This window comes from Syzygium oleosum, unplaced genomic scaffold (genome assembly GCF_021117445.2).
Source record: "Syzygium oleosum isolate NSW1041296 unplaced genomic scaffold, Sole_v2.1 Sole_v2.02, whole genome shotgun sequence".
Lineage (NCBI taxonomy): Eukaryota > Viridiplantae > Streptophyta > Magnoliopsida > Myrtales > Myrtaceae > Syzygium > Syzygium oleosum.
This window is the reverse complement of record NW_026607486.1, coordinates 21,549,091-21,689,018: the sequence shown is the minus strand read 5'-3', so window position 1 is coordinate 21,689,018 and position 139,928 is coordinate 21,549,091. Positions and strand designations below refer to the sequence as shown.

Sequence of the window (139,928 nt, the reverse complement as noted above, 5' to 3'; positions counted from 1 at the left end):
TATGTAACTAGTTGAAAAATAAAATAAAAAAAATTCTATTTTGATTTGTTTAGATTGTAGGCCCAACTGAATTTGCAATATCTGGTCCTCAAGCATCACTTCTGAATGCTAATTCTTTTGGAGGATGTTCATAAACAATAGCAGCTTTTAGTCATTACTCAGTTTAATGCATAGCAGATTTCTATTCTTTTATATACTTGAAGACAATGACATGCAAGTATTATACATAATAGTGCATACAATCCATCTCTTACACCTCTTTCTTCCTTTTTCTGCAGTTAAAGAATCCGAGCACCTAGACTGGGGAATGCGGCTGAGAATTGCGATGGGCATGGCATATTGCCTCGAGCACATGCATTTGATGAACCCGCCAATGGTGCACAAGAACTTGAACTCTTCAGCCGTCACCCTCACCGAAGATTACGCCGCCAAGATCTGTGACTTCAATTTCTGGAACCACATGGCTGCAGCCAAGATTGAACAATCTGGAATAGACCTCTTAAACACCGTTTCTACCTCACGAGGACCCAGGAGCAATGTTTACAGCTTCGGCGTAATACTGTTTGAAATGGTAACCGGTAGGCTTCCTTATTCAGTAGATAACGGCTCCGTTGAAGATTGGGCTTCGGATTATTTGAGAGGAGAGCAACCTCTCAGGGGAATGGTGGATCCAAGCCTTGATTCTTGTCAAGAGGAACAGGTGGATAGAATTGGACAAGTGATAAAATCATGCGTCCACCCTGACCCGAGAGTTAGACCAGCAATGAGAGAAGTGGTGGCAATGTTGTGGGAAATAACCAGAATTACGCGCGACGTGGCAATCCCGAAAATTTCACCTGTTTGGTGGGCGGAACTCGAGGTTCTATCTACTGATGCAAACTAAAACTGTAAGTACGAGCTCAAGCTTTTCTTGTTTGCTTTGTATCTGAAGAAAGGTGATGATGAAACACATGCCTTGTATATATGAGGTAGAAGATTTTAGGTTCGCCGTCTTATTTTTTCGTTGGTCGTGCTTTTCATATGGCTCTGTTGAAGCACATACCAGAAGCACAAAGATCTGGAGAATTCTGAGTAAAGTTTGCCTTTTTCTGAGCTCTGCATTGCTCTGTTTCTAGCCTTCTCGTTTAGCTGTGGCTGCTGATCTTGCGAGGTCTACGCTGGTGTTGGTTCTTTCCTTTTACTTGTATCTGGTTATATTGTATCAACTTGGGTTGGATTCACAGAAAATGGAGGAACAACCAGGTCCACCACATAAAAGCTATGAACTTTAGAAAGCAAATTGAAGTTAGAAGTGTAGAACCGATGAACTTCATAGCGCGGTGTCAATTAACTTCTGTGATTTTGTTGAATTAGAATTACGTCGTGCGATCAATAGCCAAAAAGATAAATGCTCGGATTAATGTACCTGTTGCTCCATTTTGATAAGAAAAAAGGTGATTTCTAGCATTCCTTAACCTCCTCGTCCCATGTTGGAGACTTTTTCGTGGTTAAAACGTATTGTACAGATGCCAATTCAGTATTAAAGTTTTCAATTTGATCAATTTAGTCCTAAATGTTTTGACGATTTGCGCATGTAGTCCTTCTAGTCAATTTTGGTCGGCAATCGTTGATGTGGACAAGTTTTTAAAAAGTTAATATTTATTTCTTTATTTCTTTTCTTTCCTTCTGTTTTTCCTATATCCCTTCGCCGGTCCACGGCCTCGGCAATAAGGCAAGGGTTGGGACGCCCTCGTGGCCCTCGCTGAGGCCCTTGCCGGCCGTAGCGAGGGCCATGACACCCTTACAAGACCTGGACCAGGCGAGGGCGTCACGGCTTTTGTCGAGGCCACGGATTGGCGGAGGGAAATAAAAAAAAAAAGACAAAATTTTAAAAATTTTATAAAGAAATTATCTATGTCAGTGCTGGCCCGGCCGGATCATGTCGAACGGTTGGCATCATCATCAAAAGTCTAGGATTAAATTGACTAAATTAAAAAGTTTATAATTGAATCGACATTCGTATAATATATTTATAACTTTTTTGGTAATTATCTTCTTTAATAGCCCCCACGTGGAACTCCCTGTAATTAGTAAGCATGATACTTTTAATCTGAAAGCAACGGGCATTGTTGCATTAGAATTGTGTTTGTCAACACAACAGTTGCCTTATCCTTTTCATTCATTGAAAGAATGTCACGAATGCATTGGAATTAGAAAAGGCGAAAATTCTCCTTTCCAAAGTAGTTTTCGAAAGAGAACACGACATTTTGGGTTGGTAATATCTTGATATATTTGGCAAATCAGAGAGGGACACGCGCGTACGAAAGTCTTATAGCATAAAGAGGGGAAAAGTGCCGAATAAATCCTAAACCTTTTGGGGTAGTGTCAAATTAGTCCTAAACCTATTTTTAGTGCCAATTGAGTCCTAAACCTTTTGATATAGTGCCAATTCAGTCCTTTTGGCCGGATTTTGCTGACGTGGACGTCGGCCGGCCGGCGACCGGTCACCGGTGCTGACGTGGACAAAATTTAATAATATTTTAATATTTTTTTTCTTTTTTTTCTTTTTTTCTTCTTTTTTTTTTCTTCTCCCTCTTCCTCCAGCCGGTCGCCGGAGCGGCGACCGGCCGGAGGCCAGGCAACCTTGCCGGCCGGAGGGCGAGCCACGTCGGCCACTGGCGAGGCTCGCCCTCGCCGGCGACGGCGAAGGCGAGCCTCGCCATGGCTGGGCGAGGCTCGACCTCGCCGGATTTGGCAAGGTTGAGCCTCGCCGGCGGCCGGGCGAGGCCCGACCTCGCCGGAGATCCGGCGAGGGTGAGCCTCACATTGGCCGGCGAGGCTCGCCGGCCTCGCCATGGCCGGGCGAGGGTCGACCTCGCCGCATCCGGCCAGTCCTGCCTCGCCTGCCTGCCGGGCGAGCCTCGCTCGGCCCCTCGCCGAGGTCGCGAGGTCCGGGCGAGGGCGGGCGAGGCCCGACCTCGCCGGATCTCGGCTAGGTCGACCCTCGCCCGCCATGGCGAGGGCCGGCGAGCCTCGCCATGACTAGGCGAGGCTCGACCTCGTCGGATCTGGCGAGGTCGGGCCTTGCCCAGCTGCCAGCGAGGCTCAACCTCGCCGGGATTCGGGCGAGGTCGAGCCTCGCCCAGCCATGGCGAGGCTCGCCTTCGCCGTCGCCGGCGAGGGCGAGCCTCGCCAGTGGCCGGCGTGGCTCGCCCTCCGGCCGGTCGCCGCTCCGGCGACAGGCTGGAGGAAGAGTGAGAAGAAAAAAAGAAAAAAAAATTCAAAAAAATATTAAAATATTATTAAATTTTGTCCAAGTCAGCTCCAGTGACCGGTCGCTGGCCGGCCGACGTCCACGTCAGCAAAATCCGGCCAAAAGGACTGGATTGGCACTATATCAAAAGGTTTAGGACTCAATTGGCACCAAAAATAGGTTTATGACTAAATTGACACTTTCTCAAAAGGTTTAGGACTTATTCAGCACTTTTCCCGCATAAAGAGCAAGACTTTAGCGTTCTTCAATGACACGATTCAATCCGATTACAAAATTCGAATATTGTATGTGAACCTAAGTTGCTGGTCCATGTTTAACATTTTATTAGTCGGGGACTAAGCTAAATGATTGAATGCCGAACCTACAAATGATAGACAAGTCGTTTCCGAGCAAACTCCTTTTATCAAATTTACCGAAAAACATGGTTCCATTTATCTACGACCGAAACCCTGACATGCAAGCCATATCCATAACAGCAACACTTTCATCGATGATGATGGGCTTCATGTAATGGCTTAAAAAATGCAAAGTGCTTCCCATGTAATACGACATTGTGGTTGCCACGATCCCTCAATCAACCGACTAGCAAAAACTATATTAATCTGTCCAATTTCCTTGACACTTGACTCATCTCGACAACTCCTCTTCTTGTCTAACACAAACAAGAAACTCCTTTCTAACAGAGAAGGATGGCTTACTTCAAGCTCACCATCATGCTGTCCTCCCTCATCCTCCTCCTACTAGTGTCGATCTCCTCCGCTTCGGCGACCTACAAGCACGTCCCCGGCAAGACTGTCCCCAAGGCCATGGAGGTCGTCGTCGAGGGCATGGTCTACTGCCAGAGCTGCAAGTACTCCGGCACGTGGTCCCTGGCGGAGGCGAATCCCCTCGGTTCGGCCAAGGTCAGTGTCGTCTGCAAGAACTACAAGAACCGCGTCACCTACTACAAGTCCTTCCAGACCTCGGAGAGCGGCTACTTCTACGCCGAGCTCAAGGGCTTCGAGATGAGCCACTCCATCCTGGACCACCCGCTCCATGCTTGCCACGTCAAGCTCGTCTCGTCGCCTCTCGCGGGGTGCAACCTCCTGTCCAATATCAACTATGGGATGTACGGGGCCTCGCTCCGCTACGAGGACAAGAGGCTGTATGGGAAGGAGTACGAGGCGGTCGTTTACTCCGCGGGGCCGTTGGCTTTCCGCCCCTCCTATTGCCCTCCGGAAGAGACACGCTTAATCAGTTAATCAGTCGGTTTTTCTCAGAGAGTTCGATCATCAGTTCGTCTCTCATTATTCTCTACGACTTTTCAGCATCACTTTCTTTCAATCAGCCTTTTACTTATGGTGAAGATGCGAGTGTGTCCTCAGATGTGTCCCAAGGCGTTCTGTTTTCGCTGCTGTATTAGTAATAGCCTTTCCAGTTAAACAGATCAAATGACTTTTTCTTCTGATGATACTTGTGGATTGGCACTCTTATCAAAAGTAAATCACAAGAATTTCGTCCATCTTCTCGTATACCGCGGGGAAGAGGAACCATTTTCCAGGATGATGGTTGTCATAATTGGCTTTTGACTTGGTAACACCACGAGATAATTAACTCTCTTAATAAACCTAGGACAAGGATCATTATATTGAAATAATGACCAATAATCTCTTCTCGAGGGGGAAAAGTGTTTTGAAAAGTCGTAAACATATTGTATTGATGCTAATTTAATCCTAAACCTATGCAGTCATTTCAGTTAATTTTGGTCAGATATTGCTAACTTGGACGTCGGCTAGCCTAAATGGCACAACTGGTGTTGACGTAGATATTTTTTAATAATAATTTTCTTTTTTCCTTTCTTTTTTTTCTCTCTCTTTTTTTCCTCCTCTCTCTTCGGTGGCCGGCACGACCATGGTCGGCAAGGGTCAGCCTCACTAGGGTGAGTGCTTGCAAGGCCGCCCTCGATAGATCTTGCGAGCCCAAGCAAGGCGAGGCCAACCCTCGCCCAAGTGACGCCCAATGAGGCCAATCCTCACCCAAGCGACGCCTGGGCTTGCCAAATCTGGTGAGAGCAACCTCACCAGCGATGGTCGTGCTGACCACCGCAAAAAAAATGAGGAAACAAGAGAGAAAAATAAAGAAAAAAAGGAGAATATTATTAAAATTTTCCATGTCATCATTGACAGTGTCACGTAGATCGGTCAGCGTTCATATCAGTAATATTCGGCCAAAATTAACTGGAATGACTAAATTGACTCTTGGTCATTTATGACTAAATTTGTATAATTAAAAAGGCTTATGTCTAAATTGGCACAAATACAATAAGTTTATAACTTTTCTCACACTTTCCCCCTTCTTGAGGTGTTAGTAAGGACATGAAAAGTATTTTGAAGTTTTTGTGCAATAAATAAGAGTTGATTTGCTCAAATCTACAAGTGGGTGGTGTGTTATTCTTAGGCTATGTACGTAATTGAAGTGAAGGGGATGTTAACAGGATAATCGATGGCTTGTGAAAATTCAGGTGACAGATGAAACACTCGCCTTGTATGAATGTAGAAAAATTAGGTTAGTTGTCTTATTCTTTCGTTGGTCGTGCTCTTCATAGGGATCTGTTGAAGCACACACCAGAAGCACGAAGATCTGAAGAATCCTGAGTAAAAAGTTTTGCCTTTTTCTGAGCACTGCATTGCTCTCTTTCTAGCCTTCTCACTTAGCTGTGGCTGCTGATCTTGTGAGGTCCACGCTGGTGTTGATTCTTTCCTTTTACTTGTGTCTGGTTATGTTGTCTCAACTGGGGTTGGACCCAAAGAATGGAGGAACAACCAGTCACCGCATCAAAGCTATAAACCTTGGAAAGCAAAATTAAAGCGGAATCCAATGGACTTTGTAGCGCGGTGTCAATTAGTAACTTTTGTAATTTCGTTGATTTAGAATCACATCGTGGGATCATCACCACCAAAAATGATCTCCGGCCCTAGGACTTGAGGTGGTCAAAACGAAAAATGCTTGAAAATTTGCACCGTAACTAGTAAGCACGTATTTCTTAACCTGAAAGCAACAGGCATTGTTGCATTACACGAGCCTTCCTCTTTTCACTAATCTCTCAGACATTTCTGAGTTTTTAAGCTTGTAAAGAAACACTGAACGAGATTGGAAAAACAAGCAGTTCCCATTTCATCCTGTGAATGACTCAATGCCATCTTGATTCAGGCAATCACGGATGATCTTGGTTAACCCAATAGATAGATCAAGCTGTGAGATACTAAACGCTACAGTTACAGTGCATCAATTATATGCAGTACACTCAATATGTGTGGAGTTTGTTTTAGCTGTCCTGAGCGGATGTCATGCATTTGAGAAAGCAAATTCTGCTTTCCAAAGTAGTTTCGAAAGAACACATTGTAGGGTTCATCAACGAAAACAACGCAGCGGAATATAGAACCCTAGACAGGATCCATGTGTATATTGAAATCGAGACGAAAGTTCGATACGTACCTTTTGCAAATCGAAGATAAATCGGCAACCGATTGTGTCTGGATTAGCGCCCCAAGTGTTGTGCCTCTACCGGTATCCACACACACGAACGGAATTCTCCAACGATCCACGTGCTAGCGAAAGATCTTGAAGTTCCTTTTCTTGAACGCTTTTTGATTTTCGATACTCTATCGAAAAACCCTAGACAGAGAACGATTCTCTATCTATTTATACAGCCTCATTATCTAGCGGAATTAAAAGAAGTGGGCCGGGCTATTTGGGCCCGCCAAACTGTCCACCTTCAATCGTATGTTTAATCGTTATCTCATAACGCGTACGACCGCATAGATAATTTAAATAGGAGAATAAATTAAAATCTACTTCTTAAGTAGATCAAGGCGCACAGACAATATTAAGTCCGTTCGCTATTGTGTGCGACCATGTAGGTTCACTAAACATTAGCAGTGTACTCAAAACTCTTTTTGGCCCACAAGTCATAAGCGGTCTCTAGCAACACATTATGACTACCTAAGTATAGTGAAGATCGGTTTTCCGACACAACCTAATCCACAACTAATATTAGAGTATCAACCTTGATTGATTCTTAGGGCAGACCACTAACACACATGACATTCTGGGTTGGCAATTTTTGATACTTGACATGATTAATTGGCAAATCTGGTAGTGCTAACAAAACTATAGTTCAATGATATAATTGTATAGGATTACAAACTCCGAATATCACACGTGAATATGAATTACCTGCCCACGTTTAACCTCAAATTAGTCAGGACTAGGCTAAATGATCAAATGTTGAACCTACATATACGAGTCATATGCCAGAAAATTCTGATATTCAGCCAAAAACATAATTTATGTATCTAAAACCGAAACCCTGACATGCAAACCATACCCATAACAGCAAAACATTATTGACAGTGGGCTTCATGCAAACCATGCCATTGGAGACGGGTTCTCTCTGCGGACCCGTATCGCTGACGTGCCCCGATGCTTCCAATTTCCTCTTCTGGGACTCTGTACACCTGACCGGAACCGCTTACTCCTACCATTTCAAGTTTTTGCAGCAGACCATGCTTATTTAGAAATTTAATTAGAATGAGCCCTAATTCCTTTTTACTTCATTAGTTTGTATGTATCTAAATTCTCTTGTTTCGCTGATATATCTAAACAGTGCCGTCATGTTTACTGTATTACCCCGTTTCTTAGTACTTCGAACTCTCTATTTGGCAAGAAAGCGAAGAAAATTGGAGAAATCAAAGGGAGCACATATGTAAGGATAGATAAATTTTCTTCCATATGTTTATAAAGAAACATGTGTATGATTCGTTCAGTAATACAGCAGCCAAAACAGAACAAAACAGAGCGCCTTGGGACACATCTCAATACACACTCGCATTTTGACCATAAGTAAAAGGCTAATCGAAAGAAAGTGATGATGAAAAGTCGTAGAGAAATAATGAGAGACGAACTAATGATGGAACTCTTGTGAGAAAAACCAACTCATTAATCGATTAAGCGTGTGTCCCTTCCGGAGGGCAATATGAGGGGCGGAAAGCCAACGGCCCTGCGGCGTAAACGACAGCGTTGTACTCCTTCCTGTACAGCGTCTTGTTCTCGTAGTGGAGCGGGGCCCCGTACATCCCATAGTTGATGTTGGACAAGAGGTTGCATCCCTCCTGGGGCGACGAGACGAGCTTGATGCGGCAAGCATGGAGCGGGTGGTCCAGGATGGGGTGGCTCATCTCATAGCCAGTGAGCTCGGCATAGAAGTAGCCGCTCTCCTCTGTCTGGAAGGTCTTGTAGTAGGTGACGCGGTTCTTGTAGTTCTTGCAGACGACGCTGACCTTTGCCGAGCCGAGGGGCTTCGCCTCCGACAGGGACCAGGTGCCGGAGTACTTGCAGCTCTGGCAGTAGACCATGCCCTCGACGATGACTTCCACGGGCTTGGGGACGGTCTTGCTGGGGACGTGCTTGTCGGTCGCCGATGTGGAGGAGATCGACGCTAGTTGGAGGAGAATGAGGGAGGATAACATGATGGTGAGCTTGGTGTAAGCCATCCTTCTTTGTTAGAGAGGAGTTTCTTGTTTGTGTTAGATAAGAAGAGAAGTTGCCGAGATGAGTGAAGTGTCAAGGAAATTGGAGAGAGTTATATAGTTTTTGCTAGTCTGTTGATTTAGGGGTCGTGGCAACCACAATGTCGCATTACCATGGGAAGCACTCCGCATTTTCTAAGCCATTACATGAAGCCCACTATTGATGATAGCCGTTGCTGTTATGGGTGTGGTTTGCATGTCAAGTTTGGGTCTCAAATACATGGAACCATATTTTTGGTACATATGATAAAAGGAGTTTGGTCGCGAATGACTCGTATATCATATGTAGGTTCGACATTTGATCATTTACCCTAGTACCCGATTATGATCGAATGTTAAACATGAGCTAGCAACTTATCTTCACGTGTGATATTCGAATTTTGTAATAGTATTAAATCGTGTCATTGAATAATACTAAAATTTTGCTCTTTATGCTATAAAACTTAGGGATATATGTTAAATGTGTTTGAGTTTGGGTCACTCTCAGATTTGCCAAATAATCTCATTCAATATCAGAAATTACCAGCCCAGAATGTCGTGCTCTTTCGAAAACTACTTTGGAGAGGAGCGTGTTTGCTTTTTCTAGTTCAAATCCTTTCATAACATTCGTTGACATTCGTTCAATGAAAAGGATAAGGCTAGTGTTGTGTTGACAAACACAATTCTAATGCAACAATGCCCGTTGCTTTCAGATTAAAAGTATCATGCTAGTTCCACGTGGGGGGCCATGAAAGGGGATAATTACCGAAAAACTTCTAAATCAATTGTACGGATGCTGATCTCCTTCGCATCGGTGCCGACAAGATCGTCCCCAACAAGATCGTCCGCACGGCCGTGGAAGGGATTTTTCGAAATGCAAATAAGATTTGGTGAAGTGTAATTTGAAAATGCATTGCGAAGCAACTTAGGTTTAAATGATGTTTAGAAAAATCACACTTATAAATGACTTTTGTTATTTAAAAAAAAAAATGAACTCAAACCCTTCACCCTATGATGACAAAGGGCTCAAGCTGCCAACGAGCCATATCTAGCACCAACGGCCATCGCTTGGGGTCATGCAACCTCATAAAGGGGTTGCCTAGCGTCTCTAGCAGGTCGTATGAGGTGGAAAATGGTGAGGCCATTTTCGAAATTTCAAAAATATGGCGAGGACAACAATGGAAGAAAAGAAATATATTAGAATGCTAAAGCGTAAAGATGCGGCGAGGCTGTCTTGAGTTAAGGGACCTAAAGGACTTTAGAAATGTAGTGCATTTCACCAAAACTTTCCAAAAAAATTTGCTAGACGCCTTAGCATTTGGCTAAGGGCCTTTGGCAAAGTGATTGCCAAACGCAACCTAAACCCTAGATTTGAAGTCCATCAATTATGTTGCTATAAGTTCCATTTGTGTAAAATTTCTTTCGGCTGACCTGAATCACTGTCATGAATCGATTTGAATTAGAAAAAGCAAAAATTCTGCTTTCCAAAGCAGTTTTGAAAGAGCACATGACATTCTAGGTTGGCAATTTCTGATATTGAACGAGATTATTTGGCAAATCAGAGAGGAACACAAACTCAAACACATTTAACATATATAGAAAAGTTTTATAGCATAAAGAGCAAAACTTTAGTATTCTTCAATGACATAATTTAATACGATTACAAAATTCGAATATCACACTTGAAGATAAGTTGACAGTTCATGTTTAACATTTGATCATAATCGGGTACTAGGGTAAATGATCAAATGTCGAACCTACATATGATATACGAGTCATTTGCGACCAAACTCCTTTTATCATATGTACCAAATATATGGTTCCATGTATTTGAGACCGAAACTTGACATGCAAACCACACCCATAACAGCAACACTATTTTCGATGGTGGGCTTCATGTAATGGCTTAGAAAATGCGGAGTGCATCCCATGTAATACGACATTGTGGTTGCCACGACCCCTAAATCAGCCGACTAGCAAAAACTATATAAATCTCTCCAATTTCCTTGACACTTCACTCATCTCGGCAACTTCTCTTCTTAATATAACACAAACAAGAAACTCCTCTCTAACAAAGAAGGATGGCTTACACCAAGCTCACCATCATGTTGTCCTCCCTCATCCTCCTCCTACTAGCGTCGATCTCCTCCGCTTCGGCGACCGACAAGCACGTCCCCAGCAAGACCGTCCCCAAGCCCGTGGAAGTCATCGTCGAGGGCATGGTCTACTGCCAGAGCTGCAAGTACTCCGGCACCTGGTCCCTGTCGGAGGCGAAGCCCCTCGGCTCGGCAAAGGTCAGCGTCGTCTGCAAGAACTACAAGAACCGCGTCACCTACTACAAGACCTTCCAGACAGAGGAGAGCGGCTACTTCTATGCCGAGCTCACTGGCTATGAGATGAGCCACCCCATCCTGGACCACCCGCTCCATGCTTGCCGCATCAAGCTCGTCTCGTCGCCCCAGGAGGAATGCAACCTCTTGTCCAACATCAACTATGGGATGTACGGGGCCCCGCTCCACTACGAGAACAAGACGCTGTACAGGAAGGAGTACAACGCTGTCGTTTACGCCGCAGGGCCGTTGGCTTTCCGCCCCTCATATTGCCCTCCGGAAGGGACACACGCTTAATCGATTAATGAGTTGGTTTTTCTCACAAGAGTTCCATCATTAGTTCGTCTCTCATTATTTCTCTACGACTTTTCATCATCACTTTCTTTCGATTGGCCTTTTACTTATGGTCAAAATGCGAGTGTGTATTGAGATGTGTCCCAAGGCGCTCTGTTTTTTTTTCTGTTTTGGCTGCTGTATTACTGAACGAATCATACACACGTTTCTTTATAAACATATGGAAGAAAATTTATCTATCCTTACATATGTGCTCCCTTTGATTTCTTCATTTTTCTTCGATTTCTTGCCAAATACAGAGTTCGAAGTACTAAGAAACGTGTAATGCAGTAAACATGACGGCACTCTTTTTTTTGCAGATGGCACTGTTTAGATTTATCAGCGAAACAAGAGAATATCTGGCTCATTCAAATTAAATTTCTAAATTAGCATGGTTGGTTGCGAATGCTTGAAAAGGTAGGAGTAAGCGGCTCCGGTCAGGTGTACAGAGTCCCGGAAGAGGAAATTGGAAGCGTCAGGGCATGTCGGCAATACGGGTCCATCCGCAGAGAGAACCCGTCTCCAATGGCCCCGCGCCGCGGCATCCTCGTAGCATAGCATCAAATCCTACACCATATACACGTAAATGTCGATTAGCGGTGAAGCCACCTGCGTTTCGGCAAAATTTCTGCAATTACAAGTTTTGATTAATGGTAGTAGATTCAGACCAAAGACCTTAAAAGTGCCCAACTGACCATATTTGTGTAGGTTTTGGATCGTGTCTGTGACGGGGGTGTCGTCGAGGGTGGATTGCAAATTGGAGACCAGGGACGTGAGGTTGGTCTTGTAGGCCTGAGAGTCGCGGTTTTGCCGGTCCTCGCAGAGCCGCCCGCTGCAGCAACCGCCGGCTCGGCAATATGCTTCCCCTCCGTCTGTGCACCGGCGGCAGTCCTCCCGCCGCCATCTTACGCCCCTTGGCCTCATAAATCCTCTGTGATTACACAACGACTCGTGACATGAGTGGAGGGATATGTTCTTATTTATAGAATCGATTTATAAAGTGAAGAGAATGGAGACTATTGGACACTTGAAGGATTGCTTGCTTAAAGTTGTCACTAATAAATTATCGATATATAATTGGTCTTCATATCTTTGGTTAGTGCTACTAGCATTACAAGTATAGATTAATGACCGGAAAATTATACAAAAAGTCCTGCATCTATTATACTTTTGCCAATTCAATCTTAAACCTTTTAATTATACCAATTGAGTATTAAATCTTTTTAAGTTTTGCCAATTGAGTCCGTCCGGCTAATTTTAGCAGGAAATCACTGATGTGAACGCCAATCATCTTACGTGCCACGATCGGTGCTGACATTGACAATTTTTAATAATATTTATTATTTTTTTCCTTTTTTTCTTTTCTTCTCTTTTGTTTCCTATTCTCTTCTTTTCTTTTTTCTTTTTCCCTATGTCGGCCATCCATGAGCCGTGGCGGAGGGAAAAAGGGAAAAACAAAAAAAGTAAAGAAGGAAAAGAGAAGAAAAGAAAAAAAAAGAAAAAAGAAAAAATATATATTTGAAAAAATATTAAAATATTATTAAATTTTATCTATGTCAGAGCAAGTCATACCATGCAGGGCAGCCAGCGTCCATGTCAACAATTTCCGATCAAAATTGGAAAATTGAACGGATTGACTCAAAATTGGTAAAATGTGAAAATATTTGTGTTTCAATTGGCACAACTAAGATAGCGAATGATAACCATTCTGTTCCAGAATGAGTTCCTGAAACAGAAATAGATTTTTCTATTTATGGTTCCAGGATGAGTTCATAAGAAAAGAAACCCGTTTGATAACGACAAAAAATTTCTATTTCTGGAACAGAAACCCGTTTGATAACAGCATAAAATTTCTATTTCCTGAAACAAAAACCCGTTTGATAAACAACACAAAATTCTATTTCCAGGAACAAAAATCCATTTTTTTAGAAATGGAATAAAAATAATTAGAAAATCCAAAAAATTCCTAAAAATCTCAAAAAAATTCAAAAAATCCAAAAAAATTGAAAAATTCTAGAATAATTCATCATAATTTCCAAAAAATAAAAAAATTCAGATTTCGGGAAAATAGGAAATTTGTTGAATTTTTTAAAAAAAAATAAAAAAATCAAAAATTTCAAAACTTCATAGAATGACTTAGGTTGCGTTTGGTACAGCATTGGGAAGGGGCTTTCAGCCCCGAAAGCCCCTTCCCAAAAATGCTGAACCAAACGGTTAGCATTGAGCATTGAAAATGCTCAAAACTAGCATTTTCAATGCTGAAAGCCCAATGCTATCAGGACTAGCTTTGGACTTTCAGCCTTGAACCAAATGCCAAAATCATTTTTATACTTCCCAAACTACCCTCACTCAAATTTCAATATTCCAGCTTTGCCCTCTCGTTCTTGTTCATCTTCTTCACCAAAGGGACTCCGGCGAGGCAAAGGGCCGGCGACGGCGAAGGTCCGGCGAGGTCGCCCGACCCAGCGACGGCCGCCGGGTCGCGATCGCCCAGCGCGGCCGCTCGGGGTCGGGCGACGCCCAGTGCGGCCGCCGGGTCCCGCGACCTCGAGCGACCGTCGGCTGGGGTCGCGACCCAGCGGCCGTCGGCTGGGTCGCGACCCAGGCGGCCGTCGGCTGGGGTCTCGCGACCCAGGCGGCCGTCGGCCTGGGTCTCGCGACCCAGGGCGGCCGTCGGCCTGGGTCTCGCGACCCGGGCGGCCGTCGGCACTGGGGTCTCGCGACCCAGGCGGCCGTCGGCCTGGGTCGCGACCCAGCGGCCGTCGGCTGGGGTCGCGCGACCCAGGCGGCCGTCGGCTGGGGTCGCGCGACCCGGGCGGCCGTCGGCCCGGGTCGCGCGACCCAGGGCGGCCGTCGGCCCGAGGTCGCGCGACCTCGGGCCTCGTCGCCCGAGGTCGGCGTCCCTCGCCGGGGTCGCTCGGCTGACGGGCGACGGCCGCCCGGCGCCAGATCCGGCTCGCCGGCGGCGGTGTAGCCCTTCCGCCGGCGGCCGTAGCCCTTCGCCGGAGCCGTAGCCCTTCGCCGGAGCCGGCGAAGGGTATTTTTGCCTTTTTTAAAAAAAAACCCTCTCAAAGCCCATTTGTAAAAAAAATTAACCAAACACTACTTGGGTCAAAATAGCTTTGCAAATGAGTTTTTACCAAACGCCATTTGCATTTTTCCTAAAGGGCTTCCACCCAAAGGCATTTGCATTCCCAAAGTAGCATTCCAAATGCTGTACCAAACGCACCCTTAGAATACCTGTGGCCACCCACTTTTTAGTGAAATTTAAATTTTTTTAGGTGCCCAAAAAAAATCAAAAAATCAAAAATTTCAAAACTTCACAGAATAGTTTAGAATACATGTGGCCACCCACTTGGAGTGAAATTTAAATTTTTTAAGGTGCCCAAAAAAATTCAAAAACTCAAAAATTTCAAAACTTCACAGAATTGCTTAGAATACTTGTGGCCACCCACTTTGAGTGAAATTTTAATTTTTTGAGGTGAAAAAAAAAGCAAAAAATCAAAAATTTCAAAACTTCACAAAATGACTTATAATATCTGTGGCCACCCACTTTGAGTGAAATTTAAAATTTTTTAGATGCCGAAAAATAATAAAAACATAAAAAAATAAAAAATTTTAAAACTTCACAGAATGACTTAGAATGCCTCTAGCCACCCACTTTGAGTGAAATTTAATTTTTTTAGGTGCCCAAATGGTATTTTTTATTTTTTTATTTTTAAATTTTTTTTCGGCACCTAAAGAAAATTAAATTTCACTCAAAGTGGATGGCCATATGTATTCTAAGCCATTTTGTGAAGTTTTGAAATTTTTGATTTTTTGATTTTTTTTCTTTTTTTCGGCACCTAAAAAAAATAAAATTTCATTCAAAGTTGATGGCCACAGGTATTCTAAGCCATTATGTGAATTTTTGAATTTTTTGCTTTTTTGATTATTTTTTTTTGGCACCTAAAAAAAATTAAATTTCGCTCAAAGTGGGTGGTCACGGGTATTCTAAGCAATTATGTGAAGTTTTGAAATTTTTTATTTTTTTACTTTTTTCGGCAGCTAAAAAATTTTAAATTTCGCTTAAAGTGGATGGCCACAAGTATTCTAAGCCATTCTGTGAAATTTTAAATATTTTGCTTTTTTGTTTTTATTTTTATTTTTTTAGGCACATAAAAAGAATAAAAATTCGCTCAAAATGGGTGGCCACAGGTATTTTAAGCCATTCTATGAAGTTTTGAAATTTTTGCTTTTTTGCTTATTTTTATTTTTTTTGGCATCTAAAAAAAATTAGATTTCGCTCAAAGTGGGTGGCCACAGGAATTCTAAGCCATTCTGTGAAGTTTTGAAATTTTTTATTTTTTGCTTTTTTTTATTTTTTTCGACACCTAAAAAAATTAAATTTCGCTCAAATTGGGTGGCCACAGGTATTCTAAGACATTCTGTGAAGTTTTTAAATTATATATTTTTTGATTATTTTATATTTTTTTTTGGCATCTAAAAAAAATTAAATTTCGCTCAAAGTGGGTGGCCATAGGTATTCTAAGCCATTTTGTGAAATTTTGAAATTTTTGATTTTTTTTTATTTTTTTCGGCACCTAAAAAATTTTAAATTTCGCTCAAAGTGGGTAGCCACAGATTCTAAACCATTCTGTGAAGTTTTGAAATTTTTGATTTTTTGATTTTTTTTCCCACCTCAAAGATCGTGACTTCCAGATGAACATGTGTTTTGAAGAAAGAGTTCTCTTAGAAATGATTCTCATTTTTGGTCTAGAAATAGAAAACCTACTTTTTTCGGTTCTGATTTCTAGTTCAGAATCGGTTATGGAACAAAAAGTTGTTCCGGAAATAGAAAAATGGAATTGCGTTACCAAACGGGTTTCTGGTCCAAAGCTATTTCTGGGAACAGAAAATCAGTTCTGGACAGAATCAGAATGGTTATCATACGCTACCTAAACGGTTTAGAACTGAATTAATAAAAAATGCAATAGGTTTGAAATTTTTTGGACGATTTTCTCAATTCATGATATGATGTTTCCTGAGCTTAGTTTTGGAATGCGAATAATAAAAGTTCACAAACCATATTACTTCCTTTCACGCGTTCGAAAATGGCGTGTCAACGCGATGTCAAACCTTCAAATCGCAATATGACACTTGACTACATGTACGTACGATCGAAGCCTCTACAAAAGAGCGTCATGGCAATTGGAGACGGAACCCCTCATCGTCCCCGCATTCACTATGAACAACGCGTGCCGACGCTATCTCCCTCGCCGCCTTCCTCTCGATTCCCTTCACCGCCAGTCCAAAGTCCCGTCCAACCACATCCCCATCGTCGATGCGCTCGACCCCTGCCAGCACGAACGTCGCGCCGGTCATCAAGTCCTCGGCCCCCATGGTTGGGGCAAAGGTAGGAGACGACGCGACGCGACGGGGTTCGGTCACTTAATTCTTATTATTATTATTACGTTCCGTCCGAATTATATTTTCCCCCTTTTCGAGAGAGAGAGAGAAGGGGAAAAATGGAAAAGTCAAATCACTCTGTCTCTGTCTCTGTCTCTGTGTCTCCGTCTCTATCTCTTCAATCTCTCTTTTTTTTTTAAAGAAGTGACCAATGAGAGGTCGAAACGTGTACCTAATATTTAGCTATCTTTTCGGCCTTCTCCCCTTCTCAAGTTGGACGAACAGTGCGGGAAACAACCATTGTCAAAGCTACAACAGCGCATCCCCACCACCACCACCACCCAACACGATGCTTCGAACCCCCCTCTCTCTTTGTGTGATTTCTAATCATGCGATATTGGGCCGGCCCATCATGTATCTCGCCCTCCCCCTCCTCCTCCTCCTCCTCCTCCTCACAACCACCACCCCCCCCCCCCCCAAACGACGCGACGCCTCACTCGCGCATCCCGCGGCGCGTGTGCACCACGGCCCAATCGGGTGCCTCCGATCCGCTCGTGGGCGGGCCCCGCCGGGCGCGTGGGGGAAGTGTCCCCTCAGCCGATCTTCGTTTTTGGGGGAAAACGACAGGCAAAAGATGCAAGTGGGCTATTGGGCCAAACCCCTTTCTTCTTCTTCTTCATCTTCTTTTTTTATTTTTTTTGTGGGGGTGGGAATGAGAGGGTTTTTATTTCATCATTTCAGCCGCATTTGCCCCCCCTTTCCACCTAATCGTTGAAGTGACGATTTTCTTTCTCCATCCCCTCTTTTTCTTTTCAAGTTACGCTTATCCAATGCTTCCCCTTTCTCGAAAATTCGAAGTAAATTTTCGGTCGTGTGCTCGTTCATACAATGCGGCCCAACTCGTTTTCCTTTTTCAATCGATTACTCTCAAGCCAGCTAGCAATCGAGTCGATTTCAATCGATTGATAGGGTACGAACGAGAGAGATGATGGTTAATTCATATTAACGATCTCGGAGCCATGTCGGTATTCTAGGGCGAAAAGATAAAAGGGGGTTGAGCTTTCTCAAGTACGAAGAAATGCGCTATTTGTGTATGGAGGATGTCCTTTGGTAGTGTTCCTATAATTTATCTTCGTTGACTTGCGTAATAATTTATTGTAATTCTGTACCCTGATAAGGATGGTTTGCTAATTTTCCCCATCGCATTAATTGGAGTGGGAGTAGCTTTTGAGCTTGATGAGCACAACAATTGACTATCCACAGGCCTCAAAAAGCTTTGTAGATATCTTATATCTCATAACTTACTATATATGGAGAGCCGAGAGCAATCCAACGTGTAGCAATTCCATTGAAATTCACTGAAATATTGCTTGCGTTTATCGAGAGAAAAAAAAAAAACACCATAAACCCATTTCACTGGATCGAATCAATTACATATTAAGAAACACTAGTATACGTACAAATTTTGCCCAGTGACCAGTTTATATAATGATCTTATACACGTATGTATATTCAAATTGCAGACAGAAAATGTTCATACCTGAAAGCATATATAAGCACAAAAGATGTCACCTCAGTTTTGGCTCCATTTTCAGTGGAACAGATTCTCCCTCCCAAAAATCCCTCTAAAAGATATATCCAACTTTAATGACAAAATACGCAATTTTGCTTTTCTTGCGAAAAAAAGGAAAATAAAAAAAATATCTTGACTTTGGTTGATGAACTATCATGTCTTGTCCAACTTATCAGTACACATATGATGTTACCATGCTCAATTATTTGGACCCATCCTGCTTCCTACCAATAAAAACGCTTAGTCCTTTTTTTAATCTCTCTTTCCACGAGAGGTCCTCTTCAAACTACAACAACAATAATCTTCGCAAGGTCACAGATAGAATATCAAAATTGCAAATAATGTTTTCAGCTGGTTTTGATTAGTCTTGTCAGCACTCGAAAGTCCAAAAATCGTTAAGTCGCTTCTCGAGCGGACAAATGAAACATGGCCCATGAAGGTCTCGAGCCTGCGACGTACGTGTCGCTCTAACCAACTACTTTAACAGGACATGACGATACGTAAAGTAAATAAAAAAAGAATGGTTGATGATGAAAATACTCGAGCAGTTTGTGTAATGTGTATGTGTATGTATCTCTGTCTCTGTCCAACTAATTTGAGAGGCTATTTAAGTGATGCGCTAGTGAAAGCATGAGGACATATTAAGACCAGTGGATGCGAATGAAGCAAGCAATGAAGGGTCATGAGCCTCGCTCGAGCTCTTCCTGTGCAGCCTGCAAGCTGTTGAAGAGGAAGTGCACGTCGAATTGCATCTTCGCGCCGTACTTCAGGTCGGACGAGCCGAAGAAGTTCGCCAAGGTGCACAAGGTGTTTGGGGCAAGCAATGTGAGCAAGATCCTGGTCGAGGTCCCTGAGGAGCAGCGGGAGGACACGGTGAATTCGCTCGCTTACGAGGCCGAGGCGAGGCTGCGGGACCCGGTCTATGGGTGCATCGGGGCCATAGCGCTGCTCCAGAGGAAGATGGTCGAGCTGCAACATGATCTAGCCATTGCTCGGGCCCGTCTCGCTCGGTATGCCGTGCCCGCAGTGAGTTCGAGTTCTCCAAGTGTCTTGATGGATGAGAACGTTGGTATGGTGTCTTTCGACGACATGCCTTGTTGCAGTGGAGTGAATGAGAGTTTCGGCCAGAGTTCGTCAGAATTGACCCAAATCCAACCCATGAATGATTTTGGCCAGTTCCCTTATGTATTTTGACTCATGCCGCAAGAGAGGTTGGTTGGTCTGTTCCATTTCTTCAAGCCCAGAAAAACCTCCCTCTCTCTCTCTCTCTGTCTGATTTTCTGTGTAATGGCCTGAACTCAGAACAATCATAGCTACTTACAATTTGTGTCCTCCTATGAAAGACAGTACTTGCACATGTGCAATTATGCAGATTTTTTTTTCTTGCTTGGTCATTTGGGAAGTGTATTCTTACAGGTGGCACTTCAGTAGATATAATAAGTTTTGTGGGATTGGAGGTGTTTCAGACATTAGTACGGAGTTAAAAAGGCAAAGCAATTGATGGAACTGGAAGAGGGGACTTCCTGTAAAAGTTCATCAATCAAGTTGAAGTTGTGCTTAAAGCTTTGTTAATGACCAGGTAAAAGTTAGAGAGAGAGAGAAACGCGAAGAAAGTTCGATGCTTCATGCGTATAAAACCGCGAATCCTCTAATACATGATCAAGCATAACGGCATAACAAAATTCATATAATCGATCGGATTTAGAGGGATAATGCTTGTTTGTTGGTGTTGATCTCGTTTTAGCCATGTCTTGCAACTCAAGATTTGACTCTTTGTACGGCCAAACCATCTTGGGCAATTGCAGTTAGTGCAAAACTAGGTGCAGTTTAATAGGATAATAGAGACAGACGAGTTCGTATATTGGATAGCTGAAGAAGGGACTCTTGTTTCTGGATTACATTCTTCACATGAATGATGTTTTTCCATTTCTGCTCCGGAATTGGGAATAAAAATCTGCCCTTTTGCAAGCAACATTTAGTACTTTGCACTATCAGTCTGGTGCAAAAACGTACGAGAGGCCTAAAATAAAGACCAGCCAAGGAGAGGAAGTAGCTAAGTAAGGATGAGGATGATGTGGATGATGCTCAAGGACAGGAAGCTATGGTGCAATGGCCATCATGTGACCAACCCCACAGCGTACCGATTTCTAACTTTGCTTTATTTGATGCAATGTGGATCCAAAGACCAAAAGTCTGAGAAGGGAAAGCTCTACTGTGGCCTAGGGTTGTCAAATCCACAACAATTTTTTCTGCAGCATAATTTTCCACCACAATTTCAATGGGACATTAGAAAGAAAGAAGCAACAAAACAAGATGCTCCATCATTTCCCCCCTGCACTTATGGTTGCCATGATAATACATTGCGAAAAGAAAAGGACGAGCGCACGAGCAGGATTAAGACGGTGGCGCACATTCGGGCTTTATCTTTAGTGGCCATATCTTCGTCATTAGTGTGGATTTAGGCGGATCTAGTTTATGACAGAAGCATAGGATGATGCCGGGTTATGTTACGGCGCATCAATCATGCGATCGATACGCAGAGATCTGTCATCAAAGAAGCCTCTTGCTTGCTTTTTCCGACAGACAACCTGCTACTACGAGTAGAAATGCATGGAGGAATCATCTGTGCAGGTCCAAAATGTTAACAAGACAATCAACAGCAAGTAGAGATGTTACACCAAAAGATCTGAATTGGGTGGATGGAATGTTCCAATAATTAACGGGTCTATCTGGATTTTGATCCCTCTAGCTCTAGAGAGGCTAATTGCAATTGGCCGCGACGCAAGTCACTGCAAATTACTATACAAAAGGCCCTGACCCAGATAGCCAAACGTGGGCTGAGCGAAGGCCCAAATGAAGAACACACGAGCCCAGGAAGCAATCGGCTAGGGTTTCCTATAAATACCAATCATGTCGCCACAGGCACTCTCATATCAATCTTATCGGGTACTTGCACAGTAGCCAACGAGAGAGGGAGAGATAGGGTTTTTGACGGCGTAGGAGCGAAGGAGCACATCGGCTTCAACCATGAGAGCCAAGGTAAGATGCGATGCGATTTAGAACTTCGATAAATTTCGATCTTCTGCCACTGGTTCACTGCGATTAGAAAGGTGGGATTTTGGTGATTGATTGTTTTTGTTTTGGCCATTTTTTCGCTTTGTTTGGTGGCGTGACAGTGGAAGAAGAAGCGCATGAGGAGGTTGAAGAGGAAGCGCCGAAAGATGAGGCAGAGATCCAAGTAGATCCTCGTCGGCGGCGATAGGGACCGTCGGAGTGCTCGGAGTGCTCTGGTTCCGTTGTGGGTTTTTGGGTTTCTTTCTTGAATTTAAAGTTGTGAACTCTTTTAAGAATTAGTGTCGGATGTTGAATCTAAATATTGGGTACCTTTCTCCGAATCAAATTCCTGCTTTTGAATCTCGCTGCCCCTTCTGCTTTGATTCTCCCTGTTGATGATGCGTGATGTGTTGTGACTGTTCGTGAGCGTGCCATTGCAAGTATCTGAATGCTGGAGACTTTGGTTTTGGTCAGTAGAAATGGCTGGTTCTATATATGGTGTCTGCACAGGGCAATCTGTTTGAGGATTGGTCAGAGGATTGTGCATTGCAGATTATTGTTCCTTCTGTTATGTAGGATTGTGGGTGGGTTGGAAATGCGCGACCGACATCGATGCTTGGGCAGTATTAGTAAATGGGACGAGGATTTCGTCGAATTTCATATGATTGAACTTACTGTCAGATGATTAGCTTGCTGAGGCACCCCATATTATTCTGCTTTTAGTGATGATACTCGGCCACATGGACTATTGTACTCGACTGAGTTCCGAACCCTAGAGAAGCCGATTAAATCTGTCATTTTGTTTTGCTAGCGTTGTGACATTGCTAGATCAAGGCATTCATTGACCTGAACTAAGGCAAATGTCAGAGGTGATGAAACGCTTGTCTTGCATCTACCAGCTTCTGACTTGTCCATGCTGTGTCGAGACTTTTTGAGGATTTACTCTTATGGTGATGACCTGTTGTCGATAGCGGGAATCTCATAAGGTAAAGAGGCGCCATTAGCGTGTATTGCTTGCTGTCTTAGGATTTCGGTAGTCCTCAGCACAGGATAGACAATGCTCAGGCAACGGCTGGATAACAAGGGAAGCACTTGCATGCTATCTACTCACAAGTTTGCGTACGTGCATTGGCGCAATTGTGCATCTCAGTTGGACGGTGAAACGCGCATTTGTGTACCATTGCTGGCCATTAGTCTGACATTGGAGATCGTGCGCCGACGCCAAATGATAGTCATTCATTATGTATTGAGGTTTGGCGCTCCTCTTGTATGCATTTCGCACATGTTGACCTTGGAAAGCCAAATACGCGGCATCCCTAGTGAAAGAACTCGCCAGTATAAACTAAGTGCAACAAGATGTTAGGAGCGACATTTGAATTCCGAAGGAATGTTGCATATAATCACATGAGACCACAAGTTGGTACGGAAAAAGAAGCGACATGTTATGTACTTTGTCTGGAGCATGTGTTGTTGGCCATTGTGGTCATATGCAAGAAGCTACATTGGGTTTCCTCTTGTTAGGGTTGCAGTCGCGACTGGATTTAAGGAGGATGTGTTTTAGTTAGTCTCAACAAAACCCTTAAACTAGAGATATGCCAAAAAATATGGTTTCTGTCGCCAACCACCGCGAAGCGGTGATCCGTATTTTAACATTGTATTCGTGTTGACTATTCGGATCTTCTCGTATAATTATGATAATGAAATTTATCGATGTAATTACATTATCATACTCGACTCTACCCTGACATATGATCCAGACAAGTATTTACTGGGCCGAACCGAGTGAATTATTCAATGTTTTTCCCTGAGATAATGCATGTAATTACTGAAGATTTAATGAATTTAATTCGCACATGCATTTAAAAACCAGCTAAAACGCGAGTGAGATTGCGGAGGTGGCAGCTCGTGCCTCCCTGCATTTTGAAGCAAAAGGCCTCAGCGAAAATATCTGTTCAAGGATCTTACTTCAAATGCAAAATTAAAAATGTCACCATTCTGTTTTTAGAAAGAATGCCTGGTCTACATCTGAATAATAATCATCAATCCATTTTTTGCTGCTAATCAATCTGAAGTTCTCATAGCTCATGACTACCAATTGAACCTATTGCTCGTCTCTTACAGTCAGACTGGAGTACGATTGAGCACGGCGCTGGTGTCTTGTAAAACATCACCTCCTTTCCTCGTGCCCCTCATCTATGTCAATCTAGTTTTCATCATCAAACTTTTGCCTACCGGCTACCACCTGCCAGAGATGATGCAGATTTCATTATCACAATGAGAGTGAGAATAATCGTGTGAAACCAATTACCGAGCTGCAATAGGTCAAGCCAAGGGGTAATACTAATTTACCCATTCTTTGAGTAATTCCTTCAAATAGTAAACTACAAAGTTAGATTCCAATGTTCTTGAAAGTAGGGGGTTGACCATGTCATCTGTAGTAGGGAATGTTCCATCTCAGCCAACGATACTGTGGCATCCTCCTGAGTCCCATCTCAGCCAACGATAATTTTGAAAAGCTGAATGATAGATGGCTGTGGTGTCTGACCCAAGGGAGGCAATCATCTCATGTCATCGTGTACACGTCTGTAATTCGTGCCATTTTTAGGTTATTGCTTGCTAGATTAACATATAAACTAAAAATATGATGAACGCTTGCTTTTTCTCTTTTAACTGTGGTAGTGTCCAGTATATCGTGCTCATCTCTTGCCAAAATTCATATTTCTGCCAGTAACTTTTCTAGTTTTTGCATCGTAGGGTGCTGTGTTGCCAAGAATGTCGAACATTGCAAGCATTATTCTATTTACTTGGCATGTTCTTTCTTGCAAAACAATCATTCTTTTGTAATATCATTCACTGAACTAAGCAATTAAAACAAACATAAACTTGTTTGCCTTAGAAAACATGAGCGCACCTGGTTGAGGATTTGTATGATTTCTGGTATATCAATCGCCATGATCACGAAAGCGGATAACTCTGTTCACAAAAGCCTTCTCATGGGCATAACTGTTGGAGCAGAATCATACGAGCTTAGCATAAATACATCAACACACTCAAACAGTAAAAGACCATGGTAAATAGTTGACGAAAGGAAATAAGAGAAGAAGGCGTCGCTTACATGACAAAGGCTGATGTGCAGAAGCAAGTCAACCCAACAAAAAAATGAACTAAAAATGAGGGCCAAAACTTTTCCTTGTCCAAGAAAATTTTCTCCGAGGTAAGTGTAGCTAAACCAGAAAGCAGCAAAACTGTTGACCCTGAAGGGAAGCACTTGTGAAATGAAAAGGATGAAGAATCCTGTGCAAACCACCAAATCAAACATTAAAATTAGGATATGACTTGCCAAGAAAGACAAGCAAAAGATCCAAATTCAATGTCATACCTGGAAATACTTTTTTATGAACGTTGCAGAGTAGATTATCCTCAAAAGCATGTCTTAACCCAATCAAGGAAGTCAAAAATCGAGAACCTCATCTACATAGTCTCCCAGAATCTCAACTCCTGATCTTAAGAGATAACGATGTTACCAAGTACCAGCACTCCTTAATAAACGACAACAAAAATGGATCAGAACATAGGGGAAGGAAGGGCTGAAAACAAAGATAGGGTTTCCTATAAATTTGAAGAAAAAGGAAGCATAGGCTGATGCGTTGACTTCAAAGTTGTCAGAGTTTATCTACAATTCGCTTCTTTATCCAAGCAATCTGGCTGAACTATGGAAGACTGACAAGAAAATACACCAGTTGAGATGGGGAAAAAGGATACTCAAAGAATTTGCCATAAGTAAGCCAACTGCGCCCGTTGATTTTATTAACATGATATTTAGCATCACATATATGGATGAGAACACGAGCAACATATCATTTGAGTGTTTGAGCTGGTTTTCATCCGCAACTGCATGCAGAAATGCCTCCGAAGTTCCTGATGCATAATCAGAAGAGACGTGATGTAAGCATTTCCATGATGGCTGAGTCAGACAGTTTGCTTTTCGACGAACTTCAGTTTGCCACAGGACCAAATGAAATATTTCAATCGCTAGTTGAAAATCACACTGCACCATATGACATGATCTTATATAATCAACAAATATATAGTTGGATATCTCCTTTCTGCTCCGATATAAGCTGACAAAATATTTCAGGATTATGAAGCATCCTAATCTATACGGCGATTCGCGGGGAACCAAATATAGAGTGATTGAGTAGTAGAAACGTCAATTAATTGGTACTCTAATTTTGTGGTAACATGACCCATTCAACTAAGCTAGCAGTAAAATACCTAAAGGGAGAGGAGAGAGGAGTATGAGAACAAAGGAATTATCCTAAATGCCATCTCATATTATTTTCACTTGCTCTTCACAATGATTATATATGCAATAGCAGCAAATCTTAGATCCAAATTTAAAGAATAAACATCACTAACCATTCATAGCCAAGAAAAAGATGTAGATGCAGTAGTAGCGGAGGACTGTTGGTGCTTCTCCATCACTCCATTTTTGACCATATAACAACCTTATCAGGGAGTAAGAGTAACTTGGGCCAAAAGCAATAAATATAAGACCTACAAGGCATGTAATCATAGATAACATGAGAGAGAGAGAGAGAGAGAGAGAGAGAGAGAGAGAGAGAGAGAGAGAGAGCATATTCAAACAGGATATTGCCACAGGCTTTAACAGATGAAACTGGTTATAGTATTCCATTTACGCTCTGTCTAGTGAGGAACATGATAAGCATATTATAAAACCTGAATCCTCATTACTATCTTGTTCAGACACTCTTAAAGTCGAACAAATGTATGATAGTACAGCAAATCATGTTGTTTGAGTTTCAAGTCAATGACCTTTTGTTGGTAACAGAAAAAATAGGAAGGCACAAGACAACTAGGTTTAACATATACTGGAATTCAAGTAAAAGATATGCCAAAAGAGTCTACCTAACTCATCAAGGAGCATAAAGCAAGTGACTAATAGAAAAGTATCATTGCTTTAATTAAGGTCTAATGTTTAATAAAGGAAAATTGCAGATAACAACAAAGCTAAGAGGTGTATTACTTTAGTTAGAAACTGTTGTGCATCAATTCGATCAGCCAAAATATAGGTCAAGTAAAAGATTCAACCACTTAGAATAAGGCCAGGGGCATTATGCAAGTCCCATTTCAGTGTCTGCTTCATTGCGTATAGATTAGATAATAAAGCAATAAGAAATTCTTGATCATGTCTATAAATATACAGATAAATGGAACGAAGTAACTTTTAAACATCTTCACTCTTTAATAAGCACGATCTGGAGATGAAAGTACATGCTAATTACAAAAGGAAATAGAAATCATAGCTGCGAAGACATTGATAAGCAATTATCATTCAGAATGCTAAGTGATTGTATGTTTCTGGGTTTCCTCAGCCATGCACATAAAACAGCATTACATAGCAGCCTATATTGAGAGTTCTATGTTAAATGTGGAAACAGAGGGTTGAGAATAAGAAATTCCCAAATAAAACAAATTAAACTAAGTGAAACATACCTATCAACATGACAAGTTTAAGGGCCTCTGTAAGACTTCTTCCTATCTTCCGACTTCTGTCTGAACTTTGTCCTGTAAGGACATAAAAATATAAAATATAAATAAGTCGTTGAAAATAATGTAGATGATGCATATACACATGACAATTAAGAAATAGCGCATGACTGGAGTACAAGTTCTGCCTATTACTCCAAGAATAAATAGATTGGAAAACTTTTGAACCATGTCAGCAATCATTCCTCATAATACAGAAAAGATAAAAAAGACGTAGTTCTACCACCAAACTATGCATGACTTGCTTGGGAGAGTGTTCCATAAAGCCTAAAGTAATCCAAACATGCATGCACGCACGTGCAGACAGAAATGTACTATTCATGCCTTCCAGGAAGATGCCTTAAGACAAAGCTTAAAATATGTCTCTACGAGTTTGCCAAAAACATGCAAAGTCACATTTGTCAAATCACCACTTCCATGGATTTCCAATAAGAAGTTCCTATTAACTTGTATCCACCCAATTGTTGCTATATTTTGAAGGAAAACTTCCCTCCATGGTTGGTCATGCCAGATCTCAATACACATACCAGATATTACAGTGGAAATGCGGGAAAAGATCCATGTCGCAATTAAAGGGAAAGCCTTGGTCATGGTTGTTAGGTGGTTGGTCATGTTGGATTGTAACAGAAGCAAAAGATCTCCCCGTAATAGCAACATCAATATTCTTTACTCTCCTCAATATGAAGTGTTAATCAACACAAGGTGAAATCGCAACAGATGCAACGAGTGTTGATTGACATGACAGATAGCCAGATAGATCTGTAGTCATGCTCTTTTTCTGCATGGCATGACAAATTATATTCACCCAGAGGCAGTGTTTCTTCATATTCTCACCAAAATTTGAAACCCCATGGAATTTAAAAGACCTTTTCAGTCACAGATTCTATAGAAACGAATTGCTAGTCAGCTAGTCAGCTAGAGCAAAACCAAAAGGTGTCATGACTATACAGAGAAACATGGAACCAACATAAGATAGATATCTTTACATCTAAAGAAAAAGGACAAAAAAAAAAGAGAAATAAACCTGATGCGGACCTTGCAAATGCTGTATACGAACTTTCTTCAAAGGGAAGGAAAACCAGCCTCACCACGAGGCTCCCTGACAGTCATTCAACCAACAACTTAAGTATTCTCAAACATAACGCACAGGAAAAAGCAAGTTAAAAGCCCAATTCATGCGATTAGAGTATGACCATATCCATAACATTCTAGTGCGTAGAAAGGTTACTAACTATACACAAGAACAATGTACCAAAAGCCTTACCTAGTTTGTCTACTAGGCCATATACAGCTTGATTATATGGTGTATCAAACCATACAAGAACCATCTTTTCTCCTTCTTGAAGGATCAACTTTCGAAAGGACTGAAAAGTGAATATCATGGACATATTGGCAAGCTGACCATCAAAGTGTGCCATACCACTCACTCTGCATAAGCATAAGTTCCAGCTAAATTATCCTCACAGCATAAGAAGACAGAAGAGGAGCAAAGCAGAATATATGAAGGCAAACCAAATTGTATCTGATATGAGAGTAACATGGACAGAAATGGATTTATACCTGAAAGGAAAAAGATCAGAACTCTTGAATGAACTTGAGAAAAGGTAAAAACCCCAGTAACCAAAGAAGAAGCAAGCTCCATATGCAACTTGTGACAATGCAAATACAATCGCCTTTTCCTGCAGAATCATTTAAAACAGCTCCTTTGAGTAAAGGACAAGCAACAATTATGTGATATACAGAGAATCCACTGTTATGTCCATATTCCGAAATCCACATTACCATTTGCTAAATCCAAGGGAGAAAAGGCACAACCTAAATTTGGACCAACCTCCCTATCTGATTTTTCTATTGCAGAGTTGATCAAACCAGAATGTAATACGTAAATAACTGCTCATTAAACTCATCGATCAAATGGAGTATTTCAACAGCAAAGCATCTTGAAAATTAAACGTTTGGACCAACTATCCACATTGAAGATGTAGGATAGGCAGAAGACACAAGAATTCACAAACTGAAGTATACTCAATAGCATAACAAGCAGAACCAACCAGCCCAACAGCAAGGTAGATATCTTCTATTTCTTGTATAAGAGTTTTCATAACTAGTAACCAGAAACTTTACCATGTTAGTTTGCTTAACAATGAGTATATACAATGTGAAGCAACGTAAAAATGTTGCTGCTGTCTCCACCAATAACCGTAATTTGAGCAGAAGCAGGTTCTGGGAGAGGATGTAAAAAGGCTCAGCCAAAAGTTCCAACATACATGCAAAACCTGTATAGCCAAAATATTGTCATGGCAAGAATTGTTTAATGCATTAGATTACCAGAAAAGACATAAGATGAAAAGAAAACAAGAGATTAGAACAAATACTTCTGAAAAAGCATCTTGCTGATGTGATCTGATTGGAAGAAATCATGTGGAAGCAAAAGTCTTGAAGCCTTTGACTAAGACAGAGGGATCGTACTACAAGATACTTTCCACAGAATGGCTAGGGTTCATAGGCGATGCAATTTTGAATAGAATGGAAATTGATAGGAATACTTTTGAAGACATTAATCTGCTAAAGGAGGAGATTGGGAACTACTATAGACTTGCGACGCTCGTCCTCGTCCTGAGGACTTGTCTTTTGAGCGCATTAGTGAAGACATGGCATCGACTCTTGAACTAGCTTTTGAAGAAGAAGAGATCAAGAATGCTATTATGAGTAGTAATAGGGATAAAGCACTGGGTTCAGATGGGTTTACTTTGGCTTTCTTAAAGGAGAATTGACAAGTAGTGAAAGATGGTTTGTCATTAGTTTCAATCAAATGGTATTTTGTCAAAGTATTAAGCTACTTTTATCCACTTATTCCCTAATAAAGGTGGAAAACAACTGAGCTGGTTAACTACTTAAGCAAGTGTTATCGCATCTAAGGCCATAATATTCTAACTCAGCAAGCCAAAAGAGCAAAACAACCAAAGGATGCGTTAAGGAAATATTATAACAGGTTCTGCACATGCCTTTCCCAGGGAGAGCATGTTATGCAGAAGGCCAAAGTGCTATTCAGAAGTGCCACTTAGAACCAAACACAATGAGTTCAATTTGCAAACCACTTACAAACAATCTGCAAACTTACTACTCAAAGTCTGATAAGGATAGAAGGTTACCATTTATAAGAATAGCTTGTGCATATGGGTCAGAATAACTTAGTTCCTGCCACCAGAAGATAAAAGAACAGGCTGCAGCAGTAATGGCTAGTCCAAGAGGTATAGTCATCCAAGCAACTTTCAATAGCTTTATAACATTTTCTCCTGCTGAAGCTCCATTGCTATAGCATCACAAGACATTATGGTAAGTATATATCTACAACTTCAAAAAAACTATGAGTCGGAAACAGAACCACAAAGCACAAACTCCTAAAAGTAATGCAGACGAACATCAAGGTCTACATTTTTTGACTTGTTACCAACATAAATTCCAGATATTAGTTCATGTGTACTACTGCCACACACCTACAGCCGACTTCTTTTTCTTTGGGTATATAGAGGATTAGATACAGGTAACAATGGACCCGAAGAAAGCTATAAAGGTTTTGATTGAGCACAAACTTATGAAAACACAGGTAGCAAAGACAAACTAAACAGCGGCCTCCAAAAGTCCAACAAAAAACTAGCTCCAGTCACTAGGCCAGCGAACCAGAGAAAACTTGATTGACAATTGTGAATGGACATTAAATATGTGAATCTGACATGGGAATTTTTCGAAGGATATAACAGTAGATAGCGCTAGGTGGCATTCGTTATTTTTCAATAGATCCAAAACACCTAACCAGAAGAATTTTGCTTATTTATTGATGCTGTCTCCCCTACAATATACAAACATAGACATAACTTAGCAAGTAATCACTAAACTTGAACACAGATCCAATAGTGCCAACTCCTTCAAGCGCCAGTTAGTATATATGCTTTTACCAAAAAAAAATTAGTATATACACAACGTCAGAATGATAGAAAGTCTAACAGCACAACTGTCACCAATATGCATACATGAAAGAGCAAGGAGAAGCACCATTGAATGTCAGCTCGCATGCATGCTCGACGAAATCCTTCCCGACTGAGGAACAACACACAGGTGACGAACAGATGAAATTTTACCGCGTAGAGCTGCATTAATAACGACACAGAAATTTCAGTCTAATCTACAGAGACACAGGCAGAAGATCATAACATGACATAACATAACATATTGAAAGATCTCATCTATGTAATATCGGAATACATCACAGATAGTACAGGATGCGAGATTAGAGAGACCCAACATCAGGGGATAAGGATTAACTGCTAAAATTCCACCTTCATACATCATAACAGGGTCTCTCGCTTATATGCAAACTCAGACATTCTAGAAGAATGAAGAATAGTTAGCCTGCAAGAAACTCCCGCAAACACTAATTTCCCATTCCATGATGCCGGAAGGCAAACTAAAAGTGTGCATATACTAAACGACTGCAAGTCCAAATTTTTACCAGCTAATAAACAACACCTGATAATGCAGCAACAGTGAACATTTCAACAATTAAGAAAGGAAAAAAAAAAAAAAGAAGGCCAGGGCCAATCGAGTACCGCGTAATCGTCTGCAGTGAGATGCCGCACTATCCACGTATTGAACAGAAAAGGGATTCCCCTGGCCAAAAACTGCGTAGCTGATTTCCACCATTGGGAAAACCAAGAGAAAGAAACCAACTAGCTCAGCAAAAGAAAAACGCACAAAACTACCCAAATCCGATCAAACAACACATTAAAAGCTATCGAATTGAGAAGAGATTCGAAGAGAAAAAAGATCAACGGATGTGGCACTGACCCAGTAAGTACTTGAAAGTATGAGAGAGACTACTCCGATCATCAGCCATCTCAAAAACCTGAATTGAAGCGAACTCAGGAGGATTAGCGTCGCATCAGTCGCATCATTGTTTGTTTGTAATCTTCAAATTTCTATTTTCACTTCCATAATTGTCATCGAACAGAACTTCCAAGCAGACTGACGGCGTCACGAGTCGAGTAGCAACCTCCTGAAGGATCGGACAGGACGAGCGGATCTTTTCGCCGCGGATCTACGCCCTTCGCGATCGGAGCAACAGCCTCGGCACGTCGCCGTCCACTGCCAAGCACGTCGACCGGCAACAAGACTCGCTTAATCTTCCCCCCTCCGGAGCTTCGCAGTCGATTAGAGGCGCTTCGAATAGCGGTGGAGAACCGCGGCCTCGCGGAGGCCGGGAGGAGCTCGTCGGCGTTCGCGGCGGAGTCGGCGTCGTCGCTCGTCGGAGGCGGGGCGCCACTGACTTCTGTTTTGTTTGCGCTACAGGAGCTGTTCGTTTTCGGGATCAATGAAAATGCATATGGCTTACTGGTTTTTTTATAAGGGGAAAATAACACAAATAAGATCATAACTTTTAATTTATTAAATATCATCACTAAATTATATATAATCTTTTTATTTTTTCAAATTATAAATCGGACGTTATTTTGATGATGCATATTATTATTTACCGAGTTCAATTATTAAAAATAATGAATTAATATATTTATCATTTTATCCCTCTTTTAGATAAAAATTATAATGAATAATTACCGTTATTTGATGTTATAGATTATTATATTCAGATTTGAAATGAATATCTTACAAAGATAATTCACATGTAACTTTTTTTTGTCCACTGTCCAAACAGATTTCGTTAACTTGAATTAACAAAAGGACAATATTATATATTTTCATATAATCTAAAAACTATATTGAACATTTATTGATAATTTAGAGACCATATTAAAAATTTTGGGCCGGTTCCATTTTATACTTGAAACCCAAATCAAACCACTGAAATTATGATTTTCTCTAAAGTTGAATGAAATTGAAGTTTGCCTAAAATTGATTTTGGAATTTGCTTGACCAAATCATGAAAAAAAAAAAAACAAAACGTCGTATTAAGAAATTATCATTCTTTACTACTGATAATTGGTTATTAATGATTCTAGCCAACTTTCTGATTGAAAAGAAGAGATTAGAGTCAAAAGTAGAATTTTTTTACCTAATCGTCTAAGATCAAATTGAATAGAACCATGTCGTGTCGAAAATTGACACCCCTAACTAGATTTAAGGAGGATGTAGTTTAGTCATCTCAACAAGGCAGTGTCATAATTAACCTTAAACTCTGAGTCATGCCCGAAAATGAAATGAAGAGAATGACACATAAAAAGAAGCCTCCAGTACCATTCATCAACCATGGAGTCGCATTAGATTGGAACATGAACTCGATACATCAAAACTATACATAGCAATTTCAACTTTCCTTTAGGAGGATAGAACGTCAACCTTTGGAGCTGATCCTGACGTGATAAATGAAAACAATTTCACGAAAATAAGCATTCACACCCCTCGATAATATCTGCTTCTATGGTGAGTAAAGAAAAGATAGTGATAAAGATGTAAGTTTCATGTAAAATATATATAAAAAAAAATTTATGCAAAATATTAAGAACCAAAATTCTATATTGGATAAGTACCAGTAATATTTTCACTCAGCTTGACATCAAAAGTACTCAATGATTTGCAAATCAAATTAGCAACCGACACAAGCTCTTTGACAATTTTCAATGGGAGGACTGCACAATTAAAAAGTGCTACATATGGAGGGAAGCGGATGCTTCGATGGATCTTGTATAGAAAGAATGCTAAAAAAGGCAGAATATTATGTGTCCAAAGCTAAAAGACAATTCAATAACAGATGGTGTAAAAACCCTCTCCTACTCCCTTATCTCCTGCTTAGAAATTTTGACTATGTTATCCTTGATTTTTACTTTCCTCCGCACTGGCTATACAAGAAATCCAGCCTCTCCTTTGGATTCTAAAGCACCCTTCAACCCCAAAGCTTCCTCTTCACCCATTGCCTGGTATTAACAAGACAAATGCAAGCATCAAGTAAAGGAACAAATTCCGAGCATACTAAGCAAAAGAGCAAAAACCAAGGAACCTCCAGCATATACCAAAAGAGACTCAACCACCATCTTCTTCTCATTTTCCTTAAAGGCGAGACCTAGTTGCTCCTCGTCTGGATCAATTACCAGTTTCTGCATTCATACTTCAATTAGTTAATCATGATAACCAACTCAAGTATTCACAAATAAAGGGCAGAAACCTGCTCAATGTACTCTAAGAATAGCTAGCAAAATTAACTAGTCTGAAGAATTACCACCACTTCTCTGGTTCAGCAGATTGTTCACAGGCAACAAAAGCAACTCCACTTTTCTCCTGTTCAAATGATAACAATCATCACTCCAACTAGATGCCTCTATGATTAGCGGAACATATACATCTCTAAACTTTCTCTTATCCAGCTCTCAACCCACTCAAAATATGCCGGAAAATGTTTTGCTTCAAATAGTATATTAGACAAAAGACTAAGTGTGCAACAACGGATAACATATGTCATCCATCAAATGGTTGCCACACAAGACAGCTAAAAAGAGAACCTATATAATGCAGCAAAACCGCATCTTGCTTTACAAAGATCACTGAAGAAAGAAGTAACATGGATAAAATGAAAAATGTATATTATTAATTTCTTACGCATGTTGGCAGTTTATCCTAAAGTTAGAAACATGAAGAATAGTTTTGGAAGGATTTCAAAAAGACTCAAGAGGACCTTATGATAAAATCATTTCACTTATTGAGATAACAAAATGATGCTGCTGTTTCTTTCAGTATTCCTGATCGTGCGCCTGCTCCAGAAAAAAAAAAAAAAGAAAGAAGAAAAGTTCTTGGAAGAAGGCAACATGACTCTTACCATAAGTGCTCGTAAATCATATCCCGACCTCTCTGAAATATCAACACACTCCATCCAACCATAGGAACAATCAATTTCAGCAACCCAACAATCTGCTGCATAGTGTGTCATTTCATTGCCAAGACGCTACCTAAATTGCAAGTGATGCTTGTCTATGCCAAGGCAAGTTAAAAACAAAAACATTCTCCCAATGAAGTACCCAAGGGTCTCATTGTTAGCAGTTCCCTACAAATAAACATCGGAATTTGCGAGACTCAAAGTGAAAAAGTTAGGGCAAGAAAAATCAAGTCCAAAAGATGATTTAAGCTAACCTTTGATACTGCTTCACCAAGCAGAGTTTCTATAGCAGATTGTCTAGTTTGATGTTCCCCTGGGAACATAATAATTTTTATATCTGCAACTTCAAAAAACTTTGGATGGGACTTATCTTCCGGATCGACAAAATGCTCGATCTCAGCAACAGTGAACTCATGGATGGTCAGAAGATTATTTTAAGAAGAAATCTACACGTGTGAAAAGCATCAGATTCAACCGCAGATTAAAATATAAGGGCTTGATAAAAATAATGACAATATCTATAATGCAGCATTGGAGAGCATGTATCCCTTTAAGGTGATCCGACAAACAGATATATTCCCATCCAAAAACCTCCCTGAGTAAGTACCAGTACCACCAATAGATGTCCCATTGTCATGCCAATGGTGTTGACTTTGAACTAATTAACTTCCTTTCTCAGAAATGTTATTTTAGCTTTTGGTTTTACATCTTTGAGATTTATCTGTAGTTTTTTTCCATCAATATGCTGTAGGTGGTTCATACGACCAGAAACTGCACCATGCAATTTTTACATTTCAATAGACTGCATGAGACTAACGGCAATAAACAATCCTTTGCTATTGCCGTTAATCTCATACAGTCTATTAAATGTAGAAAATTACCTGGTGCAGTTTCAGGTTGTATGTACCACCTACAGTAGATTGAGGAAACAAAACTAAATCTCAAAGACGTAAATCCAAAAGCTAAAATAACATTTTTGAGAAAGCAAGTTAATTAGCCCAAAGTCAACACCATTGGCATGATAGTGACATCTATTGGTGGTACTGGTACGTACTCAAGGAGGTTTTTAGATGGGAATACATCTATTTGTCGGATCACCTTAAGGGATACGTGCTCTCCAATGCTGCATTAGAGATATTGTCATTATTTTCATCGGGCCCTCATATTTTAATCTACGATGGATTCTGATGCTTTTCACAAGTGTAGATTTATCCTCAAAATAATCTTCCGACCATTGCAGATATTAAAATGATTACGTTCCGAGAGAGCTGATTTCCGATATCTGGAGCTCTTGTGATACCATTTTCTTTTATCATGGCAACCATTCCTCATCATAGAGAGAAGACAACGTCACGAGTACTCGCTCCACTTCCTTAGCCTTCTCTGGACTAATGATCGTCCTTTTGGTGGATCATCTCATTTAAAAAACCATTGCGCAGATGGTCAGCTCGATAGCATGTCCCAGTTTCCTCATCCATCATCATAACTACAATCCATTCGTCTAGATGCCCCGCCCCTTTAAAGAGAATCTTCGGAGGGGGATAAGGCAAGACAGACACCGACATGCCCTCCTCTAGAACAAAATGCTATCAATAGAAAGAAAAAAATTAACACACAGCAAACAAACCCTATCTATCCATGGCCCTTGTTCAGCAAGGTTAATAAAGACAAAAAGGAAAAACATGTTAAATATTACTGGCTATAAAGCATCTGATACCATCCACGCCAACTTGACTCAATTCCATGACTAACCTCACGCCAGAACGCCCAAGACTTTCGACTCGATGGTGATGCCGCGCCCAGTAACTCTTATGCGAGGCAGGAAGGGCCAAGACGGATCAAAGTTTCGAGGTTTGTAGGGGTGTCAATGGGTTGGGTCGGGTCGGGTTTTCATGATACCCGACCCGACCCGAAAACAATGAATATGTGTGCTTGGCCCGACCCGAAACAAGACCCGAACATGACATAGTCGTACAATCGGGTTGGGTCGGGTCAGATTTGGGTCGGGTTCATGTTTAGAGGTTTGCTATCTTCTTGAAAGAATTGCGCCTAACATTTCATGCACAACCGTACTGCTAAATTTGTTCCAAAATGTGGTACTTTTGCATCAGAAATTAAACTTTTCCTCCGATTCTTAATAGAAGAACAGACGACATAAGCCATATGTTCCTGCTTAGCCGATTCAAAGAAGTGGGAAGATACATGATGTAGAATCCGAAATTCAAGCTGCAATGCAAATTCTGAAGGTAATTCTTTCCCCAAAAAAATATTTGAATTCATCCCTGTTACCAACCTTTGAAACACAAGGTAATACAGATTCCATATACCTCACTTCGCCTAAATCAGAGCAAGTTAACATAAAATCCAGCTCCAAAACAGAAGAACAATTAAAATAAATGAAAACCATTGGCCACCCATATAACAAGCAAGACACAGACGAACCATTGTCCTCGAAACAAAAAAATTCACAATCCAACTCGCAATCACTCAACCACAAAAACCCCACCAAGCGGACACAAGAACCATCACCGAAGATCAAGAAAACAGGGCAGAACAACAAAAGCCCTCACACACGAAACGGTACCGTTGAAGAGTATACAAAGCCGAGATGAACACGAAGACAACTGCTTAAGCGAAACTGGTCAAAAACTTGACCGAGGGAAAACAACTAAGCACTCACCGATTGAAGAAAAGCCGGTCCTGGGCCTCTCTGGGTTGGTCACGCCCGCGAATCAGCTTCGGAGCCGACGGTGATTTTCCTCAGATCTCTTCAGATCTGAACCGCATCGCTCCTCCTACGTTTTCCTTCTCGATCGCCTGCGTTCCCCTCGCTTACGGTTCGGCACCGAGCTTTCAGCTTCCCGGATACCTCGAAACGAGCAAAGCTTCGAAGAGGACCTCCCAAGCCCAGGTCTGCGCTACCTGGGCGCTTTTGCGGTACTGGGTCGCCTCGCCTCGCCCATTTCGTAGCTCTATAGTTAAAGGGTCGTTGCGGGTATGCGGATTAGGGCTCTCCGCAAGTTCGGTGCTCCTCAATAACTAGAATCATCCATGATGAAAGGCAACCGGTGAACTCGATTTTAGTTGGAGCCGACGGTGATTCCGGTAAAAATACTCTCAAAGGCCCCGCGATTCCGCGGGTAGTCTGGATAGCGCAACCTTAGGGAGAGGACGAAGCTCGAGTCACGGGTGAGCGCCGACGATCGCCGTCGATACAAGCACGCTGAAGAAGAAGAATGAGAAGACGTTGCTGCTCGTTCGCGTCTGAAAATGGAGTCTTGGTTTGAGTTTCTATAAGAAGATAGGGTTTCGGGTGGGCTTGGCGCAAGAAGAACAAATGGTTCTTGTTTGTTTCGGATGGACTTGTTTCAGGCGGGCTCGGGTAGGTGCAAAACTAGTTGAGGCCTTATTTTTACTGTTATCCAAATAAATTAAGGCCCAATCCGATCCAATACAAAAAATTCTTGTTCAAGTCAAATCGGATCGGGTTGTGTTTGAGCGGATTCTTTTGACACCCTAGTTTAAGGCAAACCAGCCCCACTCCCCGCCTCAGCAGAACCCAAACAGAGATTATTATAACATGAGAAAGTCCTGGTTACTCAAAATTTACCTTCCTCCTCCAGCATTTGCTGGAGAACCCAACGCAATCGCCCCAGCTCCCATGCAAGACCAGCAACCAAGAGAACCTCGAATGCCGAAACCCATACTCATTCCTCAAGACATCGAAGAAAAGCAACTGCCAAAGCGGGGCTCTCGACGTTCAAAGCACCCACCACTTGGTCGACATGAAACCGGCTCAACTTGGAAACGACGGCCCCAAAGTGGGGAGAAGTGACGAATCCCTCTGCTTCTGAGCCCCTCAGCCCGCTGACGAGCCGACGAACAGGGTCGTCGGGGACGGGCTCGTTGTCGGAGTTGAGCCTCGCAGCAGCAGCGGAGGCGGAGGGATTGGCGAAGAGCAATGGACGGAAGGGGTGAGCGCGAGCTTGAAGACGAATCAGACGGAAGAAACGATACATTCTAGGGTTTTTTAAGTCACGTGCCGGCTGTCAAAAAAGTCTGATCCGAACCGGCCCAGCCCGAAATAAGGATAATATATATGAGATTTAAAGCTCTTACCCGACCCAAAGGAGGACCGCCCCGAAGAAGCCCTATATTTCCGGGCCAGGTCAGGTCGGGCCTATCCGGTATGGGTCGGGCTGGGCTTTTTTGACAACCCTACCTTGAACGGATAGGGACCAGAGAGCTGATTTTCGGTGTCTGGAGCTCTTGTGATATGATATTCTTTTATCTTGGCACCCAATTCCTCATCAGAGAGAGAAGGCTAAATCGCGAGTACTCGCCCGACTTCCTTAGCCTTCTTTGGACTAATGATCGAATCCTTTTGGTGGATCATCTCATTTAAAAAACCATTGAGCACATGCTCAACTCGATAGCAATTCCTAGTTTCCTCATCCATCATCACAGGAACAGTACATTTGTCCAAATGCCCTTTAAGGAGAATCTTCGGAGGTCTATAAGGGCGGGAAACCACCGACATGCCCTCCTCTATAACAAAATGCTAACAATAGAAAGATAAAAAAAAATTAACACACAGCAAACAAACCCTATCTATCCATGGCCCTTGTTCAGCAAAGACAAAAAGGAAAAACATATTAAATGTTACTGGCTATAAAGCATCCGATACTATCCACGCCAATTCGACTCAATTCCATGACTAACCTCATTTCAGAACCCCAAGACATTCGACTCAATGGCTCTGCTAGGCGGGCTGTATTTGTAGATCCCGTCGACACCCCGGTAACTCTTAGGCGAGGCAATGTAGAACTCGTGGCCCTTGATCGAGTTGTGCACTTCTGTACGGAACACCTTCTTAAGGTTGCAGTCGCCAGCGAGGGCTTCGTCCATGGAGGGAGAGGTCAGGAGAGTCAGGGAAGGAGAGGGAGAGGGAGTGGGAGACAAGTCGGAGATACAAGAGCGAAGTTGATTTTAGGGCTTTGGAGAGAGGTGTTTTCGACAATATTAAATTAAAAATTAAAAAAGAAGACATACCATAGTGAATTACGGAGTCATGAATATCTTCATTTATATAAGATCAAAATGCGCATTTCAATATGAATTACCCGTCGAGTTGGGTCATGTTTCATCTCAATCTACCATTTTCGAACAACAAAAAATCGAAACTCTAAATTCATATCATATATAAAAGTAAAATATAGCGACTTTGATAACTGTCAGAAAGTTTCTTGATCTAGAAAAACTTTATCCGCAATTTAAAAAATTATTGTGGTGTCGGGAAAAAACAATAAAAATCTTCTAAGAAAGTACTTCCAGGACCAGCTACGAAAAAAATATAAGAATTCTCAATAGTTGTGGCGCGAATGATAACCATTATGTTCCAGAAACAATTCCTGAAACAGAAATAGATTTTTTCTATTTCTGTTTCCAGGACAAGTTTCTGATAAAAGAAACCCGTTTGATAACAACCAAAAATTTCTATTTCTGGAATAGAAACCCGTTTGATAATAGCATAAAATTTCTATTTCCTGAAATATAAACCCGTTTGATAACAACACAAATTTCTATTTCCTGGAACATAAGTCCTTTTTTTTTAGAAATTGAATAAAAAAATTAGAAAATCCGAAAAATTCCTAAAAATTTCAAAAAAATCTATAAAAATTGAAAATTTCCAAAAAATAAAAAACAGTCAGATTTCAGGAAAATAGGAAATTTGTTGAATTTTTTTAAAAATAAATAAATAAATAATTTCAAAACTTCACAAAATGGCTTATAATACCTGTGGCCATTCACTTTGAGTGAAATTTAAATTTTTTGAGGTTCTCAAAATAATCAAAATATAAAAAATTTCAAAACTTCACAGAATGGTTTTGAATACTTGTTGTCGGCCACTTTGAGTGAAATTTAAATTTTTTGAGGTGTCCAAAAAAAATAAATAATTCAATTGTGTGTCCTTTTGTTTTCAGTAATTTTGCTCCAAAATAAAGGATGAAATGATCTTATTGAGAGTGGCATATGCTTCTTAATTAATGCTTCTGCATTTCTTTTAATATTGGTCTGACCGAACTCTCCTCGTAAAGACTTTGGGAATCCAAAAGTACTGCATAGCTCCCCTTCAAACTTAACTCCAATTCAAACATCTCCACAAGCTCTTGGGCTTGGGCCGGATTCCCTGAAATCATTTAGCATCATGATCATCACATGTCATTCACTTAAATGTTGCCAGAATGGAAACATTTTGTTTTCGGTCGATCAGATAGTCTTTCTTGGTTGGTTATGACGAAAATCAGACAGCTTTTTCACCAATACATAAAGGAAAACGTCCATTGTCCTCTCACGGCAAAGGTATTTAATTGGAAATTCTCGATAATTATTTTGTATTTATTTTTTGGTAGAACTTCAAAATCCTGTGTAAGATTTGCCTTACACAACCGGTTGAAGCCTAGACAAAGGTGGAGAGAAGGAATACATGAGATAGCCAACAGCCGGAACTCATTTTTCCTTTAGTTGAACCTTAAGAAATGAATGCTACAAAGAAATGAATCCTGTACTTCAAATGGCGAATTCGATGTCTGAAAACCTAACAAAAAAAGGAGTGAAGCACAATGCTCCACAGAAATTCTACATAAGCATCTACCTCGAACAAATCTTTTCAGTACCTAAAATAAGTCTTATATTTTGCTATTCCTTGAAGCTCCTTGTCATGTAAGCATTATTCTCATGGAAATGAACTGCTTAATGCCTGATTCCATTCAAGTATAGACCATCCTGCACATCAACCATGAAACTAGCTCTTTATGGCGAGTGACACCGGATAAGTTTTGGATAAACTAAAAACACTATGTGCAGGTTTACAACACAAAGCAAAATTTAGAATCTCGAATAATCCAGTCCAAGGCACAATAGCTTCTTGCAGAGCCTATGGAATACATTGACGCAAAGTTTGGACATACCAAATGAAGAGATTGACCAGAAAGTGAATACAGGGATTCCACCACCATCACCAGTGTCATTTGAATCCTCTGAGCCAACAGAAAATTGAACAAGTTGACTATTGTTGGTTCCTTTTAAAAAACATCTCATGGATCTACTAGCACTGACCATACGAGTTACTGCAGTGATTTGTAAACAGAGAACGAAATGACTTATAAACTCAGCGAAATTATTATTGTACTTCCATTCCACCAATTCATTATTTATGCATCCATACATTACATATAATACTGATTTTTTGACCTGAAGGACATTGCTAGGAATAGCGATAAGGAGAATGAAGAACAAAGCAAAAATTAGGATGTTTGTTTTGGTGTAAGTGTTTTTCCATAAAGTGTTTTATGGACTTTCATCCGTTTGGTTCTCTGAAAATGATTTGATCAACGGAAAATACTTTCCGGTCAATACAAATACCATGTTTAATTTGAGGAAAGTGAATTTCCTTATTTAAGAAGGTGAAAACACTTTCCGGAATTGCTCATTTTGAATTTGTGAATTTTTTTTTCTTTTCTTTTCTTTTTCTTTTCTTTCTAAGAAGGAAAACATTCATGTATTTTCTTTTCTTAATAAAAGTAAATTAAAAATAAAAAATAAATTGAAATAATTTAAAAAATACAAAATTTTTTGATAATTTTTACCATCAAATTTTCCTCACCAAACAACTGAAAATACTTTCCAAGTCTTTTTTAGGTTTTAGCCAAATACCGAAAAATGAACTCGTTTTCCTGGAAAATGATTTCTTGGAAAATATTTTCCAAAAACAGTACATTTTCCGTGAAACAAACGTACCATTAGGCTCCGTTCATTTCGCGGAAAATGTTACGTTTCTGAAAAATGTTTTCCAGAAAGTCATTTTCCTAGAAAATGACACAATTTTTCAGTTTTCGGCTGAAATCTGAAAAATTCTTTGAAAATGTTTTCCATTGTTCGGTATGGAAAAGACTTTCCTCATTGCAATACTTTTAAGAAAAAAAAATTTAAAATATTTTTTTCTTTTTTTTCGTTTTCTTTTTTCTTCCTTCTTTTTCATCCTCAGCCAGTCGCCGGCCACCTTGAGGCCGGCGACCAACCGGAGAAGAAGATAGAAAAGAGAAAGAAAAATAAAAAAAAAATAATAATAAAAATATTAGAATTTTAAAAAAAGAAAATAATTATAATTATAATGAATGATGAAAGGAGGAGGGGAAAAATGTTTCTCTTTTCAAAAAGTCTGTCTTCCGTGAAAACGCTCCGTTCGTTTCACGGGAAATAAATTAGTTGTGGACAACATTTTCCCTCAATGGACAAAACACCTTCAAAAGTGAGGAAAATGTTTTCCTCTTGAAAGAGGAAAAAATTTTCCCTCCTCCTTCTTTCACCATTCATATTAATTATTTTTATTTTTTAAAATTCTAATTTTTAATTATCTTATTTATTTATTTTTATTTTTTTAACCTTCTTTATCTGTAATTTTTTTCTAGAAAATCAAATCGGATATTGAACGGCGGAAAATATTTTCCAGTTCATTTTCAGGTTTCGACCGAACACCGGAAAATATTGTTGACTTGCCGAAAAACATTTTCCAAAGACGTTAGTGTAAAAGTCAAATTACATTTATAATCTTATGTGGGGTAATTATATAATTCCTAAAAAGTGAGACCCAAATGTTTTTAAGTTATATGTTAATATTTTTTTAAGCATTGCAAGCGATTAGTTTCAGAAAAATATTTTTTTTCAACTCATTCATTTTTCGAGAAATAAACGGAGCTCTTCATGAAGAGGATGAAAAGTCAAAATGTATTCCTGACCTTCATCTATTAGCTTTGCTTTTCGGTAAGCGGGGGTAATTATGGAATTCCCGAGAAGTGAGGCAAAAAAGTTCTTTTTTTAGTCATGTGTTAAATAGATTTACGAATTTAGCTAAAAGATGAAAAATGTTTTTAATGAGAAATTATGAAATATTTTTAAAATATGAGCTCGAGAGACGAAGAAGAGGAGTGTAATGAAAAATCTGATACTATAATGGAAAAAAGGTACTTATTTGACTTTGAACATTTTAATATTTATATCGTCTATTCTATATACACACATATATATAAATCAAAACGCCATTTTGTATCACTTTCAATTCCTTCAAATGATAATGACCACCCAATTTTTTTTTCTCCAATTATTCTTTGTCATACATTCAATACAAAAGAAGATAACTAACTTTTTTGTTGGAAAAATCACCTATTCAATCATAACTCAATGTTCGAATGCCAATTCAGTCCTAATCTCTCTAATTCCGCCAATACAATTGTAAACTTTTGCGCGAAATTTAAATACAGTCCACCCGACTAATTAATGCTGGAAAACGCTGGTGTGGTGATTCACGTATGATGTCGGATCGAGTAAAACTACCCAAGTCAGCATGCTGCGTAAAACGGTTGGCGATAATCGGCCACCACGCTAGCAATCTCTGGCAATAACTAGCCGCGAAAGGATTATATTGGAAGTTTGCGCAAAGTTTTAGGATTATATTGACAAATTAAAAAGTTTAGAATTGAATTAGCAATCATATGATAAGTTTGGAATTGATTGGTAATTATCTCCGGTCCATTAGGATAGTTACCGTCGGTCACCGGATGCTAATTGTTAACGATCCACAATTTTCTACTGTACAAAAAGAGCATAAAAGCAGCACGCATGCCCGTCGAGTGTGCTCGAGAGCTCGCATGGTGCGAGTTCATCATTAGTTTCCTTATATTTAGAATATATAAAAAAGTTAAAACTAACTTCCCATTCTTTTCATCAAGTAACCATCCACTTAATTATCTAATATATAAAGTTAATCATCAAATTCACACATAGAAAATGTTAAAAAAAGTGTTTCGTAGGGCACTTGTTGAGCCTCGTTAAATTGCGTTAGAAATTTAAAATTTACCCGCGTGAAGTAAGTGGCTTTATTAAAACGTGCGATTCTTCCATTTTCAAGGTTTTTTTTGGAAATCGTCATTTTCACTTTTTAGATAACTTACCTAATGCCTAAAAGCACTTATTATGAGATAAATAAAAATATCTTTAAGACCAAAAAAGAAAAAGTGTTTACACATATCTAATATACCCATTATATTCACTCAATTAGATAAATACCAAAATTCACTTCAACTCTTCGCAAAAGACATTCTGTATAAATGATGACATGGATATGCGTAAATGGTGCCTCAGGAGGCAAAGATTTTGACGATGATTGTGACAAGATCTAACGGCAATATTATGAGTTTTTACTCCAGTGAGTCGACGTGCTCACCTTAAAAAAATCAAGAAGCAACCCGGGCCAGCTTAACTTTCTTTTCTGAAATTTGAGAATTTAAGTTTCCATAATTCATTTAAAAGAATTGTTATCTATTTGGCTTCCCACAAGTCCCTGGGACCACGTCACCGCCACGACAAAGAGTCTCGTACCCCGTCGAGGATGGTAGATTTTAGGATTTTTCTGCTCGCTACAAAGGCTAGGCTTTCAAAATCTTAATTGCGGCGGCGAAACATCGAGACACACCGCAAATGCAGAATGCTTATTCCCCAAATGCATTAGAAGGGGAGTCAGTTCACTGACCAACAAGCATTGTATATACCATTCTTGCTCAGTCCCATCACTGATCCAGTATCCCACATTGAGATGAAAAGAGAAAGTGTTTTTTCGTGATTTTATAGGAAATATATCCATTGAAAGAATAACAAATTTGATTACTCCACCCATCAGAACTTGACACACCGGGCCGGCAGAAAACATTTAAGATTGTCTCTTAAGATTGTCGATTGCTAAAAATGAGGCAAGAGAATGTTTCGATGCCATGCCTAGCGATATAGTATGTCCAATCCTCAAATAATTTTAGCAACAAACGTGAATTTGCCTGTGTATTGTTATGTGTTGGATTGGATTGGAGAAAAGTAGGGATACTTGTAGAAATATGGGGTAAGTGAACCCTTAAACTTATCACGAAAATGCAATTGTGTTCTAAAACTTATAAAAAATGCAATCAAGTCCTAGAATTTGTCAAATCAGTGAAATTGAGTCATTCCGTTAATTCCGTCCAACTTGGTTAACAGAAAGTGTTGCCGTGGATTTTTTTTATTATTTTCTTTGTCCTATATGGCGATGACGTGGCTAAACCAAGTAGTTGTACTGAGTAGTTGTATTTCCTTTTTTTTTTCTCTACTTTTTGGCAATCAATTCATCTATCTTCCTTGGCGGAGATGAAGACAATGGTGGGGACAGACTCCATACTCTGAATGGATTGCTTGATCCTATTTTGTGCGTGTGAGGTTGTGTGCCTGTGTGCCCGCGCAAGCAGAGAGATCTCTCTTTTTTTATTATTCTAGTTTTTTTTTAAGGAAAATTACACAAAACCCCTATGAACTTTGCTGGCAATGCATGTTTCCACCTGTGTTTTCAACTATTAAACAACACCTCTTAAACATTAATTTGTTACGGCTGCCAATCCTCATTTATTTTTTCTGCTACATGTGTGCACATGACTTTAAGGGGTAAGAGTATATTTCATCTTATTTTTTGAAGAAAAACTCTTTTTACTCTAATTATTCTAAAGAAAATAAAAATATAGAGAATGAGAGAAAACTCAATCAACTAAAATTGCTAATAACAGAAGAAATGAATATAAATAAGAACAATAAATAATCAAATGTTGTAAAATTATACAAATATAGCCACTTTAATAGAGTTAAATGATATTTTAAGAAAAAGAATAAACACAACCTAAATAAAAAGCACAAAGTAGCAAAAAATTCAAAAGATAAAAATTGATTACTCATCGTGTATACCTAAAGGGTTAACTAAGGTAAAAAGTGATTGATTAACAAAAATATTATAAATAATTACAAAAGGAAAAGGAAATGATTAAATGATATTTAAGGTGATTTTCTTTAATATTTGTTATTGATCGATCATGTTTTTTGCATTGATTGATTATTTAAAAATATATAATGATTATCCAATTTTTGTTATTGGAGCCTTTTTCCCTTTTAATTGATACGTAGTCGTGTTTCTTTTTCCATTAGATTTTTTCATCAACTTTTACCAATTTCAATTTCAAAATAATTATTGGTATCTTCTTTTTATACTAGTATTTTTTGTCGAATTATAATAGTATTTTAGTTAGTTTATTTTTGCCAATTTTCTCTGTCTTTTTCATTTGCTAACAAAAATCTAGATTAAAAGAGAGACTTCTAATCCAAAAAATGAGATGGAAATACATATTTACCGCTTTGGAGATGAAATCGTATTTCTGGTTTACACCTATCATTCGCCATTTAATTTTTTCTTTGGCTCCACCTCCACGTAATCTTATCTGGAAGTTAAGGGCGCGAATGATAACCATTATGTTTCAGAAATAGATTTTTCTATTTCTATTACATTGATGAGTTTCTTAGCTAAAATACGCATTTGATAACGATACAAAATTTCTGTTTTTGAAATAGAAATTCGTTTGATAATGACACAAAATTTCCCCCTCCCAAGCGGTCGGCGGGCAGGAGGCAACGGACGGCGAGAGGCGGCCGATGACGGGAGGCAAGTGGCGGTGGGAGGTGGCCAGCGTTGGGTAGCAGCGGGAGGTGACCAGCAGCGGACGACGACTACGTGAGGCGGCCGGCGGGCGATTGGCCGGCCAGCGGCGGAGGATGGTGACGAGAGGCGGCCAGTGGGTGGGCAAGCGAACGAGCGGGTGGGCAGCGGGGGGTGGCTAGTGTTGGGCGGTGGCGGCGGAGGACGGTCAGAGGCGGAGTACAATGATGGGAGACAGCCGGCGGCAGAGGACGACCGAAAGCGGAGGACAACGACAGGCGGCGGCCGATGTTGGGTAGCAGTGGGAGGCGGGCGGCGAGACACGGCGGTCAACGGTGGGAGATGGCCAGCGAGTGGCGGGAGACGGCGGCAGGAGGTGGCCGGCAGTGAAGGACGGCGACAAACGACGGCCGGTAGGTGGTGGCAGATGACAACAGTTAGGCAGCTACGATAGGAGGCGGCCGGGGTGATGGTGGAGCAGCGGGTGGGCAGCCGGCTAGTAGTGAGGGCAAGCGATGAGAAGAGTTTTTATTTCTCATTTCTGTGCTAGAAATAGAAAAGTAAAAAAAATTATTATAATTTCTCTTCCAAACCTATTTCTAGAGTAGAAATTTGTTCTAAAGATAGAAAATGAAATTGCGTTACCAAAGGGATTTTTGTTCCAAACCTGTTCCCGATAACAGAAAATAGAAAAATAGAGAAACATAATGGTTATCATGCAAGCCCTAAGCTGCCAAAGGAGAGGGGGCAGAGACTATTGATAAGCCTGAAAGTAAAGATGGACGGAGGTCAAGATGCAAGAGTGAGTCATCTCTACTATCATGATTGTCGACAGGATTGGTTCAATCTGCTTGAGGTTCAGGAATGTTCATAGACTTGACAACATCCATAATAGTTGAAGCAAATGGAGTCGAAAGGTTGGATTTCTTCTTCTTGATTAGAGGAGCAATGGCACCCACCGTTGTTTCTTCTACTTCTCCTAAAGTTTGATTTGTTGGTGAAGAACTTTTGGTAGTGGGGGCATCTGTCGAAAGGAGAGATTTTCTACCGGTGTACCATTGGGAGAAAAGCCAACTATGGCATAAATGTCCAAAAGAGTAATTGTCATTTGGGGAAGAAGAAACAGTTGGTTGAAGGAGACCAAAACTAACAAGAAGAAGCTCTAGATTTAGGTCGTATGACAGCATACTAACCTCTAAAGCAGTGTCAATCCCGGCTCTTTTCCAAGCAAGACGAACTGATAAATACCTTTCAGACATGCATACCACCTATGGACAATTGCTTCGAAAGAAGGAAAACCTCGAAATCAAGAAGGTTCTGTAGCCCAAATATCCATAATAGAAGTCTTCCAAATAAGAAGCAATTCTTCTCGTTTTTTAGGAAAACATGGCCTGAGTGAGGTTAGAATTTGTTGATGATTACGAAAGTAGGGACCAAGAATAAGTTTTTCAGAGTATTCATCGGCCATATTCAATAGACGGAAATAACAGTTTGAAGAATTCTCATCCCATTACGAGTTGTCAAAGTTGGCAATGTAATTTCGGGAGAGTATTGAGATGCCATGAAAGCAAATGGAACAAAGAATAGGAAAAGATTAGAGGGGTAGATTGAAAGGAAACCTAGGGTTTAAGGAGGAAGACGAAGGAATAAAAGTTGGACCTTTGCGTGTAAGTGAGATGGGAAAATCAAAAGTGAAGATTCTTATAATTTGCAATCTATATTTGCTAATCATAAATTATCAAGATGACGTGTCAGAATAAAACAGGAGATTATGATCATGCTGATTGCGCACAGAATATGAAATGCCGGAGTACAAGGTGTACATCAAGACTATCCACAAGGTAGTGTAAGCACGAGCGAGAGGTATTCTTTGCAACTAAAGCTACAACTAGGCATCTCGCTCACGGTTACAAGATAACATGTTTTAAGATGATGAAGTACCCATTACTGGCCGGATTGCAGCCTTAAAGTCTTCATAAAATCTTTGCTCAGAAAATCTGGACGCACGCTTCCTAGCGGCTGCAGCCATATTGACTCTCTCGGATTCTGACATCCTTAGGATTTTCAGGATGGCATCAGCATATTCCTCAACATTTTGGGCAAGAAATCCAGTTTGCTGTCCATCTTCTTCTAAAACAATGTCCATTTTTGGGCCAGCAGACTTATGAGCTGGACAAAATGCAAACATTCAATGTGCATGAAGACAGGCCAGGGAATTCGTTTCTAGTTCTAAAGTGATTGAAAAGTATACCGATCGGGATGGCTCCGGCAGCCATATACTCTACTACACTGATTCCAAAATGCTCATCAGTCATAGAATGCAGTCCTGCAGTTGCACCTGCTAAAAGTTTAACCAAGTCCCTGCCAAGTAAGAAAGCTGTCAAAACCAAAGTCTAGTGGATAGTTCATACTTATCAACTGTCATATAAGACATGAGCAAAATCAATAATTACATACATGGAGGACATGATGAATTGAACCCAAAAGAAGAAATATTCAGATGACAACAAACTTAGCGTTTAACTTTTTACCAGTTATTAGCCCTACTTTTTAGCAAAATGCCTATCAGTCAAGTATCAGAAAATATATTCCTCACCATCACAGAGAAATTGAGTTATATCAAGAGAATCTCATCGTTTGTTGTGTGGACATTTCTCTTAATGTCACTTAATGCAGGAAGTTCTAGGGTATGCCTCTCAATTTTATCTTTTTCCATGTTGAGCACACACATCCAAATTCAGCCATGGTAAACAACTGATTCACACAAGAACGAAAGTAATTTTCAACTTGGGTTCACAAATACAAAAGAGATTGGTGAGAGAGGGCTCTATAAGCTGTTGGCCCATCTAGTGTGCTAGAGTGGGCTTCAGCCGGTAAGCCCACTTACACTTCCGTCCTCTCTCATCTTCACTTTACTTATCGCTAAGAGCCAATGATTACATCAAATCCATCAAATTTCTTTCATTTATCTTACATCATAGCTTCTTACTGCGAACTTGAACCAACATTCCGTTCCACATGAAAAGTTCTTAAGCCAGAAGCTCATAGCAGTCCTCATAAGATATCATTATGTAAAGACACCGCCAAAATATTGGTTATATCCTACAGATGTTGTTTGTGGTCTAAAAACACAACTCACCATATGACAAAGTCAATCTATTCTCCAGAATAAAGCAATGAAAAAAGTTAGGTGTAATTGGGGTCTTAGTGGCACAGACCTGTACATTACGTTCTTATGGAACTCCACATCCCTTTCCACTTTCAGTTCAACTGCTCTGATTTTCAAACTTTCCAACCTATCTTCGTCTGATCTATTCCGACAACTCCCCACAAATTGGAGCTTAGGTCTTGGCATGTCTGCTTCTAATTTTCTGATAGAAAGCTCGAATGCCTCAAGTTGAAGAACATGTGCCTGAGATATGACAATCAAGCTTAAGGCATATGCACTACATTAGCAAAGGCCCATGTGAGCCACTCAAATGATAGCTACCTCGTCATTATGAGGTTGGTATAAATGTTCCCACCTTCTCTGGACGAAACTGGGCAACAGAAATGAAAGTTGGCGCAGTAACTGGTCTTTCCAAGGGAAGCGCCTGCTTCGACAAAAATGTTCTAGGGAATGAAATATCCACTACAACATGTTACGTAAATTGAAAAGGTGAAAACTTAACAGCAGATAAACCAAAGCGGATTATTGATAATAGAAAATGTACATAGATCATAAGTAGAACACACAAAAACAAGAATTAACTAGCTAGAGATAAGAGCATACACATAGACTACCATACAAATTAAAATGCAAAGTTAAACTGTCAACTGGTCAAGTAAGTAGTTACAAAAGTGGTCTGAATAAAATGGGTACATCATTTCCCAATTCAATAAGAGGAGGACACGACATGCTGAGAATAAAAGCAGGAAAGAAAAGGAGCAGGGGAGCACAACAGCCGGATGTCCATATTGTGACAATTGCAGTTTGTCCATTTGTAGCAAGACCAACCTAACTTCTTTCCCCTAGAACTCATTTTCCATTGGCGTGTCTTTGTCGATGTGTTGGTGTATGGTTAATGTGTGCATACATGTGTCCATGCTAGTCTCACCCGTGCGTGCGAGAGAGAGAGAGAGAGAGAGAAGTCCCAGAGATATGGTAAAGAACAACAACAGCACAACAAACCTGCAGTCCTGATGTATCGCATGGAGGATAAACTCGCTTAGTTCGATCAGGAATTCTCCAAAGCTTCTCAATATGCGACCTTGTCCATGATGAATTAACCATTGCAAGATGTGTGCAAGACCCAACAAACCCGTATATCCAGCTAAAAATTGTGTAATATATGATTTTACATCTGGATAGCCAAACACTGCCCAAAAGGAGAGAGTTACGTCAGAATTGAAAACAACAGAGAATATACAAAACCACACATATGTTTGTATGCATGAATTACACCAATATTCAGATATCCAAAACCTCACAATAGACCACTACATGACTGTCAGACTTTAGAAGGAATGGTGCCAGTGATAAGATGAGCAGGTGCACATAATTGAGGGAGACAAGGTGGTGATATGGAGTTATGGACGAAGGGACAATGGGAGAACCGTCCTGTTTAAGACGTTCTATAGAACATCTAGACAGGAGCACACACAGATAAATAAAAATCCATCAGATTAGATCCAATACCTCTGAGCTATTGAAGCTTTGTTATTATAGATAGAAGTCCGCTGGCGAACACGAGATATCATGTCCGTGCTGATAGTAGGGTAATGAGTGTAGCACATAACTTTGCATCCAAAAATCCGTGCGACAGGATAAGTGAAAGCATATCCACTGGTGTCAAAATAGAACGACGGAGTATACTTGCATAACGCTTCCCACGAAAGATACATGGAACCAAGACTTTGGCCGATCATAGTAAAGCGTGGGTAAGTAGTTTCTTCGACCCACTTCCTCTTGCACAGATGGACAACCTGAGGAGTTGGGCATAAGTAACAAGAGCGTACTGTTAGAGCTTACCAATTTCGAAAATTGCTAGGAGAATCCCTTCACACCCTCGTGACAAAAAAGGTTAAAATTTGCTAGCATCAACTCTTAAGATGTGTCTCTCGCACAAATGACGTCCTACGCAAAATTCCTCATGCATTTCACGCCATTTATGAACTAGTCTTGTTATGAGGTAAGTTAGGGACGTATTCCTCAAGTAAAGCTATAAGCTTTTTTCATTCAAAGACCGAAGGGAAGTCATTATGTCTACGGTCTACGATCCTCGACAAGACCTAGCAAAGCTGTATAAGGGAAAAAGGCGAATGCAATATCTGACATTCAACTCCGACCTCACATGCTTACATTGGCAAGACATTTCAAGAACCAAGAGCACAGCTCCTCAATCAAAAACATCAATTGAGATCCTCCACTCACTGATTCACAGCACGTAATACTAACTAAAACTTCGATTGGCGTGCGACAAAAGTAGACCAAAATAGGAATAGTAGCAGCTCAGACAATAAGTTCAGCAACGAAAATGGAAAGAAATTTTGAACCTTAGGAGGACGAAGCAGCTTGACTCCAAATCGATCGATCGCACGGGCCGTCAAGCTATCGGGAGACGCGTCCTGATCGCCAGTGTAGACGGCGCAGTCGAGATCGGGACGCTCCTCCTGCACGGCCCTGACGGCGCACCACAGCACCCTCTCCCCTCCCCCGCCGTCGTTGGTGTACGGATGGAAGAACCCGACGGCCCTCCTCCTGGCCGCGCGGCGGGAGACGACGCGCGAGGCGAAGAGGAGAGCGAGGGACGATGGGAGCGCGACGATCAGGGTCCAGACGAGGATGATGGCGATCGCCATCGAGGAGGGCGGAAGAGAGGATTCAAGAAATTTCTTCGTTCGTTCTGCTTGCGTTGCCAGAGAGGGCCGGCCGAATCAACGTAATACAGGAACGAAAACGAGAGACAGAAAATCAACCCAAAATTTTTTGGACGAAAATGTCCCTTCTCCGGCGGCTGGAATAATCGCACGACCCGCCGGCCGGCGAGCTCGGGCCCTTAATTCAGACCGGTTTGCCTCTTCATGTCGCAAGGTGCACTCGGAGACCTCATTTGAAAAAACAACTCCACTTCGGGTCCTCACGAACGGAACCTCACGCCCGCTTACCTCTCGGCATCTGTGCTCCTTCCCAGCTTTGAACCGCCCTCGTCGGCGTCGATCCCCCGCGGCTCCGATCTCTCCTAGGCAAGTTCGTATAGGCTTTTCTCGCTCGCGTGCCCGTTTTTAAAAAAATAATGAGTCTACTTTGTGTGAAATTAGACATGTAAGAGCCACAAGTGCATCCCCAGCCAAGCAACCGGGGTTTCTGCTGGAGGTCTTGAGAATTTATGCAACATTTTAGTTTGGCAACATTAGCTAGGGGTCTACTTGCCATTTCCCTGTATGTCAATAAAAGTTTGTTCTTGTGAAGCTCCCGACACATTGAAGAGATTAACGAAACACCTGGTTTGAACTTGTTAACTTCGGTCAGACCAGTATTAAAAGAAATGCAAAAGCATTAATCAAGAAGAAGTATATGCCACTCTCAAACCGGCTAATTCCAAAAAAAAACACTAACTTTACGTTGAGTGATAATTATGGCCCGAATTTTTTTTTTATTTCAATAAAAGGCATCAACTTTTATTTGAGTCACAAATCCAGCCCCCTTGATGAGAAATTTTCAAATTGTTCATGCCAAATTTGGGATTTAAATGAAAGTTGATGATTTTTTACGAGAAAAAAACAGCTCGGACCAGAATTATCATTCAAGGTAAAATTAGTGTTTTTTTTTTTAATTAAGCCCTCTCAATAAGATCATTTCAGCCTTATGCTGAAAGTACAATAGCAAAAAACAATGGACACACAGTTAAACTGAAATTTTTAGTTTCCAAATTGACATAACCTATTAAAACTGCAATGTCTACACCTAATATTGTCAAGCTTACTTAACTCCCCGCAGTTCCAATTCAACAGATGAATAATTACATTTGATCGTGCGATTTACAAACCCATCGATAATCCATTACATCAAAAGGCGCTTCCGTGAGTTAATTCCAGTTTTCAGATATATATATCCAGGTACAATATGCAATACAGTTCAATTTTGCCCCTTTGCCATTGCAGCCAAGAGCCGCTCCTTGTTCCCCTTTGCCATCGCAGCCAAGAGCCGCTCCTTGTTCCCCTTTGCCATTGCAGCCAAGAGCCGCTCCTTGTTCGAGCTATCTAGCTCCAGCAACCACTCCCCGTCCTTGTCGGACCGGATCATTACCGCAAATATAGACAAATAGAAAACCCAAGAAATGAACATATGGACCTTTAATTCAAAGCGCACAATAAAGAAAGAGAATGTTGAGCTGAGCGTCAAAATCATCGCAACACATGGAACTTTAAGAACATAGTAATCTGAACATTCAACCTCAGACGTTAGAGCAAGTTCTAATACTTGATTCACATTCAAGTCCTTGAACAATCATCAGAACATAAGTCTCAGATCTACCGAAAGCAGCTCCTTTTTTGGCCAAATACTAAAACCGACTCGAGTGATGACGTGTTCAAATTCCAATGAAAACAGAATCGACAAAGTAAGAAACAAACATGCTAACATATATCTCCTCGCACTGGGATTCAGTCTATATATCTTCAGGTATCTTACTATTGTTTTCCTCAATAGACACCGATAAGATCACTAGAATACAAGCAGATCTTCTTCCCCTGACACTCTACAACAGCAAAAGAATGCCGCTTCCTAACCGAAATCAATTGAGTGTTACAACAATTACCCACAAGCCTATGAAAGGTACAAAAACTCGAGACAGTTATTGCGCAGCACCCCAACTCCGTCCACCCAAAGCAATAACGAAAACTTCGAGTCCACAAAGTCTTGCGAAGCTACAGCTATCAAAGAAACGAATAGCAAGGTCCATCTTCCATGAGTTTAGTAGCTTCCCATAGGCGGCATGCCAAACGGTGGCATAGGAGGCATCCCCATCCCACCCATTGGTGGTGGGGGAGCAAAACCTGCTCCCATCCCCGGTCCTCCCATACCAGGTATCGGGGGTGCAGGCAAAGCTAGAGGCAGCAACTGAGCATACATGTTCTGCCAAGGAAAAAATGCAGTCGAATAAATAAATTGTTCGTCGTATTCTCTAGTAATAGATGCTGATAAAAAACTGGGAAAATTGGTTCTAAAAAACATAAGACAGCTGATATGACTAAGTAACAAACAATTAACAAGGATTTGGGGCAATAACTATCGTAGTCTTAAAAGTGACAACCGAGTGGTTAAACAAAGAGCTGGTTGCTATATGCAAAGCTCACGCTAGGATTTTAACATGTAGCTAGTGAACTACACAAGACGGCACACACCAAGAACTTTTTAATTCAATAGAATGCGACGACTGAAGACTAATTACCTGCTGTGCAATGACATCCTTCTCTTCCTTCTCTTTAGCCTTTACTTCCTTGAGAGCTTCAATCTTGTCCTTCACAAGGTCATCAACTTTGCTAGTGTACTCACGGATGAACTGCGAGAGGAATAAATTCACATATCAATAGTGAGCTACATTTGTTCATGCATTGTCAGAGTAACTATAACAGTACAACAAAGTTATCACCTGAAGCAGATATGGGAAAGCAAAATCAATCATATTGTTCATCCAGGCAAGTTCAAGCACAATGTCTGCCCGGATTAAATCGTAACAGACAAAGAGGCACGAAGCAAAGCATTCCTTCTTTCCCTGCACAGATCAAGGAGAAAAAATTAATATTGCACCAGGACCGGATAAACACATGCACACATTTCCAAACATTAAGGGAGGAGACCAGGACTAAAATACAATAATGCAAAAAGAAAAGATCAAAGCAAAGAATATTCAGTTGGATACATGCTGTTCATCTTTCCTATCTAAAGAGACCTTGTTCAACCATGTCTGTCTCAGATTCACGAAGCCATCACACCACCAGTGCTAAAGCGTTAGACTAATAAACAACTGTATATGAATGCACATGTACAAATGACAACCTCCTATTCTTCTGCTGCAGACTCCAAAAGAAGACGGCACTTGAAGACATCCCATAAATTAATACAAGCGAAGCATTTCAACTTAACAGATTGTTTCAGATAAACTGGCAAATTAACCTCAGCAGGTTAGGAATCTCTAGGTAGTTAATTTCTGTCTGCAGAATGCACTCTCACTAAGAGAGCAGAGGATTTATTTACAAAAGTACCTGTTCAATGAAATAAACAAGCAACTCTTCTGCTAGTTCACGGTCACCAGACTGAGACGCTGTTTCCATGGCATCTTTGTAAAGGTTATCTTTTTTGGACAATGCAATTGATTGCTTCCATCTACCAGCCTTCTTGTAGATATAAGCAGCAACACGTCTCATCTCAAGAAGCTCGTGTTTCTCAATCTGCTCAAAACAGTACTGATAAATATATAAAACATACCCAAAAGTAAAAGCCTATGGCAAAAGAATGTTGTATAACCTTCTGCGCAAGGCCTATCTGATCAAAGTTATCATGCAAATCAATAGATTCACGCAATCTGTCATAATCTTCCTCTTCTACATAGATCTCGTTCAGAGCTTCATTAACAGCAGAAACATTGTTGCTCTGTACTGCAACCATGTAAGGCTTGACAAGCCGCAGTTGACCAGCCTGAAATTGAGAGTGCGCAAACATTACCCACAAAGTTAGAACAGGCAAAACAAAATCAAGGCCAAGATACAAATTCAAAGTCACATGTAAAACCTTTCGCATAATGTCAACAACACGTGTATGATCCACACGAAGTGCAAGCACATTGAGAACATCGTTGATTAAATCAGGATGTTCTTGCAAATAGAAGTGCACAGCCTTGTAGTAGAGTTCAACATTGGCAACTTTGACGATGACATCTTTAAACTGCATGTGATCCCATGCTTCAGGAGAATGGTTCATTATCGTTGTTGCTGCATTGTCGAACTCATCATATTGGATGTATAAGTATGTGAGCTCTTGCCAGTGCTGCTGCTCATCACAAGCTCGTATAAGCTTGGGAATATTGAGCCGAGTGGCGAACAGCTTAATGTGCTCCATGAGCTTCTCCGGACGGTATCTTGCATAAAGGACACCTAACTCGGTAAAAATACCCATATGTGCACGTTCCAAACCCAGACCACTCTCCATGAGAGAGATAAGCTCGTTAAAGTATCCTCTATTCTGGTAATATTCACTGACTTCTTCCAAATCATCCACCTACAGCATTCACATAGGCAAAGTCAAGTGAATATTGTGTGGGAGATACGAATCATGCAGTTAACTGAAGTAACAAGAAGCACACTCAATGTCCATCTGGAAAGCATTTAAAGAGGCAACCCAAGTGCAAATTTCCGGTTTACCAGCTCTCCTAGTTTCTACCTGTCAAAAGTGTCCTAACCGAAGAGCTAGAAGAAGAAGAAGATAGAAACATGACTAAGTAGTCTAAGAATGAATGTGAAATTGATAAATCACCTGTACAATGATGTTGAGACCACACATTTGTGCCAAGCGGAACTCCTCGGCATCAACACAGGCGAAGCAAACTTCCTTCCATGTCTTTGCACTATTGGCTTTCCGAGCTGCATCAACAGCTCCCTGGAATTGTCTCAGCTTCACAAGTGTGCTGGCCAACTTGGCCCAGTTAGATATAAAGGCAAAAATGATTTTGGCAGCTTCGTATAAGGCTTCATCATACAAGCGATCACCAACATTTTGAAGATTGGCGACATTTGGCATAAGGATGAATTCCTCAATCTCACCCAATCTATCAATCTTGGCATATGCAAATATGAGCTCACCGTCCACCTTGGGTTCTTTCGTCTTCTGCCTCACCATCAGAAGGTACTTCACTAAGTCATGATAGACATTAGCATCCTCAGCAGCACGAATAACATCCAAAAACTGAGTGGCATCATCTGCACGGATAAATGACTCAATAGCATCGCTGACAAGACCCTCCCTTAGTTGGGCCTTGGCTACCTGACTCCAAACAGCCTCTTCTTCAACCCTAAATGCAAACTCAACAGCTCGTTCGATGCTTTGAATATTATCCAGTAAGACATTGACAGCCTGGACATTCAAATTGAACTTCTTGAAAATTGCAAAAGCTTCCTCATAAAGTTGGGCTTCCACAGCTACTTCCCCAACTGCAGGTCCGTCAAAGTTGTCCAGTCTATTGACATAATCCATAACTCTAGATGGATCTGCCTTGATGGCCGTCAAGATAAGCAGGTTCTGCAAGTTGAAGTTCCCACTAAAAGCAGAATTCTGAAGCACAATCTTCTCGAGAAGTTCAATTAGTTCATGAGGAAGATCAGCCGTCATGAAAGCTTTAACAGCTGCAGAAACTTGTTCTGGGCTCTTGCTCTCAGGCAAAGCCGTAGAGACAACCTGATCAATTAGCTGTCTCCTATAAGAGTTCTCAGGGTCCAGAGCTTTCTCCCAGAGATCAGCATCCATCCTTTCGACTACATACCTACAATAACGAGATGAAGTTAACAAAGGAACAGATGATTCTATCAATGACAATCAAAATTGTGACATGAAGCATGTGTCAAACCTGGCTTGTAATTTGAATAGGGAATTTTTATTGGTCACATTGATAAGTTCATCATCACATTGGCCTCTCCTGTAAGCCACAACCGCGAGAGTAGGATCGCGCTTCTCACAATATTTACCCACAACACGTGAATCATAGTATGGGTTGGTTGTGAGAAAATGCTCCGGATTATTGTTACTTTCGATGATGATTTTACCCAGAGCATTGTGGACATGTACATCTTGGCTTCCCTCACTCACAAGATGCTCCAAAAACTGAGTGAGCAAACGGAGTCGATTCCTGCAAACCAGATCCCAGGTATGAGAACATTAATTTGATCAGAAGCTCATAAGGATGACATATCATCACAGAGCAGGTGCAAGAATCAGAGGGCCAGGAGCAAGAAAGAGGGGAAACCACACCTCTTTTCACACTCGTCAACAAGAGGCTCCACCGGTAGCAAAGATCGAACAGAAAGAATTAAGCCTTTAATGAAATCTTCTGGGCATTCATCATCTATCAGCTGCCCCACTACCAAAGGAGCATTTCCAGGGTTGACCTACCAAGAGAGGCAAACAATCTTAGAAACTTTATATAGAGTGAATGCAGAAAGTCGATGCTTGAAGTCATAAGACCTCGTACCTTCTGGACATAACCCTCAATATATCGAAGCATGTTATTCGAGTAAAGATAATGTGTGAGATCAGGCACAAAGCCAAAACGATCGCAAACATTAATAAGTGGCCGTGCATCAGGAAGCTTGGCCTCCATCAGGAAATTCTTTGTCTTTTCAGGGTCATAGAAATTTGATTCCCTAGTCACACGTTCCACCTCTTTAATTTGTCCAGTTTTAGCAGCGGCCTCAATGTACTTGAAGTGAATGTCAGGATCCTCACTGGCACAATTGACAAGAAAGGAGAGAGCTTTATCCAAATTACCAACACAGCAGTTTTAAGTGAACTTTGAACAAATAACAGGGAAATATGTCCCTCACTAACCTGGAGCTCAAGTACGACCCAAGGAAAAAATACAACCCCTCATATGACTTAAATTGTTCAAAGATCTTTATGCATGCATCAACACCCAACTGCTCACAATATTCCTTCGCAACCTGTACACATATCTTTCATGTAGTTACTGAAAATAGGAGCGGAGAAACTTAAGAAGAAAAGGAAAGATACCACACCTGTACAATAATTTGAAGATTGCCCCTCAGATTGACCAGCAAAAGGTCCTTCATGCACTCCAAAGCCCACTCTCGTGATAGTGTACCAAAAAACTCAACAAGTGACTGCAGGTGACCCCAAAATCTCAGGCCCAATTTCAGAACACCCACCATAAACAAGAGAAAAAACACAACAACAAAAAAATGCAAACCTGTGGCTCAATGGCATGTGTGTTCACAATGACACGTTTGATATCTGGCAGCTCAGTATAATGCTGTAAGATAATAGATAGCCAACGTCAGAATAACCGAATTTCACATGGTACCGTATGAGATTAACCCAGAAATCTCAAGATATATACCTGCAGGGCCCTAACAAAAAGACCAGCTTTTTCACAAAGTTGGGCAATTCGAGGACGATCGTAGTGACTGAACATGCCATTAGCCAGGATGGCATCAGCTACATTTGGAAAAGTGACCAGATTGATTTCAAGAACCTATGATATTGAAGCCTTGTTAGTGACAAAAATCATGCATATATTCATATAAAACTACAGAGTATTCTTGATACCGATATTATCAGTTACCTTTGTCTGAAGAAAACCATGTTCTGGCAAATTTGGCTTTAGTACATCTAACAAGAATGCAGTTGCTTCTCGGATCAAATTCCTCTGCATGTGCCAGATGGAACCAGACATATTACATGCTTATGCACAAAAATGATTATGAATAGCGACCTTAGATAAGCCCTTGTAGCATCATGTGTACGTTGCTATAAAGAGCAACAAATTAACCTGAAAAATTGAAAACCATAACAGAATAACTGAAACAATGTCATAGACAAACCTGAAGAAAGAGATCCGTTATAGTGTTGTAATCCACTGGACAACCTCCCTCCATTTGGGACATCATTAATGCAAAATTGACAGCTCCCTGAAGTAAAGAAATCAGAAAATTTTCTTTGTCAAGATGGCGTGAAAAATTTGTTAAAACATTATATATTCAATGATCGCACAAGCATGCGTGCGGCCCACAGAGCACACCAACAGGGATGCAATCCACATAAGTTTATAAGAATGTTCTTGGGCGAAAAAAGGGGCTTTATAATAAAGTCGAAGCTGTCATCCTCCCCTTCCACCTCCCTCTTCACAGAACAACCACCTGACCTTCGCTATTTCATGCACCTGTTTTTTAATGGACTATGCATGCATCTGAAACAATATCTAACCAACATTAGGCTAACTAGCTGCAAAACCAAATATTATGCTATTCCAAGGTCAATTTAAGCAGTGAAAAACGTAGGGGATTCACCAAACTAATGCCATCAATGCCCTTCGGCAGTCCAATAAGGAGTAAGGACAGAAAGGTAAATTACCCATAGGGTAAAAGTTACAGTAAGAACAACATTTTTATGTCATCTTCCAAGTAGGTCAATAAGAATTATAGTGAGTTGAAAGAGCAAACAAGAATCATAGTCACATGACTCATATAGCGCGCCAGTTATACCACCCTTTCCCATGCCACATAACAAATTTTGGTGAAAATATGTCTGTGTATGTGAGCAATTGCCCCTGTGCATAGCCATTGGGGTATTAGTTAGCTATACTGCAGCTGCTTTTCTTTGCCTAGGACAGAGACACAGCAAGAGAAGTATCTTCACAAGTATGAGATATGACTACAGAGAGCACACCTGAGGATCTGTTCGCAGAATTGTCTGTAAAAGGAAGAGATAGTCTGGCGTGTACCCAACCTAGAAGAAATAAAGCAGCAATAAGATCCAAAAAAAATGAAGTGAAGAAATAGCAACAAGAGGACTCTAGAAATGTACATAGCAGTCAAAGCTCTACATAAAGAAAACGATAGGAAAGTTCTGCAGACCTGCTTTGAGTATATCAGAATTTTGTCAAACTCTCGCCGCTCAGCAAAAGCCGCAACTACTTTTGGAGTTGCCCTGGCTTTGATATATATTTTCAATGCGAGGTCATTATCAACGGTCTGCAATAAAAAGACCAGGTTTATAAGCAGAAAAACACCTATATATACAGACTAATCTATTCGTATACATGGGAACTATTCAAGATAATGTAGAACTTAGAACTAAAGAAGTTGAAAGAAAGAAAGAACGTTAATAAAAACCCTACCTTCACAAGATCCCCAAGTTCCTCACTACATTCCAGCTTATCTTCAGCCAACCAGTTCTCGAGAAGGTTTTTCTTGTTTTGATTCACAACCAGGCGTGATAGCTCCAGTGACTCAAATGCATTAAGCTTTCCCCTGGTTAAAAGGGTCCCAAAGTATTGCAATAGAGGTGGTGTTTGCCCAGATTGCACTGGGACACTCTGCAGTATTGGCAAGGATGAAAAAATTCATATCTTCTGTCAAATAATATTCCAGGCGAGCTGTTACAAATTCTATTATTGCAGAAAAGAAACCATAGATATAATCAGTCCCTGATAGAAACTATAATCAATAAGATAGTCTCCATTGGTCAGGCAATTCTTCAAACCACAGATTAATTTCCAAATAAGGAAAAGAAAGAACAACAGAATCTGAAAACTGAATCATCTCATAATAAATAAATATAGCAAGATTTTTCATACTATGACTGTCACAAACAACTTCAGTCAGGACCAGGGAACAGGATTGTATTTATCCAAGAAAAATAAGTAACAGTATGATCACAGAAAAATCTATTCTAAATGTCAGAAAAACAAGCACCTGAAATTTAGCAACTGTGTCCGGGGTGCGAAGTATTCCTTGCGGAGACTCAGCAGCAAGCTCAGCAGCTTCTTTGTATTTAGTTTGAGCAAAGAGTTCTTGGAAACGTTGCACAACCTGATAAATTTGGAAAGGTATTCTGATCTCATTATGCGAGATATATCTGCTCTGAGGTATTAAAAATTTACAAGAGCACATTTCACATGCTCTCAGAGTGACCACATCCAGTAGAACTACTAAATCATTTTAAATGATAAGTACGGTTATATTAAGAAAACTATAACTGCTTCAGGGCATAATTTTCTATAAAATCTCAAAGTTGGAGAACAAAAAAAAAACCAAGATAAAACCTCCAGATCAACCAAACAAAGAACCAAATTTTGTTAGTCTACTTCATTCTAGGAGAACCGAACTCACTAGGTTTAAAATTGTGCAACTGTTCCACTTGCCTTAACTAAGCAACTGAAATTCAAAGATAGGCCTATGTGAGCACGTGTATGTGCCAAGAAAGACAGAACAGAGATGAACATAGAGGAGATCCTTTGACAGATAGAAAAGAGATAACATAAAGCACAGAATGGCCACCCACATAAGAAGATAAATTCTAATACAACCAAACCAATCAGTTTTGCCCTCATTTGGTCATAAGTTATGTAATACCTAATTCCTACACCATCAATCATCCAGTATAAAGACAAATTATTCAGAATTATGAGTATATTGCATTACCAGCTGCTCTGCACCAGGAAGATTTCCTCTCTTTGCCAGATTCACAGCAAGCTCCAAGTTGTTCAGCTGCAGAATCACCAAATAATTATTAACACGATAAATGAGCATCCAAGGTGAAATTTGAAGACTATGAAGATACGCAAATCCGAAGTACATACTTGGCCACTAACAAAAGGCACAATTGTTGCCTCATTTACAGTAGCCAATAAGACCTGGCCACGCCTGTTAACGGCATAAAAACCGCCAACTGATGAAGCTTCTGCAGTTAGAAATACCGGATCTGGACTAATCCTGTTTCTGTATACAGCAGTAGCTGTCTCCAAATCATAGACAAATAGCAGCCCAAGTTTGGTGATCACATATATCAAACTGTATTTGTGGGATATCTGCACCAAATAAATCCAAAACCTAATTCATACGTAGCAATTTTCTAACATTTTCAGGAGAATCAAACATCACCACCTAATACCTGCATTGCCACTGGAAAATCATCAGTAAAATCAGGAGGAAAGAAAAGATCCGCTTGTTTCTTCGTAAAAGACGGCTTCCCTGCTAATATAAGCGCATTGTTAGAAGGAACAAGCAATAGATAAGATCCAGATGGAATCTTGAGACCCATGAATACATGAAAAGAAGAGACTAGAATGCAACGACACCTGGTTGGGCACCCAGCTCAATAACATGTAACTTGGATGCAACCTGACCAGCATTAACAGTCTTCGTTGCAAAGGAGATGAGAGTTGAAGGATTTTCATTACCAGGAACCTGTACATCAGGTGAAGAGAGATTAACAGGGTTGACAACCGAAGCACAAGATCCAAAAGATTGAAAAGATAGGTGAAGTGACTGCACTTTATAAGTTGCAAATGATGCAGCATGTGCTTCGAGGGCTTGACTACGCTGTTGCTCCACAGAGAAAAGTTGCATATTCCCCTTCACCAGTTGTGGCCGCTAGAAGACAGATTTTGACATCAAAGTTATTTGATCATCATAGGTGACTCTAAATTCTAGGAACACGAAAAATATTGACACCACACATGCTTTATAGAAAGTCTGAAACCATGATGCACCGACCACAAACTTTACACTTCCATAGAGAAAAAGTTTCAGAAAGAATTAGTAACATGATGACAGAGGAAGTATGAACCCCAAGAGTGCAGACCCATAGCAATCATGGACACATTTCATGGGCCACTGAGGCTGGAGAAACCATCTCCACTAGAATTAGAGCGGCTTGAATTTAAGATAATCAAGTCAAATCATACTGTCACATGACTCGCATGCACCTATAACAGACATGCTTCTCTTTTTTTTTTGTAATTAGCAATTAGATGGGAGATTCTCCTTTTCCATATTCAACTACAGCTACAGGTGGCCACTCAAGAGACCTTCTCCTCTGATTCTTCTTCATAATTATTCTCCAACACAAAAGGCAAATTCTTTTAAATACCTTTATTCAGATAAACAACACGATCCATACTACATACCTCAGGCGAACCGGGAGCAATCCCAACCAAAACCAACCATTTCTCGGAAGGGTCACATCGATAATTTATTATCTGGTTGTTGACGAGATTAGCTGTTCTCTCAAACATCTTTACAGGCTCAGCATCACCTGAAGAAAGGTTATTTTTAAGAAACGTACGATGGATAACATTCTGAAGTAGAATACGTGATAGCACACACATCAGTACAACACCTACAATACACATCAGACAAGATGGTGGCAAATAGTAGAAGTAAAGCACCATCAACTGTAAGTAATTGTAGTATAAAAAAGCCAGAAACCTTCAATTGTCCAATGATATACCGAGGTTTGGGTGACAAGACCCAACATTTTGGGAGTAATCCACTTCCAAAAGACAACCTATAAATGGAAGAACCTGAATAAGGTCAACCTCCAAGCCTTTCGAGAAAAAGATAACATCCGATAAAGGAGGAAGGAAAGTAAGTGGACAGCACCTGCTCTGGCATCTGATAAGACTTCATTTTTGCTTTCATCTCAATGTTGAAAATTTGCAAATGATCTTGAGTGGTTCCCGCAAGTTGGGCTTCAAAAAGGATGTAACAGCTCATTAACAAGGACTACTAACAATGTACAAAACAAAAAATTGCAGAAGTTATGTAACTAAAGTGAATTCAACTCCATGCTTGGAGAGAAATTCACCACACCGATGCTGCACAGCAAGCTGTCATTTCAAGATTTTGGCAGAAGTATACATTCATGGCTATAACAAATGACCAACTTTCCGAGAAACAGTGTCTAACCCAATGCTTGTTATACAATCTATCTCCACTGACTAGACATCAAGAGGCAAAAAACCCAGATTGGCATAGAAACGTGGTTCGTCTAATGTTTCATTCATCACATCTTGGCCTGAAATACTAACCATAAAAGCAAATATAACATCCACTATCGAGTTACTCTTAAATAGGGGACCTATTTGCTAAGACTTGTCAATTTGACCAAACTTGAAAATTCATATGATATTAAGAAAAATTATGAGACGTGTAGAACCATTCTTCACTAAATCAAATATCCGCGATGATCTGTACATAAATGAATCAATGCTACAATAACATTGCAGATCTTACACACACTAAACATCCTGCCGTGGCTAACTATATGACCAATCAGCAGGTAACAAGAAACCCAACATGGTGCAAATACGTCACAACAAAAAATAAGAAAGGACAGGTCGATTATGCCCTTGCTACCCAATCGCTATCCTTCTTCCCACTTAAGAAGATAAATGTGTACAGTAATTGAGCAATCATAGCAACACGACCTATGAATACAGCATTTCACGCATATTCTACCAGATTGAAATGTCATTTTCATTATGATGTGCCAAAAAAGTTCAACAAAATATAAATCAAATGCGCCCCAAATGATGCTGAGCACAGACAATTAGATGGAAACGAGTGTCAAAAGGTAGCAACACCATAAAAATCGCAAAAAGCTAAAATAAGTATCAAGTGGTTCTCGTAAACGAGTCCACACCTTTTAAAGCAAGAATTCTAGAATTTGGGTTCATCAGTGCTGAGTCTGCAGTAATAGGCCTCCTCAAAGGTTGCATAGGCATACTCATGTCGATGATGACAACGCTATTTTGAGGCGCCGTTTCACGCACGCAGATGTACTTCTCCGATTCCATCGTGACATGCGTGAAGGTGATGAACTGCGGACTGATCCCTAGGCTCGGAAGCTGCAAATAAAACAAGATCAGACCAGCAGACAACTCAATTACTCGCTCTAATAGGAGGAAGAAATTAAACCACATCTAAATTTCCCAAGACCGCCAGTAATGCGACAATTTCCAAACTGCTTGAATCCCAAGCTAAATCATCACAGTGTCTTAACTGCTGATCTAAACTGAAACCGAAGTTGCCCTACCCAAACTAGGGCACCAAATTATCGTGCCTAGCCTAACAAACAGTAGCTATAACACGAATTCGCCCAAATTGGACGGCTGTCAGTGATCTAAAACCACTCGAAAAGCCATCGACGGGGTCTCAAACAACGGACGCGTCTAGAGTTCCGCGACGGTCTCCGCAACCCCGCACGGCTGGAATTGAGCTTCGCTTCGGAGATGCTCCGATCAACGTCGGACGGGACGATGGTCAGTGAATTTTCAAGGACGGGAAGCTGAACTGACCGTTAGGGCCTCCTTCATGGTGATCGGAGCGTTCGCAGCCGCCATGGTTGATCGGATCGGCGGCCGGCCGAGTCGGACGGATCAGATCCCGCGGCCGGAAAATGAATCGCTGCGAGATCTTGCGGCAACGGAGCTCGCCAGAACCCTCAGCGAGGAGAGAGAGAGAGAGAGAGGAGAGAGAGAAGCGAAAGAGAGAGAGGAGAGACCAATATATCGCGGATTTTTTTATTTTATAAAAGGACGAAAATGAAATGATGGAATTCCGGAGGAGTGGAGACTTTGGACCGAAGCAGAGGTCTGGTCTGACGTGGATGTGGAAAAGTAGGACGATTCATTAATGCCCTAAACTTCTTTAGTGCTCTTTATTTCTTGGGCCAACATCACCGGAAAATCTCGAACCAATACACCCAAGGTGAGTGGTTTTCGGTCCGGTCCGATCCAACTCAAGAATTGAAAATCGAATCGAGAGGACCGATTCCCAGTTTCTAGGATCGGGGACCGGACCGGCTAATCTTGAGACCGTGGATCGGACCGAACCGTCGATGCTATCTGGTCCGGTCCGGTTCTAATGGGACCAATTGGTAAAGGCAACAGGGAACCGGGAAGCATTTTTGGGACCAATATATGAAAGCATTTTTGGGTTGGTCCCATTGGAACCGAATAAAAATGAACTATCAAATGCTTCTTTTGTTATTTAAATATATATATTTAAAAAGTAAATAAATATATATATGAAAAAATTAAATATATATATATATATTTATTGGTCCATTCCGGTCGGGTTTTCACTCTAGAACCGGGAACCGGACCGCCCGGAAACCGGTTCCACTTTTAGGAATCGGGAACCGGATTGATATTCCCTAGAACCAGACCAAACCGGTCAGTTCGGTCCAGTTCGGTCCGGTCCCGGTTTGGGCGGTCCATCTTGCTCACCCCTAAATACACCCGTAACAAAAAACTAATTTTTTTTATCATAAAAGAGTTTTTTCGTTATTTATCATAAGTATACTAGAATTGATTTTTTCGTGGTATTAATCAAATTTAACGGAAATTAACAAAGGCTAAATTTATCGCGGGTGTATCGATTTGGAATTTTTCGTTGTATTAATCTAATTTAACGGAAATTAACGAAGATTAAATTTGTCAGGGGTGTACCGATTTGGGGTTTCTGGTGATCGAAAAATTAGTATTGAGTAAATTTATCAAAAGTGTACCAGTTTGGGATTTTTTGTGATCAAAAAATTAGTTTTGAATAAATTTTTCACAAATGTACCAATTTAAAGTTTTTGGTGGTCAAAAAATTAGTTTTGGCTAAATTTATCATAATCATACGAATTTGGAGTTTTTCGTGGTATTAACAATCTTTTGACTGGGAATTTTTTTCTATATTTTATTTAATTTTCACAATTTTTTATTAAACATTATTTGAGTACCGAATATCAATTTAACCATCTCACTGTGATGTATACATTATTCTGCTGATGTTGCATGTAAACAAGATAAATTAATCATGTTTCGATTTGGCTAAATCGTAATCACTAAAATGAGGTGAACTAGTAATAATGATGTAATGGTGTGATCATAAATGGTTATTAGATTGTTCTACAAGCAGATTTTGAATCGTACGTAATTCGAATGCAGAGAAGGAAAAGGCATGCAAAAGAGAAAGAAAATGAAAATAAGTATGCTAATGCAAAGGAAAATAGAGATAAGTGCACTCGTAAGCCTAAAATTTATCACGAAAGTGCAATTAAGCTCTAAAACTTTCAAAATGCTCAATTAAATCCTAAAACTTGTCAAATTGGGACAATCAAGTTTTTTCGTTAACTTCATCGAACTTGGCTAATGAAAAATATTTACACGACCTTTGTTATTATTTTGCTCTTCTATATGGCGATGATATAGGTAAAACGACGTCGTTTTGGTCTAAATATGATTTTTTTATATAAATTTTTATTTAAGTTATAAAAAAAAGAAAACTTATATATATAAAAACAAAAAAGACAGGAAGAAAAATGCAAGCGAGGGCTGCCCTCACCATTGCCACCCCCCATCTTTGGGAAAGGCCCGCAATAGTGGGGGATGGCTGGTGATAATGGCGGCCCTCGACCAGATTTGGCAGGGTTGCCGGCTATCCCCCACCTCGCTGGTCCTTCCCGGCAATGGTGGGGGGGCGGCAGTAGCAAGGATCGAGAGCTCGAGTTTCCCTTTTTTTTCTTTTCTGTGTTGTGTGCTTTTTTTTTTTTAAGTTTGCTTATTTTTTAATACAAGTTAAATAATTTTTGTATTAAAAAATTATATTTGAACCAAAATGACATGGTTTAAACTTTATGTTTCATGTTTTAGCCGCGTCATCGCCACACAACTACATTAGCGCTTTCCGTTAAACTAGGTTATTATCCGAGCAGTAGTCGATCTAGTCGATTAAGACACATAATGAGGATTCATTGCCAAATTACAAGGCGTCCAAATTCAATTTCCCGATGAAGAGATCTTGTTTGCCAAGACTAACTCGTACCAACTACTCTACTTCCCCATAATTTCTTTCTAATTCAAGAAAAGAGTGAATACCCATAATTTTATTTCAAAATTCAAATCAAAATCGATACGATCTAGTCGATTAAGATGCATAATGAGGATCATAGCTAAATGATTATGCACTTATCGACAAATACAAACTCTTTCACCCTTCGCGCTTTGGGAGCCCACATCAATATTTGTTGACTAAAGCATATACTTCTCATTTAGTCATCTAATCTGAGCAATTGTTACAATTGGGTCCCCCATTTTTTCGGTGCAAATGAGGTCTTCGAACTTTTTTTTTTTAATCTAAGTCCTTTTTTCTGATTAACACACTTAATTATTTTGATGTGATTGTTTGATGTGCCTACTTTATTCTTCGTTCCACTGAATTTTAGAATTTTGAAGGTTCTTTCCACCCTTTTGTTTTTATAATATTAAAAAAAGGTACATCAAACAACTTGTTAACATAATTGAATTTCATAATTGTAAAAATAAATTGATTGGAAAAAAATCAAGCAACTTAGAAGATTAATTCGCACCAAAAGAAGTTGAGGACTCAATTGAAAAATTGCACAAGTTAGAGGGTAAATTTGGACTTATCCCGGAACGATATGCACAATTATATAAATTTTTTAAATTTGGGTGGCATCATTTATACCCTTAAATGACTAAATCCACCCCATTTATACTAGAAACTAAATTGCCCTCAATTATTTAATTGCAATTTAGAGTGATCGCTCAATTCCTTCTTTTTCCTATTTTTTTATTTTAATTAAGGATTTAGTTGCCATAATTATGCATTTTATATGTTTTTTTTTGCGTATTAAAGAATTGTTTTAGTGTATTCTTAGATACTACATGCTCTATGTAAAAGCCACCAGTAAGAAAAAAAGTGAAAAGTACATTTAAAGTTCTAAAACTTGTCGTGAAAGTGCAATTGAATCATAAAACTTTCAAAAAGTGCAATCAAGTCCTAAAAGTTATCAAATTGATTCAATCAAGTCATTTCGTTAATTACACCTTTTGAAAATATTTTGATTCGATTGCATTTTCATGACAAGTTTTAGGAATTGATTATACTCATTAAAAGTTTTAAGACTTGATTGCACTTTCATAATAAGCTTTAGGACTTGATTTTGTTTTTTGGTTGAACGACTTAATTGCGCTTTTTGAAACTTTAAAAACTCAATTATACTTTCATAACAAATTTCAGGACTTTTGGTGCATTTATGATATCGTAAAAAACTTGAAAGTCTCTTCTTCATTGCTCTTGTGAAAACTTATTTATTCTTTTTCCCACTTATCTTTTGTTTTTGGCCAAACCCTATTATCTCAAAACTCACTTTTTTGGCGAATTTTTTTATTTTTTAATTTCATTAATTTGAAATATATATCAAGTCTTTTTACTTACTATATTAAAGAACTTATCTTTTTCCCTACTACTGCCGAGATGCTCCTATATAAATGTAAGGTGTTATGAAATATCCAGGAATATCCTAAAAATATTTGCACAACGAGGCATCTTGATATTTTTTGGTACATACTTCGTGGATGATAGTAATTTTGTCAATTCAATAACGAGATTTCGCAGGCATTTTTAAAATAAGTTTCCTATTTTTCGATGGAGAATGGTGATATGCACAACAAAAGTGAAAATTTGTAAATAAGTAATCATGTAAAAAAATGTCTATATAATTTTTTTCTAGATTATACTTGACAATTTATCCTTAAATTTGCTCGACAACGTAGAAAAGAACTAGGTTTCTTGGTAATTTTTTTTTTGACAAAACTAATTTCCATGGAAGCAAAATCTAACAATGAAAAAAAAACATAGTGCCTTTACTATATTCGGAATCGGGATACCTGCAATAAAGAAAAACTAAATATGTAAAATTCTTTATTATGATAACTAAATCCTAGAAATAGAAAAACTAGAAAAAGGAAAGTTTATAAATTCGAGACCACCACTTAAATTACAATTGAATGATTGGGGGCAATTATATATTTTTTTGATGGAAATTGGGTGGATTTCTTTTTTGGATGATAATGGGGGTAGGAACCCAAAATTACATCGCCACTGTCCTAATAAAGCATGATCAAATCTGATAAAAGAAGTATCTTATTTAATACATAATTATCTGAGTGGATTTAATTATATAGGGGTGGATATAGCCTCGTCAGGTCAGAAACTCAGCTCCAAATCGAAATACGTACCATTTGAAAAACAAGGACATTCAGGGAAGAGGAATGAAGTTTTCGTCAATAGCTACTGCTCTCTCTCTCTGGGCTTATCGTCTCGCAACGTGCACTCCTTCCCGTCTCAGAACGAGCAGCAAACCACCCGCCCTGGTTGACGGAGTCGGCGCCCCGAAGATGGCGGTCCAGTACGAACTGAGGCCCGGGCAGTATCGTCTCCTCCACGAGCTCCCCTCTGGTCTGTCCATGGAGGTCATCGTGCAAGAAAGCGCAAAAAAGAGCGACGGAGACCTCAACCCACCGCTGGTGTTCGTGCACGGAAGCTACCACGCCGCTTGGTGCTGGGCCGAGCACTGGTTGCCTTTCTTCTCCAGCCACGGGTTCGACTGCTACGCCGTCAGTTTGCTAGGTCAGGTAACAAAGACGCGTGGGAGTTTGTTCTGTCATGTCTAGTTTGACTCCAGCTTACTTCTCCAAAAACAAAGGCCTCCTCCAAGTTCTAAACATAAAGTAGCATTCGTTTCTAATCTCTGTTCTTGGTTTGGGCATATGATGTGAACCGCACCTTCCCTTTTCTTGTCAGGGTGAAAGAGATGAACCCTCCGCTCCTGTTGCTGGTTCCCTCCAGGTATTTTTTTCTCCTTTTTTCCTCTTAACTCTTTAGACTTATAGAGCGAGTGGCAGTGTCCTTATTTATGCTCATCACATATTATGCAACAATAGACGCATGCAGCTGATGTTGCCGACTTCATTGACATAAAACTTAGCTTGCCTCCAGTTCTGATTGGACATTCATTCGGAGGGCTTGTTGTCCAGCACTACATCGCAAACATGAGAAATCAGCAATGTACAGGTTAGCTTCTAGCCGGTTTAGCTTCTAGCCGGTTTAAGCCTGCATTCTGAGATACCTGCATCGATGTGGTGGCAGCTTTGAGGTTCTTGTCAAACTCTTGCTTCCTAGCAGCAAAGGATTTGAAAGCGGACATACATATGTTGAGTGGAAAAATGCTTCCACGATCTTGCTTCCCTATAACATGTAATTCAAATGCATCAAGCTAGTCTTTGTACGATATGGATCTGGACATCTCTTTCAGCATATTTGAATGGGACAATAAAATTCTGTGGTCCGTATTGAGTGAGATATATCTCAAATTTTTATTTGAGCCCCGAGGCAGAAATCCCAATGCATGCATCCTCATAAGGCTTGAATCTTTTGAGCTTTCTACTGGTGTTAATGTGTACTTAATGCTTGGATCTATTCCTGATTGCTACTTGGATGTGCTGATTCTTTCGTGGGAGTCTCTTGGGTTGATCTGTATTCGACCTTTTACTCATATAATTATTCGGCGTTCATCCTGTTATGTGTTTTTTCTTTTTATTTAGAGAGGGATGGTTTGTTCCCAGACCTCGAGGGAGCTGTGCTTGTTTGCTCCGTACCTCCTTCTGGCAATAGGTGATTTCAGATCCCATAAGAAATATATGCCCTTTACTTACTTTGCTGATTAGTAAGATGGCTCTACTAATACTTTCTTCTTTTCGTTCAGTCGCATGGCGTGGCGGTATCTCTTTACCAAACCTATAGCAGCTTTTAAGGTAGTTTCTTATCATCGAGAGAAACTATTCTCCTCTTCTCAAATCCAGTGTGACGTAATTTGATACTAAAGCGCCTTTGAATTTAACAGGCCACCCGCAGTTTGGCTGCTAAAGGTTTTCAAACTTCTCTTCCACTTTGCAAGGAAACGTTCTTTTCTGCTGCAATGGATGATCATCTGGTGCAACGGTAGGTTCCTATGCTTATACTTATGTAGGAGAATCTTCTTTGATATTCATTCTGTCGAATGTCAAGTTAGACATCTGTTCAAAAAATTACGTCTGCATAACGGAAATTTTTAATAACCTTGATGCATTCCGAGACAAGAAAGTAGATGGAAATTGACCCGGATGGCTGCTGAATGCTTATTCAAGAAAGCATGCCGGGTTGCACCAACCTATATTACAACCATGAATGTCAACTTTCTTGCTCGTTCTTGCTTATTAACTAGTTGCTCTTGCCATAGTGGTAATAAAGACGTTGACATCTTGAAATTGCTTCCACCCGAATTTTTTAAATGCAAGTGTTCAATCTCCACTTTCTTCAGAATACTTTTTATATTCGAAGACAATTATATTGTCGGGTGACTAACTATCTACTTCATCAAATCATGTGTTGTCATCCTCAAAGGTATCTGACAATCTCGGGGGCCTAAAACTTTCCCTTTCCTTCAGTTACCAGAAACTGTTGAAGTGCAGCTCAAGGATGCCGGTAATCGATGTATGGCGGATGAATGCTTCTCTTCCACCTCCCTCTGCACCAAAACCATCCATTCAATTTCTCGTGGTGGGCGCGAACGATGATTTCTTAGTGGTAAGTTACTTAATTCCGGAGGAGCTTTTGCTGCTTTCATCATCTGTGCCGGCAATTCTATTTAACGGATGCCGTCGCAACGTGACCCTAGGGTAGCCTCGAAATGAGCATGTGTCCCTAAATCCTTCTCGAGGATAAGTATGTGGAATGGCGCACTCTTGCTCGTAGCCATTGAAGGCTTATGTCTGCATAGACCATATGTTTGCATTAGCTGTTACTATGGTCTGGACTCCCGCTCACATATCCTCTGTTTTTATACGTAGGATGCGCAAGGGATACGCGAAACCGGCAAATACTATGGTGTGACACCAGTTTGTGTCGAAGGGGTGGCTCATGACATGATGCTAGATTGCTCCTGGGAGAAAGGCGCGGGCGTTATCTTGTCGTGGCTGAAGGGTCTAGGGAAGGACCAGAGATGAATTGTGTTTCTCTTCGGTTTGGTCTGGTCTAGTCTCCGTTGGGTCTAGAGTGCAAACTGTGTTTGAGCTCGCTTCCTCAAACAGATGATCCGGCTCTGTTGTAATTTCAAGAACAGCGCCAAGCAACATGTTTGCTTAGCAAACTTTGATGTGTATCGAATATGAAGAGATTTTATGATCGCATTTGTAAAAGAAAGTACATCTAACGTCTTATCAATATAATTAAATTTGATAATTGAAAAAAGAATGTTTAATACCACAATAGACTCTAAATTATGTCCACTATGACACAAATACTCCGAAAAAATTTTATGTCATAATAAACCCCAAACTAATATCAGTGTAACAAATATACCCTGGATTGAATTGTAAGTTTTTTGTGGCACAAAAAAAAAATGGGAGTATTTGTATCATAGTGGGTATAGTTTGGATATTTTAGTGGCATTTGCTCAAAAAAGAAATTGATTGGAAAAAATTATGCCTATTACGACACATATTCCCCAAACTTTTTCATGTCACTAAAAACTCTAAGCTTGCTCATTGTAATATAAATACCCCAAAATTTTATTTTATGTCATAAAAAACTCTGAACTTATATCAATGTGACAATATACCCTAGACGGAATTGAAACTTTTTCATGGCACAAAAAAAGTTGGGAGTATTTCTGTCATAATGGGTATGGTTTGGATTTTTTGGTGGTATTCGCCCAAAAAAGAAATTGATTGGAAAAAATCAAGCAAGTTAGAGGATTTAATTTGCACCAAAAGAAGTTGAGGACTCCATTGAAAAATTTCGCAGGTTGGAGGGTAAACTTGGACTTATCCCCAAAACGACATGCACAATTATATAATTTTTTTAAAAACTTTAATATCATTTTTCATTGAAGGCGAGAGAAACTCGCTCCCCATCGAAATCCGTACAAATTGAAAAAGCAAGATTTTCCGGGAAGAGCAATGAAGCTTTCGTCAATGGCTACTCCTCTCTCTCTCTGGGCTCATCCTCTCTCGACGCGCGCTCCTTCCCGCCTCAGAACGGGCAGCAAACCACGCGCCGTAGCCGCCGGAGCCGGAGCGCCGAAGATGGCGGTCCGGTACGAGCTGAGGCCGGGGCAGAACCGCCTCCTCCACGAGCTCTCCTCCGGCCTGTCCATGGAGGTCATCGCGCAGGAAGGCGCCGACGAGAGCCGTGGAGACCTCAATCCGCCGCTGGTGTTCGTGCACGGGAGCTACCACGCCGCTTGGTGCTGGGCCGAGCACTGGTTGCCTTTCTTCTCCGGCCGCGGGTTCGATTGCTTCGCCGTCAGCTTGCTCGGTCAGGTAAACAAAAGCAAGAACTGTACTATGTATCTCTCGCTGACGGTTAGTCTCGGTCGATCCTTGTATCTGTAGCTCGAATTCAAGAAAGATCTGCATTTGGAAGGCATAGTTGCTGGTTTTTCAATTCTTTTTTTTACATTTACTGAGCGAGAGACGTCTTGGAGGTGGAGGCAGGGCAATGCACATCTATTTCACGCAATTGGAATGATCATCTGCGTGGAATTCGGAATTACGAAGTTCATGATGGCTCATTCGCTGGCGATGAACTTGGTCCTCACAAGCACAGCTTTTTTTATCCTGATACGAAATGCTTCGAAGCGAAAAAATATGTCCTCGAAATGATCTAAAATGAAATGAGAGGGTTGGATTGAAAGATATGGTAATTATGACTGCGGATGTTTGGTATTAAAAAGTTAATGCCTCTGTCAAATTAGAGAAACCTGGAGAAGTTTTTCGAGGTTGCAATGGAAAAGGGCGTCTGCCTTCCCGCGAAAGCTTTTAACACGACCGGTAGTAATTTATTACAAGCTGCTTTCAGGGTTACAGGAGGCATTAACATTTTCCTGACAATGTAACGCGTTAATAATGCTTGGCCTAGCGATTTCTTGACAAGTGATTTCTCCATGCAGTTTGAAACTTTTGGATTTAAATTGATCAGCATAGATTTTGTTCTCTCCTGTCTACTCTGGCTCTGGCTTACTTCTCCGAAAAAAAAAACGGCCTCCATATTCTAAACATAAAGTAGTATTTGTTTCTAGTCTCTTTTCTTGGTTTGGAATAATGATGCTGAACCACACTTTCCCTTTTCTTGTCAGGGTGAAAGTGATGCACCCTCCGCTCCTGTTGCTGGTTCACTCCAGGTATCTTGGCTCTTTGACCTGAGATTCTCTTCAAGGGGCTAATGCATTTTTTTTTTACTTTTTTCTGTTGATCTAGGCAGATATATAGAGTGAGTGGCACTTTCGTTATTTATGCTTATCTGATACCATGCAGTACACACATGCAGCTGATGTTGCCGACTTCATTGACAAAAAACTTAGCTCGCCTCCAGTTCTGCTCGGACATTCATTCGGAGGGCTTATTGTCCAGTACTACATTGCAAACATAAGAGACGAGCAATATGCAGGTTAGCTTCTAGCTGGTTTTTAGTCTGCATTCTGGGATACCTGCATTGATGTGGTAGTAGCTATGAGGCTCTTGTCAAAATCTTTCTTCCTAGTGGCAAGGGATTTAAAATGCAGACATTTATATGATGAGTGGGAAAATGCTCCCATGATCTTAGTTCTCAATAACACGTTACTCATATGCATTAAGCTAGTCTTTGTACGTTGTGGATCTGGACATCTCTTTTAGCATATTTGAACACAATAATTAAATTCATGTGATCCGTATTCAGTGAGATGTATATCTCAATTTTTAATCTGAGCCACAAGCATAAATCACAATGCACACACCTCATGAGGCTTCAATCTTTTGAGCTTTCTACTTGTGCCAATGTTCTACTTAATGCTAGGATCTCTTCCTGATTGCTACTTGGATGTGCTTATTCTTTCATTGGAATCTCTTGGGTTGACCTGTATTCGACCTTTTACTCATATAATCTTTGCACACTTAATTGGCGTTCATCCTGTTATGTGTTTTCTCTTTTTTTAGAGGGGGATGGTTTGTTCCCGGAGTTGGCAGGAGCTGTGCTTGTTTGCTCTGTACCTCCTTCTGGTAATAGGTGACTTCAGATCCCATAAGAAATACATGCCCTTCATCTACTTTACTGATTAGTACAATGGCTTTACTCATATTTTCTTCTTTTTGTTCAGTGGCATAGTGTGGCGATATCTCTTTACCAAACCTATAGCAGCTTTTAAGGTAGTTTCTTATCATTAAGAGAAACTATCCTCCTTGTTTCTATTCCAGTGTGATGTAATTTGATAATATAATGCCTTCGAATGTAACAGGTCACTCGCAGTTTAGCTGCTAAAGGCTTTCAAACTTCTCTTCCTCTCTGTAAGGAAACATTTTTTTCTGCTGCAATGGAGGATCATCTGGTGCAACGGTAGGTTCCTCTGGTTATACGTTTGGATGAGGATCTTCTTCAATATTCATTTTGTCATATGTTAAACATCTGTTGACAATTATGTCTGCATAAGAAAATCTTTAATAACCTTGATGCATTTCGAGACAAGAAAGGAAATGGAAATTAATTTGGATGGCTGCTGAATGCTTATTCAGGAAAGCAATCCGGATCACACTGAGCAATATAATCATTAATGTAACGTTCTTCATTGTTCTTGCCTATTAATTTGTTGCTCTTACAATATTTCTTACCTAGCCAGAGTGACAATAAGGACATTGACATCTTGAAATTGCTTACACCCAAATGCTTCAAATGCAATTCAATTTCCACTTTCTTCAGAATACTTTTTATATTTGAAGACAATTATTAATGTATTGTAATCCTCGAAGGTATCTGACAATCTGGGGGCCTAAACTTTTTCCTTTCCTTTAGTTATCAGGAACTAATGAAGGAGAGTTCGCAGATGCCGTTGTTTGATCTAAGGCAGCTGAATGCTTCTCTTCCAGTTCCCTCTGTGCCAAAATCTTCCGTTGAACTTCTCATAGTGGGTGCGACTGATGATTTCATAGTGGTAAATTACTAACTTCTGGAGTTTTTGCCAATTACATCATCTGTGCTTGGTCATTCTATTCCATGGATGCTGTTGCAACGTAACCCAAGGGTAGCCTAGAAATGAGCATGTATCTCTAAATCCTTCTCAAGGATAAGTATGTGGAATGGTACGCTCTGCTCGGAGCTATTGCAGGCCAATGTCTGCATAGACCATATCCTTCTACTATAAACCATCAATGACATTGCACTAGCTGTTTCTATGGTCTGAACTCCCACTTACATTTCTTCTCTGTTTTATATTTAGGATGCTCAAGGGATACGAGAAACGGGCGAATACTATGATGTACCACCGATTTGTGTTGAAGGGGTGGCTCATGACATGATGCTAGATTGCTCGTGGGAGAAAGGTGCAGACGTTTTGTTGTCATGGCTGAAGGGTTTAAGAAAGGACCAGAGATGAATGTGTTTCATTTCAGTTTGGGCTAGAGTGCAGACTGCGTCCGAGCTCACTTCCTCAAACAGATGATCCAACTCGAATGTAATTTCTAGAAAAGCGCCATGCAACATGTTTGCTGGTCCATTTTTTCGTTGGGCTTCTGCTATACACTGCAGGAGCGATTTGTAATTTCGCAACCTCGGCTGGGTATCGAATTTGGAGAGATTTTATGTGTGCATTATTCATTCGTGAGTTTAGCTTTCCAGGACGCGTCGCAAGAATTTTCTCCATCCACTTAATGGGTATTATCATGCAAGAACACTATTGGCAATCCGGCAACTGACGCCACAACCATCCAAAGAGGATTTTGGTTCCTTGTATGGTTACCACGAGTACACCGGCGTTTACTTGAAAGCTGGCCGAACGCTTGCAACCGTTTCAAGTTGAGTGAATTCGTACTCTTGCGCTTGATGCTTACCGTTGTCTCTTTAATTGGCGAATTATTCCATTGTTGCGAATCTAGAAGCATATCAACAAAGTCTGACTCGGCCTTGTTCTTGTGAAAATTATGTAAACCCTAGCTGCCAAAGAAGACCAACTAGGACCTGGTAAAAGGCACGTGAATTTTTATATTGGGTGGACTTGATGATTTGTTTGATTGGGGTCAACGGAGAGCAAGACAACAAACAAGGGCCACCAATCCTACTTGAATCATTCTTCCCTAGTGCAATCATCGCTCATGGAGAGACGTGGTCAAACTTATGCAAAGCACCAAGCAATTCACAAGCTCAGTGCTCTTGTTTTTCTTCCTTGGTTCGAAGCAAATGGACATTCCACAAGTCCGGATGTTGAAAAGATTCTCACGTTTCGATATAAAACGATCGAGAGGCAAAAAGTTTTTTTAAATAAGAAAGATAGGACGCGAATTCGCAAATTAATATATAGTCGATTCAATGACTATATAAAATCCTACAGGAAAAAGACAACGCTAGGAGCCACTTTAGATAAACAAAATTCTTTATTTTCTTCCCCACCCTTGAGCGGTGTTTCTAGAATGAGTCGCGTCGCAACATTGCTTACTGTACAAGCAACATGCGACGTGCTCGATGAATTACTTCAGGTTCATTATCAACATTCAATATCTCTGTCTTAGTCAATAACTTCTCTCGATTCCTATCAGAATTACAAACCAGGAGAAGTAGCTTCCATGGTTTTAATTGACTAGTGACTCGCGAGCACTTCTCATCAGTCATCATCATCACCGCATGCCACAGAATTTCTTAACCTTAGCAGATCTTACTTTCCTGTGTGATTCCATCACTTTTGTTTAGAATAAAAAGAACGCTGTAGCTTTGAAGCCTTTCCATGTGCACACCAGGCAGATCAGCGGCAAGTCCAACCAAATACAAAGTATGCGAATTCTTAGCAGGGGGAAGGTCACAATTTACAAGTACATTCAACTTGAGTGATTCAAGAGATCCACAACTTCTGATGGATAGGATCAACTATCGGTAACACTTATATAGCAGTTAAACAGAGTCCAAACTATTCTATTTCTATAGTTCTATCTAATTGTCAGATCCATTTACATAATCAGGGATGGCTAGAATGAGTAAGTAGCCGATGGCTCGGTCTGAAAGATAAAGAACTTGTCCCCAGATGAATGACAGTCTAACTTTGCGCGGGAGGGTCTTCCCTTTCTCCAGGTGCATTCTCCACGGGCTACTGCTCATGAGATAAAACGACGCAGATCAATTACTAGCACAGTTATGTCATCAGTCGAGCCTCTCCTCATCGACAACTCGGCAAGCTTTTTACAGGCCGAGAGGGGATCGCGTAAATTGATATCGACATTCATAGCGCGAACTAAATCAACAGCCTCCTGATTTGTGACCTGGTCAAGAAAAAAGGAGGAACCAATGTCGGTATCAGAATACACAAAACTGCATAAATGATGTTATATCCTCGTTTAGAACGACATTTACCTTGTCCCAAAGGCCATCAGAAGCTAGGACTATGAATTCACAATCTGGCGTTATTTGTAGAGTTTTCGTTTCTGGGTCTGCTATTACCCAACGTTTAAGTTGCTGATCTCCAATGCTTCTGGATACGGCAAGCGAACCTTGTATTCTCCAAACTCCGCGACAGCAATCTACATAGGCACCCTGCAAGAAATTTTCATCGCCATAAGCTTACTAAAAAATTTCTAGGAATACAAATTAGTGCTCGTTCTTTGCTTTAACTTAAACTTCTCCCCTTACTTACCAGGGCTTCAATTCTCTCTCTTTCGCTTTCCAGCGAAGGACGGTGATCGGTAGTAAGGGCCTCTGCAGTTCCTCCTCTGCTCATAACAGCACGACAGTCGCCAGCATTCGATACAACGAGTTCACCTTTCCGGATCCATGCAGAGATACAGCAGGTACCACCGTCAGCATTTTCAAGCATGAAATCTGCATCTGTTTTGAGGTAAGCATCTCTCACGGCCTCCTCGATACTCGAATCGCTTTTTCCCGCCATGTGTTGCAGAATGTTCTTGTCCATGTTTTTTGCTGCAAATTCAGCGGCTTTTGCTCCTCCATGACCATCAAATACCCCAAAGAAGGCCTGCAACAGCATCGATCCAATCAACCCAGGAAGAAGGAGCAGTGATACTAACAAGTAACAACCAATAAAAGCACAATCGAAGAAAGAAGTGCGGTGTTATTGGAATGACGAAAATTCGTGGGTTTCCGTCCAAATTCCAAAAGCTTCAAACTTTTAGAAGCAGAGCATCTTTAATGGGATATATAGCTAACAATTACGCAACTTTCTTCATAATTCCCATAATGAAACACTACCTGCTTAGAATCGCCTTGAATTCCAACAACAGCGGAGAAGCGATCCTGCAGGCGACCTCTCCTCCCTCTCTTGGAATACACTCCATACGTATTTTCTCGCACCTCCACCTCCTCCGCCCCGACCTCGCGCGCCCCGGCCTCTCCGAATCCCGCCAATCCCATCATCGGGATCGAGAGCCTCGCGGGCCTCTTCCTGCTCAGCCCCGAGCTCTCCTTCTCCTCGGCCGTCGACTCTACACCCGGAGATGGCACCGGCAGCGACGGCGACTGGGGAGGGAAGGGCGACGGAGGCGGCGCGATGCTCAGAGGAGAGCAGAAGGAGGGCGCCTTGGAGAACGTCGACGGCGAGAATGCCGGAGAGCTGACCCCGATCGCCACGACAGCCATTTCAAGATCCTCTAAGCGAGGGAGAGAGAGAGATAGGAGATGATGATGGTGATGATGATGTGATTCTATGTCTATTTAGGAACGACTGGATGGAGACATCGGTTGGTATATAAAGGACGCTTTCAGCGCCCGAGGGAAACGGCAGTTGGACGACCACTTCCAACGACGCCTGCCGCCTCGGGTTTGACTCGGGAGAGTTGACCCGCACCCTGTGGTTTTGCATTGCATGCATGCCATGGATGGTCGGTTTTTCGTGGGTTACGACGAATGAAAAATCTTTGCATGCACGCATGCATGCACTGAAATATAAGAGAGAGGAGAAAAAAGAGAAAGAAATTATTTGGCTCGTACACGAGTAGCCGACTATCATGAAATTTTATTAAAAAAAAAGTCATATGCAGAAAAATTATGAATTAAAACTGCATAAAAACGACTAAAATAGTCGCTCGTACATAAGACGCTCGTTGGTCTTATTCAAAATTTAACTCCGTCCGATTAGAGTCGAATATTATCTATTAGAATAATTAAATATTAAATATGTATTCATCTAAAAATTTAAACTTTTACGACAGTTAACAGTGGTCCCAGGTGGGATGCTGCGCTAGCCCCCTCGAGGACTAGTCGGGCATCACCGCTGGTTTGAGCCCTAGCTCGCCGGCCGCGCGAACACCTCGATTATCAAAAAAAAAAAAAAATAGTGATCCCACCAAAACCTCACATTATCTATACCCATTGTAAAATCCCGAAACAACCATGCACGCCCACAAATCACATTATCATGACATCCGTAACAATCCTGTTATCTCCATAATTACGTCCTCGCGTAATTTCAGCTTCGACCCGTACAACGGCGGGTAGATGAACGGATAAATTACAAGCAAGTAAAGATGTCATTTTTAATGGCGCAGGACTTGCTTATCTCGAGTGATGGATAAACCATGGATCGGAGATAATGGAGAGATAATAATGAGGCACGAGAAGTTGTGGAGAGATGATGACTATAATTGAGAAAACGTGGTGATTGAGAGAGGGATTGTGGAAGTTTCTGCAACTGAGTCAAAAAGCGGACGGTCGACGGTCAAGCGGGTGGATTAAGGTGAGACTCATTCTTTGCCCTAATCTCTTCCGGTTGTTTTCTGGTTGTCGCGATCCTCACGTTCCACCGCTGATTTTCGTTTTCTTGCTATGCCCGCACGACACGTGTCGTGCGGGCGTTGCGGGTGCTGGCCTTCTGGTGGCCTTCCCCCACAAACAGAAAATACGACGCGATCAATTATTACATGTTCTGTGAAGCACGGAGAGAGACATCGTGATTACTAGTCACTAGTCCATATTAGACCTGATCATATTAGACCTGATCATGGCCGACCAAGGACCTGTCCAGGCTTGCTCGAGCCCTTAGGCCGAGTCTTGTCGTTCGGATATTTTTGCTGAATAAAATAATGACGAAATTAGATTTTAAATATTTCATCTAATATTTATAGGCATCTATCAAATATTCATTTAGATAATATTTATTTGAATCCATCCCCTTCGACGAGCACGAGAACAGTGTTGATTCCTTGCTTCTGCGCTCCGACTCGTTTAGCTACCTCAACAGCTTCCGTTGAGACGACGTGCAGATTCGGTTCGCGAGCGGGTAGCTCTTCTGATCCTACTCGCTTCGAGTGACGCGATCGAGGAGCTCTGTTGCCTCGGTTGCCGCCTTCATCGGATCATCTTCTTTGTGAAGGAGGTGTCGGGCTCTGATTGGGATCACGAAGTTCCCTGCCAGGATGGAGTTGAGTGACATAAGGAAGAGGCAAGGCCAGCGAGCTCCGACGCATCTTTTCCCGACGACCAAAGGCAAGAAGCAGGTCGTTGCTGGTGGGAGGAGCGGTGGCCAATGGAGTCTACTTAGGCTATCGCAGTGTAGGTCTTACCTCGTGAACGCATTGGCAAAGGCTTCTCTGGATTGCATTCCGCACGCATGCCCTCTTATTTTTTAGTTTTCTAAATTTCACATATCCTGTATGGGTCATCATACCTCTTAAGCGAGATTTTTTTAACTGGGCTATATCGGTCATATTCGGATTTCGCGTCAATCCAAACGGTGGATTGAATAAAAATTATCATATCCGGAGTTTTATCTGGCTCACCAAACGCAGTCTGAGAGTATAAAGATTTTTGGACAAGCATGGACAATGACATTTAGCAAGAAAGCCAGGCCAGCCAGTGGGGTTCGAGTCGAGTCGAGCCGAGCTTGGCCAACCAAGAGCCTATCCGGGCTCACTCAAGCCCTAACAACATAAAGGTTTTTGGGCGGGTGTGGACAATGACATTCAATAAGAAAGCCTAGCCAGCCAGAGGGGTTCGAACCAAGCCAAGCTAGGCCAGACCTCATGATTTATGTAGACAAATTTCATGAAAGACGGGCTAGGATAAATATTTAAGCCGGACCAAAAGACCCCAACGCTACTACTTATCACCTCTAATCCAAATGGATTTGATCTACAAATCATACAATATTTTTTTCAATGTAGAGTTAATGTGCAAAGTGGCGAATAGAATGAATCATTGTGAAGAAACTGCACGAAAGCATGTGTTTTTTTTAGTGAGATACAGTACTGGGTCCTGTGTTTTTCATTGACTTTCATTACATTCTTGTTGATTCCAATACGACTTTCCGTGACTCAAATACGTTCATGTAAAGTATGATATTATTCGTAACTCGATTTTATGCAACAGTTTTAGTATCCTAAGTAACAGGAAAAACTCTACCTGCACCAAGCTAGTGGAGCCTGAATTTCAAGATCCTTAAGTTATTGAGACTACTAGATAATGCAAGCCATATAGATATTTATTCAGATGATGAATAAAATTTTGACCGCGTTATTTAATATTTAGCTATCTCTAACACCGCTCAATAAAATGACTTAAAAAGAACAAGAAATTAGAGGATGTTGGTACATATTAATCGTGACCATATCACAATTGTGGTAACCTAATCGACACGATTAACGAAGTACTAATCCTATTTGGGTATATCTTTGGAAAAGGGAATTAACCCATCTCTTTCATTTAACTAGCTTGATTAATTAGCCGACCTCTATTCACCTATTTAATATAGAATAACTTGTCTACTTCTATTACTAATCAATTTTTATATCTTCAGAAGGTACTAAAAAAGTTAAAGATTTTCTCGATTAAGTAGAATCGATATGGAACTTTTCCATAAATTTAAAAAAACTATTTTTTTCTAGAATAAATAGACAGCATTTAAATAATTTCTTTGGCATCAATTTTGTTGAAAAAAAGTACGTAAAAAGTCAAATTATCTCTCAAAAACATTTAAATAATTACTTTGGTATCTATTTTAAGAAAGTCTTTAAAATTGCTCCACCGGCTGAAGAAGTAGAACGTGTCGGACAACCAGCGACGTCCTCGCCTTCCCGGCGGCGAAACCATGCGACTCGTGTCAATCTCCTTGCACACGACATTCCCTGCGAAACGAACTTGTCACTCCTCCCCTGACCCATGCCCGCCGCGTCACCCTCCACGCGTCGGCGCCGCTCCGAGGCGGCAGCGGCAGTTCGGTGGCCTTCGGTTGGCTCGCCGCTTCGGCCTCCGTATAAATCCACACCTCGCCGAGCTGAATGACCATCGTCGACCGTTGCGATCCGACGTTGCATGTATCGAAGATACGTAACGCGAACAGCGAGAGCTTGCAGAGAGTTCAACAAGAGAGGGATCAGGAAGATGTCGTCCCAGCAGCAGAGGGAGGAGCTCGACCGCCGCGCGCGGCAGGGCGAGACGGTGGTCCCCGGCGGCACCGGGGGCAAGAGCCTCGAGGCCCAGGAGCACCTCGCCGAGGGTAAATGCGTTTGACCCGTTGACCAGAATAGTTTCTGTGACCCCCGTTGGACTTCTTTCAAACGGAAGATATTTGATTTTCCTTTTTCCAAAACATAGGTCAAACACGCCCCAAAAGAATAACTATTGCGATTTCTTTGCCGTTTCAATCACTCGGACGTAGCCCGTGAGTTATTAAGTTCTTTTGAAATTGGAATCACACACCTTTTAACGGATTTATTTAGTTTTTTCTCCTCAGTTTTCTTTTGTTGGCTGGAATATATTTGTAGGGAGACACAAAGGAGGGGAAACGAGGAAGCAGCGGATAGGGCAAGGAAGGGTACCAAGAGATGGGCCGGAAGGGCGGGCTGAGCACCACCGACAAGTCTGGCGGAGAGAGGGCGAGCCGCGAGGGCATCCCGATCGACGAGTCCAAGTTCAGAACCAGGAGCTGAGTTAAAAGTTTAGCAAAGAGATAGGGAGATGTTTAGGGTTTTGCTACTGTCGAGATATGTCCGTAAGACAGCCGTGCCTGGGATTTGTTTGTGCGTTGTTCAAGGAGCGCAGCGTTTTTGGGTTTTATATATTTGTGCTTCTTGATCGCGTGGGGCAATCAGCGTCGGTACTCTTTGTGTACTTCCTTTTCATCTTGTGTTGTTGCAGTGATATGATATGAAGGTTGTTCTTGCTTCGGAACTTTGTCGGAGTTGTCTCGTTCCCTGCTCACCTGCTTGCATGCCTTATACGTGTATGCCGGAGTTGAAATGAAAAGGAACTAGGCCTAAGCCAGCGGTACACAAGAAGGTCCCTAAGGTCCTTAAATACCGGAGAAAAAAAGTCGTACGCTTTACGAAGCTCGGTTTAGAACATTAAAGATCGAAATATCAAAGAGATGGTCACATCAATTTCAAGAGTACAAGTTTCGTGTGGCAAAATTAAAGAATTGGATGGTGTCGTCGCTGATGTGTGCTTGTTCTTTTTTGTCCGCCATTGGATGGTGTCGTCGCTGATGTGTGCTTGTTCTTTTTAGTCCGCCATGGGTTGCGTTGGATATTTCAACAGTATAATGATTTTGTAACGATTTGGAACGTTTGATTAATTTTTTCTTAAACCTTCTTTTATTCTTTTATAACAACTCTAGAACGGTTATCGTTTTAGCAATTTATAATTATTTTATAATATTTTCTGAACGGTTCTTTCTTTTCATTAAATTTCAAATCACAATGAAGTTGTTCTTATTCCTTCTATTATTATGTTCGGAATAAAAAAGAAGGTTTGTTATATTGATTTTTTTTATCATTTTCAACAGATTTCAAACAATAAAAAAAGATTTCCAATAATTATTATTTTTTATATTATCTAATATTTTTCCAAAAAATGCTTAGCATTTCTTTAAGTTTGGAGAACAAAGGAGCCATAGACAATCGAACTTCATCTTCACAAAATGGGTTTTGGCCAGGATACGCATCTACTGATTTTGTTCATATTTATTAGACCTATATTATGTTTCCCTCTTTTTCTATGGAACATTGAACATGAAATGGGCTGGGCTCGAGCCTGCAGCCATCGTGCTTGGCACCGTGGTGGCCTAGTCCGTTCCATTTGCGGAGCGATCGACCAGCGCTTGGCACTGACCCCAGGTTGAAAGGGACGGTCCATGAAGCACAAGCCCCGTTCCAGTCCGATTCATTTGATACCAGTTTAATGCCCTTACATGAATTATATTATAATTTGAGATGCTATATAATTGTCATACCTTACGGTTACGGCATAAATGTCCCGCCTCATGATTATAGGAACCAAATACGGGATGAGTTAACTTATCCAGACTTTTATCCTTGCTACAAACCGCGGCCTTAATTGACCAGGGTTGTACAATACTAGGAATCCACGTACTCAAATATGTTTTAATAGACGCGAATTACCAAGATTATTCTCATCTAGTAAAGTGCGTGATCGTGGTTTACGAGTTTTGGCCCACCAGCGGTTCCCGGGACTGGGCATGGTCCGACCCGAATCACGATGGGCCGGGGCCCAGGAACGGCCCACGTGACAAACGGTCCAGCCCGCCACGGTGGCCCGGCCCGTTCATCATCCCTGACAAACAGCAACTTCAGTAGGGTTTCAATCTCTGAAACCCCGCCATGTCCCCAATTTCACCAAAAATTGGCGGGACATAGCAGCAAATCACGAGCTTCACTTCACACTCCACAGTCTCTCGCGACGCAATCATCCGTGCCCTCACTTCGGAACCCACGGCCTTGTGATCCAGCTCCCGCCGCAATGTCCCCCGGGGTCCGCCACCTCAACGTCCTAGGCGAGTTCAAGCCCTTCGGCCTGGTGGCCGAAGCGCTCGACGGCAAGCCCCAGGACCGCCGCCGCCGACAAGTACGATTACTTCCTCTTCGACTCCAGTGTCGCTCGAGAAGCCAGTTCAGGCGCCTCGACCGGCAGGGCCAGCGATCACGAGATTTTCATAAGAGGGAACAGGTAAGCAGTCGTTCATTCGCCGGATCATTCGTTGCTTTCGGCACTCTCGATGATGATGCTATTGGGATTGAATGTTGAATTGTATTAAACGGGGCAAATTATAGACGAGTACATGTATATAGGCGACAAAAATGAATGTTACCTCGAGTTTGCTCGATTGAATTATAATTGAAAAAAATAACTTGCATATAACATAATATTTTTCAAGTAAGGTATAGGCTGAAATTATTTGCCACAGAAAAATAGTTACTTTTTCTCAAGTTCAAAAAACATGCAAGAGATGGAATTTTATCGAAAATCATGCAAGTACATATGTTAGGAGAAAGTGAAGTTAGGAGTGCTGTCGGTGTGTTTATGAGGGCGAGAGTCCCCACTGGCCGGCCCCTGAAGTGAAGGTTCTGACTGACTGACTGCATTGATTTTGCTTGTTTCTCCGGTGAGTTCACGTCCCTTTATAACCCCGGATCTCTATCCTCAGCATCACGCTTGATGAATTTACTATTAGAAAATCTTTTTTTCCTTAAAAGATTTAACTAAATATCTGGTGACATTGATGAACTCACATATATTAGCGGGGGAGGAGTGCTGTATAAGGAGGAACATGACTAAGTAACGTATGCTCATTTTGCGATATTCGTTTGAAAATGTTTGTATAGGAATCTGGTATGATATTACACTTTTCAACCCAATCAAATGTTAAAAAACGAAACTCCGCGTTTTATAAGTGTTTAGGTAGTACTGCCTTTTGTTTTGGTTTTTCTAAACGCTATGAACAGGGCGACTTTTTGGCAGTAATGCCGGTGCAATTTTGTGATTCTACCGAATCAAATGCTAAAAGGGAATTGGACTCCTTGATTTTTGCCACCACTAGTACATATAGCAGCTCTAATCTTACTTGGTCTTCTTTTTCTAACTTGCTGTGAACAGGATCATATGGACTACAGGTTCGCGAGTTTATAAAAGATTCACAGTAGCCTCTCCAGTCATCACGGTAAGTCAGCTGTCTAAGCAATCAATATCATCAATCCACTTTCTTATGTGCATATGATGCAGCTCCCTGACGTTGCCGGACCCTTTTCATGTACTGCATAGTTCGCAGATCCCTCGAAAGAAGTTGGTATGGTTTTGGACCTAGAAATGTAGAGCACATAATAATTCAGCAAGGATTTTGCTTTGTGCTGTTAGGTCATGAAATGGACGGCACTGGTACTCTTTCACCATGGCAGAGAGGCATGCAAAGTGGTAGTTTTGAAAGTAGAGGATGCAAAGTGGTATTGGGGCCAAATGTGAAGAGGGTGTTTGGTAGTTCCTCATTTTATTCCATAAAGGCCAGACTGTCTGGACTAGACTAGTATACATGGATGAGATCATTACTAATGTGCAATAAGGTGTCTTCAGATGACTAAGGTTCTCAAGATAGTAACTTTCACAGGTTTTAGATAGTCTTGAACTTGAACTACAATCTACTTTTATTTCTACCCACGAACGAATCAAGTCAACCCTTTTAATTGGGTATGATAGGGCGGTCATCCTTGTTATCATAAGCAAATGAATATTCTTCTTTTCTTTCCATTAGAAATTATTTACTCAGGGTGGACGTTTTTGTTGCTCCGTTAGTTTTTTTAACTTTCTATCCATTCTTAAAGTTTGTGGTCAGAGACACGCAAAATCAAACCTGTACAAGTTTCCACAATTATAGATCATTCGTCCTTTTAAGTCCTTAATCAAAGGTCTAATGCGAAAAGTTCTACTTGACACTAGAAAGATCCTTGTATTAAAGCAACTCAGGTGAAGTCTCTCCATCGCACTAAGGGGGTATTTAGTTCGGCTTTGTGAAGGAGCTTTGAGCCTCCAAAGCCCTTTGGGAGAATTATGAAGTGTTTGGCAAATTATTTTTGGAACTCTTTGGCCAAATGTTGGCCTTCTCAAGGCTGAAAGCTCAAGGCACTAGAGTGCCTTGAGCTTTCAGCATTCTCGGAATGCTAATACCCCAATTAATGAAAATATGTTAGATGCCTTTTTTGCCCTCAAAATTTCTCTAAAAACCCACTTTTGCCCACTTAAAAAAGAGAAACCCTAGTCTTCTCGTCCCCTCACCTCCTCACTCTCTCTTCTTTCCCTCAGTCACGCTCACCTCCCTTGCTCACCTCGCTCATCGATCTTGCTCGACTCGCTACGCCTCGCTCGCCGACCTCGCCTCACTCTCCGGCCTCGCGTTGCCTCCTCTCCGGCCTCGCGTCGCCTCCTCGCTCGTCGACCTCCCTCGCTCGATAGGGGTGTAAAAAAAACCCGAGCCGACCCGGCCCGGCCTGACCCGACCCGAAATTTTAGGGTATTTTGGGGTCAGGTCTTATTTTCTATGGGTATGGATTTTAGATGTGGGTATTTGTTAGGATAGGGACGGGCCGGGCTTTTTTGACATGGTACCAAATATAACCCTACCCCCCCTCCCCCTCTCTCTCCCCTTCGCTCTCTTCTCTCTCTGCGCGAGCAGCCGTGAACTTCGCTCCCTTCGCTCTCTCTGCTCCTCCTCTCACTTACAACCTCTCAAAGGCGTGCGAAAAGCTCGAGTTCGGGTTCGTGGCAATGGCGGCTGTGAAGTTTGCGAACATGGTCGTGGTGGCCTCCGTCCTCACCGTCACGGCGCTCGCCGTGACCGCCCAGGTCGAGGCCCTGGCGCCGAGACCCACCTCCCTGGCGAGCTCCATCTCCCCGTCGATCCTTTCCGCCAAAGCAGCGGCCGTCGCGGTGATGGACCCGTCCCCGTCGATGTCATACACCGAGAACGCGTCCCTTAGGTTCTCCATCGCCTCGTCCGGGTCGACCCCCTTGGTGTTCAGCTCCACGAACTCCCCGAAGTCGATGAACCCGTCCCCGTCGGAGTCCACCTCGCGGATCATCTTGGCCAGCTCCTCCTCCGTCTCCGGGTGGTCGAGGGAGCCCATGATGGGACCCAGCTCCAACGCTGAGATCTTGCCGTCCCCGTTGGCGTCGAACTTCTTGAACACCTGCTCCAGCTCCTCGATCTGGGACCGGGACCCCATTGACGAGGATCGCGACCCCAGCGGGGTGGCCAATGCGGACCCCCCGCCGTCGCCAAGGTGGGTTTCTTCCGACGGAAGAGGGATCGGAGACCCATGATCGGAAACCTACCGATTCGAACACGGTGATCGTGGAACGGGAATGCAGGCTATCGGGAAGGGCAAGCAACGCGGTTCGTGACGATCGGTTTCTTTGGGGAGGATGAGAAAACGGAATCCCGATGGGGTGGGATTGATCTGTGTTCGTTGTGATTTTGGGGGGGAGATCTTGTGGTTTTTGATACGTAAATGCAAAGAGAGAGAGAGACAAAGGAGGAGGAGGAGGAGGCACAGAACAAGCTGTAGAGAACAAACCCTAAACCCGACCCGGACCGACCCGACCCGACCCTATTCTTGGAGTATATGCTGAACAGGGTCTCGGGTCGGGTCAAGCGCGACTCTATATATTTCGGGTCGGGTTGGGTATCATGAAAGCCCGACCCGACCCGACCCATTGACACCCCTATCGTTCGGCTTGCCGCGACTCAGGAACAGTTCTTCCTTTTTGCTTCTCAGCTGCGTGCGAGCCAGCGAGGTTGCTCGGAATCGCGAATCGCTGCCTTCTTTCCAGGTAAATCGAAGCTAAAGATCGTTCCTTTACTCGGGAATACCGCGGCGAAGCCGATCGGCGCGTCGTTTCCTCGCTTGTTCCGGCGGATTTGGTGCTGTTCCGCGGTTGTTGAGGCTTTATTTGGCTTGCTTACTGGTGGTAGTGAAGTGGGGGTGGGTCGTTTGCCTTCGGGTTTGTCGTGGGTCGGTTCGTTGCTTCGTTTGGCGAAGTGGGTGTGCATGGTCGGGGGTCGATGTGATGAGGCTGAGTCCGTTTCTTGGTCGCCCTTTTGGTGTGTGTTTTGAGGGTTTTTTTAGCTGCTTCGGCACTGTTTGGTGCTGATGTGTGGGTTGAAATGTTGTGCTGTGCTGCAGTCTGCTGGCTTGTGTGGGCATTTCGGTGGCTGATGATTGTTTAGCTCCTGGTTTTGTTTGTGGGTTTGCGAGATTCGTGTTAGAGTCATGAATTTGTTTGGGTTTTTTTGGGTTGATGCGCCGCTTTGCATAACTTTTTTTTTTGGGTTGGATTTAGATTTTGCGAGGCTTGCGAACTCTGTCGGTGTTGCTTCTCTCCAAGTAGAGAGGCAACTCTCGGCCCTTGTGAAGTAATGCTAGTTCCTGTTTTCGTGAACTGAAAAATGTGCTGCATACGATTGGGTTTTTCCTCTTTAGGTTATAGTTTTTTTGGTCCTTATGATGTTATTTGTTCTGCTGGTAGATTTCATTTTATCTCTGCTACACATTGCATATCGCATGTTATTGTTGAATGATTTTTGTAGCAGGAATCGGTAAGTTTGCAAATATACTAGTTGTCTGAGTTAAATGCCTCTAACTTAAAAGTTTGCAATTATGTTATTCTCGTCGCGAAAATATAAAAGTTACCGTTATTATTTTTTTTACTTCAATTTTAAACAATTAAAATTAAAAAAACATAAATTGGTTATACCAAAGGACTTTCCAAATATATGTTTACCAAACAGCTTGCATTTTCCAAAAGCACTTTTCAATCTGCATTTCCCCAAAGCCCTTTGTGCTAAATGTCTCGCCCCAACAACCGCTCCATCACCACCCACTCGTGTGAATAATTTCATCCTCTGGAAGGATCCATATTAGGGCATAGGGCACGTAGGTCATGCGGAAGACCACCCCTGAGAAAATATTAGCTAGGACATGGGCGGGTACAAAAAAAAAAGATACTGACAAAAAAAAAAGCTAAAAAAAAAGGGAGGAGGAGCCTCCTCGATTGTCCTCCTTATCCCCTTTTCTTTCTAATTTTTAATTTTAACTGATTTTTAAAATTTAATTTAAATAAAATTAATATTTAAATAAGATAAGATTTGATTTTCCAAACTCAAAACAAAAAAAATTTAAGACCATCAACCGTCTGTCACCACTGACCAAAAAAACCAACTAGCTTTTAAATATTTTCACTCACCCCCACTAGCTTCATCTCTATTTAAACAGCCTTGACCTGTCCCACATCCCCATCCCACATCCCGACATCTATAATCATAAAATCCAGATATGGCCAAGAGATTTGCTGTGCTATTCTTCTTGTTCTTGATGGCTGCAGCTATCGCGGCAGCTGCAGCAAGTCGGGCCTTGACCTCTCCTCTATCGAAGTCCGGCGTCATTGAAGCGGGACCTATTATCTTTTACAATTACGGGCGGCGCTCATCCTTTGGTTCACCCCCCCAGGGGCTAGGTGCTTTTGGATATGGTTTGAAGAGGTAGTGGTATGATTAAATAATACCCCCTCATCTCCTCATCAACACATCGTCCTTCAAACCCAAACCTAAATCCAAACCTTGATGAGGAGATGAGGAGGTATTATTTAATCATACCACTACCTCCTCAAACCATATCCAAAAGCACCTAGCCCCTGGGGGTGAACCAGGGGATGAACGCCGCCCGTAATTGTAAAAGATAATAGGTCCCGCTTCAATGACGCCGGACTTCGATGGAGGAGAGGTCAAGGCCCGACTTGCTACAGCTGCCGCGATAGCTGCCCATGTCCTAGCTAATATTTTCTCAAGGGTGGTCTTCCGCATGACCTACGTGCCCTATGCCCTAATATGGATCCTTCCAGAGGATGAAATTATTCACACGAGTGGGTGGTGGTGCAGTGGTTGTTGGGGCGAGTTATTGACATGAGTGGGTGGTGGAGTGATGGAGTGGTTGTTGGGGCGAGTTATTGATATGAGTGGGTGGTGGAGTGGTTGGGGCTAATACGATACAGGCTTTTAATGCCACAACATCTTCATATAAATGGTGTAGATAGGTGAAAGTAAAAACATATCTACCAAAGTTCGTACATTTACTTCTCACCCGAAATAATTTGACCTACAAGACGGCACAATTCTTTTAATTATGCGAAAATGGCATCTTCATAAAGTGGGGTTGCATATTGTTACTAGAAGCGAAGATGAAGAAGAAGGGAATAATGATAGGTCCAAGAACTCGAAAAATACGGCGAGTTAAACATTTCGTCCTTTCCTAGCTTTTTCACCAAGCAAATAGAGCTGCGGAGTGGATTTTTTCACCTAGGCAAATATTTACATCATTAAATATCTCGACACCATCTTGACTCAAAAAAGAGAAGAAAAACATCTGAACACCATCGCACAATCCCAAACTTTGGAGAAATTTTATTTAACTAGTATTCCTCCTCAAACTAACTCCAGGTGCATGAGTTGGGCCTAGCCACGGGGTTTGCCATCGCCCGGTTTCAATGCTGCAATCACCGTCTCAAAGAGGATATGGTTGAGATCCACAGGGGAAATAAGTCACCAGGATCGGAGCTAACAAATGGAAGCGAGTTAATACATTCTAACCCTTTTTAAGCTAACAATATTGTTTACGAAGCTATGTTTTATGTTGCTAATTTACCAATTTTACTGGCTAATAAAGAAAGAAAAAGAGGGGAGAGATGGAGAAATATAAGCAAGACCGACTTACTAATATTAATGATGCGTATGGATGAATAAACAATTTATCACCGGAGCACAATTTGTTTAGAACAGCGTAAATTTATGGACGCCGCGGGAAAATAAGACGGGTCGGTCGACACATTTTAAGTTTTTTAACCCATTTTAAGTAAAGGATTTTTTTTGGTATCGATTTATCCACTATATTGCTAATCTACAAATTTTACTGGCAAATAAAGAAAGAAAAGAAACAAAAAGAGAGAGAGAGAGAGAGATGGGAAAATTTTAAAGATCGACTTATTAAATTTAATGAAACATATCGACGAATATCCATTGAAAGATAATTATTTTATGGAAATAATTTGATATATGAATAAGAGCCAGTAATATCGAAACGCAAAAGGTCTTGAACATACACAGGAGCACGAACGGTTTAAAACGGTGTAGTTCACAGCTGCCAAGGGCAAACTTGTAGCATTTTATTGTCCAATTTAAGGAATAGAAACCTTAAATTCCTCACGGTAATCTTAATTTCTTCTGTTTCGATGATTCAACAGCAATAAGAGTGAGGTCCTAGCTGAATCACAAGCATGTGAACAGTGCCAAAGCATGTCCATACATGAAGAGCCCTATGACAATTATCTGAGTGAGAAATAACATTTGAGTTAAGATGTACCAAACACCACCTAACGAGTTGCTCCCTGCAGAGAATCTCAAACATCAAGTTCTGCTTCATCACCCGAGAAATCGAACAATCATGATTCATGCAAGTAGAGCCCGTCCCATGCTTGTACTCAGCATTTGGAGCGGCAAACGAACGATGAAATCACTACAAAAAAACAAGGATTTAGCCACTGAAAATTAGCGACGAAAAAAAAATTCATCGCTAATTTGCAACAAAAAATTTTCAATGGCTAATTTGCGACGGAAGTAGAGACGAATTTTTTTTTCGTCACAAATTTGCAACGAAAAAAAATCCGTGGCTAAATTAGCCACAGATTTAGCGACAAAAATAACAAAAGTCGGGAAAGTCAAGCCAGAGTTTATCTTCATGGCTAAATCCGTGGCTAATTAGCCACGGATTTAGCCACGAAAATAAAAAAAATAGTCGGGCAAGTCAAGCCAGAGTTTATTCCACGGATTTAGCCACGAAAATAAATAAAAAATCGGGCAAGTCAAGCGAGAGTTTATTTTCATGGCTAAATCCATGGCTAATTAGCCACGAATTTAGCCGCGGATTTAGCCACGAAAATAAAAATAAAAAAGTCTTTATTTTCGTGGCTAAATTCGTGCCTAATTTTTAGTTCTTGGCTAATTAGCCACGAATTTATATTCTTTGTGCGTCTTTCTTATGGTTTTCTAAAAGAATTTGATAACGATTAATGTATAAATCTATGAGAATGAGACTTCCTCTGTGCTAATTTTTTTTGTCTTCCATATTTTGTCTTAAACTATCACTTTTCCATGGATGAGATGCTCACTGCTTAGTTTGTTCATAAGAACAAAACCTTTCTTTAAGTGTTGAAAACTCATAAATAAATTTTGAATACGAAAGTTTAGGAGCCGTTTAGTTAAGTAAATAATTTCTTCTTTTATTAAATACATAGGAACAAAGAACATCATATCAATGACTATGGGTAAAATGGATTATAAAAAAGAAGAAGAAGCTAACACAATATATTATCATAAAAGCATATTTGCTAGGTCGTTATTTACGAATAAATCAAATCTGAGGGGAAATAGGGAGATGTTGCACAAGTTAAACAATAGTTTATGGATCATAACTTCCTTCTTCGATTATTCAAAAGAAAACAATCTAAATTAGACATTGATCAACAATATCAACCAAGAAAACTTGAAAATTTTCTTTAACCAGCATCTATACGCTCATTAGAATTGTATGTTGGATTAGGAAGATATGTGTAGAAATTCAAGAGAATTGCTGGGAATAAAAAATTTATTATTTCATATTCTTATTCTCTTCACCTGATAAATTATAAATTATTCTCGATTTTAAATTCTTGAGATGCAATGCACGTGCGCACGCACCCCGTATGTTCAATATATATAAGAAATGTTACCCATAAAGAAATTTTAAGAATGAGAATTTCCTGCTAAGTGAAATTTACTTTGCATATGATAGTTTCTTTGCTTATAAAGTTAGTTAGTATTACATTCTATAATCTTCAAAGTATATATTAGTTTTATTGACAATTATTTCATTGCCCATATATGCATTTATATGCTAGTTCTGAATTTAAACTTAGAATTCCAAATCTACACGTAGTCAGTTTGCTACTATTTCAATTTAAATTGAAGGTTGCATGACAAAATCTTATCCAAACGCAAAAAAAAAAAAGCAATCTTTTCTAGTATCAATTCAAAATCAGCAATTTTTTCACGTCTTCGAAAGTCAAAAATAGATGTTGAATACGAAAGTTTAGGGGCCATTTGGTTACATAATAATTTCCTATTTTTACTTAAACATGAGAATATCATATGATGACTATGTATAAAATTACTCATTGAAAGAAAAACTAACGCGATAAATCCGTGGCTAATTAGCCACGGATTTAGCCACGAAAATAAAAAAAGTCGGGTAAGTCAAGCGAGAGTTTATTTTCGTCAAGGTCCTCGACAAGATGAAGTCACGACCGTCGACTTCCTCTTAATGTCGAAAACTCTACAGTGATTTTCTAAGTAAACTCAAAACATAAAAGTTGTAGATCCAGGAGTCTTCGTTCTTTTGGCTTTGGAATCAGGTCAATCCGACCTGTCTCGAAGAAGTTATGACCATTTTCCCGAACTAGCACAGAACTGAAATTTCGTCGAGGTCCTCGACAAGATGAAGTCACGACCGTCGATTCCTCTTATTGTCGAAAACTCTACAGTAATTTTTTGAGTAATCTCAAAACATAAAAGTTGTAGATCCATGAGCCTTCGTTCTTTTGGATTTGGAATCAGGTCAATCCGATCTGTCTCGAAGAAGTTATGACCATTTTCCCGAACTAGCACAGAACTGAAATTTCGTCGAGGTCCTCGACAAGATGAAGTCACGACCGTCGACTTCCTCTTAATGTCGAAAAATCTACAGTGATTTCCTGAGTAAACTCAAAACATAAAAGTTATAGATCCAGGAGTCTTCGTTCTTTTTTATTTGGAATCAGGTCAATCCGATCTGTCTCGAAGAAGTTATGACCATTTTCCCGAACTAGCACAGAACTGAAATTTCGTCGAGGTCCTCGACAAGATGAAGTCACGACCGTCGACTTCCTCTTAATTTCGAAAACTCTACAGTGATTTTCTGAGTAAACTCACTACATAAAAGTTGTAGATCCATGAGTCTTCATTCTTTTGACTTTGGAATCAGGTCAATCCGATCTGTCTTGAAGAAGTTATGACCATTTTCCCGAACTAGCACAGAACTGAAATTTCGTCGAGGTCCTCGACAAGATGAAGTCACGACCGTCGACTTCCTCTTAATGTCGAAAACTCTACAGTGATTTTCTGAGTAAACTCAAAACATAAAAGTTATAGATCCAGAAGTCTTCGTTCTTTTGGCTTTGGAATCAGGTCAATCCAATCTGTCTCGAAGAAGTTATGACCATTTTCCCGAACTAGCACAGAACTGAAATTTCGTCGAGGTCCTCGACAAGATGAAGTCATGACCGTCGACTTCCTATGAATGTCAAAAACTCTACAGTGATTTTCTGAGTAAACTCAAAAAAAAAAAAAGGTTGTAGATCCAAGAGTCTTCGTTTTTTTGGCTTTGGAATCAGGTCAATCCGATCTGTCTCGAAGAAGTTATGACCATTTTCCCGAACTAGCACAAAACTGAAATTTCGTTGAGGTCCTCGACAAGATGAAGTCACGACCGTCGACTTCCTCTTAATGTCGAAAACTCTACAGTGATTTTCTGAGTAAACTCAAAACATAAAAGTTGTAGATCCATGAGTCTTCGTTCTTTTGACTTTGGAATCAGGTCAATCCGATCTGTCTCGAAGAAGTTATGACCATTTTCCCGAACTAGCACAGAACTGAAATTTCGTCGAGGTCCTCGACAAGATGAAGTCACGACCGTAGACTTCCTCTTAATGTCGAAAACTCTACAGTGATTTTATGAGTAAACTCAAAACATAAAAGTTGTAGATCCATGATCCTTCGATCTTTTGGCTTTGGAATCAGGTCAATCCGATCTGTCTCGAAGAAGTTATGACCATTTTTCCGAACTAGCACAGAACTGAAATTTCGTCGAGGTCCTCGACAAGATGAAGTCACGACCGTCGACTTCCTCTTAATTTCGAAAACTCTACAGTGATTTTCTGAGTAAACTCAAAACATGAAAGTTATAGATCCAGAAGTCTTCGTTCTTTTGGCTTTGGAATCAGGTCAATCCGATCTGTCTCGAAGAAGTTATGACCATTTTCCCGAACTAGCACAGAACTGAAATTTCGTCGAGGTCCTCGACAAGATGAAGTCACGACCGTCGACTTCCTCTTAATGTCGAAAACTCTACAGTGATTTTCTGAGTAAACTCAAAACATAAAAGTTATAGATCCAGAAGTCTTCGTTCTTTTGGCTTTGGAATCAGGTCAATCCAATCTGTCTCGAAGAAGTTATGACCATTTTCCCGAACTAGCACAGAACTGAAATTTCGTCGAGGTCCTCGACAAGATGAAGTCATGACCGTCGACTTCCTATGAATGTCGAAAACTCTACAGTGATTTTCTGAGTAAACTCAAAAAAAAAAAAAGGTTGTAGATCCAAGAGTCTTCGTTTTTTTGGCTTTGGAATCAGGTCAATCCGATCTGTCTCGAAGAAGTTATGACCATTTTCCCGAACTAGCACAAAACTGAAATTTCGTTGAGGTCCTCGACAAGATGAAGTCACGACCGTCGACTTCCTCTTAATGTCGAAAACTCTACAGTGATTTTCTGAGTAAACTCAAAACATAAAAGTTGTAGATCCATGAGTCTTCGTTCTTTTGGCAACTCTCGGCCCCTGTGAAGTAATGCTAGTTCCTGTTTTCGTGAACTGGAAAATGTGCTGCATACGATTGGGTTTTTCCTCTTTAGGTTATAGTTTTTTTGGTCCTTATGGTGTTATTTGTTCTGCTGGTAGATTTCATTTTATCTACATTGCATATCGCATGTTATTGTTGAATGATTTTTGTAGCAGGAATCGGTAAGTTTGCAAATATACTAGTGTCTGAGTTAAATGCCTCTAACTTAAAAGTTTGCAATTATGTTATTCTCGTCGCGAAAATATGAAAGTTACTGTTATTTTTTTTTTTACTTCAATTTTAAACAATTAAAATTAAAAAAACATAAATTGGTTACACCAAAAGACTTTCCAAATATATGTTTGCCAAACAGCTTGCATTTCCCCAAAGCACTTTTCAATCTGCATTTCCCCAAAGCCCTTTGTGCTAAATGTCTCGCCCCAACAACCGCTCCATCACCACCCACTCGTGTGAATAATTTCATCCTCTGGAAGGATCCATATTAGGGCATAGGGCACGTAGGTCATGCGGAAGACCACCCCTGAGAAAATATTAGCTAGGACATGGGCGGGTAAAAAAAAAAAAGATACTAACAAAAAAAAAAGCTAAAAAAAAAAGGGAGGAGGAGCCTCCTCGATTGTCCTCCTTATCCCCTTTTCTTTCTAATTTTTAATTTTAATTGATTTTTAAAATTTAATTTAAATAAAATTAATATTTAAATAAGATAAGATTTGATTTTCCAAACTCAAAACAAAAAAAATTTAAGACCATCAACCGTCTGTCACCACTGACCAAAAAAACCAACTAGCTTTTAAATATTTTCACCCACCCCACTAGCTTCATCTCTATTTAAACAGCCTTGACCTCTCCCACATCCCCATCCCGCATCCCGACATCTATAATCATAAAATCCAGATATGGCCAAGAGATTTGCTGTGCTATTCTTCTTGTTCTTGATGGCTGTAGCTATCGCGGCAGCTACAGCAAGTCGGGCCTTGACCTCTCCTCCATCGAAGTCCGGCGTCATTGAAGCGGGACCTATTATCTTTTACAATTACGGGCGGCGCTCATCCCCTGGTTCAACCCCCAGGGGCTAGGTGCTTTTGGATATGGTTTGAGGAGGTAGTGGTATGATTAAATAATACCTCTTCATCTCCTCATCAACACATCGTCCTTCAAACCCAAACCTAAATCCAAACCTTGATGAGGAGATGAGGAGGTATTATTTAATCATACCACTACCTCCTCAAACCATATCCAAAAGCACCTAGCCCCTGGGGGATGAACCAGGGGATGAATGCCACCCGTAATTGTAAAAGATAATAGGTCCCGCTTCAATGACGCCGGACTTCGATGGAGGAGAGGTCAAGGCCCGACTTGCTACAGCTGCCGCGATAGCTGTGGCCATCAAGAATAAGAAGAATAGCACAGCAAATCTCTTGGCCATATCTGGATTTTATGATTATAGATGTCGGGATGTGGGATGGGGATGTGGGAGAGGTCAAGGCTGTTTAAATAGAGATGAAGCTAGTGGGGGTGGGTGAAAATATTTAAAAGCTAGTTGGTTTTTTTGGTTAGTGGTGACATACGGTTGATGGTCTTAAATTTTTTTGTTTTGAGTTTGGAAAATCAAATCTTATCTTATTTAAATATTAATTTTATTTAAATTAAATTTTAAAAATTAGTTAAAATTAAAAATTAGAAAGAAAAGGGAATAAGGAGGACAGTCGAGGAGGCTCCTCCTCCCTTTTTTTTTTTAGCTTTTTTTTTTGTCAGTATCTTTTTTTTTTGTACCCGCCCATGTCCTAGCTAATATTTTCTCAGGGGTGGTCTTCCGCATGACCTACGTGCCCTATGCCCTAATATGGATCCTTCCAGAGGATGAAATTATTCACACGATGGTGGAGTGGTTGTTGGGGCGAGTTATTGACATGAGTGGGTGGTGGAGTGATGGAGTGGTTGTTGGGGCAAGTTATTGATATGAGTGGGTGGTGGAGTGGTTGGGGCTAATACGATACAGGCTTTTAATGCCACAACATCTTCGTATAAATGAGGTAGATAGGTGGAAGTAAAAACATATCTACCAAAGTTCGTACATTTACTTCTTACCCGAAATAATTTGACCTACAAGACGGCACAATTCTTTTGATTATGCGAAAAAGAGAAGAAAAACATCTGAACACCATCACACTAACCCAAACTTTGGAGAAATTTTATTTAACTAGTATTCCTCCTCAAACTAACTCCAGGCGCACGAGTTGGGCCTAGCCACGGGGTTTGCCATCGCCCGGTTTCAATGCTGCAATCACCGTCTCAAAGAGGATATGGTTGAGATCCACGGGGGAAATAAGTCACCAGGATCGGAGCTGCCTTGCCAGACTTGCTCCTCACGTTCTTCTTGCTCTGCACGTGGATCTTTCCCAACACAAGGGACGCAACCCAACAAGCTAGTGAAGAGACTCGTGTTGATGAGCAGTCAAAGAACCCTCTGCAGATTGAAGTGGCGAACGTTTTCTGATTGCTTTTCTGATGCAAATCGCGGGCTTTTCTCCCTGTGTAATGTGTATGTATAATTGACGTTGAAAGTATGTGATTTCCTTTCCGTCTTCTTTTTATCTTTTTTATTTTTAAATAAAATGACAGATTTGACTCTTAGAGCTTTACATGGGGACGGAGATTCGTACGAGGAAATGGTGGAGTGGGCCCACTTGTTCTTAAAGTGCAAGATTTTGTATATATTTTACAAAAACAAAACTTAGAGATATCTTTTAAAAATATATTTTTTATATCATTCGTTTTTCTAGAAAAAGACGGAATCTAAAGCATTAAATAAATGCACTAAGGCTAAGCTAATAAAATTGTTTAAAAAAATAAAAGATTGTACGAATACATCAGAAAATTAATCATATAAGGTTTATAAGAGTATAATCCTACATCACGTATTTTTGTTGAGAGTGTTCTTTCAGCACCATGAATGAATTCGATGCTTTGCTGGTGTTCTCCAGGTCATCCCCTCTCATCATCCTTGTAACGATTCCAACACGTGAATTTCATATATAATACACGATTACGATCGGGTCAATCTATATGGACACGGTTCAAGATATGTATTTGCCTTTTTTACCGGATTAAGAGAGGATTTGTGGCCAAGCTATTATAATTTAACATAATTTATAGGCAATACGTTAGCAAGAGATCTACTTCATGTACAAATCACGATCGGTTGATTGTGGTGCCGGGCAATTAGCGAAAAGCCAGTACTTTAAATTCACGAAGTTAGTATCGTACAAGCAGCAATCGTTCTAAATTTAATCTAAAGTATGTTGGAGAATACTACGGATACTATTCTTAGTTCAACAGAACCGAGTTTTTCCTTGAACGATGAAGCAGGTGGCTCTTCTTCTTCCTCGTACTTCCCGTGCAAACACACTCGCGTGTCTGTCTCACTCGTCTATCGTTTCGTGTTGTCTGTGGGATTTTTTAAAGGGGCCATTATAGGGAAATAGTTACCTCCCCACTTCCACCACATTCCCCTATTTTCTCTCGCTTTAGCAAGGTCTTTTATCTCTCTTTCTCTCTCTTTTTCTTTTCTTTTTTTTACCTATTTTTTTCCCTTTCATTTCAACACGTTTCTTTTTTCAAGCATTTCCTGCTTCTTACGGTAGCTCATTGATCTCATGATTCAAGGAAAAACAACGAGCTATGCAATTCAAGGCGAGCAAAGGCTTCGTTTGGCGTGGAGAATTGAATCTATCGTGTGGGCCCGATCTATATACGAACACGGGGTCTGTCCGTCAAACATACAAGGGGTCAATTGTTCGGCGCGTTTGAAAAATAAAGGGAAGCGAGTTAATACATTCTAACCCTTTTTAAGCTAACAATATTGTTTACGAAGCTATGTTTTATGTTGCTAATTTACCAATTTTACTGGCTAATAAAGAAAGAAAAAGAGGGGAGAGATGGAGAAATCTAAACAAGACCGACTTACTAATATTAATGATGCGTATGGATGAATAAACAATTTATCACCGGAGCACAATTTGTTTAGAACGGCGTAAATTTCTCGACGCCGCGGAAAAATAAGACGGGTTGATCGACACATTTTAACCCATTTTAAGTAAAGGATTTTTTTTTGGTATCGATTTATCCACTATATTGCTAATCTACAAATTTTACTGGCAAATAAAGAAAGAAAAGAAACAAAAAGAGAGAGAGAGAGAGAGAGAGAGATGGAATCGACTTATTAAATTTAATGAAACATATCGACGAATATCCATTGAAAGATAATTATTTTATGGAAATAATTTGATATATGAATAAGAGCCAGTAATATCGAAACGCAAAAGGTCTTGAACATACACAGGAGCACGAACGGTTTAAAACGGTGTAGTTCACAGCTGCCAAGGGCAAACTTGTGGCATTTTATTGTCCAATTTAAGGAATAGAAACCTTAAATTCCTCACGGTAATCTTAATTTCTTCTGTTTCGAGGATTCAACAGCAATAAGAGTGAGGTCCTGGCTGAATCACAAGCATGTGAACAGTGCCAAAGCATGTCCATACATGAAGAGCCCTATGACAATTATCTGAGTGAGAAATAACATTTGAGTTAAGATGTACCAAACACCACCTAACGAGTTGCTTCCTGCAGAGAATCTCAAACATCAAGTTCTGCTTCATCACCTGAGAAATCGAACAATCATGATTCATGCAAGTAGAGCCCGTCCCATGCTTGTACTCAGCATTTGGAGCGGCAAACGAACAACGAAATCACTACAAAAAAACAAGGATTTAGCCACGGAAAATTAGCGACGAAAAATTATTCATCGCTAATTTGCGACGAAAACTAAATTCGTCGCTAATTGCGACAAAAAAAAAATTCGTTGCTAATTTGCGACGAAAAAAAAAATTCGTCGCTAATTTGCGACGAAAAATTTTCAGTGGCTAATTTGCGACGGAAGTAGAGACGAATTTTTTTTTAGTCGCAAATTTGGCGACGAAAATAACAAAAGTCGGGAAAGTCAAGCAAGAGTTTATTTTCATGGCTAAATCCGTGGCTAATTAGCCACGGATTTAGCCACGAAAATAAAAAAAAAAGTCGGGCAAGTCAAGCGAGAGTTTATTTTCGCAGCTAAATCCGTGGCTAATTAGCCAGAATTTAGCCACGGATTTAGCCACGAAAATAAAAAAAAGTCGTGCAAATCAAGCGAGAGTTTATTTTCGTGGCTAAATCCATGGCTAATTAGCCACGAATTTAGCCGCAGATTTAGCCACGAAAATGAAAAAAGTCTTTATTTTCGTGGCTAAATTCGTGCCTAATTTTTAGTTATTGGCTAATTAGCCACGAATTTATGTTCTTTGTGCGTCTTTCTTATGGTTTTCTAAAAGAATTTGATAACGATTAATGTATAAATCTATGAGAATGAGACTTCCTCTGTGCTAATTTTTTTTGTCTTCCATAGTTTGTCTTAAACTATCACTTTTCCATGGATGAGATGCTCACTGCTTAGTTTGTTCACAAGAACGAAACCTTTCTTTACGTTTTAAAAACTCATAAATAAATTTTGAATACGAAAGTTTAGGAGCCGTTTAGTTAAGTAAATAATTTCTTCTTTTATTAAATACATAGGAACAAAAAACATCATATCAATGACTATGGATAAAATGGATTATAAAAAAGAAGAAGAAGCTAACACAATATATTATCATAAAAGCATATTTGCTAGGTCGTTATTTACGAATAAATCAAATCTGAGGGGAAATAGGGAGATGTTGCACAAGTTAAACAATAGTTTATGGATCATAACTTCCTTCTTCGATTATTCAAAAGAAAACAATCTAAATTAGACATTGATCAACAATATCAACCAAGAAAACTTGAAAATTTTCTTTAACCAGCATCTATACGCTCATTAGAATTGTATGTTGGATTAGGAAGATATGTGTAGAAATTCAAGAGAATTGCTGGGAATAAAACATTTATTATTTTATATTCTTATTCTCTTCACATGATAAATTATAAATTATTCTCGATTTTAAATTCTTGAGATGCAATGCACGTGCGCACGCACCCCGTATGTTCAATATATATATGAAATGTTACCCATAAAGAAATTTTAAGAATGAGAATTTCCTGCTAAGTGAAATTTACTTTGCATATGATAGTTTCTTTGCTTATAAAGTTAGTTAGTATTACATTCTATAATCTTCAAAGCATATATTAGTTTTATTGACAATTATTTCATTGCCCATATATGCATTTATATGCTAGTTCTGAATTTAAACTTAGAATTCCAATCTACACGTAGTCAGTTTGCTACTATTTCAATTTAAATTGAAGGTTGCATGACAAAATCTTATCCAAACACAAAAAGAAAAGCAATCTTTTCTAGTATCAATTCAAAATCAGCAATTTTTTCACGTCTTCGAAAGTCAAAAATAGATGTTGAATACGAAAGTTTAGGGGCCATTTGGTTACATAATAATTTCCTATTTTTACTTAAACATGAGAATATCATATGATGACTATGTATAAAATTACTCATTGAAAGAAAAACTAACGCGATAAATTCGTGGCTAATTAGCCACGGATTTAGCCACGAAAATAAAAAAAGTCGGGTAAGTCAAGCGAGAGTTTATTTTCGTGGCTAAATCCGTGGCTAATTAGCCACGGATTTTAGTTCGTGGCTAATTAGCCACGGATTTAGCCACAAAAATAAAAAAAAGTTGGGCAAGACAAGCGAGAGTTTATTTTCGTGGCTAAATCTGTAGCTAATTAGCCACGAAAATGAAAAAAGTTGACAAAGTCAAGCGATAGTTTATTTTCGTGGCTAAATCCGTGACTAATTAGCCACGGATTTAGCCACGGATTTTAATAATAATAATAATGAAACTTCGAAACTCGAAGGAGCGAACTCGCCTCCCTCTTGCTCGCCATCCTCTCCCCTCCGCTTGCATTTTCTGTTCCCCCACCACCACCGCGCTCCCTCATTCTCTCTCTCTCTCTCTCTCTCTCTCTCTCTCTCTCTCTCTCTCTAACTTCTCTCCTCCCTCTCTCTTTATCTCTCTAGCCTCCGCCGCTCCTCCGCCATACACCGCCGCCTCCACCAGCCCCACCTGCCCCCCTCCGACTCCCCTAGCTCTCTCTGTCCGGAGAGATAAGCACTAAAGGGGATATTGCAGGAACAATCAATTATCACTCCCATTTTTTCAGATCAAGATTATCTTTCAAACAATGAGCATTTTAACTCGATTTCCATTGTACATATGGGCGGGCTACAAAAGGGGATATTGCAGGAACATGTAGCTAGACATTATCAGCCAAAAACATCAATTGAGGATTCTGGGGTACACGGCACTATGCAAGCAAGGTTGTAAACAAAGTCACCACTGTTAACGAATAAAAATCTTGTTTGCATGGACTCTGAGACCACTAGTATTAGCTCTCGTACTCATAAAAAGTCCATCCAAAAAACTATAAACATCAAAAGACGGGCGAGCAAACAACAGCTTGTCTATTCTATAACATCAAATAACTACAATACATTAAAAAAATTTAAACTGACTGCACACGCGCAAACCTCATCGCCCGGAGGTTTCAATCGGCGATTGTCCAAATCAGGTCGTTCTCGAAGATCCAATGGCAGACCTCGATCAGACACGGCCGTGACCCTAGGGCCAGGAACGCCTCGTGGGTGGCGCTCCACGCCGACGTGTCGATGTGGCAGAATGGCCGCGCCGTGGTTGATCTTGACCTTGGTCTTGGGATTGAGCAGATCTGCCTCGTAGACCCGGACCTTGGGGACCGAGTGGCAGTAGTAGAGCAGGTAGGGGAAGAGGATCTGGTGGCAGGACACGGCCTTGGTCACCCTCCCACCGTCGATCCCCTTAACTGTCCCGAGCATGACCTCGTGCCTCGACCCGGACATGCTCTCCATGAACCGGGCTGCGACGTTGCTGCCCAGGATCGACGTGGTGAAGTCCATCATGTCCTCGATGGACCCCACGCACCGCTTGATCTCCCCTGTGCTGGGCGCCAGCTCGCACGCTGCGAGCGCGTGGGCCATCATCACCTCCATTGACGAGTTGTCTCGTGCGTGGAAGATCCGCTTCAGCTCCGCAAGCTTCCAGGTTGAGAAGGGTAATTTGGACGAGATCGTACGGGGCAAAAACGACCTCTTGGGCTTTTTATCCCTAATGTCCGGCATTGGCATTGCCGTCCCTTTTTTCAGCATCGATTCCCTGAAGAAGGTACCCGGCTCCAACCCCCTATTCACGGCTCTACCACTGACGGGGACATTCTCGCCGTCGAAGTAGTTCTTGGAGTCGGTCGGGTGCTCCTCGAGGCTCGGGGCGAGGGCCAGGAAGCAAAGCAGCCGGGAGGTGGTCGGCGAGGGAGCCCTTGGCGGCGAGCTTGGCGAAGGCCGCGGCGTCGACGGCGTCGAGCGGCGAGGCCCTGGAGAGCAGGAACGCGGGCACTCTACGGGTGAACGGGTTGTCGGAGGTGCCGGCCCGAAGATGGGTACTTACAGGGAGGAGCGAGAGGAGGAGGAAGCAGAGGAGAGGGACCTTCATTTTGCTTCCGGAGAGATGGTTGTGGAGATTTATGGAGGAATTCCCAACACCGGCGACTTGGCCGAGGCGGGGGGCAGGAAAAAGTTGGGGCGAGAGCTCCGCCGTGACGGCCTACTTCTTGGATTACTGCGAGAGTCAGAGGAATGGGTTTGTGGCGGAGCTCAACAAGAAGATGAGAGATGGCTATAGCGACGACTTCTTCTTCATGCTACTGCTAGGAAGGTCGGTCGATCAACTATTTAGCGAATGCAAGGCCCGGTTTGGAGGGGCGGCCAAGTAGTTCTAAAGCTTTTTATATGCACTATCCATGAGAATTGAACCTTGATAGGTCAAATAAATCATGGATTTGAGAGATAAATCAAGAATAACACTCAATTTTGTCTCGTGGTCCTTTTGGTGAATATCCAGTTATATGGTCTTTTATGCACCACTTGCGTAAGGGAATCGTCTATTGCTAAGTTCATCTCAATCTATATTATTCATATTGGCGTAACTTATTATTTTAATATTGAAACCAGTATCGATATCATATACTTTGGACGCAGATTGAGCAATGCAAGGGATAAACACATATAAGTAGATGCTACATCTACCCTTAAACTCACGATAACCTTCGCACGCGCGCGCAGAGAGAGAGAGAGAGAGAGAGAGAGGGTTTTTGATATAGTGATGGGTGGCAACATTGGGAGTCGAGGGGCGACAATATAGAGATTTGTAACAACCGGGCCCGTTTAAGGTAGGTCGAGATTTCAAAAGGAATGCTTGCAAGACCTCGCTCATTGGCTATAGCACTTAGGATGTCACAAACTCCCCCACTTAAACCGTTGATGTGCTCATTAGTATTGGCTTGTATCGCCCATCGATAATCCCACCATGGGATGCATGATCCAGTACATTCGTGGCCCCTCCGCCATCATAGAAGTCTATCAAGACCCGCACCTGTCCGAGCCGTCTCTCTCCGACATGAGCAAAAAATAACATGCATGTGGTTGGTGAAGGATGGTTGACGGCCTTAAACTCGCACAGGATGGGTGAGTTTTGCTATTAAGCTTGTTGGATGGCCTTAAATGAAATTGAGTTTTTGTTATTTGACTGTGAAGGTTCGCATGAGGATGGGTGGAGGTTAGGAAAAGATGTTTAATATTTTAAGGTGAACAAGATAGGTAGAGCAGCAACATAACATGCACGTGGTTGGTGAAGGACTCTGGAGTGAAATGAAAGCTCTGAAGCGCAGATCGGGTACTACAGTCTCTACCTGGATGAAGGACCATCTCCAATGAGTCCCTCAACACCCTGAGGATTCCTCGGAAAGTAAGTGAGAGAAATGGGGACTGCTAGTAGGCAATTGACAGATAGCGAGTGGGGACAGGGACGGGGTGCCAAGACTGAGGGAGTGGGAGGAAATGACTTTAAAGCATATAAGTAAAGGGGATGGGGAAGTACTCATCCTAGTGCACTGAGATTACCAAAAATAGGATCAAGGCATGAAAGTATAAGAAATGTATGGAGGGGTGAAGGAGTCAGCTTAGCCATTAGTTTCGAACTTTTTACCTTTTCAAAGTTACCAATATGAATCAAAAACCCAACTTGGTAGACAAATATGAGGGAAAAGGCCCGAGAACAAATCCATTAACAGAGCCGAAAAATTTCTGTGTGTTCTTTTCAATCCGTGCTCATTTTTCAAGTGCTTCGTCCTTGAGATGCTGTTAAAGGATGCAGACTTCAAAATTTCCTCCATCTTTACCATTGAATACCCAAAAGAATAAGTTGAATGGTTTGTGCTCTTCGCGGCATTTACACAGGTTCGTTGACCCCTCTCTGTTCTTAGCCGTTTGGCCGCAGAGGAGAGAAAGAAAATACTCCAAGATCAGAAAAACTTCATAAGGGAAGTTAGTTTTTCTGGAAATGGAAATGACGAGAGTGGAAGATCGAATTTTAACTTTCTTTCTGGTTGGTTGCTTTTTTTTTATATATCTTTTTTGTCCTCGGCACAAGATTTTCTCATTCACGACCTCCAGTCTTTTGTGGCGGACGCAGAGCAACAACCCTCTTCGGAGAGATTTATGCAGGTGAGCTTTCACAGAGATTCTTTCTTTCCTAGTTATTTACGCAGAGCAACAACCGCCGCTCGAAGATCTCCACCTCCATTTTCGTGAGGACGGCCGCTTTGAAGACCTCCACTTTCATGAAGATTGCCGGAAAGATCTAAGGTGAAAATCTAGAGGAGAAGCTTTGTATTTTATCCCATATAATAAGCTCACATTAGAGACCACAGGCCTCAGGAATCCAGCTCAATGACCTTTTGTCCCCCTGATTCTTTTCCATATAATAAAAGAAGCTTTTTATTTTTTTCTTAGACTAGCCGCTCTGGTTCTCGGAGGTTTGTCTTTGAATGGAGAACGCGGAGAAAGTTCGTCTGGTTCGGTGTCTCAAGTGCGAGAATCTGTTGCCGGAGCTCGCCGATTGCTCTGTTCATGAGTGCCGTGGTTGCAGAGCTGTTTGAAAGTTTTCTTTTTCTTTTTTCTTTCCATTTTGCTTTTGCTTAGTCAATGACTATATTAAATTTGCATTTGCTTTATATTAATGCCGTGGCTAACTATTCTGGCATCCACTTTTGCACTCCCAATTTGACATTGTGCTCATCCAGCGAGTAATTTATTGTAATTTGCCAATTCCGCGAACAAACAGAAGTTGGGATTGTTCAAAAGTTTTTATGTATGCTATGACAACAAATTCTCCTTCGATTTTTCGATTTTTCTTGTCAGAAGCAGCTATATTTATTTCTCATATGAAGCTTTGAACCATATGTTTCCCTTAACGAACGCGAGTGTCATATGGACATCTAGATACCGTCATTCAAATAATAATTTAGTTAAGATTGAAAAGTCGAACTTAGGTTGCTCCGCTCAAGTTCCACTTTATTCATTTTCGTTGCCTCTCCAAGCTCGGCTATGTCCACATTTTGAGGAGACAATGATGATAAATGTACACACTTGGATTGCAAGTCGAGGCATAATATACATATAACATATCAATCCAGTGCTTTAGAAGACATGGAAACTGCGCATACATTCAAGAGTGTGTGATTAGGGATGAAATTGAGTCGATTGTTATTAATCTTTCATCATAACTTCTTGAAGAACTCTCGGTTGTATCTGCAAACAGAAATAACCCAAAATTTAGACAGAAATTTTATCAACAAACAACTACATGGAAATGTAGCACTCTACTACAAAAGAATAGCTATTATTGGCTGCTAAGACAGCCAAAAACTACATTTTCCCTGTGATCAATGTTAATGATACATCATTTACTCGCATAAATTTGAGCTAATCTGTGCTAACAAGTGCTTAAAAGGGGGGGAAGATGACAGAAGCCGAGCCAGATAAACAAGTCAAGCCTCGCGTTTGACCGTTTACGAGGGTGGGTTAAGCGTAAAACACGTGATGGGGAGGGGGCCCCCACCGCTCCTTTGAATAGTCAGTCAGTCGATAAGATCGATTTGCATATCCACTTCACCACCCCCACATACCCAAGTATATGGGGTTAAATTTCCATTTTTGAATATTTTTTAAATTGATTATCAATTTAAAAAAATTCTACATTTAGAGATATGTGGTCAGGAGGGTACCGTAACTTTTCATAAAGTGACGGTACCGCCCTCTAAGCATTGCCCGTCGAGATATATCCGTAAGACAGCCGTGCTTGGGATTTGTTTGTGCGTTGTTCGAGGAGCGAAGCGTTTTTGGGCTTTGTATAGTTGTGCTTCTTGATCGCGTGGGGCAATCAGCGTAGGTACTCTGTGTACTTCCTTTTCACCTTGCGTTATTGCAGTGATATGATATGAAGGTTGTTCTTGCTTCCGAACTTGTCGGAGTTGTCTCGTTCACTGCTCACCTGCTTGCATGCCTTATACGTGTATGCCGGAGGTGAAATGAAAAGGAACTAGGGCTAAGCCAGCGGTACACAAGAAGGTCCTTAAGGTCCTTAAATACCGGAGAAAAAAAAGTCGCTTCGCTTTACGAAGCTCGGTTTAGAACATGAATGATCGGAATATCAAAAAGATGGTCACATCAGTTTCAAGAGTACAAGTTTCGTGTGGCAGAATAAAAGAATTGGATGGTGTCGTCGCTGATGTGTGCTTGTTCTTTTTTGTCCGCCATGAGTTGCGTTGGATATTTCAACAGTATAATGACTTTGCAACGAGCTGGAACGTTTGATTAATTTTTTCTTAAACCTTCTTTTATAACAACTCTAGAACGGCGATCATTTTAACAATTTATAATTATTTTATAATATTTTCTGAACGGTTCTTTCTTTTCATTAAATTTCAAATCACAATGTAGTTGTTCTTATTCCTTATATTATTATGTTCGAAATAAAAAAGAAGGTTTGCTATATTGATTTTATTTTATTTTATCATTTTCAACGGATATCAAACAATAAAAAAAATATTTCCAATAATTATTATTTTTTATATTATCTAATATTTTTCCAACAAAGTTTGAGCATTTCTTTAAGTTTGAAGAACAAAGTTGAGCATTTTTTATATTATCTAATTCTTGTTTCCAGAATCAAGGAGCTACTTTTTTTTTGTTTCTTGATTCTGTTCCAAAACTGATTCTGGGAACAATTTTTTGCAAATTTGTGTCCGGGAACAAAAAAATTATCAAATGAATTTATGTTTCAAAATTGATTCTGGGAACGAAAGAATAGAAATAGTTACTATTTGGCAACTTGCTAAACGCACCCATTGACAATCCAACTTCATCTTCGCAAAATGGGTATTGGCCAGGATAAGCATACTGATTTTGTTCATATTTAGACCTATATTATGTTTCCCTCTTTTTCTATGGAACATTGAACATGAAATGGGCTGGGCTCGGGCTTACAGCCATCGTGCTTGGCACCGTGGCGGCCTGGTCTGTTCCATTTGTAGAGCAGCCGACCGACGATTGGCACTGACCCCAGGTTGAAAGGGATAGCCCATGAAGCGCGAGCCCTGTTCCAGTCCAATGCATTTGATACCAGTTTAATGCCCTTACACGAACTACATTATGATTTGAGATGTCACATAACTGTTGTACCTCACGGTTACAGCATGAATGTCCCGCCTCACGATTATAGGAACCAAATACAGGATGAGTTAACTTATCCTGACTTTTATCCATGCTACAAACCGCAGCCTTAATTGACTAGAGTTGTACAATACCGGGAATCCACGTACTCAAATATGTTTTAATGGAGGGAAAATTACCAATTCAGTCTTAAACCTTTTGCAATTGTGCCAATTCAGTCCATCGGGCCACTTTTGGCCGGCTGGCGCTGACGTGAACGCCGACCGGAGCAGGGCGGCTAATGTGGCAATATTTTAATAATATTTTATTATTTTTTTCTCTTTCTTTTTTTTTTCCCTATCTTCTTCCCTGGTTGCCGGTGCGGCGACCGGCGAGAGGCTAAGGCTGGCGAGGGCCAACCTCGCCGTCGCCTGGCGAGGTCGACATTGCCATGGCCAGGGTGAGGTTGCCCAGATCCGGCGAGCTCGACCTCGCCCGGCCATGGCGAGGCTCGACCTCGCCTAGCAACGACGAGGTCTCGCCAGATCTGGGCGGCCTCGCCGTTGCCGGGCGACGTCGAGCTCGCCCAGCGACGGTGAGGCCTCGTCCAGATTTGGCGAGACCTCGCCGTCGCTAGGCGAGGTTGACCTTGCCCTGGCCATGGCGAGGTTGACCTTACCCTGCGACGACGAGGTTGGCCCTCGCCCATGGTCGGCGAGGTCCACCTCGCCGGTCGCCAGACCGGCGACCGGGGAAGAAGATGGGGGAAAAAAAAAAGAAATAGAAAAAAATAAAAAAAATTCGAAAAATAATTAAAAAAATTTATTAAAATATTGCCACGTCAGCGCCGGCCGGCTAAAAGTGGCTGGATGGGCTGAATTGGCACAATTACAAAAGGTTTATGACTGAATTGGCCAAAAAAAAAGTTTAAGACTGAATTGATATAATTGCAAAAGGTTTAGGACTTTTTTGATAATTTTCCCGTTAATGGACGCGAATTACCAAGATTATTCTCATCTAGTAAAGTGCGTGATCCTGGTTTACGAGTTTTGTCCCACCAGCGGTTCCCAGGACTGGGCATGGTCCGGCCCGAAGAATGATGGGCCAGGGCCCAGGAACGGCCTGCGTGACAAAGGGGCCGGCTCGCCACAGTAGCCCGGCCCGTTCGTCATCCCAGCCAAACGGCAACTTCAGTAGGGTTTCAAGATTGAAACCCCGCCATGTCCCCAATTTCACCAAAAATTGGCGGGACACAGCAGCAGATCACGAGCGTCACTCCACAGTCTCTCACGACGCAATCATCCGTGCCCTTACTTCGGAACCCTCGGGCTTGTGATCCAGCTCCCGCCGCAATGTCCCCCGGGGTCCGCCACCTCAACGTCCTAGGCGAGTTCAAGCCCTTCGGCCTGGTGGCCGAAGCGCTCGACGGCAAGCCCCAGGACGCCGCCGCCGACAAGTACGATTACTTCCTCTTCGACTCCAGTGTCGCTCGAGAAGCCGGTTCCGGCGCCTCGACCAGCGGGGCCGGCGATCACGAGATTTTCATAAGAGGGAACAGGTAAACAGTCGTTCGTTCGCCGGATCATCCGTTGCTTTAGGCACTCTCGGTGATGATGCTATTGAGATTGAATGTTGAATTGTATTAAACGGGGCAAAATATAGACGAGTACATGTATATACGCGACAAAAATGAATGTTACCTCGAGTTTGCTCGATTGAATTGTAATTGTAAAAAATAACTTGCATATAACATAATATTTTTCAAGTAAGGTATAGGCTGAAATCATTTGCTACAGAAAAATAGTTAGTTTTTCACAAGTTTAGAAAACATGCAAGAGATGGAGGTATATCGAAAATCAAGCAAGTACGTATGTTAGGAGAAATTGAAGTTAGGAGTGCTGTTGGTGTGTCTATGAGAGCGAGAGTCCCCGCTGGCCGGCCCCTGAAGTGAAGGTTCTGACGGACTGACTGCATTGATTTTGCTTGTTTTTCTGGCAAGTTCACATCCCTTTGTAACTCCATTTCTCTATCCTCAGCATCACGCTCGATGAATTTACTAGTAGAAAATCTTTTTTTTCCCTAAAAGATTTAACTAAATATCCGTTGACATTGATGAACTCATATATCTTAGCGGAGGAGGAGTGCTGTATAAGGAGGAACATGACTAAGTAACGTATACTCATTTTGCGATGTTCGTTTGAAAATGTTTGTATAGGAATCTGGTACGATATTACACTTTTCAACCCAATCAAATGTTAAAAAACGAAACTCTGCGTTTTATAAGTGTTTAGGTAGTGCTGCCTTTTGTTTTGGTCTTTCTAAATGCTATGAACAGGGCGACTTTTTGGCAGTAATGCCGGTGCAATTTTGTGGTTCTACTGAATCAAATGCTAAAAAGGGAATTGGACTCCTTGATTTTTGCCACCACTAGTACGTAGAGCAGCACTAATCTTACTTCGTTTTCTTTTTCTAACTTGCTGTGAACAGGATCATATGGACTACAGGTTCACGAGTTTATAAAAGATTCACAGTTGCCTCTCCAGTCATCATGGTAAGTCAGCTGTCTAAGCAATCAACATCATTAATCCACTTTCCTGTGTGCCTATGATATCAACTCTCTGACTTTGCCAAACCCTTTCATGTACTGCATAGTTTGCAGAACCCTTGAAAGAAGTTAGTATTGTTTTGGACCTAGAAATGTAGAGCACATAATAATTCGGCAAGGATTTTGCTTTGTTCTGTTAGGTCATGAAATGGACGGCGCTGGTAATCTTTCACCATGGCAGAGAGGGATGCAAAGTGGTAGTTCTGAAAGTAGAGGATGCAAAGTGGTATTGGGGCCAAATGTGAAGAGGGTGTTTGGTAGTTATTCATTTTGTTACATAAAGGCCAGACTGTCTGGACTAGACTAGTATACATGGATGGCATCATTACTAATGTGCAATAAGGTGTCTTCAGATGACTAAGGCTCTCAAGATAGTAACTTTCAAAGGTTTTAGATAGTCTTGAACTTGAACTACAACCTACTTTTATTTAGACCCATGAGCGAATCAAGTCAACCCTTTGAATTGGGTATAATAGGGTGGTCATCCTTGTTATCATAAGGAAATGAATATTCTTCTATTCTTTCCATTAGAAATTATTTACTCAGGATACCTTTTTGTTGCTCCATTAGTTGTTTTAACTTTCTATCCATTCTTAAAGTTTATGGTCAGAGACACACAATATCAAGCCCATATAAGTTTCCACACTTATAAATCATGTGTCCTTTAAGTCCTTAATCAGAGTTCTAATGCGAAAAGTTCTACTCGACACTGGAAAGACCTTGTATTAAAGCAACTCAGGTGAAGTCTCCGTTGCACTAAGTTTGCACTAATGAAAATGATTGATCACGTCTTCTCACTCTACTCCGTGCGTGAGAAGGATAACTATTGTTTCCTTTATTTTGCTTTACATTTCTTCCCTATTGAACCCCCTGCTAACTTTCTCTGCATATGATTTTGAGTTTCTATGAGTCGGATCAAAGGTTGAAAACATATGACCGGGTAATGAATTATTTAGATACCCTGTCTGAATCCTTCTCATGATCTCTCACGTACTTTCTTTTGCTCAATTTTGCCTTATCTTTAACGGATTCCATTGTTTTTTGTTTTGATCTTTATTGAATCTGCAGAATTGATGTGATTTGACAGTTAATTTTTATTATCTCTGTTTCTATGAGAACTAGCTTTTTATCACTAAGCATTTCCTGTGATTTTTTGTATTATTCAATTCTAGGCATGCTGGTGTCACTTGGGTGATATGGGTGAGGCGCTCCTCTGTGTCTTGCAAGCCGATTCATTGACAGTCTATAATGCTTCAGGTCAGTAGGAAACACTGTTCAGTAAATGCATTTCCAGGGGTCTGTTTGTTTTACGGACATTGGATATTGCTAGAAAGTGTTTTCCAATGAAAATATTTTTGGGGGGAATGGTATAACATTCCATGTTTGGTGGGACTCTTCAAATGAGCTAGAACTCATTTTCCTATTATTGTTACAGCCTACAGGGTGACCTTGTAACATGTTTTTGACAATTAGATATGGGTTTACGCACAACCTAGGACCCTCGGGGCTTGATACACCAAGCCTCGGAGTTAGGACCTAGTCATCCGGATTAGGACCATTGGGGACGGTCCAAGGAACCCCACCTCTAGGACCTAGGAACTTGGTGCCTGGACGCAGGCTCCCCGGGGCTGGGTTAGGGGCCTTAGCCCCTGGACCCAGGACATTGGGATTCAGCCCGGCGTGCTTGGTCAGCCTGCTCATTCTTGAATATGGGCTCTTGAGTGCGGCCCTAGGGCCCTCAGTTCCGAGGGTTGGGGTCCCAAATCCTTGTTTGTATGGCCTAGGGTCTTGAATCCTGAAATTGGGTCTTAGATTTAGCTATTTGAGTCTCGGGTCTAGGTGCCAGGGTCTTGGGTCTAGCCATGGGATGCTAGATGCAGGGTACTGGCTTTGGCCGTGGGGATTCCGGGTCCAAGAGCTCGGGACTCGGGTCAGGGATCTGGCACCGGGTCCTGGGGTCATGGGTTAGGTCCTGTATTCAGGTGTTGGGATCCTGAGTTTGGCCTCAGGGGTCTCCAGTTCAAGCTCTAGGCTCCAGGTATTGACATCATGCATGAGCATGGCTTTAGAGGAGGTAGAGTTGGATTTTGGATATTGAATTCTGGTTTTATAGCATAAAATATTATTAGGAACTCAAGAATAGACTTTTGTTGATCATGAAAGTATTTTACACTCACTAATTTTTCCTAGCGATACCATACTGTATTAGGTTCTCTACGGGATTGACTGCCAACATAAAAAAGCAACTTCTTTAGAGGGTATTGTGGTGGTACATTTAAGATCCATGTGTCCTGGGTATGCGATGGCAATAAATGACGTTGCTCAATCATGGACAAAAGTAGAAGTTTTAATCTTAATTTTGCAGATGATGGTGCACATATGAAGCCATTATGAGATTCATCGACGGTGACTAAGCCCATTTTTGAAAGCTTTACGAACTTTGTTTTCCCCCCTTTTAATTTGCTCGATTGCATCCATGGATCTTAAAGACTTATTTCATTTTAAAATCCACTTTGGATTCTTTTTTGGATAGGTGAAGTTGTGACGATCCCCCTTCCACAGTCCATCACTTCAATTTGGCCTCTTCCATTTGGTTTACTGCTAGAGCAAGCTGCAGAAGGAGACTTCCCACGCAACATTCATTTCTCATCATCAATCTTTTCATCTGGTGCTTGTGACACTTTGCACCCTAGAAGAGAAATTGGACATAGTCCACAAAGTAATTTTAGTTGCATGAGTCCATTCGATAATGTACTGAAGGGAGATACAACTTTGTTGTCTTCACATTTGATTCTCAAGGATCCAATGGAAGATCCACAGGTATGCCAGTGCTTGTCTTTAATCAATCACTTCATTATTTTTTGGATCTTCAAGATATGTGCCGTGAATTTCTCCTCTTGAAAATTTTTATTGTGGAAAACTGTGTTTCCTTTATTTGATTATTTCAGTTTTCTGAACAATAGCTGTATTGTACTTCTTTCTGTTGCTAATTACTCTTTACTTGCATCATCTAGTTTGTGTATGTTGAAGACAGAGGAAAACTTAACATAATGAAGGATTATAATGAAAGAACAATATGGACCAGCGAGCAAGTACCCTTGATGGCATCATATAATAAAGGTTTCAGCACTAGTTTCTTTAGCATCTATCTCTTTGTTGATATAGGAAGTTCATGGTCACTTGTGCTAATCATAATCAACTACTGTGCAGGAAAAGCTCAACACTCTTTATGGGTGGCAGAAGTTGTTAATCCCACTGCAGATGAGGCGATGTCTAGTTTGCCAGATGTAAATTCTATGGGTGTTCGGCTGAAACAGTTCTCCTTCCACAGAATTTGGCAGGGAAAAGGTGCTCATGCGGCTGCCTGTAAGGTGCCAATTTCTTCCTTATCTTTTTTCAGAACAAATGATTGGTGAGGTAGTTTGGTATGTTAAGCAATATTTTTCTTTGAACAAATCACACAATAAAAATTGGAGGATAGACTAACAAAAGAAAATCAGTTGAAGAAGTCATTTATCAATGACTAACTTCTGTTCAGTTTGTGGAGGTTACCCAAAAATATCTAAACTTCTCTGTTGAGAATTTCGGCATCCTTGTTTCTTGGTCAATTTATTTGGCTTATATAGTAACTTGGGAATGCTTTCAAGACCATGCAGTACCTTGCCTTAGCTGCCTTTTTAGCTTCCTTGGTCAGTATTGGTCCTTGTCTGAGATCATCATGTTGCAAGAATACTTAGGCACAGGTAAAATAGCTAGAATCGAGTCAAGGCATATTGATATATGTCTGGAGTGGTTATATGTAGGTATATCCGACCAAAAAAATGTAGGTTTAGGTTGAAGTATTGATATCTGATGTGCCTTTAATTCTATAACTTGATCAAGTTGTCCATCCGTGTATCTCTTGGTTCTAAGTTTCACCCCGAGTGATCTATTGTTCATTCCATCTTCGTGAGGTCTTAATGCTTGAAATTGTACTCTTTGAGCTCATGTGCAATGGAATATTCATTGACTCAAACATAGTCTCCAGTTGTTTTTCTGTTATGATCTCCGAGCATCCTATAAGCTATTGACAAAAGTTCCCATCCCTTCACAATTTTCAAGTTATAATCTGAACATACCTGGACATCTATGGTGCTTTTTATTGAACCTTGCTGCCTCCACATTACAGGTTTTTATGGCAATTGATGATGATGCAACTCCAATAGTTTGTTTTCTTCTACAAGGACAGAAGAAGTTGTTATCCTTAAGGCTTCAAATTTACGAAACAAACAGCGACGTCCTTTTTGATGTCAAGCCCGACATGAGCTGGAGCATACCTGCTGTATCAGCTGCCCCGGTGGTTGTGACACAGCCAGGGTGGAGTACTCTCTCCCTCAGTGTTTGTGTGTGTGTGTGTGCGGGCATGTGAGCATGCATGCTTGTTGGGGGAAGGGTGGGGGAGGGGAGCGTGCTGCCAGTGCGTGCGTGCATGTGTGAGTAGATCTTGAAACTTATATGCTACAATATTTTAACTCTTTTTTAATTATCACTCACAGAGTAAAAGTGGGACTTCTTCCTCATACGGACATCATTGTGTTGGCACCAGAAAACACGCTTCTTCTTTATGTAAGCTTCATGCATAAGTAGTTTATCTGAATTTTAGTGCCTTTTTTCCCTGTGTATTTTGTAATTGACATGCCCGGTGCATGGGAGTCTTCTTAAGAGCTGAAGGATATGGTCATAAATGAAGTGAGCTTTTGCATAAATCAATCAGAATGAATACTTTTGCCTGATAGGTTTTGGTTCTTGGTTGTGATTTCTTTCTCAGCTCTGGAGGACAGTAGTCTGTCCATAATCCTAGATTACCGTAGTAGGTAGTGTAGAGAGCAGGATAGCTAACTTCTTATTTAGCAGAGAAAAGTGGTTGCGTAGCAAACTCGTGTATGGTTGCTGATATAGAAAAATTAATTTAAGAAATCATGCACACTTGTTTGATTTTTATGGAGATTTTCTTATATCGTCGTTATGCTGCAGTTTTTACCCTGGCTTTAAATTGTCTATGGCTTATATGCTCTCTGCACTTAAGTGTTGCTCTTGGGACAATTTATTTAATTTTCATGAAATTCTGGGCCAGCATAATGGAACTGTAGTATGTCCCGGAGTTTGACGTTGCATGCTCTATGTGATACGGTGAGATTCCTAACTTAAACTTACGGTATTTGCAGTCAGGGAAGCTATGCCTATGTAGGTATTCGTTGCCTTCTTGTCTGAGTAGGTGTCAGCATCTGCATAATATGGAGTTCTCAGGAAATGTAGCAGTGTCCCACGATGTAAAAATCGTCGGATTAGCAGATGCTGTTGAAGGGCGTGTTAATATAGTTATCAACAATGGGCAGGTATATCAACATGCACGGAAAACTATCTTATTCACATTCTGTAGGTCCTTGAGTTGTAAGTTGACTATGGGTATTGCAAACAACTGTGCTGGCTGGATACTTGCGACTTTATGGTAGGTGGGGTTGGGGCGCCTGTTTTTTTTTTCTAACCTTTTCTTTTGGTTTGGGGGGGAAGCTTTTTGCTGATATTGGGTTGGATATGGCGGCTAAAAGTGTGCCTGGTATTGTGGCACAAGCCAAGCACAGGTGGGTGATGGGGTCCTCTTATCCCCAACCAACCCTGTGCACAACCGACACAAAAGTTAGCCACACATGTTTTGTCATTTCTTATATTATCACATTTATTATTATTTTTTTCAAATTGCTATATGTGACTAAGTTGGAAGAGTTGGTTATATAAATAAAAGGATCTTGTCAAACATCTATTTGTAAAAGTTTGTCAAATTTGTGTGTTGGCAATGAAAACATTTCCTAAGTATGGTTACAAGTTCCTTGGGGGCACTTGGTAACAAAACTCTAGATGAAAGGACAATAGAGTTTGATTACTTGTTTGTATAAAAAATGCTGTATACATACTTATCAAATAGATCTATGTAAATGGGAATAAGTTCAATCTCTCATCAAATATATTATCAGTAAGCTTTTATAACGTGCTTTATGATTGGTATAGTCATTTTATGCCCACAATTTAAATTTTTTTCTTTTTTATTTTATGGTAATAATATTGAATGATGTGCATATTGATATTGCCTATAAGGAAATATGTAGTTGCTGGTGCTTGATTAGGTAAACAACAGACCCTTTTGTTTATTTTTCTTTTGTTAGATTCATCCTTTTTTCCGCTAATTATTACTACTACCGTTTGCACTATTTGTCTTCAAGAAAAAGAACCTACTAGGTTGAAAAAGCCATTGTGGGTTAAATGGATAGGGTAACTTGTCCCCTGCATCAAAACCTGGTTCCTGCACGGGCTCTGGGCCAGGGCAGATATGGGGGACGGGGATGGGGAGGGTACCCATCCCATCCAGAGGCTATTCCTATTAAGAGTTCCTTTTGTAAGAGATACTACACTGCACGCGTGCAAGGGCTTTTTTATGTTATTATCTTTTCTGCTTTTGCCATCGGTATATTAAGTAACTTTGAGCACTAGCACTTAAAAGTCTTTTGTGGGGACTGCATCTATCATGTTATCTGTCTAAGAATTTAATGGTGCTATCTATTACAGTTCTAGGATTTGTCTATGCACTGATGATCAATGTTTTTTTGTTCTTTAGATGTTTCGTTGTGCATTACGTCAAAATCCTTCATCTTCATTGGTAAAAGATTGCATGGAAGCAATGGCCGAGGGGATGATTTCTAGCCTCTATAATCATTTTCTCAGGCTTCTTTGGGGGGATAATGACGTAACCTACTTGTCAAAGGCTGATTCAAGTGTTGACTCAGAATGGGTCTCATTTAGCAGCATAATGTTGCAAATGTGCAGAAGATCCACATACATTTCAGAGAAACTTCCAGTTTCAACTTGTCAGTCATCGTGGGATTTCCTTGTGAATAGCCAATTCCATCAAAATTACTGCAAGCTGAGCTCTTTTACTGGAGCTTCCTCTCAAGATGTACTAGAGAGTCAGGCAGTAGGTTGCAGTAGATCGACTACAGAAGTTAAGCCCTCTGGAGATAGCACATTTTACTCTGAGCTACTGGTGAAGAGTTTGGATTCTTTACATGCAGTATATGAAAGCCTTAAACTTGATTATCTGCGGAAGCTGTAAGTTCAGTCCTCAATAAACACATGGTGTGTACTTGGAACGACCTGATTTTAGCTTTTTGCTTACGTTTTTTCTTTTGGCATTTGGGATTTGACATTTAATACAATAGTAAACTAATCACCTTAAATATTTGATCATTCGAAGTCATGTAAGATATTTTCATTATTGTTTAATTTTTAAAATGATTTTTTGTTTCTGTGGGAAGGCCAAAATAGTTTCTTCCGACATTGTATGAGCCCTATTTTTGTCAGATGGCTTTTTGTAAGCTGAATCAAACCGCGTCTGTTGCTCATGCATTTTTCGTTTTAGACTAATAGTTCCAGTGCCACTTCGTTTTTATGCAGCCTTCCTACTTCTTTGCAGCTACACATGCTGCATCAAATATGATGTGGTTAAAGTGGTAAATTGTGTTTTGGGTGGCTTGTTAAGAAGTGAAGCCTGCTATGTGATGAAACGAGGGCATTTCTAGAACTGGTGCTCTTTTCAATATAATGCAGTCGTAACTTTATATGAAAAAACTAGCATTTGTAGGGTCTATCAGGGTCTCACAAGAGCATTTCAGTTGTCAAAAATTATGACAAAGGCCATTTTCCCCTAATGATTTCAGCTTTCAAGTTCTTTAAAATCCTGTGTCTCACAAGATGCGCTAAACTCAGGATTTTACAGCTCAGTTAGAAGGTTTGCTTAATGCTGACTGTTATGTTTCATTGGGTGTTTGTAGGTCTTAGTACCAATTATGTTCAAAGAAAATAATTTTGGCAAGTAGAAATTCTTATGAAGCTATTCTGTTTTTTATCCGTTAATTCTTAAGTATCAACAACTTCTTTAGAAATCTCTGTTGTGTGTGCATTAGAGGTAGGTATTGCCAGTCTCTGTTATTGCCAAGCACTAGTGGCATTCAACTCCACATTCAGGCAACAGTCGGATATATGTCTTTTTCTTATAAAAAATTTTGTCTGCATGTTGCCTGAACTGTGATGATTAATGCCCAGATTTTGGATCATACTCTTGACCTTTTGCTAATGTTTTTTAGTATTATCAACTCCAAAGTTTCTATGTTGAGCTTTTTCACCTGTTGTTTCTTCAGTAAATGAATTCCACTTTCGGGGTCTGAATATTAGTTTATTCTATTTTTATACCTGCAATCTTGATTGCGATGTTCCTTGCAGGGATTTGGAGCTTTTGGCAGTTCTTTTATGCAATATTGCCAAGTTTTTGGGTGAGGAGTGCTATATAGATCACTATGTTCGTGATTTTCCTTATCTGTTCAATAATCTTGGGATGCGTAACTCTTCGTTGTCTGGAAGATCTCCATCCAATTTATTCAGATGGCTTGAAAACTGCTTGCAACATGGTTTTAGCTCTGCTGATATGAATGATCTTCCACCTTTAGTTTGTAAAGAGGGAAGTTTTGCTGCAAGCCGAGCCAAAAAAATAGTTTCTTTTTATAGTTTACTATTCGGTGCCCAGCAGATAGGAGATAATCTTCCGTGTGGAGTTTGCTGTAATGTTGCTATGGGATCCTATTCTACTGCTGAGGAGCATACCATCTTGGCAATGGTTGGTGAAAAATTTGGACTGCAACAGCTAGACAGCCTACCTCCCGGCATATCTCTTCCTTTGCGACATGTGAGTTATGCATCATTACTTCCCACTTCTCTATTATTAAGTGCATCTTCTCTGTTTTTTGTAAGATAAACATGCTTGCAAAACCTTGTGCGGAAAATAGTATAGTTACTTATCAGGCAAGCGTCCTTTAATGTCCCAGTGCTAAAAGCTGCGACGAAGAACATCAGAAATTTTAATGATGCTATTCCCTATGGGCAATTGCCACTAGTTTCTGCATTTGATCGTGAGATGGATGTAGAACTTTTGGTTTATTGATGGCTTGTAACAAGTCTTCATCCTCCTTTTGGAGCTTTACGTTGGTGTCGTTACTGACATCCCCTGAACTTCTATTGATCATATTCATTGGACATGTATTATCCCTGATTCCTGACGTTTAATTTGTGCTCTTCAGGCTTTGGACAAGTGTCGAGAATCTCCTCCTACTGACTGGCCTGCAGCTGCTTATGTTCTTCTTGGTCGGGAAGATCTCGCTCTTACTCGTTTAAAGCAGCCATGCAAAATGAGTGTACAGGAAGCACAGGCAAACGAGAATTTGATTGAAATGTCCACTCCCTATATGCTTCATTTGCATCCTGTGACAATTCCAAGTGTCGTTTTTGATTCACTTGGTTCAGAAAATGCTAAGTTTGAGGATGCAGATTCAACTGACGGATCTGTCACAGATGGTATGGAGCATATCTTTACTTCTTGCACTCAGTTGCGGTATGGCCGAGATTTGCGGCTGAATGAGGTTAGTTTACTGTTTAGTGATTGAGCCAGTGTTGTTGTGAATTCGTCAATTTGAATGTCATTGTTATAATACATGGTAGCGATTTCTCTTTCGCCCCGCAGGGGGGGGGGGGTTTGTATTGCTTACCCTGACTCTTGTATGAATTGTCATTAACAGCTTTGATAACTTGAATACCATGAAGCACGTCACCTAGCTCCTGGGGTTGAATTGTATGTCTGTCCTTTTTCTCCTTCGAGTTAAGGCAAAGGAGGCTAGTCATTACTACAGTTGAAGTCACAAATAGTGTAGGACAGTTTCTCTAACTCAATTACATTCCTCATAGGCAATGCTCATTGTTAGACTATTTAGTTTCCTCCCATTTGCAATTTATCTAAATGTTTATTTAATTTGTGTTTTTGTAGTTTTCTGTTTGGCTACATTCAACAAAAATAAAATCTTTCCTTTGGTTATTTTGTGCGATATTTCGTAAGTACTTTTTGTTAGTACCCATAAGAGTGCCTTGTATGTTTTTTCATGTGATAAGTAAATAAGCTCGTTAAATAGTAACGTTATCAGCTAATGTCAGAAAAGAGATGTAAGATTTCAACCAAGGCTAGTGCCAGATGAGCCATCACTACATATCTAAACAGATTAAAAGAGTGAAAAGAAAGCAGAGGTGCCCCTGCTCATATCTGGAAATTTCATTTCATCTCTGCTTTGCAGTCTTCCATCTAAAATATAGGAAGAGTGTGGCATGGTAGCACATGACATGGCTCCTGACAGCTATGTTCATGTCCATTAATTGCACCTTTGCTCTCACAGTGTTTATTGGCAATTCTTCATTTTAACTGTTTTTGCTAGGATGGTGTTTCCATTCTAGATGTGGTGGAACTTAGGTCTGATGGGATCTTGATATTTCTTCTATTCCCATCAGGTTAGACGTCTCCTCAGCTCTGCAAGGCCCGTGGCAATTAAAACATCTGTCAACCCTAGTGCTTCTGATCAGGACGTCCAACAGGTATTCTTTCTTCTTTTGAAATACTTCCGTGTTGTATATGTTTTATGAATGATTACTATCAATTAGAATTGTAATCGAGGCAAATAGATATAGCTAATTGCTTGAATGCTCAGAACTCAGTTTGATCTTGATTGAGATATATTTTCAGAATACGAACTACGCTTGAAAGGTGGCCAATTTACTTTAGAATTCAGATTGAGACTTGACTCACTTTAATTACATCTAACTATAGTTAAAAACCATATCAAGACCAAATTGGCTCGAGTCAAGACACTGGCCATTCAAATACAAGCAAAATTCCTCTATGATAATAACACCCGGTTTTCATGAACTATCCGGATAATGATCCAAATGGTTTTGACTCAAAATCTAAAGATACACAGACTGCAGCTCTAAGGCTAATCAAATGCAAATCTAGCAACCTTTCATATGCAAGCTCATCTAGGAAGCATTAAGCTGTGGCTCTCTGATCTGGGCATTAAACATGCCATTAGAGAGCAATAGAAAGGGCATCATGAGGCTCCCACATTGTGAGGTATGGGGAGGATTAGATGTATGCGCCTTTCCCTACTTTGCACAGGCCATTTCCCTGAATCAAACCCGTGACCTTTGCAGAGAGAGCGACAATGTGAGGAAAATGATCCACAGACGTTGTTCAAATATCCACAAGACAAACAAATATATTCTCCAAAATTAGTTGTAATTCAGCATCTTAATAATGAAAGGGATTCAAGTGGTTACTAATTTGGGCATCTAGTGTGTGCTTGTTTCAAAGACAGCGAGGAGAGAGGGAGGGGAATGGGTAAAGGATGAGATTGCTTGATGCATTGATGTTTGGATAAAGTATATTCTAAACCTGCCTACTTGCTTAGGCTTATGACTTGCTTGAGTTGGGAAATTAATTGGGTTAAGGGCCAAACAGCTTGTTAATCTATCCTAGCTGATTGGTTGTTTGACTTGTTGACTTGTTTGCACCAGTGCTCAATCTTGAGTAATCTGAATGTTGGTGCTAGGATACCCCTAGCACGCATTTTTACATGTTATATGCCGCACGGGCTATTTCGCAGCCAAGAATCTGTCGGCCCGTGACACTTTCTTGTATCAATGCCATTAGAGTATGCTATACATTTGTCACCAAGTCTTGGTCTGGGGAACTTTTATAATGTGGTTGTCCATGTTCTCCTAGAATCACAAATTGCATATAGTCTGATAAATTGCTCATTTTCTGCTCTTCTTCCCCATTGAAGGCTCAGTTATGGCAGCTTGCACAGAGGACCACTGCTCTTCCCATTGGTCGTGGCGCATTCACTCTTGCCACTATACATACGCTCTTGACTGAGGTACAGCACATTTCTTCTGGCGACTATATGTTCCATTTTTTTCAGCTTTAGTTGAAGTTTATGAATGTTTTGATTCTGCCCCTCAGACAAGTTTATACCATTCTTGTAGGCCTTTACAGTGCCAAAGCTTGTTTTAGCTGGTCGATTACCTGCCCAGCAGAATGCAACTGTATGTACTTGTTATACTCTTTTAATGAGACATGCTTTAGAGTCTTTTCCTTCCTAATGACACAAAGGAAAGATTCCTTGGCAGGATGTATCTAGTTAAAATTTTGACCACTTCTGACTGGCTTTCTTTCCTTGCCATGTGTCTGAATTTTAGGCCCCTGCTGTCTCTTCTTGCATGTTTTGACATTTTGCAGGTGAATCTGGATCCAAATATGAGGAACATACAAGAACTTAAATCTTGGCCCGAGTTTCATAATGCTGTTGCTGCTGGTCTAAGGCTGGCCCCGCTTCAGGTATCTGCCCCTGAAATTTGATTTGCTTGTATATGTTATGAAACATCGGCTAGTAGTTCTTTTATGTTTTAAATTGGTTTTCTAGCTTATTCCTGAATTATAATTTAAAGTAGCTTATGAGGCATCTCTAAATTACTATGGTGGCTTTTTGGTCCTGCATCGCAATGCAATCGTTGACCCTTTTCTTTAACAATTATGCTGTCTATGTTTCTACTGCATCTGATTAGGGGTATTCTATTTCTAATAGGGAAAAGTGTCAAGAACATGGATAATATATAACAAGCCCGCAGAGCCAAATGCTGTACATGCAGGCCTTCTTCTTGCTTTGGGACTGCATGGCTATCTACGAGTTTTAAGTATCACCGACATATACCAGTATTTTTCACAGGTTCATGCTCCTTGAGATTTATTCACTCTTATGCTTGTTACCTATTTCGCTTTGGATTGAAGCGCTTGACTAATTTTAAATGGTTGTTCTTTTTTTTTAGTATGGAAGACCATGTAGCATCTATTCTTTTCTTTCCTAGGTAAACAATCCTTGTTAAGAAATTAGTTTATAGACAAAAATTAGTCATCAAACTGACTAATCATCATAGTTAATCAGTTCCTTGCTTCTATATCACCATTCACTGCTTGTACTTTCACGTTGGTCTTCGTGAGCATCTACATTCTATATTCTGCACCCTTCATTATGATCCACTGTAATTTCAATTTCGAGGGTTTATTCTTCTGCTATTCTGTCTTTGAGAACAATATTCATCATTCTGTTTCGATTTGAGTCATGTACTTTCATGCTTATCGAGGCTTGGCTTATAGATGCTTACACTGATGCAGTTAGATTTGTTGCTTTTTTTTCCTGATGCCTAGTGCCCATACCTTTTAACCTTAACAAAAATTTTACACATATATGTTGATCACCATTTAGTGCCATCAGAACCAACTAGAGGCCGATGGTACCACTTCTGGCCGAGTTAAATCGGTCACTTAGATGTTTCCCTCAGGCACCACTGCTACAGAAAAATTCCCGGAGCCAATTTGTCTAGAGACTTGCTTTGTCCTTGCTAATTAACTTCAGCTAAACCAGCAGAGTCGTTCTTTCCCCATGATAGAAGGTTGTTCAAGCCGCCACATGATTCAGGCACCATGGGCTCTGAGATGGATCACCCTGTCAATGACGGTCCTGACAAGCCTTTCTAGCATTATTTAGTTGTCAATTTAGGCATCCTGCTTGAAGTTATAGCTGCCTTAATCATTCGCCTCCATTGTTGATTTGTTGGTCTGGTTGTTGATACAGATCCAATGCTTTTTTGACTTACAGAGGTTTCCAGGTAGTGGAATTTCCATGCGAAGTTCATAGGACCTCATTGTAGGAACTTTTGCATGGTGGAGGTGGAATGTTTCATGTGGGTATTTTGGGCACACTGCAGGTTACTTCTAATTTGTAAAATTAATGGAAACTAATGGTTTCATTTTTGAAGGGTTTGGACTCAACAAAACAAAACTCTGGGAAAGTTTTAGTGGAAAAATTAAACATTGTAGAGTTCTGTTTGATAATTGCTTGGACAACAGAACCATCGTTCTCCACTTTGTCTGATCATTTAATATTCTATTATGGAGTATAGAGAGTATAAATTGCTTATGGAAGCATTTCAACCATCTAATCACATAGGACATCTCTCCTTTAACTTATGATAGCGACCTTGTCAACTCTTTTTTTATGAAATTCTTTTGGATTGGCAATATCCGACCCAGGATTCTTCCATTATGTAGGGCGCTTATTTGTATATGTCACCTAAGTTGCTGGTGCTTTCAAAGGTTTCAGATTTTTTGTTCCATTTTTTCTTGAAATTCCTCTAGTACTTCTATGATTCATAAGGTTGATCTCTTTCTTGTTCAACCTACTATGTATGATATGATTTTCTTCAGGATTGATATTGGTATAGCTGTCTTCTATTTTCAACTTTTCTGACGATGCTGTTGGTCCTTGTCATCTGTCTGTATGTAGTTGTCTGATTATGTATTCTGCTAAGTTCTCTTTTCTGTTGTGATGCTTCATGCACGTAGGAACATGAAAGCACTACTGTGGGACTAATGATTGGCTTGGCGGCTTCTTATAGAGGGACAATGCATCCAGCAATTTCAAAGGTGAAATCTTTTTCCTTGTACCATATTACTGCTGCTTACTTATTTCATCACCCATATTGATGACTATCGGATTCATTGAAGTGCATCTCCGTTTCGAATTTATAATCTAAGTATTCCTCAATCTTGGGAGTTATTGTTGCCAATAGCTGCATGGTGGTTCTGAGGTCTTTCTCCCATCCCCAATTTATTATGAGATTTTAGAACAGTTCGAGCTATTACTTCTTGGAAAAAGGCAAAGTGATGTTGGGAAAGCCCTAATGGGGGCTCTGATATTGTAGTCGGAGAAAAAGAAAGCAAAAAGAACTATAGAAGCTGGAACAGAGAAATCTTATTCTGGGGTTCATAAGAACCGATGATATATATTGAATGAGGAAAATGTAATGACAAAGCGACATAAAGGCCTATATAAGGGTTACAGACGTAAGACAATCTCAACCCTTGATCTAACATAATTTATTTGTGATTTCGACCATAGGAGCTCATTAAAATTCACATGACTACCACGTGACCACTTATTAACCCTAATAGCCCATGTAAAGACTAAATAAAAAAAGTAAACACTATAAATACTAGAAAATAGGATTATGCTCCTGCATCACAAAGTACACTGTAGTTTACAAGGAAAGAAGTCTGTTAAGCCTATATTTACAGTTCAATTGGTTATCAGGTTACAAATCTCTTTTCGTTAAGTGTTATATTCTCTATATGACTGAACTTTTGTATTGCAGGTTCTTTATGTTCATATACCTGCTCGGCATCCATCATCTTTTCCTGAGTTAGAGTTACCGACACTTTTGCAGGTATGCACCTTGGTGCAGTTACTATCAGATAATTTATCACCATGTGTGTATCCCGGCATTTTGTGACTTAAAGTTTTGACTGTGCCTTCATTCTCTGGCATTTGCGTGTATAGTGCCAGTTGTAATTTTGGCATTCCTGATCCATCTTAAGGTTGTTTCTACGTAATGAGGACTTGCTAGCAAACTGTTTCAGATTTGTTACTCAAAATAATTATTTCAAATGCTAATTGGAACTTCATATTCTCTTCAATTGACTCTGAAGTCAGCAGCACTTATGTCAGTGGGGCTTCTTTATGAAGGTTCAGCACATCCACAAACAATGCAAATTCTCTTGGTATGTCGTTTTGTTTTGTTTTAGTACCGATATATCTATATAATCTAGCTAGCCTATGTTGAAGTTCATAGATTGCCTATCAACAATAAATTATGCATGGTCTTACTGAAGTTTTTACTGCCTCTTGCTATTGTACGTTGTAACAGAGTGATTTTGGCCTCTAATCGCTATAGCTAGATAGTTATGATGGCATTGTGTTTTCAGCCAGTGTTGCTTGACGTCAAGCAAGCATACTGCACAAGTATTGTGTACATAAGTGAGTTAAAGCTAATTATGGATATAATACTGTTTGTCTTTCTTTGTTGCTTAATGTTTATATAAAAAAAAGTATGTCACCTAAGATTATGTTAAACCAATATCTTCGACTATGGTTGCGGGAACATTTTCTACCATGTTTTATAGACCCCCACTAGGTTGATGCCCCTCAGTATCTCGAATTCCCATTGCTTGCTTGAGCTTTGGCTGTAAATGTTGGTTGACAGTTGCATATTCTTGCTATATGCTCTTAGAAAGTAGTACATTGCTACCTGTGAAATGGTTAATCTTTGATTTGATCTGTCCTTTTGAAATGTGGCTGAGCTTTGTCCTATGCTAGTGACCAAAAAGATAATCCTGCAAAGCATCTGCTATCATTGCATGACCTGGTTGTCATAAATTATGCAGAGTGAAATAGGTCGAAGAAGTGGTGGAGACAATGTGCTTGAAAGAGAGGGTTATGCCGTCTCTGCAGGGTTTTCATTAGGTCTTGTTGCGCTTGGTACGTGGTGGTGTCTCAATCTCATGTCAAAATTAGCAAGTTACTTTTTTCTTTGCAACATCAATCAAATGATGGTTTCACCATGTACCTAACATTCTATCATTAAATTCAAGGTCGTGGGCTGGACATGCTTGGATTTGTGGAAACTTTGCTTGATAGACTGTTTGACTATATTGGTGGCAAAGAACTTCACAATGTATGTACATACTTTTGTCCTATGTTATTAATTATTGTCGCGGTGGAATGGTCAGATAAAATTATGGATGCAAAGATCTTCAATGAATTTGATCCTTGTATTTCACGAGATATTTCTCCATGATTTACCCAATAAGTAGTTGAATGTTTTGCTTTTTTCAGGAAAGATCTTATTTGTTGACACCCTCAACAGAGGAACACAATCGGGGATTTGGGCAGGTTACTTCAGCTGTTAAGTCAGCTCCAGATTAGAGTCTGCCTTCATGATAGAATAATATAGGCTCACAGTGGTGTCTTAAGATAACTAATGCTGTTATCACTTCCTCTTTGCTTTTTTCTTTTTTTTTTTGTTTCCTGATGTTTCCATAGATGATGGATACGGCGGCATTCAATATTGATGTGACTGCACCTGGGGCTATTGTTGCCCTTGCTCTAATGTTTTTAAAGGTACTTTCTGTTAAGTTGTAGAAGTAATCCTAGTTGCTAGGATATGGCAACATAACATCTTGCTTATCAGTGTTTATATTTCCCTTGTAGCTTCTAAGGAGTTCTTGCATTTCTGTAACAGACTGAATCCGAGGTGGTTTTGTCTAGGCTTTCAATTCCTTGCACACAGTTTGATTTGCAATATGTGAGGCCTGACTTCATAATGCTTCGAGTTATTGCTCGGAACATGATCATGTGGAACAGGTAACATTGTTCAAACAAGCAATTCTGGAGTTGAAGTTGCAAGAGTTCTTCTCTAGAGATAATCATGGTGATAAATATCTTTCGTGTAGGGTTCATCCTTCCAAAAACTGGATCGAGTCTCATGTGCCTGAAATAGTGAAAATTGGTGTTGAAGGCCTTCGAGAGGATGTTGGGATTCTCATGGAGACTGATGTAGAAGCACTTGTTCAGGCATATATAAATATAGTAGCTGGAGCATGTATTTCTCTGGGTAATATATTCTTCTCTGGATATGTAGTTTTGTATTTTTGTTGCTGGAATACATTAAAATCAGCTATCAGATCTTTAAGCAGTATATACAAATAATGAACTTTGACCTAGAGAAACCAAACCAGCCAAAGGACGCTGAATTAGATTATTGATTGTTTAGTAAGGTCATGATGTCTTCTCTCCGGTTTTGTCCAGTGTCTCTGTTTTCAGTTTCTTTATGCTGTGTATCTTGTAAAGTAGATCTCTAAAAAGTCTTGCTCGACTGGCTTGTGGTCCTTGTCTGCATTTTCCAGTTTACTTGCTTTCTTATAGTATTTTTGTTATTCAAGTACTTTCTTAAGTTGGGGTCTGCAGCAGTAATTAATACACATCAGCTTCCAAGCTTAAAAAAAAAAAGGGAGAGAGATAAAAGTCCCGAGCAAATACATCTTTTCATTGACTTCTTTTAGATTTCGCTGTGGACAGGTCTCAAGTTTGCGGGTACCATGGATGGAAATGCACAGGAGTTACTGTATGAATATGCAGTCTACTTCCTAAATGAGGTTTGAAATTGTGCTTGGCTGTACTCTCACATGAGGACTATGTTTACGATTGTGTATAACTTATATTTAATGCTACAGATGAAGCCTGTTGCTGCTGTTAGTGGAAGCAACTTTCCTAAGGGGCTGGCCAATTATGTTGATAGGGGCACACTGGAGATTTGTCTTCATCTTATTGTGCTCTCCCTTTCTGTGGTATTTTGCTTATTGTTCTGTAACCTTCTGTTCCTGAATTTCGCCATTTCCCTCTTACTGACGTGGTGGAAGACCAGGTGATGGCAGGTTCTGGACATTTACAAACATTACGCTTATTGAAATTTCTCCGAGGACGAAATTCAGCTGATGGTCATTCTAATTATGGAACACAAATGACAGTAAGTTTTTCTCCTGGTTAGTTGTGTTGAAGATTGTATAATTGATTGTTGGTAATCTGTGATTCAGATTCGTGTATCAGCAAAGCATTATTGTTTTCATATTGCGGTATGTTGAATCATACATCCTTAGTAAAAATATCATATGGCGATGTATCAGTGGACTACCTTGTCTATAAATTAGTAAATTAGGAGGTGGAACAAAAAATGAAGAAGTTTGCACGGTTCTGAAATTTTCTGCTGAGCTTTCGTCTCTCTTTTGGTTTGTTGATACGTGATATAATGGTGGATTTATGCGCGATGTTTCTATATGGTGGTTGGTGCTCTTTTGATGATCAAATTTCGCATTTGTTTGGCAAAAATCCTCAAGAATCTCTGCATTACTTTTTTAGATGCAAGTGTATTTGATCTTTCTTTCTGGGATGAGTTGGATCGGGTATCTCTTCCAAAATTGCTTGCCATAGATTTATGCTTATAATGGCACAATGGTCTGTCCAAGAAAGTCAAGTAGAGAAATTTTTCAGATTGATATTGTTGCACTCTAGATTTTACCTTATTGCTTTGACCAATTTCATCCTGATTTTAGATAAGCTTGGCTATTGGCTTCTTGTTTCTTGGGGGAGGTATGCGCACATTTTCTACTAGCAACAGCTCAATTGCTGCTTTGCTGATTACCCTGTATCCACGTTTGCCTGCTGGACCAAATGATAATCGTTGCCATCTTCAGGTAATTAGAGTAGTTTATTACTGAAGTTGCGTAGTATTCTCTAGAAATTACAAAATCATGTTATGGTATATTTTTTCTCTAAAAATGCTTGACTTGAAGACCTGTGCACGTTAAATTGCATTTTGTGTCACTTGAAGACTTGTACATGTTAAATTGCATTTTGTGTCAAAAGCTTTCGGGCCCAACTTTTGCATATGACTTGCAAATTTCCATCTGTGGTGCTATTTTTAGCGTTTCATTAAACCCCAGTTTTCCTGCTGTTCTTGACTGAAAAATGTGAATTTTACTGTTTGTCACATTATCAAGTGATTTTTCATGAATTGATGGTCTTCTCCAGGCATTCAGGCATTTTTATGTTCTAGCCACAGAAGGTCGCTGGATTCAGACAATTGATGTTGACACTGGTTTGCCTGTTTATGCTCCTCTTGAGGTCACTATAAAGGAGAGCGAAAATTACTCGGAAACTAGTTTTTGTGAAATTACCCCTTGTATTCTACCAGAGCGTTCTATTGTAAGTAGTTCTAAAACTTGACCTCTTCAATAAAGGTAACTGTTTTGTTTTTGCTCTCCCTCATCAGACATGATGTTAGGGCCGAACATGCCACTTCATGCTTCTCGTGGCCTTATACTTTTCCTAGAGTCTAGTATCATCTAGTATCAGATGAATATTGCATAGTTTGCCAAGCTTTTCATTTGCTGCAATTGTTATAGTGGATATCATTGTGGCAGTTTCTGTAGAGCAGGTTTATAATTCCTAAACACCATTGGAAAGCCTTGAAATAATTTGTGATTCCTGTCTGTTTCTTCAAAACGCCCCCAAAAAAAGGATAGAAAAATAGGTGATTTCTGTCTGATCCTCTGTGCTCATTCATATCTAGGAAATCCGTAGCTTATCAGTCTGTTTAACTTTTTTCATTGCAGTTGAAATCTGTCCGTGTTTGTGGCCCTCGATATTGGACTCAAGTCATAAACATTGTACCTGAAGGTGGCCAAATACTGCTCTGTAATTTCTCTTGTTTGTTTTCTCTAGTGAATTCTCGTGTCTCATGATTTATTTTCTATTAACTTATAGAGAAACCATGGTGGACTCATGGTGCGAAGAATGACCCGTTCAATTCGGGGACCCTCTACATTAAACGAAAGGTTGGAGCTTGTTCATACGTGGATGATCCCATAGGGTGTCAGTCGCTGTTATCTCAAGCAATGCACAAGGTCATCAAATCATTTTCTGCCCTTCCATTCCCTTCACGTGCATTGAGCTCTGTCTGGCATCAAGCTGCCTTTTTCTGATGTAGGTTTTTGGTATGACCAATTTGAGAGCAAGTAGCGGGAATACTGCTGGAAATTATATCTTGGTTGATCAGTTAGTCAGTACGTTCTCATCAGTGCCCAGTTTGATTGCTTTTGCTCAGCTCTGCCGTGACCCATCTTGGAATAGCAGGTAAGTGTGCGGCTTTCCATTCAGATGATCCCAAATTTTAAAAACAAAAAAGCAAAAAGAGAAAAACAGTAATATGACTTTGGTGTTACGGTGGCAATAGTAAATTGGGGATCAGCATTGTTCACCCAAAAGTCCATTCTGCGTTTGATCCTTAAGCCATGCATCATACTAGTCTTATCTATTCTAATCAGTTACAATGTCTTCTGCAGACCAGATGTTGATTTCCAAGAGTTTTGTCTGCAAGTTCTATTTGAATGTGTGAGCAAGGACAGACCAGCCCTTTTGCAGGTAGTAACTTACCTTGGGAAATTCACCTTAAAAAGAGTTACCTCAGAAGAAAAAGTTAATTGTGACTACATTCATAGATGGTTGATTTCGTGACTGGGTTAAATGGAGTGCATCAGAGGGCAAATGTGATTTGCCTTCGATAGCTGTATTTTTTAATTTTTTTTTGGTCTGATTCGATAGTTGTAGTTTCAAAGCAGTGTTTAGAGCTTTTTGGAAATCGTATGTACGATATTTGACGTGGAAATTAGGTTTTTTTCCTTCCCTCAGGTGGAACAGAGGTTGCTTTTGCATTATTCTTACAGTGTCAGAACTCTTGTTATGAGCGTCTCGTTTTACTTGTACTATTGCCGCTTTCAATGATTTTCATTGCTTTGTAATTAGCTTTCAACATTGCGCAGGTCTATTTGTCATTGTACACAACTATGGAATTAATGGCTGATCTGGTTATGAACAATAATGATGTTTCATGTGACTCAGTCTCTGTCTCAAGTTTAAAGGTATGGCATTTAATTCCTGGTTCATTGTTCTGGTTCATCTTGGGAAGGGCAAAAGGCAAATTAATCAGACAGCAAGCATATCTGATTTAAGAATTCACCAATGATCATGTGCACATGTTAGCTCTGGGTATCATGTGATGCATAAACTGGCTTGCTTGTATCATTGTGAAAGTGGACTGCCCAATAGTAAATGAGAACAAATCAGGGGCTTGAAACATCCTCCGTATAGCCAAAAACTGACGTATGTCAAGCTAAAATCCCTTTTCATGCTTATCTTGTGAAACAAAATTTTGATTTCTGGTACTGGCAGTAGGCCTATTGGTGTAATCTAGGTACTGTTCTCTCCTGCACAATCGTGATGTGCACTTCAAATGTTTCTCACTGGCCTTCTCCACGCAGCTTGCTCTTGCCTACACTCAGGCAGCGTTAGGTGGAAAGCTCACCAACGCAAGAGGCAGTGTGGTTCAGTCCATTTTTATAGGTTCACTTCGGAAACGGTTGGAAGATCTCTTCCAATGTTCTCGGCATTTGAGTGATGATTTGCATAGTTACTTGAAACTGGGAAGGTGGCCCGCTGACGGATCTGATGGAAAGAGAAGGTCGATAATCCTTTCCTGGTATCTCCAGTGGTTTGGCGTGCCTTCTCCATCTGTTGTGGAGAAAGCCGTGAAAAAAGTGAATGCAAAGTCGGTATCATCGTCTTTTTTGGTTCCATTTCTGCGGCTACTATTGCCAAGTACTCACATCAGTGCTCTCAGTGAGATAGGGAGACTTCTATGCTCCTCATGACGAGTGAGATTGGAGCATTTCTCATCAAGCCTAGGGGTTCTCATCATGAGTTGCCTCTTTTGCATTTTGTGGTTTAGCACATCGGTGCAGCATTCCACAATCATCTTCATACATAGGCAAGTAAATGACAGTCTCTGTCATTTGTGCATTCTTGGAAAGTCGAAATCGGAAGGCTGCAAAGGAAGCCCCGGTGTTCCCATTGCGCTGGAGTTTAGCGGGCAATCCATGCCACACCTGTTGTAAGATACTGGCTTTATCAGATGCTTGTATAGGAACATGAGGGAAAATCTCGTAGTTTTCCGGTTTCTTATGTATAACTTATTCTACCTTAAAAAATGTACTTGTAATTTGACAGATTTCAGTAAAGCAAAATCTTGGGTACATTCAGTTCCTACGATTGTATGGCCAGAATTAGGTTCCTAATGCATTTACTTAAACGCGAAGTCAGCTTTACTGCTTTTAATTAATACTGATTGTAAAATCCGAACTGTATTTTACACCCTGGCGATTAATTCAGTGATATTAGCAGTATCTGCAGCATTTCATTCAAAATGGGTGATGAAAAGAAAACAATTTCTTGGGCCAAAATACAAAGGGAATGAACCTAAGAAATGCTGTAAATGCTGTGCATTTGTGCGTCCATGAAAAATGTGGCGAACTTCGTGAAAATTCTCAGAGTTAAACATGATATGTCTTTGTAACTGTTACTTAGTTTTATTACCTGCATTTTAGATCAGAAATTACTAAGTCAGACCCATTTTTTTAAATCAAATATGATATTGTTATAAGTTGTTATGATCCATTATTGATACATTAATTGTAAAATATCTTTTCTCAACGGAGCGCTATGCCATTGGCCCAAAAAGTGGGAAAGAAAGAACTAGAAAGCTATGCTTCGTTTGTTAATACATTTTGAAAAGTATGTCCTTTTTGTGATAATCCAATTTGTAAAGTAAAATCGAACTATCAATATCGATGTTTAGAGTGTGTTTGGTTTTTAAGAAAAACGGTTTCCTTGAAATGATTTTCCAACTTTCATATGTTTAATTTGTACAAAAAATGAATAATTAATGGAAATGCTTCACACTCGTAGAAAACAATCGCACTTAAAATTGAGGAAAGTTATTTCTCACTTTGAAAAGACTAAATTGTTTTCCCAAGCTTCTTTTCCATATCACTCTCACACTGAATGGAAAATCATTCTCATGTAAAGTTTTAT

General features: G+C 40.5%; 13 protein-coding genes and 3 pseudogenes across 25 annotated transcripts in view; 8 read left to right on the top strand and 8 right to left on the bottom strand.

Moving 5' to 3' along the window:
- LOC115673204 (inactive receptor-like serine/threonine-protein kinase At2g40270) overlaps positions 1-1,092 on the top strand; it is a 5,736-nt gene extending 4,644 nt beyond the window's left edge. Inside the window, exon 9 of the mRNA XM_030595293.2 lies at positions 279-1,092. Coding sequence (XP_030451153.1) covers positions 279-883 — 605 coding nt within the window. The 3' untranslated portion in view covers positions 884-1,092. The remainder of the gene's footprint in view (positions 1-278) is intronic.
- Positions 1,093-3,576: 2,484 nt separating this feature from the next.
- LOC115664857 (non-classical arabinogalactan protein 30-like) lies at positions 3,577-4,696 on the top strand. The gene has a single exon (XM_030586738.2). The coding sequence runs from the start codon at positions 3,943-3,945 to the stop codon at positions 4,492-4,494; it is 552 nt and encodes a 183-aa protein (XP_030442598.1). The 5' UTR covers positions 3,577-3,942; the 3' UTR covers positions 4,495-4,696.
- A 3,300-nt stretch (positions 4,697-7,996) lies between these two features.
- On the bottom strand, positions 7,997-8,984 carry LOC115664854 (non-classical arabinogalactan protein 30-like). Its single transcript, XM_030586734.2, has one exon. The coding sequence runs from the start codon at positions 8,782-8,784 to the stop codon at positions 8,239-8,241; it is 546 nt and encodes a 181-aa protein (XP_030442594.1). The 5' UTR covers positions 8,785-8,984; the 3' UTR covers positions 7,997-8,238.
- A 1,801-nt stretch (positions 8,985-10,785) lies between these two features.
- LOC115664855 (non-classical arabinogalactan protein 30-like) lies at positions 10,786-11,540 on the top strand. Its single transcript, XM_030586735.2, has one exon. The coding sequence runs from the start codon at positions 10,881-10,883 to the stop codon at positions 11,424-11,426; it is 546 nt and encodes a 181-aa protein (XP_030442595.1). The 5' UTR covers positions 10,786-10,880; the 3' UTR covers positions 11,427-11,540.
- Positions 11,541-19,045: 7,505 nt separating this feature from the next.
- On the top strand, positions 19,046-21,837 carry LOC115673182 (LOB domain-containing protein 21). Its single transcript, XM_030595263.2, has 2 exons — positions 19,046-21,462; positions 21,600-21,837. Exon 1 carries the CDS (start codon positions 19,078-19,080, stop codon positions 19,615-19,617), a length of 540 nt encoding a protein of 179 aa, XP_030451123.1. The 5' UTR covers positions 19,046-19,077; the 3' UTR covers positions 19,618-21,462; positions 21,600-21,837.
- Positions 21,838-23,356: 1,519 nt separating this feature from the next.
- On the bottom strand, positions 23,357-32,401 carry LOC115673181 (uncharacterized). Of its 5 annotated transcripts, none has more exons than XR_008815822.1 (15): positions 31,894-32,400; positions 31,656-31,735; positions 31,102-31,196; positions 30,201-30,361; positions 29,173-29,324; positions 28,609-28,727; positions 28,313-28,476; positions 28,073-28,147; positions 26,995-27,066; positions 25,897-26,034; positions 25,240-25,395; positions 24,857-24,909; positions 24,593-24,771; positions 24,369-24,480; positions 23,357-23,719 (listed from the first exon to the last, which is right to left on the bottom strand). XR_008815822.1 is itself a non-coding variant. In XM_056308337.1 (15 exons), the coding sequence occupies exons 1-14, from the start codon at positions 31,940-31,942 to the stop codon at positions 24,420-24,422; spliced, it is 1,416 nt and encodes a 471-aa protein (XP_056164312.1). In that variant the 5' UTR covers positions 31,943-32,401; the 3' UTR covers positions 23,357-23,719; positions 24,389-24,419. The 5 variants fall into 5 exon arrangements, 3 of the variants coding, with proteins under 3 accessions (XP_056164312.1, XP_030451120.1, XP_056164313.1); XM_056308337.1 differs by having other exon boundaries at positions 24,389-24,480; positions 24,731-24,771; positions 31,894-32,401; XM_030595260.2 differs by having other exon boundaries at positions 24,389-24,480.
- Positions 32,402-33,728: 1,327 nt separating this feature from the next.
- On the bottom strand, positions 33,729-35,090 carry LOC115673174 (glycine--tRNA ligase, mitochondrial 1-like). 5 transcript variants are annotated; one of them, XR_008815093.1, is made up of 4 exons: positions 34,871-35,090; positions 34,223-34,335; positions 34,058-34,154; positions 33,729-33,974 (listed from the first exon to the last, which is right to left on the bottom strand). XR_008815093.1 is itself a non-coding variant. In XM_056305894.1 (3 exons), the coding sequence occupies exons 1-3, from the start codon at positions 34,979-34,981 to the stop codon at positions 33,900-33,902; spliced, it is 270 nt and encodes an 89-aa protein (XP_056161869.1). In that variant the 5' UTR covers positions 34,982-35,090; the 3' UTR covers positions 33,729-33,899. The 5 variants fall into 5 exon arrangements, 1 of the variants encoding a protein (XP_056161869.1); XR_008815095.1 differs by having other exon boundaries at positions 34,071-34,154; positions 34,277-34,335; XR_008815092.1 differs by having other exon boundaries at positions 33,729-34,154.
- A 14,091-nt stretch (positions 35,091-49,181) lies between these two features.
- Positions 49,182-53,760, bottom strand: LOC115673283 (GDP-Man:Man(3)GlcNAc(2)-PP-Dol alpha-1,2-mannosyltransferase). Its single transcript, XM_030595400.2, has 7 exons — positions 53,019-53,760; positions 52,162-52,448; positions 51,655-51,841; positions 51,008-51,076; positions 50,702-50,895; positions 49,735-49,844; positions 49,182-49,652 (listed from the first exon to the last, which is right to left on the bottom strand). The coding sequence occupies exons 1-7, from the start codon at positions 53,322-53,324 to the stop codon at positions 49,408-49,410; spliced, it is 1,398 nt and encodes a 465-aa protein (XP_030451260.1). The 5' UTR covers positions 53,325-53,760; the 3' UTR covers positions 49,182-49,407.
- A 1,325-nt stretch (positions 53,761-55,085) lies between these two features.
- LOC115673331 (clathrin heavy chain 1-like) lies at positions 55,086-67,520 on the bottom strand. Its single transcript, XM_030595473.2, has 30 exons — positions 67,334-67,520; positions 66,679-66,883; positions 65,637-65,725; positions 65,463-65,541; positions 65,162-65,289; positions 64,527-64,625; positions 64,331-64,439; positions 64,144-64,223; positions 63,833-64,060; positions 63,675-63,740; positions 62,946-63,062; positions 62,369-62,566; positions 62,106-62,222; positions 61,918-61,977; positions 61,074-61,160; positions 60,815-60,898; positions 60,590-60,724; positions 60,440-60,502; positions 60,249-60,353; positions 60,061-60,173; positions 59,705-59,957; positions 59,485-59,621; positions 59,084-59,362; positions 57,997-58,999; positions 57,256-57,741; positions 56,992-57,162; positions 56,730-56,915; positions 56,117-56,239; positions 55,916-56,026; positions 55,086-55,599 (listed from the first exon to the last, which is right to left on the bottom strand). The coding sequence occupies exons 1-30, from the start codon at positions 67,376-67,378 to the stop codon at positions 55,438-55,440; spliced, it is 5,118 nt and encodes a 1,705-aa protein (XP_030451333.1). The 5' UTR covers positions 67,379-67,520; the 3' UTR covers positions 55,086-55,437.
- A 4,583-nt stretch (positions 67,521-72,103) lies between these two features.
- On the top strand, positions 72,104-74,875 carry LOC115673340 (uncharacterized). The gene is made up of 8 exons (XM_030595482.2): positions 72,104-72,466; positions 72,636-72,680; positions 72,776-72,905; positions 73,436-73,505; positions 73,597-73,645; positions 73,735-73,832; positions 74,318-74,456; positions 74,720-74,875. The coding sequence occupies exons 1-8, from the start codon at positions 72,104-72,106 to the stop codon at positions 74,873-74,875; spliced, it is 1,050 nt and encodes a 349-aa protein (XP_030451342.1).
- Positions 74,876-75,776: 901 nt separating this feature from the next.
- On the top strand, positions 75,777-79,500 carry LOC115673339 (uncharacterized). Its single transcript, XM_030595481.2, has 8 exons — positions 75,777-76,192; positions 77,008-77,052; positions 77,186-77,318; positions 77,846-77,915; positions 78,007-78,055; positions 78,145-78,242; positions 78,696-78,834; positions 79,120-79,500. The coding sequence occupies exons 1-8, from the start codon at positions 75,830-75,832 to the stop codon at positions 79,273-79,275; spliced, it is 1,053 nt and encodes a 350-aa protein (XP_030451341.1). The 5' UTR covers positions 75,777-75,829; the 3' UTR covers positions 79,276-79,500.
- A 1,153-nt stretch (positions 79,501-80,653) lies between these two features.
- On the bottom strand, positions 80,654-82,537 carry LOC115673278 (probable protein phosphatase 2C 30). Its single transcript, XM_030595395.2, has 4 exons — positions 82,089-82,537; positions 81,517-81,855; positions 81,237-81,416; positions 80,654-81,145 (listed from the first exon to the last, which is right to left on the bottom strand). Exons 1-4 carry the CDS (start codon positions 82,473-82,475, stop codon positions 80,981-80,983), a joined length of 1,071 nt encoding a protein of 356 aa, XP_030451255.1. The 5' UTR covers positions 82,476-82,537; the 3' UTR covers positions 80,654-80,980.
- Positions 82,538-86,062: 3,525 nt separating this feature from the next.
- LOC115673347 (em protein H5-like) lies at positions 86,063-86,774 on the top strand (annotated as a pseudogene).
- Positions 86,775-88,444: 1,670 nt separating this feature from the next.
- On the top strand, positions 88,445-139,101 carry LOC115673058 (anaphase-promoting complex subunit 1). 5 transcript variants are annotated; one of them, XM_056306622.1, is made up of 38 exons: positions 115,468-115,542; positions 116,472-116,535; positions 116,730-116,830; positions 117,762-117,846; positions 119,123-119,409; positions 119,604-119,709; positions 119,800-119,960; positions 120,758-120,945; positions 121,125-121,194; positions 121,794-121,964; positions 123,239-123,729; positions 124,900-125,359; positions 125,751-126,089; positions 127,003-127,086; positions 128,334-128,426; positions 128,536-128,595; positions 128,789-128,887; positions 129,135-129,275; positions 130,952-131,032; positions 131,761-131,832; positions 132,095-132,166; positions 132,830-132,923; positions 133,037-133,119; positions 133,281-133,349; positions 133,488-133,565; positions 133,687-133,808; positions 133,898-134,058; positions 134,523-134,599; positions 134,678-134,791; positions 134,869-134,970; positions 135,554-135,694; positions 136,032-136,205; positions 136,616-136,679; positions 136,767-136,906; positions 136,990-137,135; positions 137,345-137,423; positions 137,822-137,920; positions 138,320-139,101. In XM_056306622.1, the coding sequence occupies exons 3-38, from the start codon at positions 116,738-116,740 to the stop codon at positions 138,707-138,709; spliced, it is 5,286 nt and encodes a 1,761-aa protein (XP_056162597.1). In that variant the 5' UTR covers positions 115,468-115,542; positions 116,472-116,535; positions 116,730-116,737; the 3' UTR covers positions 138,710-139,101. The 5 variants fall into 5 exon arrangements, with proteins under 5 accessions (XP_056162600.1, XP_056162584.1, XP_056162593.1 ...); XM_056306625.1 differs by lacking the exons at positions 115,468-115,542; positions 116,472-116,535; positions 116,730-116,830 and adding exons at positions 88,445-88,796; positions 89,724-89,787; XM_056306609.1 differs by lacking the exon at positions 116,730-116,830 and having other exon boundaries at positions 115,219-115,542.
- On the bottom strand, positions 91,290-92,314 carry LOC115673060 (probable calcium-binding protein CML25; annotated as a pseudogene).
- Positions 107,756-109,283, bottom strand: LOC115673173 (polygalacturonase 1 beta-like protein 1; annotated as a pseudogene).
- Positions 139,102-139,928: the final 827 nt, after the last annotated feature.

Bases quoted from the DNA above. Each gene is read 5' to 3' on its own strand.
- LOC115664857 (XM_030586738.2), top strand. From the start codon at position 3,943: ATGGCTTACTTCAAGCTCACCATCATGCTGTCCTCCCTCATCCTCCTC.
- LOC115664854 (XM_030586734.2), bottom strand. From the start codon at position 8,784: ATGGCTTACACCAAGCTCACCATCATGTTATCCTCCCTCATTCTCCTC.
- LOC115664855 (XM_030586735.2), top strand. From the start codon at position 10,881: ATGGCTTACACCAAGCTCACCATCATGTTGTCCTCCCTCATCCTCCTC.
- LOC115673182 (XM_030595263.2), top strand. From the start codon at position 19,078: ATGCGAATGAAGCAAGCAATGAAGGGTCATGAGCCTCGCTCGAGCTCT.
- LOC115673181 (XM_030595260.2), bottom strand. From the start codon at position 31,942: ATGGCTGATGATCGGAGTAGTCTCTCTCATACTTTCAAGTACTTACTG. The intron at 24,910-25,239 runs GTATCCTTTTTC...GATTGGGTTAAG, and splicing joins ACTTATGGCAAATTCTTTGA to ACATGCTTTTGAGGATAATC. The intron at 24,772-24,856 runs GTATGACATTGA...TGGTTTGCACAG, and splicing joins TCATAAAAAAGTATTTCCAG to GATTCTTCATCCTTTTCATT.
- LOC115673174 (XM_056305894.1), bottom strand. From the start codon at position 34,981: ATGACACACTATGCAGCAGATTGTTGGGTTGCTGAAATTGATTGTTCC. The intron at 34,155-34,870 runs GTAAGAGTCATG...GTATGAATGCAG, and splicing joins ATGATTTACGAGCACTTATG to AAACTGGTAATTGATCCAGA. The intron at 33,975-34,070 runs GTATATGCTGGA...TGTTAATACCAG, and splicing joins TGGTGGTTGAGTCTCTTTTG to GCAATGGGTGAAGAGGAAGC.
- LOC115673283 (XM_030595400.2), bottom strand. From the start codon at position 53,324: ATGGCGATCGCCATCATCCTCGTCTGGACCCTGATCGTCGCGCTCCCA. The intron at 52,449-53,018 runs GTTCAAAATTTC...CCAACTCCTCAG, and splicing joins AGCTGCTTCGTCCTCCTAAG to GTTGTCCATCTGTGCAAGAG. The intron at 51,077-51,654 runs GTTTGTTGTGCT...TTGTCGAAGCAG, and splicing joins GCGATACATCAGGACTGCAG to GCGCTTCCCTTGGAAAGACC.
- LOC115673331 (XM_030595473.2), bottom strand. From the start codon at position 67,378: ATGGCGGCTGCGAACGCTCCGATCACCATGAAGGAGGCCCTAACG. The intron at 60,503-60,589 runs GTATATATCTTG...ATTATCTTACAG, and splicing joins TTTTTGTTAGGGCCCTGCAG to CATTATACTGAGCTGCCAGA. The intron at 57,163-57,255 runs GTTTTACATGTG...TCTCAATTTCAG, and splicing joins TTGTTGACATTATGCGAAAG to GCTGGTCAACTGCGGCTTGT.
- LOC115673340 (XM_030595482.2), top strand. From the start codon at position 72,104: ATGAAGTTTTCGTCAATAGCTACTGCTCTCTCTCTCTGGGCTTATCGT. The intron at 72,467-72,635 runs GTAACAAAGACG...TTTTCTTGTCAG, and splicing joins CCGTCAGTTTGCTAGGTCAG to GGTGAAAGAGATGAACCCTC. The intron at 72,681-72,775 runs GTATTTTTTTCT...ATGCAACAATAG, and splicing joins CTGTTGCTGGTTCCCTCCAG to ACGCATGCAGCTGATGTTGC.
- LOC115673339 (XM_030595481.2), top strand. From the start codon at position 75,830: ATGAAGCTTTCGTCAATGGCTACTCCTCTCTCTCTCTGGGCTCATCCT. The intron at 78,056-78,144 runs GTAGTTTCTTAT...CGAATGTAACAG, and splicing joins AACCTATAGCAGCTTTTAAG to GTCACTCGCAGTTTAGCTGC. The intron at 78,835-79,119 runs GTAAATTACTAA...TTTTATATTTAG, and splicing joins CGACTGATGATTTCATAGTG to GATGCTCAAGGGATACGAGA.
- LOC115673278 (XM_030595395.2), bottom strand. From the start codon at position 82,475: ATGGCTGTCGTGGCGATCGGGGTCAGCTCTCCGGCATTCTCGCCGTCG. The intron at 81,417-81,516 runs GTAAGTAAGGGG...AATTTCTTGCAG, and splicing joins GAGAGAGAATTGAAGCCCTG to GGTGCCTATGTAGATTGCTG. The intron at 81,146-81,236 runs GTAAATGTCGTT...TTTCTTGACCAG, and splicing joins CTGATGGCCTTTGGGACAAG to GTCACAAATCAGGAGGCTGT.
- LOC115673058 (XM_056306609.1), top strand. From the start codon at position 115,337: ATGTCCCCCGGGGTCCGCCACCTCAACGTCCTAGGCGAGTTCAAGCCC. The intron at 119,710-119,799 runs GTTTCAGCACTA...ACTACTGTGCAG, and splicing joins GATGGCATCATATAATAAAG to GAAAAGCTCAACACTCTTTA. The intron at 135,695-136,031 runs GTAATTAGAGTA...GGTCTTCTCCAG, and splicing joins ATAATCGTTGCCATCTTCAG to GCATTCAGGCATTTTTATGT.